This window comes from Ostrea edulis, chromosome 3 (genome assembly GCF_947568905.1).
Source record: "Ostrea edulis chromosome 3, xbOstEdul1.1, whole genome shotgun sequence".
NCBI classification, from domain to species: Eukaryota; Metazoa; Mollusca; class Bivalvia; order Ostreida; family Ostreidae; genus Ostrea; species Ostrea edulis.
This window is the reverse complement of record NC_079166.1, coordinates 15,062,677-15,206,855: the sequence shown is the minus strand read 5'-3', so window position 1 is coordinate 15,206,855 and position 144,179 is coordinate 15,062,677. Positions and strand designations below refer to the sequence as shown.

The 144,179-nt window shown below is 34.8% G+C and overlaps 3 long non-coding RNA genes, 1 other non-coding gene and 2 pseudogenes across 5 annotated transcripts in view; 2 read left to right on the top strand and 4 right to left on the bottom strand.

The window, feature by feature from the left end:
- Positions 1 to 12,042: 12,042 nt before the first annotated feature.
- Trnas-aga (transfer RNA serine (anticodon AGA)) lies at positions 12,043 to 12,115 on the bottom strand. Its single transcript has one exon. It is a non-coding gene; the product is annotated as a tRNA-Ser (tRNA).
- A 13,732-nt stretch (positions 12,116 to 25,847) lies between these two features.
- LOC130053277 (uncharacterized) lies at positions 25,848 to 26,417 on the top strand. The gene is made up of 2 exons (XR_008801802.1): positions 25,848 to 26,056; positions 26,349 to 26,417. It is a non-coding gene; the product is annotated as an uncharacterized LOC130053277 (long non-coding RNA).
- Positions 26,418 to 59,753: 33,336 nt separating this feature from the next.
- On the bottom strand, positions 59,754 to 66,180 carry LOC130053268 (uncharacterized). The gene is made up of 4 exons (XR_008801791.1): positions 65,328 to 66,180; positions 63,941 to 64,089; positions 60,998 to 61,097; positions 59,754 to 60,752 (listed from the first exon to the last, which is right to left on the bottom strand). It is a non-coding gene; the product is annotated as an uncharacterized LOC130053268 (long non-coding RNA).
- Positions 66,181 to 71,800: 5,620 nt separating this feature from the next.
- On the top strand, positions 71,801 to 85,172 carry LOC125675531 (uncharacterized; annotated as a pseudogene).
- Positions 85,173 to 103,762: 18,590 nt separating this feature from the next.
- On the bottom strand, positions 103,763 to 123,187 carry LOC125675522 (peroxidase-like protein; annotated as a pseudogene).
- A 6,327-nt stretch (positions 123,188 to 129,514) lies between these two features.
- The window catches only part of LOC130053265 (uncharacterized), a 15,791-nt gene continuing 1,126 nt past the window's right edge, over positions 129,515 to 144,179 (bottom strand). The window contains exons 1-4 of one of the 2 annotated variants that reach the window (XR_008801786.1): positions 143,132 to 143,347; positions 138,803 to 139,015; positions 133,246 to 133,316; positions 129,515 to 131,437 (exon numbers count right to left, since the gene is read on the bottom strand). This is a non-coding gene — a long non-coding RNA (uncharacterized LOC130053265). Of the gene's footprint in view, positions 131,438 to 133,245; positions 133,317 to 138,802; positions 139,016 to 143,131; positions 143,348 to 144,179 lie in introns of those variants that run through there. The other variant, XR_008801787.1, reaches the window with a different exon arrangement.

Sequence of the window (144,179 nt, the reverse complement as noted above, 5' to 3'; positions counted from 1 at the left end):
AATACGCTCACAATCGCTACAATAGGATCAGATCTACTTACGCAGAGTATACGGCGCGGATATAAGAAGTCTGATTTTAATTAGATTGCCGGTATACGATGTTTGAGTCCAACATTCATGTTTTAACGGCATCTCTCTCTCTTTCCCTCTCACTCTTTCTCTCTAGCAAATGGTGTACACGCAGTTGCTTACTTCAATGGGTGCTCGGGTATAGGCAGGCATACGCGCCAGTTGTTTAATGCGCATTGTGTCTATTATGATCAGTGATAGATAATACTAGTATTTACACTCTAAAAATGGTGTTTAGATCCTAAACACAAAGTTAAACACATTTCTTGTGTACAGTTTTGAACGCGTTCTAAATCTAAACATGTTTAACACTTTTTGTGTTTAGGTTTTAAACATGTTTAACACTTTTTACGTTTATGTTTTGAACATGTTCAACCCAATGTGTTTAGGTTTTGAACATGTTTAAATCTCTTTGTGTTTAGGTTTGGAACATGTCTAACTAATTGTGTTTAGGTTTTGAACATGTTTAATTCTTTTTATGTTTAGGTGTAGAACATGTTTAACCCTTATTATGTTTAGGTTTTGAACATGTTTACCCTTATTGTGTTTAGGTTTTGAACACGTTTACCTCTTTTGTGTTTAGGTTTTGAACATGTTTAGTTCTCCTTGTATTTAGGTCAATTACAAAATGATGTACTAACCTCATACATGCCAACTTTCCCGATTTAGGCGGGATCTTCCCGATTTTACCCTCCGGTCCCGCTTTCCCGATCGGGAAAGCAAAATTACCCTAAAATCCCGATTTGAAATTTTTTCCGACCAAAATTTCCGATTTCACGATTGAAAACGAGTTTGAAAGCGGGATAATCGTGAAATCTCGTGACCAGAATTGGAAATCCCGCGTCATTTCTGAACTGGCCAATCAGAAATCGGGACAATAGTCAGCCATTGCTGTTTACCTGTGTCGCATGGTGTCGGGTTGGTCTGCCTGTGTCGGGGTGTTTAAACCTTCTATTTAAAACTCAATCCACAGCATTAAAGAGTCTTAAATAGTAGCTTTCTCTTCTATTATAGGAGAATAACATTGCAAAATCTAACAAGAATATCCCTTGTATTACAAACTGTGTCTATGGGATCCATGATGTTTCAAATCGAACAATGCGGGTTTGCGCGGTTCTTCTCAAATTACATTGCAAGTCCGATAACTCTATTTCTATATTCTAATTGCCGAAACAACACGGTTGACAATTCCGCGATACATGTTAAAGACAAAACCATTAAAAATCACTTATGCACATATAAGAAGTAAACTATACATGGTTAAATATCATCCTGCAAGTACAATTTCAACAATTTTTTTGTCTTTGATATGCTAGTTTTCGCATAACAGGCACTGTCACATGTTGAATTAAAAAAAGGGGGGGGGGGGGGGCATCAATTGCAACTGATGTTCTCTTTCACAAGATTTAAATGAATTTTGTTCCAATGCAAAGTAAGAGTGATGCATTGGTTTAAATTAACACTAAAGGCACGTCTAATACCAGAGACAATGAATTACACTATTATGTATGTGTCCAGACCTGTTCAAGTTGAAATGGAATTCCAGATCAAAATTTTCTGGATACTCCTAAACTCTGCTCATTTCCAACAGGAAAGGGTTGAAGCCCATAGACGGCTCTTCTAATGGTTCCATCAATTTTGGATATCGACCTCGACAGTGTATACTTGCAACACGGCGTATGATGTACACTATGGTCACTATCGGGGCCTGGTACACTATAGCAGTTTGAAGTATGGCAATTCTGACATGCATGCAATTTTTTCTGCAATTCGAATTTCATTTACAGAAGACAGGAATATTCTACATGAAGACTGTAAAACTAATGTCAACAATGTTACTAAGCTTATCATGTTCAAAACCTAAACGCAGACGTTTAGGATTGTGTTTAGACGTTTAGGATTGTGTTTAGCCAGTGTTTAGCATGTTATTTTGTGTTTAGATACTGTATTTTTGCATAGCTAAACATGTTCTCAGTCTGAACATGTTTAGGGTAGAACATGTTTATTACACTTCGCGTTTAGGATATAAGCACAATCCTAAACACGTTTAGACCTAAACACGTTTAAAAAGTGTTCCAAACCTAAACATTGTTTTTAGAGTGTATATAAACAGTATCAGTTGAATATTTCCTGCAAGGCACTTTTTACTTTCTGTCCGGGGGAGGGGGTTTACACAAAGCGAATACACCACATATGGATATATACAAAATGCACAAATATAATATCGAAACTCGCAGTATTGAGCATTCCGTCAAAATTTTATTCTTCTCCATTCAAGATGAATAGGCCTATAGTATGTATGTATATTGATTAATTGAATATTGTTTAACGTCCCTCTCGATAATATTTCACTCATATGGAGACGTCACAACTGCCGGTGAAGGGCTGCAAAATTTAGGCATATGTTCGGCGCTTAGGGCATTTGAACAGGGAGGGATCTTTTTCGTGCCACACTTGCTGTGACACGGGACCTCGGTTTTGTGGTCTCATCCGAAGGATCGCCTCATTTATTGCCTCTTATGACAAGCAAGGAGTATATTAAGGACCTATTCTAACCCGGATCCCCAGGGGACACGATGTATTTATGTATATACTTGCAAAAGGAGAAAATGCATTTTATATTTGAATGGTTTTATTTTTTCATTAAGTTGGGGGGGGGGGGGGTGTCTTAAGTTTTCTTTCTCTTGTATAAACTATCGAATGATTTTTGTATTTTACAACAACTTTTAAGAGGGTTTCTTTGGGCAAAAGTGGATACAATGACACTGAATTGCCTTAACCAAGTGTTGAGGTGTACAAGCTTCGTATCGCTCAGTCGTACAGCCCCGAACACATTGACGGGATTTTTGTGTGTGGAGAAATCTGAGCCTGATAGTGGTGAGTGAGAGTGTGTGTGAATATGGGTACATAAGAGACGGTCTTTTTGAGGCATGACACACACACACACACACACACACACACACACACACACACACACACACACACACACACACATATATATATATAAGAGAGAGAGAGAGAGAGAGAGAGAGAGAGAGAGAGAGAGAGAGAGAGAGAGAGAGAGAGAAGTATTTTGACTTCAAAATGTTTTCATGTTTTGTTCGTTTATTTTACGTCCTTTCGAGAAACTTTTCACTCAAATTGAGAGGTCATCAGCTGTATGTGAAGTAACACATATAAAACCTATGCTTAGCACTCAAAGTTATATAGCATTGCATATAGCATTGCAACGTGCCAACGCCTGTTGTGACACAGGACCTCCCTTTTTAAGGTCATGAAAAACTGAAGATAACGAATAGTGATCGATCTGCATAATTCCTTTAAAGAATACAGAATAAAGAGTAGGGCAAACACGGACCCCTGGACACACTCGAGGTGGCATCACTTTTGTCGAGGAGCACATGTATGTCTACATCTCAGGTTCGACGTGGTCATGGCATGAGCGGGGTTCGAACTCGCTATACCCCCCGGTTACGAAGCAATTGCTCTACCACTGATCTCCGTAACCGTTTCATGATTATCTCCCCTTTGAAGTTGTGTTTCTAGTTTCTCAGATACACTGCGTTTTTTCCTGAGTATACCTATGAAATAACATTTTGCTCCAAATACCACGCATAGAACATTGAGAATATACATTTATGATGTTTTATCATCAAAGTTCATGGAATATTGCGTATATCAATTAAAAACAAATACCGATGAATTCCATTGTGTTCCGATTCGTGAAGAATTACATTGGTCCTCTTCTGAGGCACCTGATCCCACCTCTGGTGTGTCCAGGGGTCCGTGTTTGCCCAACTATCTATTTTGTATTGCTTGTAGGAGTTATGAGATTGATCACTGTTCGTTATCTTCACCTTGCATTGGTGATAACCCAAACCTCGCATAAAATTCAATGATTTGAATTTGAGCCACCTTTGATGTCGTCATATTTTTTTCCGAATGCACGCAAGACTCTAACAAATATAAACACATTTTTTCTTAAAATCCGCCACAATGAAGGAAGTTGGAGAGAGAGAGATAAGAAATCGCTGTTACCGGTATATAAATGTTTCTTTGACTTGATGTTCGGACCATTATTTCCGCACCAGAAAAGCTTTCCGCGAATACCTGCAGTTTTTGCCCCTACCCATGCATATCTGATGTGGTTTCAATTTCCATTTAATACCCATTCAAATCAGTACAAAACCCAATAATTTCGCATTTATTAAGAATTATTACTTCTCTGTGTGATACAATTTTTATTTTCCTACTCAAAACATCGCTTGGGGAGAACTCTCGTATATTACGTCAAAATTAACGTCAAAGTTGATGACGTCGACAGTTTAATATAGAGTTTTCCGTTGAATATATTACAGCTGCTATGGTAGATAAAGAATAAATGGCACATTCTCAAATACCAGATTTAGTATTTTGGTGAATTTTCTTGACAGGGCAGATTTTGGCTAAAACCGTACCTGCATGTCGGTTATTTCTTAAAGAAAAGGGTTGTAAAATATTTTGTTCTACGTAAGTGCATATAAGTCACTTTTTAAAGCTACATGTTTAAGTTTGTTCGCTGTTTTTTTTTTTACAGCTACGGCGAGGCACTCAACGTCAGATCGTACTTTCTGTATTAACCGTTCGGTTATTGCCATCCACTGGCGATTCTTAACATCATTCGTCAACGAGGGGGTAAATTTCCCTTCTTGACTCTTATGTTTTCCGCCACAGCTCCCACCAGGGCTTCAATATCTCAAACACTCCAATTCTGCTTTCGTTTGATCATGTTGTTGTTGACAAACGACATGCGAAACTATAAACTGCGCATGAGCAGTCAAAACGAAAGTACGTAGTCAAGGAAGCTTTTTCTTGTAAGTGAACTCGTGGACGGCAATCGCAAATTTTGTCGTGCGATTATTTTTGTAATTATCAGTGCGTTCGTGAAACTGAAATATATTCATCTTAAAAAAACTTATTAACCTAAAATCTTACGATACAACGTAAGATTTTTTGTGAAAAGTACTACTGATTGATGTCGTTCTAGTGATCAAAAGAAGTTAAATTGTGTACATATTGTAAGACCTTTTTCAGATTTCTTTTCTATTATACATTCAGTAGACTAGTTGTATATATATATAATTACATAGTTTTTTTTTTTTCAATTAACTTAATTTTATAAGATTTACTTGTTTTACTCGTAGATTTGTAGTAATGTTCAATATATCTATTTCTACATATTGTATCAGCTCAAAACAATTGATATTAAAAGCATGATTAATGGAATTATTGGAATAATAATTATGCAATTCAGTTCATCAATATTTACTGTTCTATTGCCTCTAAAATCTGATGAAAAATAGCTGGAGTTGATTTATATCTACCTGTCAAGAAAAGTGTCTAAGTAAAGGATACAGGGCCGTAACTGCCGATGAGGCAGACGAGGCAACTGCCTCGTCTGATTTTTTGGCAAAAAAGAAAATAAAATTATATAAATGTTATATTATAGGATATATGTTTAAAATGAAGACAAGCACCTTTGTCTTTGACACCATATTACGATTCTTTACATAGTACAAATGAAACACAAACATGATAAATTGGGATTTAAAAAGTGTCATTTTCAGTCGTAAAGTCAATCGGCGGCCCCCAATCCCCTGCCTCCCCTGATTTAGAACCCTACTTACGGCCCTGGGATATAAGCCAAAAACTGTCCATTCTGTGAGAGAAAGAACTGATCGAGGCCCGTAGGGCCGATATCAGTTCTTTCTCTCACAGAATGGACAGTTTGAGGCTTATATCCTACTTAAAACATTACATCTTTTGTTCTAAGAATGGACAGACTCAGGTAAACCCATTGACAATGATAATTATGAATAAAGCTATTTTGAATAGTCTGAAAATATAACCAGTCTTGCGTAGAATTCTGTTTCGTTTGTTCACTTATTGGACAGTGTCAGGTGAGTAGTCTTCTACTGCAGGTTTTTTCCCCACTATTTCTATAGTACTGAGCCATATCAACATGTCTTCCTCTGATGGGGAGAGCATTTTCATTGCACAATAAAATTTAAGGATTTTAGTGAAAGTACTGCAACTATGCGTTATATTCTGGATATGGAGGGTGTGAAAGTTATAGAGCCCAATTTTGATCTGAAAAGCATTGTGTTTTCGAATATTTGGATGAGGAAATAATTAACGCCAGCCAAAAGAACCCAATACGCCTATCTCGTGAAATGAAATTATTCATGAAAGCGAAAATAATAATTCAGAATTAGGATATGCTAATAAAAAAAACATAACAAAGCGTTGTGAAGAAGTTTCGGAATGTGTCTCTGAATCCAGCGAAATTGAAATACAGTATGGAAATATGTCTTTCAAATTTAAGGTTTGATGCGATATAGTAATGGCCAATGGAATTAAAAAATTGTGAATCTTACGAGTTGAAGCAGATAATTCTACTAAAAGGAAATATCGTTTTGAAGTGTTTCAGTGATTTTTCCGATATCTGTGTTGATTCTTACTTGTAGGGAATTTAAAATTAAATTTGTATCTCTTTGACAAATGTATTGTCTTTCTCTTATTTTCAGCCTACCTGTAGACGTCTAGTAAGTTATTGGGTTTACCTGTCACTGTCCAATAAGTTGACAATTACTGTCCTTTATTTTTTAGAACGGACAGTATATGTCCATTCTTAAAAATAATGGACAGTAATTGTCAACTTATTGGACACATACAGGTAACCTTTTCACTACAAGTGGACTTTGATTTAAACAGTATTCTATTATGAATAACATAATAAGGATTAGGCAGCAGGCAATGCCTATGTAAGCTTTCTCCTTTAAGGTACAAGGTAAAGTCCATATAATTATACACACAAGAAATTACAATATAGATATGAAGTAAAAGGATAATAAGTCATTACAAATATAATGATTATGTAAGTATTATGATTTCTTGATATGAATAATAGGCTAACAAAATAGAAATGTGGGGTGGTTAATGGGATCTAAATGACATACAAAAGAGAAAAAATGAAATCAAATAAAAATAGTGGAAGAAAAACGAATAAGTACAACAGGAGGAAAAAAAAGATTGAGAGTACCGACTCAACATGATAAAAATAGACATACATAACAAATACACATGTATTAAATGCATTTTTAAAATCGTTTGCTTTCTATAATATATTTCTGAACATATTCAAAAATCTTTATGTTATCTTTGAACCCAAGAGTCTCATCACCACTCAGCAATAACTTTAATGATATGGGAACTTATAGTTGCATTGCATTTATTGACTCTAAAAGACCAATTCTTTGTACTGAGTACTGAACATATTCAAAGAAAAAATGATAAGCATTTTCAGCACGGTGACCACACAAATCACAAGTAGCATCATCTCGTAGAAATTGACTATGTAAGTCAATATTTAGATTACTAGCATTATTTCTCAATTGGCAATGCCAGATGTTTGCATTGCGTTTACCCTGATTAAACAGTTTATTTGGTTTATTGTAGTACATATTTTTTATAGCAGTTTTAAATGATGTTAAAGTAGGAAGGTTTCTAATATGGGCGGGTAGGTCATTCCATAGTTTAATTGTTGAAGGTACAAAGCTATTCATATATGATGAGGTCCTAACTTGAGGAAGAATAAATTTAAGATTATCATAGTTTCTCAATTGATATAAATTTTGTGGAGGAATGAAAGGCATCAAAAGTTCTTGAAGATATTGAGGGGCAATTCCATATACTATTTTGTAAAATAAAATAAGTTTATGAACTTTTCTTCTGGTTGATAAGCTATCTCAGCCCAATTCATCATATAGTACTGACCTGGAAGAATTTACTCTCATTCCAGTGATTATTCTTGCTGCAGAAACCTGAACATTCTCTAGTAAATTAGATTCTCTTTCTGTACAATTATCCCAAACTAAATTACCATATTCAAAAACAGGGTGAATAAAAGAAAAATAATTTTTTATCAAAGATTGCCTAATTAAAGTATATTTCGGCATACGTAAGATGTTTAGTCTATTAGATGCCTTTTCATAAATATCTAATATGTGTGATCTCCAAGTGCCATCAGATTGAAATTTTAATCCTAAATGAGTATGATTTTCTGTGTTCATAACTTCCGGACCATTATAACCAAATTTTACTATAGGATGTGAGATATGTCTTCTTGTGATATCTAGATTGATTGTTTTTTGTGGATTAAAACCCACAGCCCATTTTATGGACCATTGCTTTATTTTCTCAAGATCATTTGTTAGTGAATTAGCTGTTGTTATTATGTCATCATCAACAATAACATACAAAGAAGTGTCATCCGCAAAAAGTCTTACACTATTTGACAGTTCATCAGATATGTCATTTATATATAACAAAAACAAAAATGGTCCTAAAACAGACCCTTGAGGAACTCCAGAATTTGTAGTTCTAGAAGAAGAAGTAAATCCATCTACGACAACTTTTTGAGATCTATTAGTTAGATAGTTATCAACCCATTTAATAATTTGTTCAGATATACAGTAGAGTTTTAACTTAAATAGAATACCTTTGTGCCAGAATCTATCGAAGGCTTTAGATATATCACAGAAAATAAACCTTGCATCTTTACCTTTGTCGAGACTTGAAATAATAGAGTTGTATATTTCAACACGTTGGTTTGTGGTTGAGTCCCCAGGTTGGAATCCAGACTGATATTTGTAGATAATGTTGTTGTCTAAGACGTTGTTGTAAAGATGCTTGGATATGATTTTTTCCAGTATTTTACAAAGAGCTGACGTGACTGATATTGGCCTATAGTTGTTTACATTTTGTGCACTACCTTTATTTTTGTACATTGGTGTAATTTGAGCTATCTTCTATAATCTTGGAAGTTTACTCAGGGATAATGATAGACTGAATAATTTTGTAAATTGATGAGGCTATATTTTTTTTAGGATTCTAGGTGGTAAACCATCAGGACCCGGAGGTTTGTTAATATTCAATACCAATAGTTGATCAAGTACTTGTTCAGATATACTGATATCATCAAGAGGATGATGCATAGGAGGTCCTGGACCATGTAGTAGTATATCAGGTTCTTGGTGCATGGTAGAGATATTGGCATAAAATGAATTAAGTGCATTGGCCAAGAAAGTATCTATTGGATGAAATAATGTTTTGCCTGATAATTTAATAGGTGGCATAGGCTTGTGGTTGTTATTAAGTTTTGATAGAAATTTAATTATTCTCCACCATTTGCCTGGTGGAATGTTTTTGTTAATTTGTTCTGTAAGCTTTTTATTATAGTTTTCTCTAGAACGTCTTATTTCATCAATTACTTTATTTCTTAAAAATCTATATTTACTCCAATGTGATGGGTTTTTAGTTCTGACTGCTTTATGATGAATCCTATTTCTTTTCCTCATCAGACATCTAATTGCATTGGTCATGAAAACTTTGTCCGTGGGTCGAATAGTGACAATTTTTTAGGTATGTGGAGGTTGATACTGTTACTTGTAATGCGTATAAAGTTTGAATATACACCATCTAAATCAGCATTATTGAAAACCTCCTCATCCCAATTGCAGTTGTGTAAAGTATTGTTTAGACCTGTATAATCTGCTAATTTGAAGTATCTCATCTCCCTTTTATATGCATATTGTTTGTAAATAGGAAATCTAACTTCTATACCTATTGGAGAATGTGTGCTACAAAAATGGGGGGGGGGGGGGTAAAAGTGTTTAAAATAAGATTTGTATTGTTACTGAGAATTAGATCAATGCAAGTTCCAACATTAGTTGTAAAATTAGTTGGATCATGAATTACATTATGAAGATTCAATCGCTGTAGCATTAACTTGAATTTATGACTCTGTTCTGAGAGAATGTTGACATTAAAATCTCCTAGTAAAAATATAGGTAAAGCACTTTGCATAGCTTTCTCAACATTCAGACAAAAGTGGTCCCAATATTGAACTAATACATTGGGAGGCCTGTAAACGATTCCAACAAGAAATTTTTTACCGTTTGTATGAGTTTCAGTCCATATAATTTCTAAATCAGGGGAAAACAACTCATCTCGTACAACATAAGCAATTTTGTTTGATATGTACAGCGCAACACCACCACCATGTCTATTTCTATCTTTACGTATAGGATTATGATAACCTGGGATTTCTATATCTTCATTGCTTATTGTATTATCTAAATGGGTTTCACTAATACCAATAATGTCATAGCCAGATAGTTCAGCAGCAATAATATCTGTTTTTGGATATAAACTACATACATTATTGTGTACTATACTTAAAGTCTTCATACATGAATTCGAGGCTTTCAATACCTGCACACAGTAGTAAGCAGTTAACAACTAGTATTCCATAATGGTTATTGTTTGTAATTTTAGGACTATGAATGCAAAAAATAGAATGAAAATTTGTGATAAGTGCATCAAAAAAATAACGTACCATGACATCCAATTAGAAGTAATTTTAATTTTAAGATTAATCGAAAGTATCATAAACTTTTCCAAACTCAATCACTTTGGATGTCATAGATGAAGAAAACATGCTAATCGGAATTCGATTAGAATGGTATAAAAAAAAAGGGCCGGTACTGTAATAAACCATATAGACGAAAAAACAAACTTTGAACTAAACATATTTACAAAACAGAGAAGTTAAATATACAAATAACAAAGAATGTAGAAAAAATAAAAACTAACGGGTGAAAATGCAGTAAGAAGAAAACGAACACCAAAAAATCTGATTGGGGTGCATAAGCGGCCTCCATGGAAAACCCCAGAATGATTATAAAAAAATGAGTATAAAAAGTATATTACCTTAACTTTCAAAAGTATCATAAGAAGACGGGGAAATAAGAGGCTAATTAAATAATTAAATAATGATATACATGCAATTATAAACTACACAGAATGAGCTGCTAACATACATGTTAAATAATTCTATTATTAGACATGGAAAACACCTAGGCAATATAGCGACATATGACTGACTGTGTATTTAATGATAATATATATCAATATACATTATTCTTCAATTTCACAGTTGTAACCTTGGTTACTTTAAACTCCTCAAGGTCGCATAAGGTGGAGATTGTGACTTTTCGTCCGGTAAGGGTTTTGACTATGATCCGACCATTGTAGGTCCATACGCTGTCAATAGCACGCCCTTTGACAAGTTTTCTGGCTTCATAGCATATACCTGATCTTCTCCTAGTAAGAGCTTCATTGACGAAGATTTTGTATTTGTTTTGTTCATTGCCATTAAAGGTTTTTAAGTTACTTTTCCTAGAAAAGACATTTGCCCTGTCCCTATACGAATTGAATTGGACAATAATGTCACGCGGACGCTGGGTACGATATGACGAGACAGCTAATATGCCAACTCTGTGGGTTCTCCCAATTCGATCCAAATTGACAGACAATCCGTCAGGGCCCAATATATATTTATTTACCACATTCATGATGATCTTGTCTGTGTTCTCATTTTTCTCCTCAGGAATACCAGAGAATTTTAGACATGTGCGTCTTGAATATTGTTCAATGTCATCCATTCGCATCTCCATATTTTGAACCTGTTTTTCTAGATTGGATATCTTACTTTGGAGAACATCGTAAATTACATTTTTGAAGCAATCATTTTTCAGAATCAACTCAAATGTTTTTTTGGTAATTTGCTCATTTTTTGAAATGTTTTCTAGTACATCTTCTAGTTTTTCTAGCTCACTGTTGCTATTACTCATATCGATTGTGCCATTTGACACAGAGTAGTCACTTGAATCAATTTCTGATCTTAATCTTTTGTTTCCAGCTCCTGAATTACACACCTTTTTATTCTTATTGTGTTTGCCCATTGCGAAACAATTGGAAATTTTCACAAAAGTTATTCATATACGAAACAGAATGCACAAAAAGCCAAGTACACGTACAAAGTGAACTGGACCAGTCATGGAGATGTAACAGGAAGGGAGAAAATGCAACGGACCAGACCGGGATTCGAACCCGGGCCCCCTGAATTTCTAGTCAGGTGCTCTACCAACTGAGCTATCTGGCCACCGGCGATCGAACCCGGCTGACCGCTACAGAGAAGACGGTGATTTCTACTCACTGGTCATTGGTCATATTTCAATGTAAATTTCTGCTTCCAATCCCACTGTAAAACTTGTTACTCACATAAGTTCATGAAGTATCCACATCCTTACACACAATATAAAACTACTGACCATCTCATTACTGCATAAAGAATGTTTTAGCCATTTTTCCTCGGAGCTAACACTTTGTGTGTATTACATGGTCCCTTGACCTCTTCCAAGTGTACTTTCTTCTATATAAAAGCCTAAAAAGACAAAGGATTGCGTAACAGAAATGATTTAAGTATGGATGATTGCAAGTAAGTGCAAATCTTTTCAATAATATAAATTGATAATAATGATTAAGCTCTATATATGGGAATATGAAAATTTGCCCCTTTTTGCTACTTGGAATTTAAATTATTTCTGATGTAGGCTTACTTGTGAAACAAAGAACCAGATACAGAGTGAAAATATGTGAGTATATATATGCATGCCATTTATTTAAACTTGATCTTTCAAGGACGGAAATGCTCTGCTCTGACATAACACCTAATACATAGTTTGCAGATAAGATAAAAAGATAACTTATTCTCCAAAGCATGATTTGCAATATAAAAATACTAAAGACTTTATGTTTAACATGGTAAAATGATTTTGTTAACAAAATTGATGAAATTAATATGCAGGGAAAAGAAGGACACAGAAAATGAGGAGGAGGTAGAATATATTCATGACACACTCTTCTGGTGAATAGTTCATATGTACTTTTAAAATTACTATGTTGAGACCAATACATTGTATGCGATTTTCTAAAAATAAATTGATAAAAAACTCTTTACTTTCAGTGATAGATACAGATTATATTAATAGTCATGTGAGTATAAGAAAGTTAAATACAGTTATTTATGTTTAATCATCATAATTAAATAGTTTCCTAAGATAAACATTATTCATATTCTTTTTGCAGATGAACAGTGTAATAGGTGCTTTGGCAAAAATAATGAACTGCAAAGTAAGTGAATGATAATTTGTTTTGGTGATGTTCCATATATGCAATATATTAATTTGATGACATTGTATACAGTTATATATTGCTAGAAGTATTTAGACAAAGTCTCAGGTACATACATGAAAGGTGAAGATAACGAACAGTGATCAATCTCATAACTCCAATAAGGAATACAAAATAGATAGTTGGGCAAACACGGACCCCTGGACACACCAGAGGAGGTGGGATCAGGTGCCTAGGAGGAGTAAGCATCCCCTGTCGACCGGTCACACCTGCCGTGAGCCCTATATCCTGATTAGGTGAACGGAATTATCCGTAGTGATTTAAGTTTTCTAGTGACGAAGCTGATCATGTCCGTCATCATATGGTTGTAAGAAACCCTACAGATATGAAGCAGTACTTCTTTAGAATATTTTTTTTAAGTGCAGTGGTAAGAAGTAGGAGACTTAGATCTGAATTAAGCTTAATACATTATCTATCCGCATTTTAAGAATGGTACAAAATGTTATCATATCCAACCTTAAAATGAATTAAATATTGAAGCTTTTTTTATTGGAGCTTAACATTTGTGCAGTTCAAAATATATTTAACTTTTAATGGGCAATATGATGACTTCTTTATAGGAGCTGAAACATCTACAAACTATTCTCCATAATGAAATTTTCTGCAGCAAACCTTTGCATGGGTATGGATTTACCGATATTTACCTGTTAATACGAGTACTACTTAGTTGGTAATCCTTGTAATGTAGTGGTCTTATTTTTTCTCCTTTTCAGTTGCATTTTTAAATAAAACTATAAATCTATTTTTGAATCCATTTACACTCGATACAGGACCTTTCAAAATCTTAATAATGAAGAACTGGAAATAGTTTTACGAAATAGTTCATGTATGTATGTTCAATATTAATATTAATATTTCTTGTTTTTTAAGCACATAGAATACTAGTTGTTTAATTTATGAATGTAATTTATTTACTGGCTGGAATAAATGTATGTTATTTTAAAGAGAGAAATGTCGGTTTCAGAATGGCAGTTCATTATTTTTCACTTATTTTACTAAAGAAGGCAATAGTAGTGCATCTTATTTGTAAAAACAAAACAGGATTGTCCTACGAAGACGCTGACGCAAGGTGTTCATCAACAGAGTGTAAAGAATTTCATCCATAAATGACTGAACAATATTCTAAACCAATGTTATATGTACACATTATCAAAATCAACTATGTTGTACAATTAATTACTGGTTAATGATGTATAACATTTGTACTCGATTATGTTGTACAGTGACCAGGTTGTTATAAACTGGTTGGATTATGTTGTACATTAACCAGGTTGTTATAAACTGGTTGGATTATGTTGTACAGTGACCAGGTTGTTATAAACTGGTTGGATTATGTTGTTCAGTGACCAGGTTGTTATAAACTGGTTGGATTATGTTGTACATTAACCAGGTTGTTATAAACTGGTTGGATTATGTTATACAGTGAAACATTATTGCTGTATGATGATTTTATTGTGTTTTAAGAGTATAGGTCACTATATAATAAGGCTGGTTTTGTTTCAAAGTGACAAGGTTTGCTTATACAATATCTGCAGCATGTTGATTAGATTATGTTTTACAGTGACTGGGTTATGTTGTGTAGTGTCTGGGTTATGTTGTGTAGTGACTGGGTTATGTTGTGTAATGACTAGGATATGTTGTGTAGTGACTCGGTTATGTTGTGTAGTGACTTGGTTATGTTGTGTAGTGAATGGGATATGTTGTGTAGTGACTGGGATATGTTGTGTAGTGACTTGGATATTTTGCGTAGTGACTGGGTTATGTTGTGTAGTGAGTGGGATATGTTGTGTAGTGATTGGGATATGTTGTGTAATGCCTGGGTTATCTTGTGTAGTGATTGGGTTATGCTGGGTAGTGACTTGGATATGTTATTTTGTGACTGGGTCATGTTGTGTAGCGACTGGGTTATGTTGTGTAGCGACTGGGTTATGTTGTGTAGTGACTGGGTCATATTGTGGAGTGACTGGGTTGTGTTGTGCAGTGACTGGGTTATGTTTTACACTGACTGGGATATGTTGTGTAGTTACTGGGATATGTTGTGTAGTGACTTGTATATGTTGTGTAGTGACTGGGTTATGTTTTACACTGACTGGGATATGTTGTGTAGGGACTGGGATATCTTCTGTAGTGACTGGGATATGTTGTGTAATGCCTAGGATATATTTTGTAGTGACTCGGATATGTTGTTTAGTGACTGGGATATGTTGTACTGTGACAGGGTTGTGTTGTGTAGTGACTGGGATATGTTGTGTAGTGACTGGGTTGTGTTGTGTAGTGACTGGGTTATGTTGTGTAGTGACTGGGTTATGTTGTATAGTGACTGGGTTATGTTGTGTAGTGACTGGGTTATGTTGTGTAGTGACTGGGATATGTTTTGTAGTTACTGGGATATGTTGTGTAGTGACTGAGATATGTTGTGTAGTGACTGGGTTATGTTGTGTAGTTACTGGGATATGTTGTGTAGTGACTGAGATATGTTGTGTAGTGACTGGGTTATGTTATGTAGTGACTGGGATATGTTGTGTAGTGACTGGGTTATGTTGTGTAGTGACTGGGTGATGTTGTGTAGGGACTGGGATATGTTTTGTAGTGACTGGGTTATGTTGTACAGTGACTGGGTTATGCTGGGTTGTGACTGAAATATGTTGTGTAGTGACAGGGTTATGTTGTAAAGTGACAGATATGTTGTACAGTGACTGGGTTTTGTTGTGTAGTGACCGGGTTATGCTGTGTAGTGACTGGGTTACGTTGTACAGTGACTGGGTGTTTATTTGTATTGACTGGGTCATGTTTTGTAGTGACTGGGATATGTTGTTTTGTGACAGGGATATGTTGTTTTGTGACTGGGATATGTTGTGTAGTGACAGGGTTATGTTGTGTAGTGACTGGGTTATGTTGTGTAGTGACTGGGTTATGTTGTGTAGTGACTGGGTTATGTTGTACAGTGACTGGGTTATGCTGGGTTGTGACTGAAATATGTTGTGTAGTGACAGGAATATGTTGTATAGTGACTGGGTTATGTTGTGTAGTGACTGGGTTATGTTGTGTAGTGACTGGGTTATGTTGTGTAGTGTCTGGGATATGTTGTGTAGTGACTGGGATATGTTGTGTAGTGACTGGGGCATGTTGTGTAGTGACTGGGATATGCTGTGGAGTGACGTGGATATGTTGTGTAGTGACTGGGCTATGTCGTGTATTGACTGTGTTATGTTGTACAGTGTCTGGGATATGTTGCGTAGTGACTGGGATATGTTGTTTAGTGACTGGGTTATGTTGTGTAGTGACTAGGATATGTTGTGTAGTGATTGGGTTATGTTGTGTAGTGACTGGGATATGTTGTGTAGTGACTGGGATATGTTGTATAGTGACTGGGGCATGTTGTGTAGTGACTGGGATATGCTGTGGAGTGACGTGGATATGTTGTGTAGTGACTGGGCTATGTCGTGTATTGACTGTGTTATGTTGTACAGTGTCTGGGATATGTTGCGTAGTGACTGGGATATGTTGTTTAGTGACTGGGTTATGTTGTGTAGTGACTAGGATATGTTGTGTAGTGACTGGGTTATGTTGTACAGTGACTGGGATATGTTGCGTAGTGACTGGGATATGTTGTATAATGAATGGAAAATTTTGTGTAGAGACTGGGATATGTTGCGTAGAGACTGGGATATGTTGTGTAATGAATTGGAAATTTTGTGTAGTGACTGGGATGTGTTGCGTAGTGACTGGGATATGTTGTGTAGTGACTGAGATATGTTGCGTAGTGACTGGGATATTTTGTGTAGTGACTGGGATATGTTGTGTAGTTACAGGGATATGTTGCGTAGTGACTGGGTCATGTTGTGTAGTGACAGCGATATGTTGTACAGTGACTGGGATATGCTGTGTAGTGACTGAGATATGTTGTGTAGTGACTGGTATATGTTGTGTAGTGACTGGGATATGTTGCGTAGTGACTGGGTCATGTTGTGCAGTGACAGCGATATGTTGTACCGTGACTGGGATATGCTGTGTAGTGACTGAGATATGTTGGGTAGTGACTGGGATATGTTTTGTAGTGACTGGGTTATGTTGTGTAGTGACTGTGATATGTTTCGTAGTGAGTGGGATATGTTGCGTAGTGACTGGGTTATGTTATGTAGTGACTGGGATATGTTGTGTAATGCCTTGGTTATGTTGTGTAGTGATTGGGTTATGCTGTGGAGTGACGTGGATATGTTGTGTAGTGACTGGGTTATGTTGTGTAGTGATTGGGATATGTTGCTAAGTGACTGAAATATGTTGTGTAGTGACTGGGCTATGTCGTGTATTGACTGTGTTATGTTGTACAGTGTCTGGGTTATATTGTATAATGAATGGGACATTTTGTGTAGCGACTGGGATGTGTTGCGTAGTGACTGGGATATGTTGTATAGTGACTGGGATATGTTGTGTAGTGACTGGGATATGTTGTGTAGTGACTGGGATATGTTGCGTAGTGACTGGGATATTTTGTGTAGTGACAGCGATATGTTGTGTAGTTACAGGGATATGTTGCGTAGTGACTGGGATATGTTGTGTAGTGAGTGGGATATGTTGCGTAGTGACTGGGTTATGTTGTGTAGTGACTGGGATATGTTGTGTAATGCCTGGGTTATGTTGTGTAGTGATTGGGTTATGCTGGGTAGTGACTGATATATGTTGTACAGGGATTAGGTATGTTGTGTAGTGACTGGGTTATGCTCAATAGTGAATGCGATATGTTGTGTAGTGACTGGGTTATGTTATGTAGTGACTGAGTCATGTTGTGTAGTGACTGGGTTATGTTGGGTGGTGACTGGGTCTTGTTGTGTAGTGACTGGGTTGTGTTCGTTTGTGACTGGGATATTTTAGGTAGTGTCACATTTTATGTCCAAACTACTTTCCCTCGATTTAACCTTGTACAGAATTAAATGTATATAATTTTATTCCTAACTTTCTTCCATACAGGTAAAGTTAATGATGTTCACCAGCTCTAAATTTAGATACCTGTGTATATATTCACTTGAAATACCAGTTGTCAACTTGTCAGTTATTTTTTGCGTAGCAGGCAAGGTGTGCACCGAGATATAGTTGGCACCCAGTGTTTTGTATATAGAAAACTGCACTTACTAATTTCTCATATAAACCAGATTGTCTTCACTTCACTTCTGAGGTAAGTTTATCATTATTAAATATATTTAGTAAATACCGTAATGCATTGCAAACAGCTTTGCCATTTTCTCTTATCCTACAACTTTATAGTAAAAGTAATCTCAAGTTTGCATATTGTACATGTAATATTGTTTCACACGTCATAATGTACTAGTAGTGAGTATATTATATCCAAGTAATGTGTAAATATGGGTAGAACTTTGATGCTCATAGAGTAGTAGTAAAGTTACATATGCGTAACGTTTTGTATGTGTAGTGCAGTGTACAGTGTATATACGTCGTATAGCAAAATGTGTGATGTATACAGAAGTAGTGGTGAAATATAATACCTTAGTATTAACGTTGCAGTGAATTTATCAATGTACAGTATGAAATTTACGTAAATAGTAAACTGGTGTGTAACGATACAGAATGTATTCTTGAAGTGACATTTATATTATAGGTCCAAGGTACAAGTAGACCAAAGTATAGGACACATTGTCATTCGTTTGTTACACCTCTGCCCGCCAAAGTTTGGGAACAAGAACTCCAATTTACGAGACTGGTTCACATGATGTGGAAGCAGAAACCCACTTTAATTTCACTAAGTTAAGGAACTGTAGTAAACAAGATGTAATATGTAAATATGTAAAAGTGAAGAAAAATATATACTGTAAAGTGTTGTGAAGTTTGTCATTTCTTTTATATTTATTTTGATAAGAACTCGGTCAATATGTGACATATTGGTGTCAGAAGTGGAATAATATCTGATTGAATATCCAGTCTACCCTGTTGGAAATTGCAAATTAATACTTGTACAATTATTTGTTTTTTAAAGAAATTATTTGTCATTTATTTGTATTTTTGTTTTCGTTTCTTCTCATCTTTGTACACCATTTTTGTAGATAGAGGAAACGGCTGCTGTATTTTGGATCTCAGAAGTGAATTGATCATCAAATCAAGTACCTCAGTGTGAAAGTTAGAGAGTCTGGTTTGTAGTCAAAGTGTCTGGTAGCCTAATTAGCTAGCGATAATAAGTCATATTTGTAAGTAACACTACAGTACTGTGTCGCCCATACTCAATTTCTTTCTGTCGATTTATCTATTACACCATGAAGAAATTTCACCAGTTTGTAGGAAAATCATTGCATCTTTTGTTAACGCTCTTTGTTGAGTACTTGTGAAAAATTCAATACTGCGAAAGTATTTGCTTTACGGAAAGGGGTTTGGCAAAAATGTCGACTGAAAGTTTAAGTGAGATCATAGCAGCGGGAAAACAGTTGGGGTATAAGGATGATTCATTCAGAGAATATGTGAAAGAACAGCAGGACAGATTGCGAGATGAAAGAATGACATCTACATCCAGTAAAGTTTTAATATGTTATACATGTATATGTAAAAGTTGAGTTGGTGTATGGAAGAACAGTAAGGGGACCGATGACAATCCCCAAGGAACTCTGGACAAAGGCGATCAAAGATCCTCAGGTAAAGTCAACTTATCAGTACATTCTGGACATTAGAGACCGTTTAGAATCTACCTTTGAGTTAGCTCATCACATGTTAGAGGAATCCTCGAGGAGACAGAAAAAATATTATGACAGGAAAGCCAGAGGTAGGTGATAAAGTTCTTATTTTGTTGCCTACTGATAACAATAAGATACTGATGCAGTGGAAATGGCATTTCACTATTAGAAAGAAACTAAATAAAGAGGATTATCAGATAGAAGTCAATGGAAAACTTAGACCTATCATACTAATTTGTTGACACAGTACCTCGATCGTCATGATCAGGTAAATGTGCTTCTTGGGGACAACATATTGTTGTCAGTAAATGCAGAAATCATCAGTGCTGATGAACAGGATGTAGAATGTCTTAGCAACCTGATGAAGAAACTTTTCACAGTGTTGACATCAACGGAGATTTACAGGAAAGTCAGAAGAAAAAGGTAACGTAAGTTCTGAGTAGGTTTTCAGATGTATACAGAAGTAGTGGTAAAATGTAAAACCACAGTATAGATGTTGTGTAGTGACTGGGTTATGTTGTACACTGACTGGGATATGTTGTAGGGACTGAGTTGTGTAGTGACTGGGATATGTTGGGTAGTGACTGGGATATGTTGGGTAGTGACTGGGATATGTTGGGTAGTGACTGGGTTATGTTGGGTAGTGACTGGGATATGTTGTGTAGTGACTGGGATATGTTGTGTAGTGACTGGGATATGTTGTGTAGTGACTGGGTTATGTTGTGTAGTTACTGGGATATGTTATGTAATGACTGGGTTATGTTGTGTAGTGACTGGGTTATGTTGTGTAGTGACTGGATTATGTTGTGTAGTGACTGGGTTATGTTGTGTAGTGACTGGGATATGTTGTGTAGTGAATAGGTTATGTTGTATAGTGACTGGGTTATGTTGTGTAGTGACTGGGTTTTGTTGTGTAGTGACTGGGTTATGTTGTGTAGTGACTGGGTTATGTTGTGTAGTGACTGAGTTATGTTGTGTAGTGACTGGGATATGTTATGTAATGACTGGGTTATGTTGTGTAGTGACTGGGTTATGTTGTGTAGTGACTGGGATATGTTGTGTAGTGACTGGGATATGTTGTGTAGTGACTGGGTTATGTTGTACACTGACTGGGATGTTGTGTAGTGACTGGGATATGTTGTGTAGTGACTGGGGTATGTTGTGTAGTGAGTGCGTTATGTTGTACACTGACTGGGATGTTGTGTAGTGACTGGGATATGTGGTGTAGTGACTGGGGTATGTTGTGTAGTGACTGGATTTTGTTGTACAGTGACTGGGATATGTTGTGTAGTGACTGGGTTATGTTGTACAGTGACTGGGATATGTTGTGCAGTGACTGAGATATGTTGTGTAGTGACTGGGATATGTTGTGTAGTGAGTGGGTTATGTTGTACACTGACTAGGATGTTGTGTAGTGACTGGGATATGTTGTGTAGTGACTGGGGTATGTTGTGTAGTGAGTGGGTTATGTTGTACAGTGACTGGGATGTTGTACAGTGACTGGGATATGTTGTGCAGTGACTGAGATATGTTGTGTAGTGACTGGGATATGTTGTGTAGTGAGTGGGTTATGTTGTACACTGACTGGGATGTTGTGTAGTGACTGGGATATGTTGTGTAGTGACTGGGGTATGTTGTCTAGTGACTGGGTTATGTTGCGTAGTGACTGGGATATGTTTTGTAGTGACTGGGGTAAATTGTGTAGTGACTGGGTTATGTTGTGTAGTGACTGGGATATGTTACGTAGTGACTGGGATATGTTGTGTAGTAACTGGGTCATGTTGTGTAGTGACTGGGATATGTTGTGTAGTGAGTGGGTTATGTTGTACACTGACTGGGATATGTGTGGAGTGACTGGGATATGTTGTGTAGTGACTGGGATATGTTGTGTAATGAGTGGGTTATGTTGTACACTGACTGGGATGTTGTGTAGTGACTGGGGTATGTTGTGTAGTGACTGGGTTTTGTTGTACAGTGACTGGGATATGTTGTGTAGTGACTGGGTTATGTTGTACAGTGACTGGGATATGTTGTGCAGTGACTGAGATATGTTGTGTAGTGACTGGGATATGTTGTGTAGTGACTGGGATATGTTATGTAGTGACTGGGATATGCTGTGTAGTGACTGGGTTATGTTGTGTAGTGAGTGGGATATGTTGTGTAGTGACTGAGATATGTTATGTAGTGACTGGGTTATGTTGTCTAGTGACTGGGTTATGTTGCGTAGTGACTGGGATATGTTTTGTAGTGACTGGGTTAAATTGTGTAGTGACTGGGTTATGTTGTGTAGTGACTGGGATATGTTACGTAGTGACTGGGATATGTTGTGTAGTAACTGGGTCATGTTGTGTAGTGACTGGGATATGTTGTGTAGTGAGTGGGTTATGTTGTACACTGACTGGGATATGTGTGGAGTGATTGGGATATGTTGTGTAGTGACTGGGATATGTTGTGTAGTGATTGGGTCATGTTGTGTAATGACTGGGATATGTTGTGTAGTGACTCAGATATGTTGTGTAGTTACTGGAATATGTTGCGTAGTGACTGGAATATGTTCTGTATTGACTGGGACATGCTGTATAGTGACAGGGATATGTTGTGTAGTAACTGGGGGTTGGGTTACGATGTGTAGTGAACGGGTTATGTTATGAAGTGATTGGTTGCATGATGTTATATAGTGACTGAGTTATGTTATGTAGTGACTGAGTTGTGTCTATACATGACTGGATATTTATGTACTGTGTTTTGAAGTACGGTGACTGAAGTATAGTTTATTTTGAATTTTTCCCATATCAATAATATAGTATATGAAATGATATACTTGTGTGTTTTGTTTATTGTGGAGGGAAAGTAATTACCCTATTGAGACGATCAGGCATTACTTTTGTGTTAATGATAAAATAATTGCCAAGATCAGTTCCGCAAGCCCTGATTGGTACAAAAGCAGTTTAATCATATAAATTATCATGAAATGGTTTAGCTTGCGTCAATTTCATCTACACACAGTAAAGTTTTAATATTTTATATATGTAAGAGTGATGAATTTATTAATTGATATCTAATAAATAAATATCGAAATGTTTTGTTTTCTATTTGTATACATTTTATTTCAGATTATTCAATAAGTTAGAATGTGATTTATTGGTTTGTCAGATTCTTTCCAAATGTTCTTGGTTGTTCTGATCACTCTTTGTCCAGATGTTTTGCAAAGTGGTCATTAATTTTATATCTAACATTTGACCAACTGACTGTGTGACAATTTCTTCATCTGTTATCATCTGGACTCTCAGCCATTCATGGTGTACATAATATGTAAATATGGTGCAGGAGAGCTTGCCTATTCCCTCAGATCGGACAATTATTATCTACATTATTCATGAACCCTAGCAAGAGCTTCTTATTCGTTACGATCACAGAAACAATTCTGTTCAAGAACATCGGAAGGTATTCAACATTGGGGAGGCGATCCAGTGTCATACCCAGAAATTATTGGGGTGAGACTGTGGTGAATCCCGTAAAACGAAAGGAGTGGGGTTTGGGTATATGTGTTCCCCCTTTTGTTGGATGGAGTGAGGCTACCCCACGATTAAAACAAAACTAGGCTAACGCTAGCAGCCACTAACCGGCAGCCAATAAGGTCATAGAAGCTCTGAAAAGTGGCCCCACCCTTGGGAGGCCCCAGGTGGTACCCTTACAGCCCCAATCTGAGGGTGGAAAATGATAGATTTATGGGCCCCCTTTCTTGCCTATATACTATGTTGGCGGACTCTTCAAAGATTAAGTTGTTATTAGCCTTCATTATGACCCTACATTATGAAAAAGTGGGAACTTTCAGGTGAGCTTAATTACCTTTAAAGGCCTCTTTGACCCCTTTTAAAGGTTCTATATGTTTAACTGCATTGTTCTATAGTCTTTTATCAGGGTTTTTTATTCCAACACCCTTTAGTCAATTATTAGAAAGGTCTGAAAAGTGGTCCCATCGTTTGGTGGCCCAGGTGGTACCCCTACAGCCCCAAACTGAGGGCGGAAAATGATAGTCCTAGGGGTCCACTTCCTTGCCTGCATACTTCTTTTGTGGACTCTTCAAAGATTAATTTGTTATTAACATTCATTATCTCCCTATGTGATGTAACGTCAGAAACTTTCAGGTTAGCTCAATTGGTTTCAAGTATGAAACTCGGTAATAAAAACATTATTGATTAATTGCTTGAAAAATCATCTATTTTGATTTATTATGTGTTACTTTTTAGTATTTGGTGTGAAAACTCGCAGTACTTTGATGAACTTTCTTATTGGTTGCTAGCTTCTATGGCCTTATTGGCTGTTGATTAGTAGCTGCTAGCTTCAGCCTAGTTAAAACAAATAATGGTATATATTTTCGACTTTTCTCTCTTTCGGTTTGCCTTGAGAGGGTTTGCACTGGGCACAGTAATGTGCTTTACGACAATAAGCAGCTCACACTTTTAATCAATTTTTAAGATAGAAGGACTTGCATATATCATACAAATATTAAAATCTAAAAGTATTCAAAAGCTATTTTCAAAGCGTAAAAATTACAATTTTATTAAAGCTATGTCAATGGAATTATTTGAAAGCTAAGACATAGTTGTCATGTAAATCGGGCATTTCAAAGTAAAATTTCCTTACGGTGTCCATGGATTTAAAGATAGGTGTAATCATCAAATCATTCGATTAATCAAATGCTGAAGAACACCATCGACTAATCTTAAATACCAATTAATTAGACAGAAGGTGGGGTAAAAACTATCGTAATTTCTGTCATCCAACATCGATTACACTTTAGTGGAAAAAAAGACGAGAGACAATTAACAACCACATACATGTACTAATATTACATTTTAATGAACGTTTAATAGTTTTAATGTACACGTTCATTTATGAGTAAACAATAGAAACGGTATACAGAGTGTTATTTATAACCGTATATTTTTACTTGTTAATCAATTACTTTCAACATTCATCATATTTAGTTTTAAAGGGGGACGGGGGGTCTTAGTGAAAACTATTTCAATTTAGCTTTTTTTCCCCAGGCATTGAACTTTTGGTCTCGCCTCTAATTAATACCAATTTAATTTTCAATTCACGCCAGGCACAAATATATGTACGTCTACCCCACTATGCGCTTGTGTAAACACCTCTTTCCACTGACCACAGAATGCCGTTATATTCGCCGCTCCAATGAACACACATCGTCATTACAAAGTTGGTACCTTTAATATAATAAATGTTGTCCGCTTTTATTTTATTTTCTAATTTCTCTATTTTTTGTTTTGCAAAATTATTAGGGCGGCGCCGTATTGAGTTAGTAAATCTGATTATGAATGCCACAGCTGGTGGTTGTAATTTAAAGCTGTTTTGAGCGAACATAATTGAATAGTACCTGTTCAAAGTACATGTATCTGATAGGAATCGAATCGCAACAACTAGTGATGGTGATACCGCGGCTGCATAAGATTTCCGCGTATTTGTATAAACATATAGCCAAATTTTATGTGCACATACCCCCAGCCTTTAATAACAAAATTAAAAGGGGAAAAAACCAAACATATATAATCTAAAGATATACGGCATACTAATAATCAGAATTTACAGTATTCACACATATTAAAATAATGAATGAATTTACTTTTGTCCATGTGTGCGAACTGGTTGTTATTTATATCGGGCTCATTATCAACCCACGTCGGAATTAAAATATCCGCATGCACTGACTCTACCAATTACGTCACCCTGAAGGCTATGGATATGAATATTCATATTTATGACGGGCTCAGCCAGACGCTTGCCTACTTATTGCACATGTCTGTACATAGCTGAAGCTCAGAAATTAACACTATTGCATGTTTGGATTTAAAAGCTTACCTGCCTGGATTTTTTAAAATCACAATTACCCCCCATATACCCTAGGCTATTTCTGTCGTAGTAGGTCTTCCATAAATGATTGGGTTTTAATAACAGAAGTCCAGTTTTAAACATGGATAGAATTAATCAGCGAGGAGTATTCGGAGTATTCCTAGCACTATTCATTGGAGTTGTGTATGTTTACGAGATGAGGTTGAATAAAGTTTATCAGGATGGAATCAAACGCGACAAAGAGTTGTCAGTCATCAAAATAAAACATGAGAATTTAGAAGCAAAAGTACAAATGCTGAAAGGTAAATATATAAACTTATCAGGGTCTATCCATTTTTTGACTAATAAAATAAAAATTTCATTGTATTTAATTCATTAGTATTGTGCAGTGCCAATCACATATGTACATTCCCTAGAGTATAAATTCAAAAGTGTATCTAACAAATAAAATTTTATTGGTATTTCGAAAACATTGAAATTTTCTAGCAATCGCGCGAACTATTTCCCAAATGTTAATCCTTTATATCTACAAATTTTTTTTTTTACATGCAGTGAATTTAAGCGTTATCCCAAGAAATTGTTTCGACATTTTAGATGAAGTTGACAGAGAAGGAATCATACTGTCACTCGTTAAAAGAAGAAATGAGGATTTAGAAGCAAAAATACACATGCTGGAAGGTAAATTACATTATAACGCTAAAACTTATCATGTTCTATCCAGTGTTTGAATAAAAATCGGTGTCATATTGTTTTCCTTCTGTCCATCTCTTGTCTGCAAATCTGTTACTATGTTTGTCCGAAACCTTGACCTCGCTCATAACTTTTGAAATGGTTTGTGATGGGGTTCTCATATATCAGATGTGTATTTCCTGTGATGAGACTTTCATTTACAACCAATGTTTCTTTTCTTGTGACCTAGACCTTTGAATTTGACCAATTCTGGAAAAAAAACCACAGGCACCTGAAGTATGGATATTACTACCCCTCCCCCCTTTTTTTCATAATTTTTTTTTTGGTGGCAATAACTTCTCTGAAATGTATGAATCCCCAGTCTATCTCATCCCTCTTTCGATTCATGTAATCGTTTCACGCTTTTTGTAAGCTTTAGAGATTGGCCTTCTACCGGTATACACATTTTATTATATGCTGTTACCGGTAGAAGGCCAATCTCTAAAGCTTACAAAAAGCGTGAAACGATTACATGAATCGAAAGAGGGATGAGATAGACTGGGAATTCATACATTTCAGAGAAATTATTGCCACCAAAAAAAAAAATTATGAAAAAAAGAGGGGGTGGTAGTAATATCCATACTTCAGGTGCCTGTGGAAAAAACTAGTTCATGGGTAATTTATAAGGAACTATTTGGTAATGATATATATACACAACGTGTTGTCATATTTCATCTAATTTTTTACCTATATATATATAATCCGAATCCATGCCAACATTGCCGACATTTTCTAAGTGTAGAAATACATCGCAATCAGTGAGATCTAAGTCTCAAATCTGGCTAGACTCTCATTTGAATCGCTGCCAAGTTTGTTTTTTGTTTTTTGCTTCACAATGCACTGTGCTTTCGACAATGGCATTTTCAGCTGCAAATTTATGCAATACCTGTATATTTCCATTATGAATAAAAGAGATATACATTACATTTCAGGCCTTTTTGTCAGTAATCTCCCACTTGAATGAATAATCTTGATTCCAGATCATAATTACTATGTACTGAATTTGTTCTCTAAAACTTCAAAGTTGAAAGATTATCAAACATCAAACTTCGTATCAAAGGTGGCTCATAACACGAAGAATTATACCTGTTATGGCTCTTTGTGACACAGTGTGTCACAAGATGGTGATTTAAATAACTGTTTTGTGAAATCATTCGTATCAATCGATGTGTTTGTCTGTCTAGCGGATAAAGTTTTGTGTTACTGATAAAGATCCTACGTTCAAGTACGACACTGCCTTTTGTTCATACTTTAATTAAAATACAAATAGATTTAAATCATATTTTTTCTCAATCCAAACTTGCAGATGTTCGCCATTTTGGCTATGTACACCTTACATGTCACATTATTCATAATTTTAAAACTAGTTCATGCTGATTTTAAAAAACAATCTCCACTTCTGATGTTCAAACTAATAACCTTAGGACCATGGAATGACAATTTCTGTAAGAGTCTCCATGCTTATAATCTCTATGCAACTGGTTTAAATGCTACTTGTTTGTTGATCATACATCCATCGTTTTGGGAGATACTTCTGTGTTCCTTATAATTATGCTTGTTCGGGGGCTAATGATGATTCTCAAACATTTCACACATTCGCAGTGGAGTGAAACACAGGCAACCGAGGTTTAAGATATCTATAATCTAAAATGTCTTCCTATAAACAAAATATTCACAAGGTATATTACGCCGCACTCTTTGTTTTCCCTTTTTACCAGCTTGCAATATTCGGCGAAAAGTTCGATATAATAGAGGGCGAAGCCCTCTCACGGCCCTAATGGGCGTAAGAGCGGAGCTCTCCCTATAGGTAACACGTATATACATGTTTAAAAGGAAAATATAGAAAACTAATGAAAAATTAAATGATACCTATGGAACTTGAAATTTTTTACATTTTGAATCTCGTGTACCCAAGTTCACGTCGTTCTGAGATGTTACATAACATCCGTAAAAGCATGTAAATCTTATGCCTCGTTCACACGAAGAATTTAATTCGCATTAAACGTAAGTTAATGCGAATTAAATTTGAACCGCGTTCATACGGAGATTTTAATGCGCATTAGTTTACTTCGAATTAAAATTGACGTCGCGATTTAAGGTATTGATTGCAAGGCATCACGTGGTTTATTCATGTAGTATCTAAAAAGAGATTATTTTCATTTCCAATTCCGGAATACGTCAAGTGCTAAACATCAGTAATAATGACAGACGATGGAAACAAAGACTTGTCAGATATAACCAGACACAGGATAAAGTGAAAATATGTTTAGAAATATACAAGTAAAATAAAATACATATGAAAACTCTCTTATGCTTTGAATAATAGTCATAGTTTACGTCCCCATGATTCCTATAACCCCACCCCCACCCCCGCTCCCCGGTTAATTTTCAGTCTTAGAAAACATAAATTTAATTCACAAACCACTAGGCCTATTAAAATTATAATATATAATGCTATGAATTTTTTTTTATTTGGGTGTTACAACATTTATTTCCATATGAACATATACACTATTATACATGTATGTGAATATATGATGACAAAACATAAGTATATATTATTGATGTCAAGCATACATATATGGTAAACATATCTAGATCTTTGATATCATAACTGATATCACAATATCACATAATCATCTTGGCCTATGTATATATTTTGTGTTGTTTTCAGAGATAGTGCCTCCCTAATGAACATCATTAGGGAGTCACTATTGTATATTGGCAAGGCATATTGCCTTTTAATTTGAATTATGTAGTTGTTTATCAATTCAAAGTATTCTGATTCTTTTAGGAGAGAGTTATTAAATTTCCAGAGTCCATTTCCATGTTCGAGCTCATTCAGTTTCAATGTTAAGAGAATTGGAGAATGGTCTGACCTATAACTTGTGTTACAGTTTAGCACATTTGGTAAGAGTGATTCAGAAGCAAGACAAAAATCTAAACGTGCCTGCTTTAGGGGGTTGGCTTTCCCCATGTATATCTAATATAATCTGGATGGAATTCTCAATATAGATCTATTAAATTAAAATAATTTATTTGTTCTAAAACCTTTTCTCTGGCTTTTGGGTTATTGATATGTAAATAGTTATAGTCATCTTTTTTTGTATCCAACACAAGATTAAAGTCACCAACTATGATAATTTCATCGTTATTAAATTTTACAATAGTATCCGACATATTTTGATAGAAAGAAGGAGAATCTCCGTTGGGGCCATATACGGTAATTAAGGTCATTTTTTTTAATTTCCAATTGTCACATCCAATGCCAGTAGATTACCAAAGCTATCAGCTATTTCCTCATGTATTTGAAAATCAAACTTGTCTTTGAATAAAATAGCTATTTCTCTCGAGTTTGATGCAAAAGATATATAACAAACTTCATAACCCCATTCATTTCTGATATTGTGTTCCATTTCTTTAGTAAAATGTGTATTAATTAAACATAAAATATTGTATTTCTGCTGTTTATAGTGTTTCAAAAACATCTTTACGTTTCCTAAAATCATTTAATCCTTGAAACTCTGTTGATATTATTTTAATTTCTGACATGTTTGAGAATGCGAATAATAATGAGTCTATTGACCACTATTGCCATCGGTGTTTCATTTTTATACCAACGCCGTGAGAATTGTCCTCGCTTGTGCAAAATTTAAGGAGTGAATAGATAGAAAGTGAAGAGAAAGGAGGTATTGGGTGTGGATAGGCATGCTAAATATAGATGCCATTTATCATTTTAGTCGAAAATGAACATGAAGATTAAATAATAACTTACAATATTCAGCATTTGCAAAACATTATTTTGGACCATGTGTTTATATATACCGGATGTGTAAAGTTAACATTAATCTTAAAATCGAAACACATAACAATTGTATATTCCGGAGAGTTTTTCACACTCTTTCAGAGAAAAATAATGATAAATAACTGCAATTAAAAAACAATAAACATAGAATAAACCACAAACGCAGAAAACAAACTACACACACACAAAGAAAAGAAGAAAAAAAACCCAAAACAAATAACACAATATTGATAATTTTAGTCATATCTTTCCTACGTACACTAAACATAGATTTGAAAAACTTTATTTTGCTATTCCCATCGTCGACTTTGAGATCGTCAGCTAAGAGGAAATCGAGGGAGTCTACTATGTAACATGGATGTTAAGAGAAATCAAGAAGAGTGAATTTTGAAAACAACACATGCTGTTAATATGTTTTTTCTCAATTAGTTAAGTTATTTCTTATCAATTCAAAAAAATAAAGAAAGTTTTGTTGTTTTTGATAATCGCTTGGTTTGAAGAGAGAGAGAGAGAGAGAGAGAGAGAGAGAGAGAGAGAGAGAGAGAGAGAGAGAGAGAGAGAGAGGAGAGAGAGAAAACCAAACAAACAAAACAAAAACAAAAACGTCGCGAGTAATAAAAACATCTCCAAAGCAACAGTGACATTCAATAGTAAACATCAAAACATATTCATGTAATACCCGTTTAATGATGATCACAGAAACGTATTGCTCTGACCCCAACAGTAAGACAGACAACATTACTTGTGTGAATTGTCATTTATTGTGATGACAATGTAAAAAGGGGAGATCACCCAGAATGATATACATTGGTACTACTTAAAATTGCGTAGTGATCTCCCCTGAATTATAGTTTTAACGTGAGTTAAAATAAATACATTTAAGATGCATATTAATCGTGTTATCACCTACGGCATTTATGTAAGGAGGGGGAGGGGGCTACTATAGTGCTCATAGCGCCATAGTAAACCTGGAAACCAATATTGATACTTTCAGGAAAACTTCCTATACTAACATATGTTAAAACATATGTAAAAATAAAAAGAATTCATCGGTCATTTATTTTTCAGGGGGTGAAAATATGTCCGTTTTGATGAATAATTGCCTTCTAGAATTGCACAATTACTCATAAGGAGCCGTGCTACTACTTCATATGAAAATAAATGGACATCTTAATAAATATTATATATTGATTAAGGCTTTAACTTGAATTTGGTATAAAATTTGTATCACTTACTCTTTTTGTATCATTTTTAAACACAGTCTGAAACACCTGTACCATTTATTACGAAAGTCGACAAGAGAGGTTACTATGACAACCGTAGCGTCATAATTTCCGTGAAAACCATACATGATACTTTCACAAGGAGTTGCAGAGATTGTCAACTACAAAATATGTAAAAAAAAAAAAAAAATCAAAAAAAATCACAGATTTATTAATTTTCAATTACCCATGCAATCACTACCTTAACGCAAATTAAATTTATTTCGCATTAGCTTCGTGTGAACGGAAGGCGAAGCTAATGCGCATTAAATGTAGACGCATGCGTAATGGCAAATTTGGGTTACATGCATCATACCCGTGGTCAGCTATACATTTGTATATGTTAATGCTAGTTTTGTGAGGAAAACTAATCAATATGATAATGATAACTTAAAAAAATGTACAAACAGTATGTCATTAAATGATGTCAGACGTAAATCTGTGCTTTTTTTTTATTAGCATTGTCCATTGTACAAATAGAAATTAAATGCATCATATTATATACTTTTATAGGTAAGATGTACAATGGATATATAATCACTCATACTAACCATTCATACTCCACTCATACATTTCAAAATTAACTGAAATTATACCCAAAAAAAAAATTATTGAGGTTGCTATAATAGTATCAAAAAAATTATAAATTTATACAAAACATGCAATAAAAAATATACTATTCAGTGGGTTTAAATATATTATTCCACAAATTCCATTGTTTTTCCAAAGATAATTGATTGGAATTGTAAATAGATATACACCTTTCAATACTGTATATTATTTTCAAATGGTTCAAAAGACCTAAAATTTTTAATATTTTACCTTGTAATGAGGTATTGAAAATATACTGTTTAGTATACAAAATCATAAAGTTAATTTTTATGTTGTCTTTAGTAAGTGGTAATTCTCCTAAAATTATATTTTTAAAATTAAAACCAATCCTTTTTGAAGTAGTCCTGTAAATATGCAAACTTAAAGCTCTCCAAAGATCCAATACCTCATTACAACTTACAAACATATGTTGAATAGTTTTTGTTTCTTTTTTACACAAGTTACCAACATCTGATGTTTTGATTTGAATTTTTATGAGATAGTAGCCGACAGGAAGAATTCTGTGAAGAAGTAAATACTGTAGCCACTGTACAGAGGAATTTGATGTAGTTTTGAAACAAACTTTGAAAACATCCTTTATGCATATATCATTGACACCATGGGGAGATAACTCTACATTCCACTTTGGTATTGAAGTAGGAGTTGCCTCATTTGTGTTTATACAATTATAAATAATATTTGTACATCTGACATTTGGCAGAATATTTTCAAAATAAAATGGTAAATAAGGAAGACAAATTTTTAACATACAGGTCCTCTCAATTTTCAAAATCTTGAAGCATTTTGAAAGAGCACAAATAACACTATTATATTACATCACATCTATATCAGGGATATGAAACTTCTGTTCAAACATAGATTTTGATAAGAAAGTATATTCATCAGACAAAAAATCTCCAACAATTTTAACACCTTGTTGGTACCAATTCTTTATAAAAATACATTTACCACCAATGCTTATGTTTGAATTATACCATACTGGAATAGTGAACGTTTTATTTTTCATATTCTTATCTTGATCTATTTTCTTCATAACATGCTGTCATGAGCTAAAAACATCATTCCAAAAAATATTATTTTTGTTCATTAGAATATTTGAAATATATGAATCTCCAAAATCCAAAAGGTTTTTCACAACAGCATATCCATTAATGGCAAAAATTATATCTAACCAAGGTTTATCATTAGTAGTTACCAGTCTTTTCATCCAAGAACATTTAAGTGATTTGATGAAGTTATCAATGTTCACCATCTTTAAACCCCCAGAGAGATGGTCCTGGGTAACTACAGATCTTTTTACCTTGTCACACTTTGATTTCCATATAAATTCAAAAATGTCTTTACACAACAAAGAAATTTTTTCTGTATTGGGAGTAGGAAGAGAAATGAATATATGGTTAAATTTAGGTAAAATAAGAGTTTTTACAACAGTGACTCGACCAATGGGGGTCAGAATTCTTCGTTTCCATTGTTGAATCATAGACTTGATTTTTGGTAGAACTATGCCATAATTTATTTCAGTGATATATTCTAAATCTACTGAGTATTGAATACCAAATAAAGAAAAACTTGTTGATCCCCAATCTAGCTTCCATCTTGGATGGTGAAAGACTTGGTTTGAATTTTTTTTTAGATTCAATCCAAATAATTTTTGTTTTAGAACTGTTTATATTCAACCCAGATAATTTTGAAAAGAAATCTAAAGTATCTAGAGCTGCAAACAATGATGTTGGTGAACCGTCAAGGACAAGCGAAGTATCGTCGGCATATTGAGAAATTTTATGCTCTCTTTGAGAGATGGTGATACCTTATATGTCTTTATTTTGCTTCACAAGGATGGCAAGGATCTCAGCACAAAGAAGAAACAAGTACGGAGCAATGGGATCCCCCTGTCTACAACCTCTTTGAATATGAATTTGGTCAGATAAATGCCTATATTGTAGAACTGATGCTTTGAAGTTTGTGTTCAAAAATTTTATCCATTCAACAAATCTTTTCCCAAAACCAAAGTAATTCAATACTTTATACATAAAACACCATGATACTGAATCAAATGCTTTTTCAAAATCAACTAGCACTAGGAGACCTGGTATGTTGTTGGGTTCAGTATAAGATATTAAATCATAAATAAATCTTGTGTTTTCACCTATATATCTACCTTTCATAAAAACCAGACTGTGTATCTGAAATAATTACATCTAATGAAGATTTCATCCTGTTGCTTAAACATCCAGATATTAGTCGATATAAGACATTCAACAGAGTTATTGGACGCCAGTTTTTCAAATATTGTCTAGGTTTATCACCTTTGGGTATACATGTACATGTAATAATACCAAGTCTTTGCGAAATTGGCAGTTCTTTGTTTTTAAAAATACAATTGATTGCTCTTAAAATATAGCATTTTAAGTCTTTCCAAAAGAATTTAAAAACCTCAGCAGTGAAACCATCGCTACCTGGCGATTTATTATTTTTCATATTTTTAGGACATTGAAAACTTCACTCTCTACAATACCATTTTCAAGGGCGTTTATTGATTTTTCATCAAGTTTTTGAATTTCAGAATGATCAATGATATCATTAAGATCTAAGTCAATAAGTTCCGAATCTCTATTTGCATATAGATTTTTATAAAAGGTTTGAACTTTGTTTAAAATTTCAAACTGATCATAAACAGTATATTGTCCTTCAATATCTGCCCTTTTAATAACTTTATTAATATAGTTACGTGATTCTAAGTTACAAAAATATTTCGTTGGTTTTTCACCCTCTTCCACCCATCTAGCACGTGACCTTATTAAATGACCTTGCATTTTTTCTTTTCTCAATTTCTCAAGAGTTTTTTCTCTTCAAAAGTATCAGTATCACTCCTGTTTTCAGTAAATCTGTGCTTTGCATAGGCATACTGAGTAATGCATGTATATGAAAGAAATTGCTTATAAATACGACAAAAATGTTTTAAAATAGTGATAATACGATTTTCCTTTTTATATTTTTTAAAACAAATATGCCGCTCATTGTTAAACATTTTAATACCCTATGGCGTCATGGTAGACTTTTAATATGCATTAGTAATTAAGAATATTACGTCACAACAGTAGTCAGCGGAATGGTGAAAGAGATGTTCCAAGGTTTTTAAAACTGGGCTCATGAAGAGGCAATATATTGTCTAGAGTGAATGCTGGTCGTCAGATGAAATAACAAGTACTTTCTTGGGAACATATAAAAAGAAACACGATAAAACTCCTTGTATGTCGATCAGTTGCATGTACATTTAATTAATTATATAATTATACATAGTTTTTTTTGACAATGAATTCTGTATCTACATACTATTCACTAAAATATAAAATAATGTTCAATGATATAGTCTATTCAATCATTTATATAGCGCACCCTTTAATTTAGAGATGCATACGAGTTTAATGCGCATTGGTTTACTTCGCATTAAATATTATTGCCATGTGAACGCTACTTAATTCGAATTAATTCAATGCGCATTCGTGTGAACGAGGCATTATTTTCTTTGATTGAGCTCTGTCTTGAACACTAATATTTCGGGATAGTTTTTGCCGTGTTATGGATCTAGATACTAATGCCAATATTTTTTATTCGCCCTCAAACACGGTCACGCCGTAAGACATATTAGAGGGCGAAGCCCTCTCACGGCCCGTGAGAGCGGAGCTCCCCTATAGGTAACACATATATATATACATGTTTAAAAGGAAAATATAGAAAACTAATGAAAAAATAAACCATAACTGGGTTATTATCAAATTTCGCAGATTTTTCAGTCACTCCAAAAAATCTTGTTAATAAGCTATGTAAATGGGAAAAAAAATGAATATCCACGAATGAAGTATAAATAAGGTGTCATATTACAATGCATATTTTTTTTGGTCATACATTTAAAGAAGAAAATTGACCATAACCTACGGAAATGGGCGTTTTGGGGCTGTCAATAAATCCCGATCTTCTCTTTCAGGTACAATACCATAATTAATTTCATATTTCATTTTAAAAATAAACTTGCACCATGTAATAGTGTACTTTCTATTGAAATTTTTCATGAAATTATGATTCTGAACTTTTGACAAAATATCATGAGAAGGTTAAATATTCATGTACAAAATGTCTGATAAGTGGTGTAACAGATGTAAAATCTAAAAATACATTGGGAAATTGATATCAATTTGATGTGCGAATACCCCCTGTCATTAATGACATCACTTCCTGTCACCAAAAAACAATGCTTAAAACTGTGATTTGTGATCGTGAAATATTTTCAACTTAATATCATTATTGGTTATTTAGAATTTTACCATATAATACAAACATGTCAGTGGTGTTCCTCAGTTGTGTAACATTATTCTTTGTTTCACAACTGACAGTTACACCAATGATGCATTGAGGTTAAATATGTCGATGTAGCCTTAGGAGTTCATTAAATACAGATAGCAGCAAGCTACATCTAAATTAGATCTATAATAGGAACTATGGATGAACATCCCATGCTTCTATTTTGAAAATTATCTGTGAAATCAGTGTTACACCATTGACTTGTTTTAAACTGTACTCCTTAAACCAAACTTACCAAAATTGAAAATATTTCCCCAGGGACCATGAAATGTACAATTGTGGCAGAGGACTTCCTGCTCTTCATGAAATTTAGTTTTCCTTACAGATTTGCGGTTATAAAGAACATTTTTGAAACTGGGTCAATTTTTGTTCATCCCCTGAAGTCCTAGGGGTGCAGGTGTCCTGAAATTTACAATTTATTCCCCCTTGTCCCAAGGATGCATCAGAATTTGGAATGGTAGTTATCAAGAAGTTAAAATTGTTCAATTGTTAATGTACAACGCATGACAATAGACACAGACCAAAAGCAATAGGTCACCTGGTTAACTCAGGTGACCTAATAAAGATGTATATTTGAAATTTGTCTTTGGTGTAAGTATGTTGACACTTTTAGTGATTACCTTTGACATTATACAATTATTGCTGTTTTTGAGGTCAATTCGGGCTCGGTGAATATTGTACTCCCCAGGTGTCTAAATCATCGTATTGACCTCAAAAACAGCAATAATTGTTTTATTATATGATTAAATGATTAAAAAACCCTTCAAGATTGTTCTTTGCTTTAATTGTAAGTTTCAACGACCTATTTTTGGTCCTATGTGGGAAAAAAAATTCCTTATGTTCACCTGGAAGGTGTATTTGTGGTCCTATGTGGAAAAAATAATTCCTTATGTTCACCTGGAAGGTCTATTTTTGGTCATATGTGGATAAAATAATTCCTTATGTTCACCTGGAAGGTCATGTGCAGGTAAATATAACGTGGTATGATTTCTACATTGTTGGATCTTAGCCAATGAGAGAGCTAGGAATTATTCAATCATATAATAAAATTTATTATTGCATATGTAACTTACACAAACACAAATGATCAGTGGAGTATCGACAATATAAGTGGTGTAACACACACCTTCATCATTTGTACGTACAAGCAAAAATATTCTTGTCCGATTTCTTTTTCATTGAAAGGAAATGTATGAAATTATTCAAAGGAGTGGTATTGATTCATTTTTAGCTTTACTGTTAAAGTGTTTGGGTCCACTTCTGTTATTTTTATGTCAGTGGTGTAATTTGCTTGTCAGTGGTCAAACACATTTTGTCATTGGTGTTACATGAACAATTTTCTTGATCGCAGACAAAAATGGTCATATATCAGTATCAAGCTTTTCTTAAAATAAGATTTAAATGAATCTATTTAATCTGTAATAATATTTTTGTGTCATTTTGTAATAATGCAGGTATCATGTTAAAAAGAGAGGAAGGTTTTTAAAATAGTGTCTCAGATATACCACTTTGTGTCAGTTTAATTATAGAATTACTAAATTTTTTAAACATCAGATCAAAATATATCAATTTTAATGCTTTTTTGCAATTATTTATGTCATTTTCAAGTATATGACATTATTACTTATCCTTTTTTTCCCTTTATTATATATTTGTTACACCATTGACAAATTTGTTTTACCTATTCACCTTTGACCCCATTTTTTTGGCAATGGGGCACATTTCATGTTTGCAAAATTTAATATGTTTTATCGTAATGTTTGATAAACATGTTATGGTAAAAAAAATTGGAATTTAAAGCTATACATTTCTTGTCATTTCTAACTCTGAAAAATCTGCGAAATTTGATAATGACCCATCTATGGAACTTGAAAATTTTGGTCCAAATGACGTCGATTCGAATACGAGCACGTGGACATGTATTTCTCCATATTGAATCTCGTGTACCCAATTTCTCGTCGTTCTGAGATGTAACATAAAATCCATAAAATAATATAAATCTTATTTTCTTTAGCATGTCTAATCACTCCTCGATTAACGTGATTGTACCATGTCTCATATGTTCGTGTAATGACTCATTAGTTTTAATTTACCTTGTGTGTTTTCATTTTAGCCTATGGTAAAAAAAAAGTTACTTTCAACCACTGGTTGGTAGAGGAAAAACAGGAGTGTTTCTAAAATGGCCTACATTTTAATGTACAATATATTTACATAGTTTTCACACCCACCCACACACATACTGATAGTGATACTATTTATTCATTAGTCGACAGATTATTTATAGTCCAAAGCAAAATAATAATTAAAATAACGCATGATGAAATTAGCTTAAGTAATTAATACACATTTATGATTTATTTATATACATGTAAACTTACCTGCACCGTCACCCATACTGACCATGCCCAGTTAAGCATTTCTCCACAAGCATGTTGCTAATCCCGAATGTTAATGATGTGTGCCCATCTCCGGTTCCTATATCCAATACAACTGACCAAGTGATCTGGGAAAATACATGACTGTAGTATTCCTCGTCCACTCCAAAGAGCTCAGATGATATGAAGCAACCGACAAACTCCAATGTGTGATTGTGAAAATAAAAACAGGTCCTCCGTCATGGATTTCCCGCAATTTGATTTGTTTAAGGAGCATAAATGTCTAGCTACTGATTTCTTAGAATCGTTCACATAAACTGAATTTGAAACCTCTTCACATGGAGTATTTGTCTATAAAAAAATGCTACAAAACGGCATCATCTCTCTTCAAACCGCCAACTCGTATGACACGTTGCCATGTTTCCCCAAACAATCGTATCTTTAACACTAAAGAGTTAGCAAAGGGAGATAATAAAATCCTCAATCTGCTAGATCGTACTTAGATTTTAAAAATCTGTAACTAATTTGTAAACATGTTTCCAAATGATGTTTGTTATTTCTTTGACTGTCCATACTATTGATTTTATGTATCTATTAATCTTTAATGACAGTGCCCGATAATTAATTTTATGATCATTTTTATTAGTGCTCTTTATAAAGAAAACAACGGGAAGATATTTTTGAAACCGAATATCATTTCAGCCGATTAAAAATCTTAAGAAGCACCCAAGGTGAAATGTTTTTTTGGATCAAGTACAAAACATGATTTTCTTCAAAATTAGCCATTTTTCAAGAGATTATAAATTTATAGCTGTGCCACTTATTTTTCATTCTGCATAATTCTTACGTGTACTGCTACTTAATAGTACTATAATAAGTTGTATATCCATACAGCATCATTACAAGCCAAGCCTAGCGATTCTCAGTACTTACATTACTTTGATTTATTTTGTCATGACTGTGATGTAGACAGCACGTAATTTAATCCTGAGGAATAGCGCCGAAAGCGATACAGACTCGGAAATTTCGTTGTGTGATGGGTCAGACATTAGTGTATATGTCTACAATTATGAAGAATTTTCTCCTGATGTGGACAGAGAATCCGAATGTATAGAAACGCAGTCATCACTGTGTACATTGGACAGTCATTGAGTGACATTGCGGACGAGGATTTCTACTTCTAGTAGCGTAAATATTGTGGGTGTCCAAGAAGAGGATGGTCACTCTCATGAATTTGACTCCTTAGATCATGTTACTTTCTGCTGATGTTACCTCTCACCACATTTAGGGAAATAACAGAGGACACAAACAGATACATGTGGAACAGAAAACAGAGAGCACGGGACAGTCTGACTCCAACTGGACCCCCGACAAACGAAGCGTGTCTTTGATTGAATTAAATAATTAACATCCATATGTACAGAGATATATATAGAATTATTTCTCATCGGTAAATTTCGAGGAATATTTGGTGACAAAGGCAACTAATTTTAATTATACATGTATTTCCGTTATTAAAAAAAGTTTTATAAAGCTATATACATGTATATAAACACAGAAAATTGCATGTTTAAAAAAATCATATCAGAGAGAAAGTACGTTGATTGTGTGCGATGCTGATGGTGATTCTGATCTGGTACTAAATAAGGGCTGTAAGTCTCGTTTCTCGTCACTTCCGGTGAAGCATTTCCGGTGACAAACAAATCCGATTCAGTATTACGAGTACAGAATTGAGCCAACTACACGTCCGGAAAACCAACGCTTATGCGTAAATCAGATCTAACGCTGTGTACAAAAACCATTGTTATGTCCCTGTTTAACAAGTTGAAGTACATTGTCAATGCAGAGGTTCAAGTGTCGATGGAGAACAAGCTGTATAAAGTAACCAGGTAACTGCAAGTATACGTTCATCTTCAACTTCATGAATGATTATTCGATAATTACGCAACTCATTTATACTTTGAATTCAACTTACTTCTTCTCTTTTAATTCAGACAACTAGGCCTATTATTGTTAATAATTAGACAAACAAATGTACAATGTAACTCAAGAAGATAATTGTGTGATGTAGCTAAAATTGAGATGGGGGTGTGTTATGGATATATTATGGCCTATTACTTCATTTTCGTTGTTTGTTATTATTATCATTATTATTATTTAAGCAATTTGGAGAAATTGGTAATATTAAGATAACTTGATTATCTATGGTTTGATTAAGTTTGTATCTATTTAGCAAGAAATTACAGGGCGGGGGTTCTGGTCTAAAGATATCAGGAGGCAAACGCCGGAGAGAGTAATTTCAGTGGTTGCTCCTTCCAATAATGTGGTAGAGAATTTGTAGAATGTGTATCTTCTGTATAATTTTATTGTGGATTCTATCTTTATAGGCTTCACTGTACATTATATATAAACTTTTTGTTACATTTATAATACAGGAAGAGTATTTTCTCCCTCAAGTCCAGCCATCCTTACTATCACCTGATACAGGGCCAGCTTTTGTGCAATATGAATTATTGCGTTTCGATTGTTTAGACTACAGCCGACTGCATGCAAAATTATCCGGATCATCAAGGACTCTTAGTGGACAAAAACAAATTGCAAAGTGATAGAATTTTATTGCTGCAACTCGATTATTTGGACAATAGCTGACTGCAGAATTATCCGGGATCACAAAGGACTCTGAATAGACACATAACATTAGCAGAATTATACTTTCAATATTTTCATTTCTGAATTAATTCAAAATCAACGTGTATTGATAAAATGTATTTAGTAAAACAATAACAATCAGTAGTGCATTTTTTATTTATACAAACTATTTGACACACAAGTTTTATTTTATTCATAAAGGATTGACAAAAATAATAATAAATGAAGAAAATTATATTAAGATTGAAAAAAAACCCACGAGTGCTTAATTCCCGAAGATATGGACATGTAGAGCATTGTACTTAACAGTCACTCAAGAAAATGTTAAAAAATATTACGGTTGAACAAACAGCTATTAATATTTAATATACTGTTTAATGCATCACATGTACATATCTATCTTGGTTGATATTGATCCGTAGACTGCTGGTGTGCAGATTTTATCCTTTCTTTAGACCTCTCGACGTAAATACTCCCCTGGCTAGTACATAACACAGTTCAACCTTTTTATGAGCCAACTGTCGAGGTTTTCAACCGGTCGGTTTTCCTCAGGTAAGTTAAGTGCGGGCCGGAGCTAATTCAAGGCAGATGTGAAGCCCCGAGCCCGAGGGAACCCTGCTAGATTGTGTATACCGCCCAAAATACACTGGTTGTTATCTATGTTACCTGCATTACTTGTACGTTTTTCTAAGATTAAAAAATTCATGGCAGTCATTTTTCTTGTGCAGGTTAATCGAAACGTTGATAATTAAATCTAATGAATCAAACATGTAAAGATTAAAGCTTGATAAATTTATTTTATATAAATGCGAACTTTATCCATTCAAAACTTAGGCAGAATATTCTTTATTCTAAGTTTTCTTGTATCCATTTGACTGCCTTCGTTCGTCGGATACCCAGTATCCGACAATGTATGACTGCCAAACATAGTTTCCAATGGGAGTTCATGCGTACTGCGGTAGATTTTTTGGCTATGTATAGCTGATGTACCGATCATCGTCCCACGCCCCATGATGACTATATATTCCAAAACAGCTTAGAAAGTTTTATTCTGTTTAAATTAGCTTTTCTGGACCGCACACCACTGTCCGATGTCAATGCATCGTCGGGAACCCACGGTTGATTACGTTTCGTTCATCTCTCCATTAACCGTGGGTTTCCGACGATGATGTCAATAAAGCATGTTGAATTTTCATATGCAAAGTCAGTTTCCCCTTTTGTTGGTAGACTCTATCGCATCCTTTATATCACACCTGTGCTGATCGAGTTCTTTCCATCTGTAAAATACAAAATAATAGAATAAATATGATGTATTAGGATGGAAATGAAAACACTCAATGAATCTTTGCATAAGAACAGTGAAGTTAGCGGTAAAAAAAACCCCCACCAAACTTTAGTATAGTATTAGTACTTGTATTTTTTGCATATATTTTTTCTGCTAAGGTAGAAAATGGGTCTAAGAAGTAATTGACAAACCGTGCTCTCCGCACACAAAAAGTTTGCTTAATAAAAACAGGCGCAGTGTTACATAAAATACTACTTGGTTTTCAAATGTTTCCGTTACCGAGTAATATAAACTTAATCCTAGTCGCATGACGGTTGGTTTCTTGTGAAATCAGACCATTGTAAATAGCAAAAAAATCGACACTACACGTTGCTTCCCTTTTGTAATAACAAAAGATGCAGCGGGTGTGTATTAAACAACTTTTCCTCTAAATCATAACCAATTCATTAAATCATAACTCATCCCCTAAAGCATTACCTGAGCCGTTTGGATAGGAATTTTGGCAAAATACAAACACCAACATAAATCAAAGTACTGAAAGTACTGAAAAGCGCTAAGCTGACTTCATGAATTCTGTATGTAATGTTAATGAGCAGGAACAACAGTAAAAAAAAGTTCATGCATTATTCTTTATTTTCGCACAACTAAATAATACATTTTCTGTAAGGAAATAACAAATATGGATTGGAAACAATGTCCTGAAACTTTTCAACATGTTGAAATATATACTTTATATGATGTTGTTAAAAACAATGGTCACTGTGATAATTTTGGTCCCACCCGGAACTAAAACCCTGTCCTTGGATCATTAAATTGACAATTTTGGCAAAGGACACCTGCTCTTTTTAAATATCTATAATCAGAATTTAGTATCAATAGCATTACCACCGCTGCGGTGATCTAGAGGTAAAGTGTTCGCCCTGTATGCGGACGGTCGGGTTCGAATCCCGGCCGCGACAGACCTAGGTCGTTAACAGTGACAGTTCCATCGCCAAACTCTCTGCATCAGGTGTGAATGTCACCGGTCCTCGGAGATGGCCTTAAAAACGAATAGCCCGTGTCACAGTAGGTGTGGCACGCTGAAGAACCTTCACTGCTCAATGACCGTATGCTCCGAACAGAGGCCTAAATTTTGCAGCCCTTCACATGTCTTGGTGGCGTCTCCATATGAATTAAAAATTATCGAGAGGAACGTTAAACAATATACAATCAATCAATAGCATTAAAGGCTATGTTATTCAAATATTTTACACATAAACACTTTATACCCAGTTTGGCCCCCACCCATCTTCCCAAGTCAATTGTTTCTGCTCCGCTCCCCACCCTGGGTCATGAAATGCTCTACATGAATATGCAGTTTTTTTTCCATACAGATGTAATGTTGTAGAGAAGAATATTTTTGGAAATTTGTCAAGTTTTGGTAGAAAATGTGAAAACAGTTGTAATGGTAGTTTTCGGTAAAAAGTTCAATTGTTATTACGCAACTAACTTACTGTTGTGTTCCAGTTTAATAGTGTATGTAATATTTTTAGAATACAACTAAAATGAAACAAATCAATAGTTTGATAGGTACATGTATGTCAGATAATAATAGAAAGGAACAAACACACAACTGGACAAAAAGACACATACACTAACTAACAAGTACCACATATATTCATGTCAAAACACACCAATAATGCAGGTCTATGAAACACTTTACATCCATTTCATCACCTCATCAGAAATCCTTTAAATACATACATAAACATGCATCTGTATGACTTGTACTATAGAATCCAGTGCATAATTACATGTATATGGCAATCAAACCATGAAAGTGGAATTATTTTTTGTAATCAATAATTCAAAATCAGGTTGGAAAGAATATGAATCCAAATAAGTCATATAAATACATGTATAACTGAAAACAAAATTTAGGAAGTTATTTTAAAAAGATGTTCATCATACATGTGCAATATTAATAACTTTGAAACTGAATGCTGCGTTATCAACAAGAGTGGAAAGAGCTCATTTTTAACATGCAAGTTAGTGCAAGAGGATATACTAAATCGAATATGATAAATTAGACTAACATATATGCATGGATTTACATTTAGGCATTGTAGTGATTGTTTGTTATACGTAAATCTAAAAAAAAAATGTAACGTTTTCCGCCTTGGATAGTTACAAAAATATTTGTGGATCCTCTTATTTCTGAAATTTACCGAATAAAAACAAGCTATTGGATTTTCTATGAATTTATTAAGATTGGAATTCATTTACTAATTATTGTAAATGTATGAAATATATCAAAACATGAAATAGCATTCATATATTACATATAATGAATATTTTCTGTGGGTATGAAATTTACCCAATGACGTTGGGAATTTACCCAACGAAACTACATACCCAATGACGTTGGGAATTTACCCAACGTGTCTAAACTGAATGGAATACTGATTGGGGACCCAAATGTACTAGGTATGAAATGGCATCAGACTTACCCAACCTAAATACTCGGGTTATATCTATAAAATAATTACCATTCTTTTGGGCTCTGATGGCTCCATGATGGTACTACCCGATCTCCTCTCTGTCAGCGTTTTCAACGTTTATATACCTAACGTCTGGCAGGGCCGAACTTAACCACGCGCAAATCGTACGGTACCGAACGAATTGGCGCCATATTCGAAGGATCGAAGTACACAAAATGTTCATAATAGAAAAGGGGCTCTTATACAGCGATTATAAGGTGTTGTATTTCATGGATGGGTGAATAAAGTCCTAGAATGATGCCTTTATAGAAATGGGTAAGTTTGTGTTGGTATTCCATTCATTTGCAATATAGATGGGTGTAAATGGGTTCGTTTCGTAGAGGAAATTCGGAATCGTAATACATACATAAACAATTAGAAATATGGATATAATGGGGTATTCATCCAACATATCATGTATGCTATCTTCACAATCATGTGTGGATTTATGTATCATCAGATACTAGAGACGACGCATGCATGCATAAAGAAGCTGTGCAATATTCGTTACACAGCCCCCTTCTTCTGAACATTCGTCCCGCACAAAGTGATATTGACTTGTTTCTTTGGGATATTCACCAATAATAAAACACAGTCATTTGAGTTCATTATAACCTCTATGTACATTATATATATAAAAGGATGGACATGTGTCATTATGCAAACAACTTCATATTACAACATGTTGAATGCAAAATTAAACAATGAATATGGATAAGAAATTCAAAACAGATGTAGTAAACATATGTACAATATTTCAGCAACAAACAAGATTGCTGTGAATAACAAACATAACATGAAATAGTGAACTTAGGTAAATAATTTACAACCATGTCATTGTATTTTTTTTACTGAGAGATTTAGATCATCACTACTTTTACTAAAGTTAGTTAGATGAAAGGGCCTTCACAAGAGGTTCCAACCTTTTCTCTAGGCTGTCAATGCCGAAAAAACACACATTCCTGGTAAAGTTCGGTCAGAGCATGGCTGTCCGTCGGTAAACTGATTGTTGACAACTGGCATCCGTTACGTAGGTAATTCAAGATAGTTTGGAAGTGTTTTGGGTTACGATCAATGAAGAAAGGTTCGGCTGTAGTGATGCTAGTGGTTAGAATGGCTAAAACAGAGGACGGCTCTTCTCTAAGGGTTGGTTTGGATGTTGTAAAGGTTGTTCCTCCTACGTTTAAAGTGATAATTTCCTTTTGGTACGCGATGAGTTCTCTGGCTCTAATCTCCCTTTTGTTGGTTGGCTTATAAGATGGAATTGTTTGAGAGTCAGGAATTGTGTATTCTGTAGTGGGGTCGATTATGCCGTTAGTGATAATAGAAATTTGGTCATGCTTTTTGGAGATGATGGTTGTTTTATCGTACACCGAGTCCTGCTTTGGGTTGCTGTCTGAAGATGAAGATGATGATGAGTCAGATATCGATAAATCCTTCTGCAGATAGTGGGTGGTTTCATCCTGCTTGGACAGGTGTGTTGGGGGTACGTTGAATTCAGCGATAGGTGGTCTGGAGTCAGTGATGGGTGGTCTGAAGTCAGTGACTGGTGGTCTGGAGTCAGTGACTGGTGGTCTGGAGTCAGTGACTGGTGGTCTAGAGTCAGTGACTGGTGGTCTGAAATCATTGACGGGCCTAATGGCTGTGGTGGAGGATGCAGCTAATGGTACATATGAGAGGGTATTTGAGGTAATAACAGGAACAGGTTTTGGTGATGATGCATCCCTGGGGCTTGTATGAGTAATGGGTGCCATTGGGAGATCCATTAGGGAGGGAATCTCCCTCAGGGCCGCTCTTGGGTGTCGTCCATAATATCGCTTTTTCTGGGGAATAATTGGCTGTGTGAATTTTGTTTTCCGTTTGGATCCCGCCAGATTAGTATTGCCAAAATGAGTTTTTGAAGGACGTTGGACTGGTTGAATAAATTTAGAACGATTCATCTGAAAATTATGAAATTCAAGGGCTTCTTCCCCAGAGAAGGTTCCTGTTGCTCTCTTGACAATTTGTAGCGAATAACCCTTGCACCCATGCTTCTGGTCTGGTCTAGCCAACACCGTTCCACAGGAGGAGCACTTATGACCGAAGCCTGAGTGGGCGGAGGTGATGTGTCGCTCACAGTGGTTAGGCAAGGAGAACTCCCTGTCGCAGATGGTGCATCTATAACGTTGGATCTGAAAATTTGGGAAAAGGGACTTTACTAGAAGATCATGACCAAAAAAAAAAAAAATAAGGAAAGCAGAAAGAGAAAAAAAACCTATGGGAGGCAATCGTCACTTAGAGAATAGAAGGTTTGTTATCTCCCTTATATGGTTTTAATAAGTTATGGTGGGCAATTTTGGGCCTTTGCTTTGGAGTTTTTCCTGATCTTATAAACAACATCATTAACTCTCTTTTCAATAACATAAGGGCCAGTCCATGGTCTACATAACTTTTTGCCATGTTTTTCATATTTTGGGGAGTAAAACCAAACGGCATCACCTACTTTGTATAAGTTATGGTGTACCTTTTTACTATATTCTCTAATCATGTGTTTCGTTGATAGCTGGATTTTGCTACGGGCATAGTCATGAATGATCTCTAGTTTGTTCGCCAATTGAATTGCAAACTCAGATCCAAATTTCTGTTTGTGTGTTTCAGGGTCTGGGACACCAAGTACAAGATCAACAGGTAAGTGGATTGGTCTACCCAGAACCATTTCGTTAGGACTAACTCCAATGGATTCATGTATGGAGGACCTATATGCCATCATAGGAAGGGGTATATATTCATCCCAATCTTGTTGTTTGTCATTTACAAAGGCAGAGATCATATTTTCTATTGTGCGATTTGCACGCTCAATCATACCATCTGATTGGGGTCTGTATGGAGTAGTGTGGGTTTTTACTATACCCAGTATATTGCAAATTTCTTGGAATAATCCTGACTCAAAGGATCTACTTTGGTCGGAGTGGATTTCCATAGGGACTCCAAAATAGGAATAAACCTACCAATAAGTAATCTAGCTATAGTTTGGGCTTTCTGATTTTTTATGGGAAAAGCATCTATCCACTTAGTGAAATAATCACCTACTACAAGGAGATAAGAATTTCTTTTCTTGGTAAGGGGAAGTGGACCCATAATGTCTATAGCTAATCTTTCCATGGGGGCTCCCATTACATATTTTTGCAATGGTGCTCTAGGTAGCTTATTTGGGGTCTTTCTGGATTGACAAATGTCGCATTTTTGGCAAAAATCTTTAACGTCCTGAGACATGCGGTACCAGAAATTTTATCTCTGATTTTTGATAACGTCTTTCGAACGCCCAAATGTCCACCAGTGACACTGTTATGTAGCTGTTCTAAGACAAAATCTTTCAGGGATTGGGGTAGGACGGTTTGGAATTTTGCTTGGGTGTCTTCCCATTTATGAAAAAGGGTTCCATGTAGGACTTTGAGTGATTCAAATCTCACCCAGTAATATTTGTGGGCTTCAGTAAGGTGAGAAATTTCTTCCCATTTAGGCCTTATGTTAGTTGTCACCCATTCTATTACTGTCTTGAGAATGGGGTCTTGATTTTGAGCAATTTTAATATCTATAATTTTGGGGGATTGTGAATTGTTCTTAGAGTTGGGGTTTTTAGGGTTTTGTTGGGAGCGAGTAATGACTGACGAACAATGGAAGGGGTTCGTCTCAGAGTTATATTTCTCTTCGGCTCTATTACAGTGCTTGCAATGCTCAGGACAGGGTCTCCTGGAAAGAGCGTCTGCGTTGCCATGGGATTTACCGGCTCTATGTTCTATTTTGAATTCATATTGTGAGAGAAATTCAAACCATCTGGCAATTTGGCCTTCAGGGTTTTTGAAATTTAGAAGCCAGGTAAGGGAACCATGATCAGTCCTAGCTTTGAGGGGTCTACCATATAAGTAATGGTGGAAATGTTTAATGGATTTAACTATGGCTAAGAGTTCTCTGCGTGTTACACAATATCGTCTTTCAGCAGCACTGAACGTTTTACTGTAATAACAAATCACTCTTTCTACACCATTTTGTTCTTGGGAGAGTACTGCACCTAATCCATTATTGGAGGCATCAGTGTCTAGGATAAATGATCCTGTATCGTTAGGGTATGATAGTATTGGGGAGCTTGTTAAGGCTCTTTTGAGTTTGTCAAAAGCTTCCTGACAGTTGGTATCCCAGTGAAAATCCTGGTTTAGTTCAGTCAGCTTATGGAGAGGCCTAGCTATATCAGCGAATTTATAGACAACTTTTCTATAATAAGAGCATAACCCAAGAAAGCTTCTTATATCTTTGACTGATGTTGGGGTTGACCAGTTTTGAACAGATTCAATTTTAGATGGGTCTGTGGAAATTCCATTTTCATTTACCACATGTCCCAAGAATGAAACTTGTTTTTGTAGTAAACAACATTTTTTGGGGTTCATCTTATGGTTTGCTGACCTCAGTCTACTGAAAACTTGTTTCAAATTGAGAAGATGTTCATCGAATGTTTTAGATAGTATGATAATATCATCCAAATAAACCATACATATTTTCCAGGATAAGTTGGATAGGACTTTTTCCATGAGTCTCTCAAAGGTTGCGCCTGCATTACACAGACCAAAACGCATGTTTAAGAATTGCCAATGCCCCCCACCAGGTATGGAAAAGGCTGTCTTGGATTTATCTTCTTGGGACATTTTAACTTGCCAATAGCCACTCTTTAGGTCAATAGTAGAAAACCATTTAGATCCAGCTAAGGCATCTAGGGTGGTATCTATTCTAGGGATTGGGTAACTGTCTTTAATGGTAACGTCATTTAGTTTCCTGTAATCAATACAGAACCTAATAGACACGTCCTTTTTCTTGACAAGGACGATTGGGGAGCTCCATGGGCTATCAGAAGTCTCTATAACTCCTTTATCTAGCATATCTTTGATTTCTCTATCTACTTCATCCTGGTTTGCTAAGGGTATTCTTCTTGGGAGTTGTTTAATAGGAGGAGCATTCCCAGTATTGATGGTATGTTCCACAAGGTCAGTCAGACCTTTGTCTGTAGAAGAGATGGAAAACTATCTTGAAACTCAGTAATGAGTTCCTCTAGTTTTAACATTTGTTCTACAGTGACTTCTTGTGGTGCAAGGTATATTGTTCAAAATACATTGCAAGTGGTTGGGTAGTTGGGTTTTGAGCTCAGTATCGAGTGAATTCAAGGTATGGGATGTTTCAGATCTCCTGTATTGGTCAAGGACTTCTCCTATACAAGTTATTGTGGCTATTTGGGTATTTTTGTATAATTTGATGCTTTCACTCTTCAAATTCATGTAACGAACTGTGACTTCATCATCAACAGTAACTAAAGTTCTAGGAATCAACAATTCCTTTTTGTCTACTAGACTCGGGATAGGTTCTATTATTCCAACCTCATCCTTAAAGAAGGGGTTATCCACCCTTACAGGTGCTATGTATTCTCATAGGGGAGGGACGTCTATATCTTCAGCAAGAACAAGCTTGCAACTAGACGTAACTTCAATATTCTTCTTGTTAAAGCAGAGTACATTGTATATCTTTGCCCTGTATCTTTAACTTCATTTTCTTAACGAAAAGGTCACATGGATTTTGAGTCATAAAATCTAATCCCAATATACATGGGTTTGTAATATCTGCCACAAGTACTTCATGGGTAACATGGAAATTGTTAAGAGATATTTCTATGGGACATTTCCCTTTGATAGGAATATCATCACCACTTGCAGATGTAAGTTTGACAAAAACTGAAGTCAATTGGGGTTTCTCCTTAGCTTCTAAGTTTTCAAAGAATAGGGTGCTGACAATTGTCACATTAGCACCTGTGTCCACTAACATATTCGTTCGTTTATTTCCCTACTACATATATTCCGTCATTACCCCCCTTTTATATCTCCAACTAAAATTTCAGAAGGGGTAGTAATGTTGGATTTAGGAATTTCATCCCTAACGTTTTGGGTATTTTTAATTTGTCTTTCTAAATTGGATGTTGGTCTGACTGCTTGTGGGAGAGTTTGGTTTTCTTTTATTGGTGATTGTTGGGGCCTGTCCTGAAATTTTGTCGACTTCCGGCCCTTGAATTCGACATAGGGAAGTTTTCCTGTTTCTGAGGTCTAACTGACTTTGGGAATGGTTTAAAGCCGTTTGGGTAATGGTTTCTATTGTCAGTTTGGTTTCTGTTTGGGGATCTGTTTGGTTGGAATCTGGGGTCATTGTTTTGACCTTGGAAAGTAGGTTGTTGATTTTGGGAGTAATTGGGGGTGTATGGACCTCTGTTTTGACTATCTCGAACCAATCCTCATATCTCCTTAGTAAGGGATTTGAGGTCTTCCCATAGGTTCATGTTATCTTGTTTTAAGGAAGAGATGATGTCATTTTGGGAATGGGATTGGACAAAATTAATTTTTCTAATTCTTTGGGCATCCGTCAATCTGTAGGTCTCTAATCTAATATGGCTAAAGTCTCTGCTTCGTTTATATCATTGGGTTTTGCTTCTCTTAACCTTAATCTCATTTCTGGATCTGGTAGAGCATCAATAAACTGATCCAGGGCAGAATGCTTATGATAGTTGGGTCAGCAGTAGGGTATGCTTGGCGGGTTAGTTTCTTAATAGATTGGGCCAGCTCGGGTAGAGATTCATTTTCACCCTTGGTTTTGGTCTTTAGACGGGCACGGAACATTTCCGACCTTTTTACCATATCTCCGGTTAAGGATATTCACAAGAGAGCTGAAATCTCTTCTCTGACTTCCATTGAGCTCACTAAGAAGGGCGCGGGCATTACCCGTGAGACTTCCTGCAAGGTACAATGACTTAGTCTTATAGTCCCACCCATGAAGGTCAACTAAAATTTCAAATTGAGCAAGGTATTCACTGAAATCTTCAGACCCATCAAAAGTTTGTGGTTTGATGGCAACATGGGATCTGGTAATATGGGTATTAAGAATTCTATTTTCATTTATATCAATTTCTGGAAATGAATGTGGGCTAGGAGAGTGTTCTCTCTGCCTATATGCTAATAATCGGTCAGGTGGGTACTGGGGTGGGTACCTATAAAAAGGGCTAGTTGGATGATTGGGCTCAGACAAAGGCAATGGGTATTCGTGATGATTGTCTCCCCTATCTAACATTGGGTTTTCTATTTTCCTGTGTAAATTATTTACATGATCCCTTAATTCATGATACTCATGTCTCATACCCAACAATTGTTGGTTAACATTTTGCATGATAGACATTAAAGTATCTAATTGATTTTCGTTCATAGGTTGAGCAGTATCTGATGCCATTGTTGAGGATTCTGAATGATGATTGGAAACGGGTGTAACATCCCGATTGTTTTCCAAATCATGTGGTGAGGATGGGCGTGATTTGAAAGTGACTTCAAAACTTTCTTCAGTATCCATTGTAAAATGATTGGGTATAAATAAAATATCAATATAGTGATATTCAAAAAAATCAATATAAAAAAATGTGTTTTGTTTGAATTCTGATTGGGTAAACAGAGATAAGAAAAATGTAAATCCCACTTCTGACACCAGTTGTAACGTTTTCCGCCTTGGATAGTTACAAAATTATTTGTGGATCCTCTTATTTCTGAAATTTACCGAATAAAAACAAGCTATTGGATTTTCTATGAATTTATTAAGATTGGAATTCATTTACTAATTATTGTAAATGCATGAAATATATCAAAACATGAAATAGCATTCATATATTACATATAATGAATATTTTCTGTGGGTATGAAATTTACCCAATGACGTTGGGAATTTACCCAACGAAACTACATACCCAATGACGTTGGGAATTTACCCAACGTGTCTAAACTGAATGGAATACTGATTGGGGACCCAAATGTACTAGGTATGAAATGGCATCAGACTTACCCAACCTAAATACTCGGGTTATATCTATAAAATAATTACCATTCTTGTGGGCTCTGATGGCTCCATGATGGTACTACCCGATCTCCTCTCTGTCAGCGTTTTCAGCCGTTTATATACCTAACGTCTGGCAGGGCCGAACTTAACCACGCGCAAATCGTACGGTACCGAACGAATTGGCGCCATATTCGAAGGATCGAAGTACACAAAATGTTCATAATAGAAAAGGGGCTCTTATACAGCGATTATAAGGTGTTGTATTTCATGGATGGGTGAATAAAGTCCTAGAATGATGCCTTTATAGAAATGGGTAAGTTTGTGTTGGTATTCCATTCATTTGCAATATAGATGGGTGTAAATGGGTTCGTTTCGTAGAGGAAATTCGGAATCGTAATACATACATAAACAATTAGAAATATGGATATAATGGGGTATTCATCCAACATATCATGTATGCTATCTTCACAATCATGTGTGGATTTATGTATCATCAGATACTAGAGACGACGCATGCATGCATAAATAAGTTGTGCAATATTCGTTACAAAAACTCCAAGAGTTTGTACACAGGTAAATTAACCACTGTACTCATCAACATGTGTGTATTACACTCTTTGTGTAAAAGCTCATATTCATATTGCAAAGGAAACTCACCTGTTTGTCTGAATGAGACATAATACACATTGCTATTGTTTTAATTTTATAAAACAGTTGAAAATGTAAATAACCTTAGCAAAAAAGCATAAGATTCGCAGCTTGTGTGGGAGTTCTATGAAAAAAAAAACGTAACAAAAGTGACTCTCAATAAATATATAATATTTACAACATATAAATGTATAAGCTCAATGAGAATCCCAAGCTAGGCACTTAAAAGTTACAAAAGTAATTTTCAAACGGTAATGTTCAAACCGCTGTAGAAATAATCAAGAGGCATCTCGCCGAAAAACTAAATGCGTTTTTTATATGAAAAGATCGTTCAGCGAAAACAAAATGTGGGGACAGGGAACAACGACATTAAATCCATGCTCTCTTCCCCCCTTCATCCTTTTTACGTTCAGAAATACATGAAGCATATACCTGTCATTGTCAATTGTTTGAAGTACAAACAAATTGAAAACACGATTACTTTTCATTGTGTGTAGCGTGCTGTGGACCGCAAACCATTTTACATTCATGCTTGACACAATGGCAATGTTTATCTAACACTTGTTCTAACCATATGTATTTCAGTAAACAGCCCTCGTAAAATTCCAGGCGGTGTTTTGAAGACTTGAAACCGGGGCATTGTCTTCCGTAAACGCAGACCTATAATTTTGTACCTTTTATCTTTTCCATCCCCCAAGATCGTTATTTCCAGTCTCATTTTCGAAACTAAATATCGAAATCAAATTTGATTGGGTTGACGATGATTCTGAAGAATATCTTGGTCATTTAGAAATAGTAAGGTAAGCCTAAGTTGCACCGTTGCATCCTCTAAATTCCTGCATGACCTACTTACATATATGATCGGGGGAGGTGTAAGCAGTTACGCAATATCGTCCCTCTGAGACACCGATCTCTGTCCTTCGCTGTCAAAACATATTCGTGCGCAAGTTATTTCTCGTTCACGATCGACGAGGATCAGTTAATTTTTTTTTACTGTTTTGCACACATTTTTGCTGTGTTGGACAACATTTTTACTGAGTCGGAACAGCAGTCAAAACACAAGTGGAAAACCCTCATGACTCGTATAGAGCTTAATGACGTGGATTCTAATTATATATTGCACCATGCAGAAGTATTGATTTTCTTGACCTCTAAGCGCTATGCGAAGGTAACAATGCAAAGGCACCGTAGTAGCCAAAACGGTTTCATGTACAGATTCTTATTCATTTTTAGATTTTGAATTACTTAATAATCACTTTGATTATTACAGACGCAGATTCAAACGGGAATTTTAACTGAAGAATTACCTGCATGTGTGTCTCACTTTCCCCCAGAATGAGGACAAAAATGTCACCTTTTTATACATATTTTATCCACTGTTCAACGAACTGTATTTCCGGGAAAAAAATGCCCCATCGGATATAAATGTTATCCCCGCACTAGATCGGTTGCAAAAATACGACTACTTTAAACACGACTTATTTACTACAGCGATGCATAAATTTGCCTATAGGTGGCGATAAACCGGAAACGTGATGACGAAAGCAAAATCCAACTGGCGACAATAAAGCGCAGCTACGCTAAGCGCTTTAAAAAGTAGAATATTTTAATTTCAACATGCACAAATCGTCCCTAGAGTGGTCAACTTATTTCTACTGATTAGCTGATTGAGCCGATATTGACCCTGACAATCGAGAGTCGTGAGAAATATTCAAAATTCAACCTTCTTCTGGTCTCGAAAAATCAACTCGTGTCGTCTTGCCGCTTTAAATATGGGTAATTGTGGGTTTTTGTCGTGTGCTTTAATCATTTCTACAGCTGACTACATTTCCCGATTTTCGTTAACAATGGTTAAATTATTATAAATATGAAAAACGCAGATCTACCTACCTGTCGAAGCGGCGTGTTGTTCTCTTTTAACTCATAACCGGAAACATCCCAAACGAATTTTCTTGCATAACCGATACCTTATAATTTAGGACATGGGTACATGTAGCCGTGTATATACACGTATATAAGTTGAGATTTCTGAATTTAGTTATCTAGGTATATAACTGTATATTTCCATTGTTTATATTACAAGTATATGTAAAACGGAATGCATTAGTATGGTTTTATTTTCTTTATTAAAACTTTACCTATTACATGTAGATCTTTTGGTTCAATAGTCAACATGTAACATATAGTTAACCAAAGCCTAAAGACTTACGCGTATACTGTAAATGTGTTTTTACAGCACGTGTTTTTTAAATATAAAAAATGGATAATCAAGGTATTTTCATAAAAAAATAATTCGAGCCCAGACATTTATGATATTTTGCTTGAAGGCAAAATCGATAAAGAGCCCGCGAAAAGGAGAGGGAGTATCTTTATTCTTTGTGAGCACTTGTGACATATATGTAGTACATCTAGGGACGGGGTCAATTACATTGAAAATGTAATTACATACTTTCAATTACATTGGTGATTTTGTCAATTATTTGCAATTACAATTACATTAATTTTAACATAAGTAATTAATTACTCGTCATTACGTTGAATAATGTAATTAAATACATTTCAATTATTGAAGTTTATTTCAAAATGTCGTGGAAGATTTGGCAGCGAAGCCAGCTTTGATTCGTCTTTAAGCTTTTTGAGGAATTCTGCTTTGACATTTCCAGATGCATTTTCTGGGACATGAAATTCATCCAGTACATTTTAAGTCATGTTTAGTTCTGAATGTAAGATCTGAATTAAGTGAACTTTTCTGCCTGTGCCTTTGGTTTGAACGTATTTTATTGTAATATGATTACAAAGGGATCGGGCACAAGTTCTAAAAACTGAGACCGCCCTCTCCATATATACACGTACATGGTAATATTATGAATGCAAAGTCTCAAACATAATATGCATGATTATTAATTAAGAATATGTCAGTGCCTTTGTTCTTTGTGTATGAGAGGGGTTCACACCTTAACATAATTAGCCCTTCATCTATAGTCCTGGACACTGAGGTCATGCTGCATCAAGTATATAGACATAATGAGACATCTAATTATTGCATAAACACCAAAGAATGTAAATTCAGAAGTAACTGAAATGTAATTGAAAATACCTGACTTTTTTGGAATGTATTTAAATACATTTAATTGCTTGTACATGTAATTGAAAGCAAAGTCAATTACAAATACACCAAATTAATTTATAAAAATGTATTTAAATATAGCTAATTACAATTACATTTTTCAATTACTCGTACCCCATCCCAAAGTACATCACAATATAATATAGGATTGAACGAATCGTATTTTGACAGGTAACAGTTCTATATATAATTTCCATATTTAGTTAAAAATAACTATCTGAATAACAATAAGATTTGTACTGATTTCTAATTTCATTTTTTTTTCAGCGGCGGTATCTAAAAATATAAATATTTACCGAATGTGCTTTTCATAACGTGTTTAGGTACATGTATTAGCAGTATCATCACCTTTCATCACAACGAATAAATAAATGCATTAAAAGAAATATCGATCACATATGCAGCATATGATTATGTATTTAGTGAAAATCATGGATAGCTTCCATTTAATGAAAAAATATCAAGATTCTAATACAATTAAATAATATCACGTGATTTGTAAGCGGGAAAGCACGAGATATATTCATATTCCAAAAGTTAATGTTGTCCTTTGTGTTAAGACCCGCCCACTTTGTTTATCATTATTCATGAAACAAAAAAAAAAAAAAAAAAAAAAAAAGAAAAGAAGGTGGATGGCCCCATATGAAAGGTAGATTATTAAGAAGGGCAGACAAGGTTCTTGATTGTGCATAGTGTCTATATCTCCTCACTCGGTACTGTGATGGTGTGGGGGGGGGGGGGGGAGGGGGAGGTGCGGATTAGCCCAAAAGCGAGAAAGGGGTGTTACTAAACCGCAGAACGGAAAACGGAACGGAATTTAAGAATTGGAATGATTAATGTAGATAAGATAGCACCAAAAAAAAAAAAAAAAAAAAAAAAAAAAAATCAGGGAAAATGATTCATTTTGATTAAAATCAACATTTTGGGAATTGTTTACATGTGTTAAAACAATTTTATCTTAGAATTTTGCAAGTGAATTAAGTTAAATGTTTGTATAAGAATTTACAAAGCCTTTTACAAGAATTTTGAAATTTCGGCATTGACAGAGGTGTTAGCGAGTAACGACACCTATGGGTAGAGAATGAAAAGAACACTAAAGCACATGTACATGTATTTACACATAATACCGTGCATGTGTGTACTTAAAGCAGAGAGTATGGTATGTATATAAAACAACAATAATTCATAATTTTATTAAGTCAACAAGTTAAACATCTTTTGTTTGATTTATGATTTTTTAACTAACAGAGACTTAGTGACCGCAGCACTCTAATCCTAAATAGGGAAAACTTCTGGCAGTTCATTTCTAAACTAAATACTTGTATCTTAACATTTAAATTAATAATGAGATGACTTTTAATTCCATTCAAGCATAAATTCTCTGTTAACCTTTGCACTATTTTATATATTATGAAATATGTTAATTCTCTTACTATGGGTCGTAAACTTCATCTTGGTTTTCATTGGTTCTGTTTCAATCTCGCTGTATCTCTTCGGGTTCAAAACTAATCTGCAGGATATCGGTAACTGTACGAACTTTCACACGAATTCATCCCAAATGAGGCAAACCTTTTTTACACACCGGACTCGTTCGCTTTAGTATGTGATGTAATACATGAATGTATAATGTATCAGGTGTAGAACTATACAGTCAATTTCAAATATCTTAAACACATCTAGTTCGATTAAAAGCTCGTTCCGTTTAAAAAGGCTATGTTTGGGGAAAATTATTTTTTTTAAAATTATTTTATCTGTTATAATGTTGTTTTGGGGGTGTTTCATTTATTCATTGGATAGGCTCATGAAATGTTTTCGGAAGGTAGCAGCAAGAATATAGTAATTGAATTTGAAAGGGATTAAATTATAATTCAAGTCTTTTCAGTATGTTATTTTATTTGTGTATTTGTGAAACAACATACTGTCACAATCGGGGGGGGGGGGGGGGGGGGGGGGGGGGGAGAGGGGGGGGGGGGAGAAAATGACAAAGCCGGGGAAAAGGATATTACACACAGGCGCTTGCTTAACATTTTTATTAAAACTTACCATGCAAAATATTAAGCAAGCGCCTGTTGGTACATTCATCCACAAAATCCACCGTTTTAAAATACATATGCATTTAATATAGTACGTAAGAATCATGCAGAAGGTGGCATACTGATAATCTTGGATTTTCATGAAACTTTCCATAACTCTTCATAATAATGATATATGAAGACATGCAGAGTAAAAACATTGTGCATCAATGGTTACTATGGAAATTAAAGCATTTGTGTTTCCATAGCAACCACTGTATTGGGTTTTGTAAAGTGCAGAAATACATACTTCTTAAAATTTGTATAAAAATGAAAATAATAATTTTTCAAACATAATGATAATTTATTTAGGCGAGGTAACGGTTACTTCAATATAAAAATGTACAATACTAATGAAATACTATTATATGGTATATGTAGAGGACTTTGGAATATGCATTGTTTTAATATTTATCAATTTTCTGTAAATTCGACAATTTTAAGGTATTTTAAATACATATTACTTTAGTTATCCGAAAAGTGCCAAATTTTGATACATATTTTCTAAACAAGCAATACTAAGTGTACTCAAAATAAAAATCAAAAGAGTCGGAAATGTACATAGTAACGGTTGCTAGGCAACTCTTTCAGGCCCATTTCCAACACAATAAAACAAGAATATCTGCAATATATGCATTAAAATTATTCTATTAACTGAAAATAAATACAAATCATATGGGTTCACTTTAGTTTATTGACATTTCAGACCAATTGGAGAAATCAGACTTAAACCATATCACCATAGCAACTGATTTTCCTTAGCAACGCACATAAAATTTAAAGTTGTAAGATTAATTTGCACTGGAATGAGAACCTAATGCAAATATACCAATATAAGATTTTCTACTGATATGTTGAATCCAATGAAGACATCAGGTTTAACTATATCACCATAGCAACCAATTTTCCCTAGCAACAAGCAAGCATTTCAAACTGTACAATTCCAATTGCCTTCAAAGGAGAATATAATACAAATATATCAACATGTAATTATTTACTGACATGTCAGACCCATGGAAGACAATATGTTTACACATATCACCATAGCAACCACTTTCCCTAGTAACACTTAAAATATTTATTTGTACAATGCCATTGCACTGAAACGAGTATATAATTGAAAAATATCACCATATGAATCATGATTCTCTACTGACATGCCATACCCATTGAAGACAATGAGTTTAATTATATCACCATACAATTCTCTCTCTCTCTCTCTCTCTCTCTCTCTCTCTCTCTCTCTCTCTCTCTATATATATATATATATATATTCTGCATCTTTATAATTATTCTACATTCATGCTTGAGTGAGTCTCTCTTTATGTACAATTTTGCTGCAAGTAAATTTTCCTGGTACTCCTCGAACTATGAAATCTTGTCATTATCTGGTTTATAGGCCTCCATGCTTCTCAGAATTCCTATGAGGATTTCAAACCATGCAGTTCATTCTGCAGCCAGATTGTGAAGTCTTTTTAAGCTTGTGATGCAGGACAAGTAGTTAAAATCCTAAATAACATGGCCCTTGAAAGAGGATGAAATAAGTTTCTTCACAACAGGACTGGTAAATTCATATATGTACAATGGTTGAATGGCAGGCAGTCCCAATTTCTTGTCGAAAGGTTATAAGTTGTCTACTGTGAAGGTGCATTTCTTTTGTACTCAATGATGTTACCTGAAAATAATTTGTTGGATCAGATACATTGTTTTTTAAAAAAAAATTGCACAATGTCAAAAATGCCTATTCATTAAAACAGATATTTTCCATAAATGTATGTCAGTTGCTATTAAAAATTTATTTTACATTGGGTAATCATGGGATGTATTTTTTAAGAGTGCAGTGTGAGTTATTTCAATGAATGTTAATCATATTCAGTGGATGAAGACATAATTTGGCATTGTTGATAATTTATTGTGTACCTGATAAAAAAGCAGGATTTAAAGAAGTCTAGTGCATGCTCCAATATTTCTTTATCCATCTTCCAACAAATATGCTTCCCCTTTTCCTGAAGTACAACACCTATTTTGAAGAAGAAGAAAATATATAACATATTTCGAAATTAATTACAACTCATCATTTGTTGTCAAATAAAGGGGTCTAAAGACATTGAACAATATTTCTAATATCATGATCGATTCGACCTTTGATTTTGTGGCCTCAAATACCATCAAAAGGCTCATGGGTTGCATTGCTCACCCAAGTCATCTTGACCCTGCTGTAGTGATTTTTGAAAGATTTGTTTCCAATCTTTATTCCCACGAACATTTTTAACCCTATATTGCGACCCAAATCTAGGCCAAAAAGTTGCCATGTAGCCTACTTGAATTAACATATGGGCAGGGCTTGAAGCTAACTTTTTATGTCACCAGTCCAGCCGGACTGATAGGGTATAATTTCAACCAGTCCGCAGAAACATTTACCAGTCCAACAGAGTTTTCCAGAAATAATTAAACATATTTCGTTAATGTTATTAAAATGAAATTTAGCTCGATATGCCTCGGACAATATTTCAATGTTCAATTAAATGTGGGATTTATATATTACGTCTTCATATATCTACAGATCGAAGCATGCCAAATGTGTAAATAAAATTTCATAAACTTTATATTTTTCCAAAATGATGCTTTAGAAAATTAACCAGTCCCATCGGACTGACTAAAACAAATGTCAGTCAGTCCGCCAGACTTTTAACAAGTCACAGACTGACGGGCATATGTTAATTTCGAGCCCTGATGGGGATGCCTCAAAACCAATATGACTAACATGATCTTGCTGTTATTGAGAAAACATCTTTTTTAAAGATCTTCTTTCAAGCATATATGTCCTATAACTGTAAATTATGATTCATTGAGTAACCATAAACCAAGGGTTCATTTTACTGAAGGGAAAAACGTCAAATGAACTTAGGAATGTTGGTATTAGGATATGATTTAGTGTGGCTCTATGACACTTACTCTGTCTTAAACATTTGTTTCAATCAATTTTCTGAATAGTCGAATATAAATCTCAAATTGTGTTTCACCCCTACCCCTAGGGCCCAGAATTGAACATACAGAAATTTGAAAACCTGTTCATGCATGCATATTGATATGACTAGCCTAATCATGGTCATCTGTTATTGAGATGAATATTTTTAAAGATGTTCCATACATATACCCAAATAAAACTTAGATCAATTATTGTGCCATACCCTATGTTCTAGAACCACAATTTGAACAAACTTAAATTGTGCAATATCTATGAGTTTAACCCGACTACTAGTAGTACCTATCTTTTATGAAGATTTATTAAAAAAAAATCCAGTATACTTTGATCTCCTATGGTGATAATGATTGAATCTACACTATGTTAAGGAAGCTTACATGTAAATTTTAACTTTTCTGGCCCAGTGTTATTGAGAAGATTAAAAAAAAAACAACGAACCTCTCACCAGACCTGGGGTAATGGTAATGTGTAATGCGTTGTCATCATTACATTTTTAAAGAAATGGGGTGTAATGTGTAATGCACCCATTTTTGAATTACAAGTAATTGTAATGTAATTGCATTACTTTCATAAAAATGCCAGTAATGACCATTACTTTTCAATTACATTTGAATTACATATCATTTCTTATTTCATGAAATAATCTAAGTTTTTCTTTTCAATGAAAGTGATTAATAATTTTTAAAACATGATACATTAAAAATACATTCTTTAAAATAAAGACATATTTCTTTTTTTAATGTGTTCATTCAATGGTCATTTATGAATAATTCAATTGATTTTTTTAATGGAAATTTTTAATAAAAAGTTATGAAATCCATTGCAGGACTTTAGGTAAATATTTTAAATTCCATCTATGTGATATGAAATAAGATATGAAATCAGAGACATAAATAACATGTTACTTAGTCATGTAAATACAAGTATTGCAGGCAAAGTTTTCAGACCAGAACGTTGCTCTCTGAATGACAATACTTTTGAAAAAATGCAACTATAATGTGTAAAATAACAAATATACTTATTCACAATCTGATGTAAAAGTTAACTTCAAATAAATTGTGTTCATAAATTTTCTTTGTATTTTTTTTTTTGGTAATGTAATTCGTTACTTTAGCAAAGTAATTGTAATTTAATTAATTACTTATATGAATGAAAGTAATGGTAATTATAATTGTGAAAATTCCAATGTAATTGTAATTTAATGTATTACATTTTAAAGTAATTGACCCCAGGTCTACCTCCCACTATCTATGCCTTTTGTTGATTACTGTGGACATTAGCTTTCATGGGGATTCAATTTATACAAATTGTGGGGTACCTTTATCCCTCAACTTTCAAATCACAATGAAATACACAATTTATAAAATGATTCAATCTACAGAAACCATATTCATGATATTAGATCCCAACTAAAAATCTAGATAATCCACAAATTGGAATGATTCCATATTTCTTGATTATCTCCCCTTTGAAGGGAGCATGACCCTTCATTTAATTTGAACAAGCTTGAATCCCCTTTTTTCAAGGATGATTTTTGCTAGATTGCCTGACAATGGCTCAGTGGTTGTAGAAAGATTAAATTTTGAAAAGTCTACAAACAGATGGACAAACAGACAAAAGCTCACTAAAATGTTCAACTCAGGTGAGGTAAATAGGATAATCTGCTCTGTTGTTTATCAGTATGCCAAGTTTGTTGTCAACCAAAAAATTGGTGTGACTGATGGGTGCAAACTTAATTAATATTCCAACTCACATATACAGGACAATATAACAATCTGAACAATACATATATTACATGTAAATATATGCATATGTATATTTACAATGACAACGGTTTTTCATTTTCATACATGCAAAGCAGATATTATGATGTATACCTTTAATATTGTTACATGGTTTTGCATGTATCCAAGTCTGACCCATTCACGTTCTAATTCTAGGAATCATGTCCATAATCTGTTGTTTGTTGTATGGCAAGCAAGTCATGGAATCTTCTTGGAATTTCAGTGAATAGATTCCTTGTATACTGAAATTTAAGTAAATTTATTTCATTCAATGAAGCTGAACTACCAACTATCAATTTGTGGTGATCGCAATGATCTCGATACCTGCAGAGGTGTCAATAATTCAATTTTCAATCAAGTTCACAAGTTACCAAATTATGTAGACAACAAGTATAACAGACATTATGATTACAGAAAAATGATGATCAGGTAAGCTATACAGACTTTTGGTTAAAAGACCCGTGCTAAATCATTACATCCGATACATTTTTGCTGATAAGAAATATTCATTTGATTAAAAATTATGTTTGAAATTATTCATCTTATGCAAAATTAACTAAAATAGATCCTTGAGGTCTTCATATTTGATGTGAAAAAAAAAGCTAATGAAGAGCACTTTTAATATGTATTTTCAAGTATGTGGGTTGTGATTGAATTTTAAAAAATGCATCTATACTGGTAATATAAGAAAATTAAAAGAATTTTGATATGGAATCAGGTGTCACAAATAGTGTTTCCTATTTTAATTATTATTCCATGGCTAAGAAAATCAAAAATCATTAATTTTGAATTCCCACTGTGATGACATCATGATTAACAACTATGTGGAATCAACATTTGTACTTTTCTCAAAAATCAGATACAAAAAGGACTCATGAAAATTCATGGGACTTGTGAATTTTCATGGGATTGAAGCTGCTCATAAACCATGAGTCTGGGGCTTATCTTTAAAAAGCCCTAGTAACAACCCTGATGTGTTATGAAATTTGAACCTGCGGTACATGTGTTAGATTAGAGTTGTGAGGATCAAGATACTCCAACATATCTCCATATGGCATATGTCATTGACTTGTCTAAACAATGTGTAACTGTTGACCCACCAGGTTCAGTAATCATGGGATGGGGTTGATGAATAATTCATTGAAATAACATGAAAAAAGAGCAATGATCCATTTAATAGTTTCATTTTAGCTGATGTGTTTTGATTTTAGCCTATGAAATAAAAAGTTACTTTCAACCACTGGTTGGTAGAGGGAAAGCAGAAGTGTTTCTAAAATGGCCTCCATTTTAAAGTATAATATTTTTACATATAGTTTTGAACTTTTCACCCCCCCCCCCCCCCCCCCACACACACTGATACTATTTATTCACTAGTCGACAGATTATTTATGGTCCAAAGCAAAATAATGATTGAAATAAAGTATGGTGAAATTAGCTTAAGTAACCAATACACATTTATGATTTATTCATATAAACTTACCTGCACCGCCACCCATACTGGCCACAGCATTTTTCCACAAGCATGTTGCTCATCCCGAATGTTATGATATGTGCCCATATCCGGTTCGTATATCCAATACAACTGACCGAGTGATCTGGGAATCACATGTAGTATTCCACATCCACTCCAAAGAACCCTGATGATATGAAACAACCCCGAAAAATTCCAACGTGTGATTGTGAAAATAGACATAGGCGCAGGCGGGCCTTGCGTCATGGATTTCCCGCAATGTGATTTGTATAAGGAGCATAAATATCTAGCTACCGATTTCTTATAGTCACTCACATAAACTGTCTTTGAAACCTCTTCACATGGAGTATTTTTCCATAAAGAAATGTTACAAACGGCATCGTCTGTCTTCAAACCGCCAACTCGTATGACATGTTGTCATGTTTCCCCAAACAATCGTATCTTTAACACTAAAGAGTTAGCAAAGGGAGATATTAAAATCGTCAATCTGTTAGATCGTACGTAGTTTTTAAAAATATGTAACTAATTTGTAAACATGTTTCCAAATTATGTTTGTTATTTCTTTTACTGTCCATATTATTGACTTTATGTATATATTAATCTTTAATGACAGAGTGTCCGATAATTAATTTGTATGACCATTTTCATTAGTGCTCTTTATAAAGAAAACAACGGGAAAATATTTTTGAAACCGAATATCCTTTCAGCCGATTAAAAATCTTAAGAAGGATTCAAGGTGAAATTTTTTATTGGATCACGTTCAAAACATGATTTTCTTCAAAATTAGCCATTTTTCAAGAGATTTTAAATTTATAGCTGTGCCACTTTTTTTTCATTCTGCATGATTCTTACGTGGACTGCTACTTAATATGAAATGGTGGATTCCGAGGATGACTTCCTGTTCTAGCTGTAATGTCTGCTTCCCTTGCTCATAATAAGCCTTTTGACTTTACAAAATGCTGATCTCTTCATATCATTATTGCATAAATTATTTTCCGTCTTCCGTTCCGTTTTCCGTACACAGATTATTCACTTTAGTACAATACATAGGTAAAGTCACGGGGAGGGGGGGGGGGGGGTAAATTGTACATCTCTTTCACATTCTCGTCGGTACCACGCCTCCCCCTTTTTACCGAGTGTACGGCGTCGTCTGACTTCAAAATATAGCTTGTTCAACTACGAATAGTGTCCCATTAGGTGTAAAGTTTCTACTGCGCTTCGTAAACTTACATTTGCAGCAATCATTATTGTATACATGCTGAGGCAAATTGATACTAACCACTGGTTGAATGTACTTAACCATAGTTTGTAAACCCTAGGGCTAAATTTACTTTGAGCAACAAAAATTTAACCAGTGGTTAGTTACCCAGTGAATAATAAATCAAACCATTTGTCAGCTTAACCACTCATAACGCAGTCCAAACCAAGTTACGTTAGAGTTTGGTGAAATCCCAAATATTCCTCATTAATTTGGATTTGATTAAGACGGGTGGTGGATCAAAGGGAGTGTGGGTCCCAATGTCACGTGTCTGTTATCTTACACGGCTCAGAAGTCATTGACTAGGACGTCATATATTTTTGTTTATAATTTACATTACAAGATCAAGTAAATTGATTTGTAAACCTTATTGGGGGATTTTAAAAAAAAATTGAAACGTATAGCATAAGCTAATTGTGTGTTTCACATATAAAAAAATAAAAAACTTGTCTGTATTCCTACATGATCCTTGGTATGTATATATTGAACATATATTATGATATATACAGATTGTTTACAAAAATTAAAAAAAAAAAAATTGTTTATGCTTTTTCCTGGCTATATTGGTAAGTTTTTGCATTCAAATAATTTCTCAAAAAAATCCAAATTTTTGTGATATATTGTCAATAAAATGTTTACATTTTAAAATATAGATAGGAAAAGTATAACTCGGAAACAAAATGTTCTGTCTAGTACCTCGGGGGAACCTATCCTAAACTAGTCCTAATGCAGGATGCTATTAGTTATGCAGTGGCTCTTATATAGTAATTTCTTATAAAATCTGTTGGAATCAATTTATTTTACGAGTGGTTGGATTTCATCATACAAAAAAAAAAAAACTAGCTCAGAGTAACAAACGCATTTATTCAATTCTATGTGATTCTTAGGAAATACTGGATATACCAAGTCTTTACAAGCACCGCCTGATAACGAGCATAACCACTGTAATGGAGATAACGGACCTAATGTCTTACACGAAGTCTGCAAAAATGCGAAGTTAGAAACCTCTGAACATCTTATTCAAACTCGTACTGACCTTCTACACAGTGTAGATAATGATGGATGGAATGCTGCTCTACACGCCGCTAGAGGAGGAAACGTTAAAATGCTACAATTACTGGCAGATGATGAAGTAGACGTCAAACATAAAAACAATGACGGCTGGAACATTCTTCACGTGGCATGTGTCGAGGCTAACTTAGAAAAGAGTCGTTATATCATCAAAACATACCCTGATCTTCTACACAGTGTAGATAATAATGGATGGAATGCTGCTCTACACGCCGCTAGAGGAGGAAACGTTAAAATTCTACAACTACTGGTAGATAATGAAGTAGACATCAGACATAAAAGCAATATCGGCTGCAACATTCTTCACGTGGCATGTATCTATTCTAACTTAGAAATGAATCGTTATATCATCCAAACATGCCCGGAACTTCTACACACTGTAGATGGTGATGGATGGAATGCTGCTCTACACGCCGCTAGAGGAGGAAACGTTAAAATCCTACAACTACTGGCAGATAATGAAGTAAACGTCAAACATAAAAACAATATCGGCTGGAACATTCTTCACGTGGCATGTATCTATTCTAACTTAGAAATGAGTCGTTATGTCACCCAAACATACCCTGACCTTCTACACAGTGTAGATAATGATGGACAGAATGCTGCTCTACACGCCGCTAGAGGAGGGAACGTTAAGATTCTACAACTACTGGCAGATAATGAAGTATACGTCAAAGGTAAAAACAATATCGGCTGGAACATTCTTCACACGGCATGTATATACGCTAACTTAGAAATGAGTCGTTATATCATCGAAACATACCCTGACCTTCTACACAGTGTAGATAATGATGGATGGAATGCTGCTCTACACGCTGCTAGAGGAGGAAACGTTAAAATTCTAAAAGTACTGGCAGATGATGAAGTAGACGTCAAACATAAAGACAATTACGGCTGGAACATTCTTCACGTGGCATGTATCTATTCGAACTTAGAAATGAGTCGTTATATCATCCAAACATACCCTGACCATCTACACAGTGTAGATAATGATGGACGGAATGCTGCTCTACACGCCGCTAGAGGAGGGAACGTTAGGATTCTACAACTACTGGCAGATAATGAAGTATACGTCAAAGGTAAAAACAATATCGGCTGGAACATTCTTCACACGGCATGTAGATACGCTAACTTAGAAATGAGTCGTTATATCATCGAAACATACCCTGACCTTCTACACAGTGTAGATAATGATGGATGGAATGCTGCTCTACACGCTGCTAGAGGAGGAAACGTTAAAATTCTAAAAGTACTGGCAGATGATGAAGTAGACGTCAAACATAAAGACAATTACGGCTGGAACATTCTTCACGTGGCATGTATCTATTCGAACTTAGAAATGAGTCGTAATATCATCCAAACATACCCTGACCATCTACATAGTGTAGATAATGATGGATGGAATGCTGCTCTACACGCCGCTAGAGGAGGAAACGTTAAAATCCTACAACTACTGGCAGATGATGAAGTAGACGTCAAACATAAAAACAATATCGGCTGGAACATTCTTCACGTGGCATGTATCTATTCTAACTTAGAATTGAATCGTTATATCATCCAAACATACCCTGACCTTCTACACAGTGTAGATAATAATGGATGGAATGCTGCTCTACACGCTGCTAGAGGAGGAAACGTTAAAATTCTAAAAGTACTGGCAGATGATGAAGTAGACGTCAAACATAAAGACAATTACGGCTGGAACATTCTTCACGTGGCATGTATCTATTCGAACTTAGAAATGAGTCGTAATATCATCCAAACATACCCTGACCATCTACATAGTGTAGATAATGATGGATGGAATGCTGCTCTACACGCCGCTAGAGGAGGAAACGTTAAAATCCTACAACTACTGGCAGATGATGAAGTAGACGTCAAACATAAAAACAATATCGGCTGGAACATTCTTCACGTGGCATGTATCTATTCTAACTTAGAATTGAATCGTTATATCATCCAAACATACCCTGACCTTCTACACAGTGTAGATGATAATGGATGGAATGCTGCTCTACACGCCACTAGAGGAGGAAACGTTAAGATTCTACAACTACTGGCAAATGATGAAGTAGACGTCAAACATAAAAGCAATTTCGGCTGGAACATTCTTCACGTGGCATGTATCTATTCGAACTTAGAAATGAGTCGTTATATCATCCAAACATACCCTGACCTTCTACACAGTGTAGATAATGATGGACGGAATGCTGCTCTACACGCCGCTAGAGGAGGAAACGTTAAGATTCTACAACTACTGGCAAATGATGAAGTAGACGTCAAACATAAAAGCAATATCGGCTGGACCATTCTTCACGTGGCATGTATCTATTCTAACTTAGAATTGAGTCGTTATGTCATCCAAACATACCCTGCCCTTCTACACAGTGTAGATAATGATGAATGGAATGCAGTTCTACACGCCGCTAGAGGAGGAAACGTTAAGATTTTACAACTACTCGCAGATAATGAAGTAGACGTCAGACATAAAGATAATATTGGCTGGAACATTCTTCACGTTGCATGTATCTATTCGAACTTAGAAATGAGTCGTAATATCATCCAAACATACCCTGACCTTCTACACAGTGTAAATAATGATGGATGGAATGCTGCTCTAGACGCCGCTAGAGGAGGAAACGTTAAAATCCTACAACTACTGGCAGATAATGAAGTAGACGTCAAACATAAAAACAATATCGGCTGGAACATTCTTCACGTGGCATGTATCTATTCTAACTTAGAATTGAATCGTTATATCATCCAAACATACCGTGACCTTCTACACAGTGTAGATAATAATGGACGGAATGCTGCTTTACATGCCGCTAGTGGAGGAAACGTTACAATTCTACAACAACTTGCAGATAATGAAGTAGACGTCAAACATAAAGACAATAAAGGCTGGAACATTCTTCACATGGCATGTGTCTATTCTAAGATAGAAATGAGTCTTTATATCATCCAAACATACCCTGACCTTCTACACAGTGTAGATAATGATGGATGGAATGCTGCACTACACGCCGCTAGAGGAGGAAACGTTAAGATTCTACAACTACTGGCGGATAATGAAGTAGACGTCAAACATAAAAGCAATATCGGCTGGAACATTCTTCACGTGGCATGTGTCAAGTCTAACTTAGAAATGAGTCGGTATATCATCCAAACACACCCCAAACTTCTACACAGTGTAGATAATGATGGATGGAATGCTGCTCTACACGCCGCTAGAGGAGGAAACGTTAAAATGCTACAATTACTGGCACATGATGAAGTAGACGTCAAACATAAAAACAATAACGGCTGGAACATTCTTCACGTGGCATGTATCTATTCTAACTTAGAAAAGAGTCGTTATATCATCCAAACATACCCTGACCTTCTACACACTGTAGATGATGATGGATGGAATGCTGCTCTACACGCCGCTAGAGGAGGAAACGTTAAGATTCTACAACTACTGGCAGATAATGAAGTAGACGTCAAACATAGAAACAATTATGGCTGGAATATTCTTCACGTGGCATGTATCTATTCTAACTTAGAAATGAGTCGTAATATCATCCAAACATACCCTGACCTTCTACACAGTATAGCTAATGATGGACGGAATGCTGCTCTACACGCCGCTAGAGGAGGGAACGTTAATATTCTACAACTACTGACAGATAATGAAGTAGACGTCAGACATAAAGATAATAACGGCCGGAACATTCTTCACGTGGCATGTATCTATTCTAACTTAGAATTGAATCGTTATATCATCCAAACATTCCCTGACCTTCTACACAGTGTAGATAATGATGGAGGGAATGCTGCTCTACACGCCGCTAGAGGAGGGAACGTTAAGATTCTACAACTACTGGCAGATAATGAAGTATACGTCAAAGGTAAAAACAATATCGGCTGGAACATTCTTCACACGGCATGTATATACGCTAACTTAGAAATGAGTCGTTATATCATCGAAACATACCCTGACCTTCTACACACTGTAGATGATGATGGATGGAATGCTGCTCTACACGCCGCTAGAGGAGGAAACGTTAAGATTCTACAACTACTGGCAGATAATGAAGTAGACGTCAAACATAGAAACAATGACGGCTGGAATATTCTTCACGTGGCATGTATCTATTCTAACTTAGAAATGAGTCGTAATATCATCCAAACATACCCTGACCTTCTACACAGTATAGCTAATGATGGACGGAATGCTGCTCTACACGCCGCTAGAGGAGGGAACGTTAATATTCTACAACTACTGGCAGATAATGAAGTAGACGTCAAACATAAAGACAATTACGGCTGGAACATTCTTCACACGGCATGTATATACGCTAACTTAGAAATGAGTCGTTATATCATCGAAACATACCCTGACCTTCTACACAGTGTAGATAATGATGGATGGAATGCTGCTTTACACGCCGCTAGAGGAGGAAACGTTAAAATTCTAAAAGTACTGGCAGATGATGAAGTAGACGTCAAACATAAAAACAATAACGGCTGGAACATTCTTCACGTGGCATGTATCGAGGCTAACTTAGAAAAGAGTCGTTATATCATCCAAACATACCCTGACCTTCTACACACTGTAGATGATGATGGATGGAATGCTGCTCTACACGCCGCTAGAGGAGGAACCGTTAAGATTCTACAACTATTGGCAGATAATGAAGTAGACGTCAAACATAGAAACAATTATGGCTGGAATATTCTTCACGTGGCATGTATCTATTCTAACTTAGAAATGAGTCGTAATATCATCCAAACATACTCTGACCTTCTACACAGTATAGCTAATGATGGACGGAATGCTGCTCTACACGCCGCTAGAGGAGGGAACGTTAATATTCTACAACTACTGGCAGATAATGAAGTAGACGTCAGACATAAAGATAATAACGGCCGGAACATTCTTCACGTGGCATGTATCTATTCTAACTTAGAATTGAATCGTTATATCATCCAAACATTCCCTGACCTTCTACACAGTGTAGATAATGATGGAGGGAATGCTGCTCTACACGCCGCTAGAGGAGGGAACGTTAAGATTCTACAACTACTGGCAGATAATGAAGTATACGTCAAAGGTAAAAACAATATCGGCTGGAACATTCTTCACACGGCATGTATATACGCTAACTTAGAAATGAGTCGTTATATCATCGAAACATACCCTGACCTTCTACACAGTGTAGATAATGATGGATGGAATGCTGCTCTACACGCTGCTAGAGGAGGAAACGTTAAAATTCTAAAAGTACTGGCAGATGATGAAGTAGACGTCAAACATAAAGACAATTACGGCTGGAACATTCTTCACGTGGCATGTATCGAGGCTAACTTAGAAATGAGTCGTAATATCATCCAAACATACCCTGACCTTCTACACAGTGTAGATAATGATGGATGGAATGCTGCTCTAGACGCCGCTAGAGGAGGAAACGTTAAAATCCTACAACTACTGGCAGATGATGAAGTAGACGTCAAACATAAAGACAATTACGGCTGGAACATTCTTCACACGGCATGTAGATACGCTAACTTAGAAATGAGTCGTTATATCATCGAAACATACCCTGACCTTCTACACAGTGTAGATAATGATGGATGGAATGCTGCTCTACACGCTGCTAGAGGAGGAAACGTTAAAATTCTAAAAGTACTGGCAGATGATGAAGTAGACGTCAAACATAAAGACAATTACGGCTGGAACATTCTTCACGTGGCATGTATCTATTCGAACTTACAAATGAGTCGTAATATCATCCAAACATACCCTGACCTTCTACACAGTGTAGATAATGATGGATGGAATGCTGCTCTACACGCTGCTAGAGGAGGAAACGTTAAAATTCTAAAAGTACTGGCAGATGATGAAGTAGACGTCAAACATAAAGACAATTACGGCTGGAACATTCTTCACGTGGCATGTATCTATTCGAACTTAGAAATGAGTCGTAATATCATCCAAACATACCCTGACCTTCTACACAGTGTAGATAATAATGGATGGAATGCTGCTCTAGACGCCGCTAGAGGAGGAAACGTTAAAATCCTACAACTACTGGCAGATGATGAAGTAGACGTCAAACATAAAAACAATATCGGCTGGAACATTCTTCACACGGCATGTAGATACGCTATCTTAGAAATGAGTCGTTATATCATCGAAACATACCCTGACCTTCTACACAGTGTAGATAATGATGGATGGAATGCTGCTCTACACGCTGCTAGAGGAGGGAACGTTAAAATTCTAAAAGTACTGGCAGATGATGAAGTAGACGTCAAACATAAAGACAATTACGGCTGGAACATTCTTCACGTGGCATGTATCTATTCTAACTTAGAAAAGAGTCGTTATATCATCCAAACATACCCTGACCTTCTACACACTGTAGATGATGATGGATGGAATGCTGCTCTACACGCCGCTAGAGGAGGAAACGTTAAGATTCTACAACTACTGGCAGATAAAGGAGTAGACGTCAAGCATAAAAACAATTATGGCTGGAATATTCTTCACACGGTATGTTTGCACTCTAACTTAGAAATGAGTCGTTATATCATCCAAACATACCCGAAACTTCTACACAGTGTAGATAATGATGGATGGAATGCTGCTCTACACGCCGCTAGAGGAGGAAACGTTAAGATTCTACAACTACTGGCAGATAAAGGAGTAGACGTCAAGCATAAAAGCAATTTCGGCCGGAACATTCTTCACGTGGCATGTTTAAAATCTAACTTAGAAATGAGTCGTTACATCATCCAAACGTACCCGGACCTACTACACAGTGTAGACTATAATGGACGGAATGCTGTATTCTTCGCCGTTCAAGGAAGAAATGTTAAGATTCTACAACTGCTGGTCGACCATGGAGTGAAACAATAAACAGAAAACTAGTACATGTATAAGTTGTTTTTTATTTGGATTGTGACAAGAGATTAGTCTGCATATGGTCAGTTTGTAAATTGAGGCAAGCTACTGACAAAGACGTTGTTGGTACAGGGGTTTCAACAGTCTCGATTAAAGTCAGTAATTTCGCTAATTATATTATCGTTACGACAACCTATCATTGGGTCAAATGGTGTCTGACGTGTTTCATACCGATTGTTAGATCGTTCGTGGCACACTGATTTTGACTTCGGATAACTCCGTTTACCTGATCAGAATGTTGGACTCACGGGTGGTGTGACCGGTTGACAGGGGATGCTTATTCCTCTTAGGCACTTGATCCCATCTCAGGTATATCCAGGGGTCTGTGTTTGCCCAACTCTCTATTTTGTATTACTTATAGGAGTTATGATATTGATCACTGTTCGTTATCTTCACCTTCCATGTCTGTAGAAAAGTAATAACTATTTGACGATGAACGTAAAATTCTGCTCAGATGGAATGAAGTCCTCTGTGAGTACACGTACTATAACGTTATACATCAAATTAACTCTAACCTACATCATGTGACGTTGCACATCGCTCCGTTTGGGGTGAATTAACAGTTGGGTCCAATTCTTTCGTTCGATTTTTAGACGGTGGCTATTTATAGGCACTGTCTTATGTTATCGCCATAGCCACTGTCTTATGCCATCGCCACTGTATTTACACGGTGACCCTAGCGGCAGAATTATACAGGCTAAAAAATCAAGAAAATGGAGTTGTTTTTATTATCAAAATTATATGTTTATGATTGTAAACAGTTTTTGAAAAGTTTTTTGAATAAGATTTTGTGTTATGTGCGTGAAGATTATCCCCAAATACCGATATATTATATGACTTGATACATAACTATGCATAAGATAACGGAGTTGTAATCAGTAGTCGGCGCCTTTGAAGTTGCGATTGAATCCGCTAGCCCTCCATGTAAGACGACGCGTCCACTGAATGTCCCGGTTTGTTTTCACGGCATCACACAGAATATAAAAAAATATCTTATGAATATGATACATAATACATTTGTCTTGCAAACTAGTATTAAGATATTGATTATTTCAAGTATAAAGATGGGTAATCATAAATTGTTTGAATGAGGTGATTTCTTGTTTCAATTTTATTTTTTAAGGTAATTCCACCCCTCTAGAATTATAGGGTCAATCTTATATTTGATTGTTTATTCTTAATAACAAATAAAAATTATAAAATAAGTATGTTGCGGTATTAATAAAAAATATTAAATATCACAAATATACCTCTATCAACGTCAGAAAATTGCAAATATCCTTAAACAGCATTATCAAAATTTCACAAGTACTGGTTAAAACGATATAATAGTATTCAAAACAATTTCATGAGACTGTTTCTTTAAGAAATATACAAAATGTTTGTTAAAAATAAAGGAAATTTATTAATTTTTATAATTCTGTAATATTAATACAAGTAACATATGCATCAATCTTTAATTTACAGAAAAGGTCATATGAGAGAGAGAGAGAGAGAGAGAGAGAGAGAGAGAGAGAGAGAATAAATAGATCGAAAGGCTGTTTCGATTGAATAAAAGGTTCCATCCATTCCAAGTTGTGTCAAATTTTGTTTTTTCACCATTTTTATAGAAGGTGTATATATATGAAGGTCTCATAGTTCTTTTTCAAATGAGATATCGCTACTACTATAATAGCGGAAAAAAGAAACTGCATTATTTAATATTTGAAAAAAAATAATAAAAAATAACAACGGACAAATTTTAGTTTTTGTAATACTGTTAACAAATGTATTCCTTACAACATTTTATAATCCATTAATGTTAACGTCGAATAACGTCAATTTCAGCACACTCGAAAGACACTGGTATTCGAACTTGAATTAACAAAGTTAATAACGCGTGTGACCACCATTTGCATTCACGCATGCTTGACAACGGCGCCTCATTGATGCCACTAACATGTTCAGAAATGTTTGAGTGATGTTGTTCCAGATGTTGGTTAAAGCCTGGCCTAACTATCACTGGTTGATTTGGTAAACGGCGTAGACGTTGTTCCATTTCATTCCCGACACGATCGATCGGCGATAAATCGGGGGGGGGGGGGGGGGGGGGGGAGGACTGGCCAAGGCAAGACATCGACACTCTGTTGAACAAAAAAGTCCCTGAGATTTCCATTGACAATTTGTAGAGGGGTCCTTCAACGTGCTGTTATTCCACCCCACACCATAACACTACCTCCACCGAATTATCGACGTTGCACAACACAAGCGTCCTAGTACCGCTCCCCCAACGCGACGATACACTCTACAACGGCCGTCACTGCTATCCAAATGAAATCTGGTTTCATCAGTGAACAGAATATTGGCCGCGTCCTGTATTCTGAATCGCAGATGTTGTCTCTATAAGCTCAAGAGTAAAACAGTGCATGGATATGAGTTTCATGTTCCTCTCCAACCCACGCCACCGTCTTTCAGTACTATCAGTACTTTGATTAATTATATGAACAGGGGATGCTTACTCCTCCTAGGCACCTGATCCCACCTCTGGTGTGTCCAGGGGTCCGTGTTTGCCCAACTATCTATTTTGTATTGCTTGTAGGAGTTATGAGATTATCACTGTTCGTTATCTTCACCTTGCATGAAGTTGTTTATATTTGAATAAACATATCACAATGCTTCAACGTTGACCGTTGTTGCGAAAGTGGTGATTTGTTTTTCAAAATCATGATTAATGATGTGGAAATGAGAGAGAGAGAGAGAGAGAGAGAGAGAGAGAGAGAGAGAGAGAGAGAGCTAATAATCCAGGTTTGATCAAGCCTTGTTTGTTGCTTATCTAAATGTGATGATCAGAGAAAATTCGGATTAATATGTTAGAACTCTTTTATGAATTGAAAATCAAGAAAGGTTCTCAACCAATGAAAATCAGTCTAGGTAGTATATAAAGAGCACAGTCACTGCAGCTCCTCACTTCATTGGTAGAAGACAAGCTGAAAACACCATAATAAAAGATACATCCTTAGTTAAGTGAGCCAGCATCTGAATCAATACGGTTTTTTAGAGGTTTTTTTATTAGCTAAGAATCATTGCTTCGTCTCAAAGTTGTAATTGATTGTTTTATTATTTTTATCTCTTTAACGGTTTTCAGAAGTTATCTGGGCTTATCCCACAAATGAGAACAAATCATTTTGTGAGCAGTTAGCTCAGTTTAAATTGTGGAAAATAGTTTTACTTTAGTGTATTATTATCTATTGTATTTGAATAATTTTGGTAAATCCGCTCGGTTACAGGTCACACTAAACATATTTAAATGTCTAAAACTGGAATTAGAAAGGAAATCAACCAATACACATGTTCATGTTTTAGCAAACTGGACAAAATATATCGCATGTGCCATTTGATGAAAAATTTACCTCTCGAAATGCATGTTGCATACTGTTAATACATATATTTCGCATACGGCACGCACTGTTTATCTAGCCAATGGAGTGGACAAATCACGTGATTCTATTAAATCAAAGGATGCCTCATACTCTGAATATTATTGTGAAACATTAAGGTAGTATTCTTTCATTCCTTTCTAGTATTTGGTCATGTATCCGGAATTCTCTTGTGTGAGATAATGATGTGACTTTAGAATCAAATATCCTTTTTTAAAATTCTTAAATCGACGAAACAATTTGTGACTTTGAAAGTAAACATTTTTTCTCCTTCTGAAGTTGATGAAAATCCATGCACATCAAATTGAAACTTTTTGGACAATGTACATTTTCCGCAAAGTGACCACCCGAAACTTATATAGCAGAAAGGAATAATAGTGGAGATGTAAGAATGAAAAGTTTGAAATAATGAATTGAACCCATGTAGTGAACAGGACCAACCCCTCCCCAATAAAACTGTTAAACATTATTGAAATCCATGCACATGTATATATCAAAAATCACTTCGTGATTTGTGGGTCTGCCCATTGGAGGAAAAGGAGGTGTCCATAATGACTAACAAGGCGAAACTTGCAGCGTACGTACGTTTGTAGATTTAGTATTAGGGTTTGCACACATTTAGCTTATGTATATCCTGACGATTGGACGATTTATCCAAAACATTTGACAGGCAAGTAGTATAATAAAACTATCGCAAAGCCGATCGAGTATACTCGACTAATTTCGTAATACGCGTTGGTCATTAGTTTGGTGAGGCATGGGGATCGGAATTTTTCATCGTGTTTACCCCCCCCCCCCCCCCCCCCCCAAAATACAAAATTTGGTATAGTGTGAATTTTCGGTTTACACACGACTTCTGTTAAACACAACACCGAGTCATGAGATGAGGTAGTTACATGTACACACTTTGCTTCCTTTATATATTCGCGCATGCGCAAAATCAACTCCCTAAGGACAATTTAAAGAGAAGTGAAAATGTAAATGTAATGTTTTTAGTTTATTTTAGTGAATGAAAGGTGAAGACAACGAACAGTGATCAATGTCTTAACTCCTATAAGGAATACAAAATAAAGAGTTGGGCACGCAAGGACCGTTGGGCATACCAGAGGTGGATCAGGTGCCTAAGAGAACTAAGCATTCCCTGTCGACCGGTGACAACCACCGTGAGCCCTATGTCTTGATCAAGTAAACGGAGTAAACCCGGAATATAAATAATTGATTGATGACTTAAAGTTGATATTGTTGATCCTGTTTTATTTTAATTAAATACGTAAAGTCTGCTGTATCGTTAATCTTCAGTAAATGATGAGGGAAAGTAAGTTAACCTTTGACATGGTTTAAATACATATGTAGTTATATAGTTTTCATTTTCTGAATGTTTTATAATATCATGCTTATCTTCAGCATTTTGGTTTATCATTGATTTGACAAAAATGTTTTGCAAATGCAGAGTCATGGAATAGTTAGAATTTCCTCTTCAATACGATATCGGTGTACATATTGTTTTAGACATAAGAACATGGTTAAAAACAATTATCTAAATATTAAGGTGTCGTAGGGATCCGGGTTAGAATAGATCCTCAGTATCTCCTGCTTGTCATAAGAGGCTAAGGAACAGGGCGGTCCTTTCGATGAGACCGCAAAAACCGTGTCCCCATGTCACAGCAGTTGTGCCACGATAAAGATCTCTCCCTGAATTTTGCAGCCCTTCTCCAGCAAAGGTGTCTTCTCCATATTAGTAAAGAATTCTCTAGAGGGACATTAAGCAATTAAAAAAATAAATCAATTAATCATATAAATATTAAGTAAAATCTACATGATTAAGTTTTTATGTTCATTGAAATTATATTAAGTGTTTATTTTCACTTCCATAGTATTTTTGGCCATTTCCGCCTCCTATAGACTCCCTAAGCTTTTTTTCCGATTTAAGCTGAAATTGTTCACAACTGCACTAAAATGAATTTGCTATAGATAACACGACAATTATTGTAGAGCGTCTACATGCTGATGAAAACTAGTCATAAATCATTTAACTTTCTATCAATATGAATAAATCTTTGAGAATGTATGTACATGTATCTAAATTTGAATACAAATGTTTTCGTAGACGGAAAGGTAAAGGCGGTAGCCTTGTGTTGTTATACATAAGAATACTAGGTATATATATTTATTACATTTTTAACAGTGAAATACAAGTACTATAATTTATTACAACACGTATTGGTAGTCTTTGTCATGGCTTTATTTAATAACAACATATTTCCAATTCAACGACAATGTTCATATCAATACAAAACATCAGTATGTATATCACATACACTCTGTAATGAAATGCATGATCTACAACGACTTTTAGATAGTTATGTTGTAGCATCAATAGTCCATGCATGTTTCAGTCAATCAATCAATAATTCACTCAATATTTTTAATCAATCAATCAATATTTCAATCCACCATTGTGTCTATCAATCAATATATCAATCAATAATTCACTCAATATTTTCAATCAATCATATTTCAATCCACCAATGTGTCAATCAATCAATATATTGATTAATCATTTCAATATGTCAACATCAATCAAACATTCAATGTCAATAAGCCCAATTATTGGCCACGGACCTGGAATGAAACAAAATATGTGGCAGGCTTAGCAAAATTCGGCGATTGTCTATTATTGACCACTGACACCTCGTAAATTCGTAGAGCCATGACGCTTCGTGAAGGCGGAGAGTCAAGTCACGTTGACGTGAACAAAATGGATCTGAAAAAACACAAAAAGAGAGACAGCAAAAACGCAACAAGGATGGTATGCACGTATGCTTAGAAAAAAGGGTGAGGGGAGGGAGGGTTTGGATTTTCGTTGACATGCAACTCAAAAAGGACTAGCAATTGGCGCTTGCGCACTATTATATCTATCTATCTATCTATCTATCTATCTATCTATCTATCTATCTATCTATCTATATATATATATATATATATATATATATACTCAGGGATTAGAAAGAGGGAAAGTTTCAAAATAGGTATTTGGGGGGATAGTGTCAAAACCGTGCAATTCAATTGATTGCAAAAGTTATGTTTCTTTGCCTGAACAACAAATACTTGTTATGTTCATTTCAATAACAGGACTTAACTCATAGCGAGTTAAGTAGGAGTATTTTTTTTTCAATAGGCCCTACCCAAAATAACTTAATTTTCACTTGGGGATTGTTTGATCCGCCTATCAAAGCATAAAATGTGTCATGGCCTGCAAAATGTACCAGATTACGTCACGTCATATCAATTGACATAGATCTGTGAATTGCATACATTTAATTGTATTGGACTTCAATGGCGACAATGTTGCATGATATGGTAAGTTAAAAAAAGTGTAAAACTTTTTAAAATGCAAGAACTGCAAATTATATAGCTTTTTCTGGTACATGACGTATTCTATTTGATGTCAGGCGTAGACTTAAACATACCAGTACTTTCTGTCAGAGCGACTAAAAATTCGATCTTAAGGAAAGGCCATGCTTTTACCTATCCGGTTTTAAATTTTAAATTCCGGTTATAACTTCGACTTTCGAAACATTCTCCAAACTTATCTTATAGTTATAATTATTAACAATACAAGAATGCCTCGTTCAAAAAAATGCACCTTTGTGAAAGAGTCGACCCTCCGCAGACTCGAGGGACTAGAGAAAGCACAGAAAGCCAGAGATTCGAAAAGTAAACACGGTAAGCGTAATTTCATGTCATGAAAAATAAAACAATTATTGTGCGAGGTTCCTGCGCTGTGTTGGCGTATGTAACAAAAGAATCAATCATGTAATATGTAAATTTTAGATGTTGAAAATGAAGATCCATCTCAGGAGAACGATTTTACCCCCGTCATACGTACTCCTGTGTCAGAAAGTGCAGAAAGTTCGTGGCGTGTTGGGAGACGTATCGTAGAACTTGGTACACTAGTAGATAATTTGAAAAGAGGCTGCACCATGTGTGGCAACATACTTCATCTTGTCAACACTAATGGGGAAAGGAAATTTGGACTAGGACAGGTATTTGTCTTTTTTTAATTTTGTAAATCAATGCATATGTGATTGTGATTCAAAGATCTGGTTTATTAAAAAAAGTATGGTATACCCTTTCTGATAACATTTGATCAATCACAGGTTCTCCAGGTACAATACACACAGCCTACTTGATCCTTTGTTAATGACACATCCACTGGCAGTAAGCATAAAGTGAAAGCAGACAAGAAACAATATGCTTGGGATGTCAACACAAAACTTGTTGCAGGTTTAATTTATATCTTGTAAATGAGCAGATATAAATAAATCAATTACATTTAATGCATTGTATTAAGCATGTACAAAATTTGGCGGAAATGGATATTTGAACAAGTTAGTGTAGATTTGATTTAGTGCATTTCTTAATGTTTTTATTTATGCATATATGTGCAAGATATTTAGTGTGTACTTGATTTAGCGGAAGTTGCTTTCCGCTAAAGGCACTAAAATGAATATACAGCCAAATGTAATACCTTATCAGTATTTTGAAGAATGTTCAAGGCTACATCTGAATGAATTATTTTGTATGTTTTCATTGTATTTCTTTAAATTCTTAGGTATGGTAAATGGTGGTTATGTAACAACTCATGTGAATGCATTACTGGCTGCTCTAAACATCCCAGGGATCACAGATAAGAGTCTAAAAAGAGAGAAAGAGAGGTGGGGGAACATCTTCAGGAAATGGTAGGGCAGAGCTGTAATGAAGTTCTTCAAGAAGAAATGAAACTGTAATTTTATTTACCAAAATTGATATTTAATTTTTGACTTGTATTTACCCCGGTAATGTGTATCTTTGTGCTATTCATTCAATATTTACATTGTAGGACTGATGGAGACATCACTGTGTCTTTTGATGGTGCCTGGCAGAAGAGAGGTACTGGCAAATGATACAATAGTTTGACTGGTATGTCCTCTTGATAATGTTATGTTTTGATTTTCCATCTAGAAACTAGTTTGTGATTTCTTATAAATGCAGTACATGTACCTATTGGTAGCATATTCTAAGACGTGTACATGTCAGTGTAACTGTATGATATCAATATTTATCTTGTTACAGGCCATGCATCTCTATTTGGAGAAAAAAATAAAAAGGTTGTAAGTTTCTCTTCTAAGAGTAAGAAATGTAGAATATGTTTAGCTGCAACAGCCAAAGGAGTTCCACCCAGAAAACACAACTGTCGAAGAAATTGGCATGGATCAGCAAAGGCGATGGAGCCAGCCATGGACTGTGAAATGCCGACTGCAATACAAGATGAGGGATGCAAGGTATATTTTTACTGAATGCTTGATTACATATGGATCTTAAGAATACTTTGGAATGGATGGATAAAAACAAACTTACAATCAATCTCAAAAATACGCAGTGCATGATAATTGGAACAGAAAAAAGATTAAGAAATTGTAGAAAACTTTCAATAAAAGGGGACAATATCGCCATCGAAAATGTATCATGTGCAAAACTACTTGGTGTTTATATTGACAGATGTCTCACGTGGTCTGAACATGTTGAAATTTTAACCAAAAAACTTGCAAGCAAAATAGGTGTGTTATCTAGATAACGTTCATTCTTGTCAACTGAATTATTACTGAAAATTTTTAATACAATTGTTTTTCCTCATTTTAACTACTGTTGTACTGTTTGGGGTAATATGAAAAACAAGGACGGTCTTTACAAATTATGCAAACTTCAAAAGCGAGCTGCTAGAGTGATTTTAAATAGAAATTTTTATACACCTACAACAAAAATGATACAGCAACTTAGATGGATGCCTCTGTCAGACTGTTTTGTATATAGAACTATCATTCTTGTCTTCAAAGTTTTACATAGTCTAACCCCCGACTATTTAGATGTTTTTTCAGTATGTTCATGAAATTAGCAGTAGATCTACCAGATTAAGTCAAAGTAATTCATTATATATCCAGAGAGTAAAAACACACTATTTTAGAAGATCTTTTACAATTTACGGTTCACAGTTATGGAATAATATGCCAGAATTTTTAAAATATTACCCAACATTGGAAACTTTTAAATCCGCTTATCTTAGAAATGTTTTTCATTCGGGAAATTAAAACCATATAGATTTGTTTTTGATTATTTTCAGTTTTATTTTTATTTGTTTATTTATTTATTTTGTTTTATTTTCAGTTTTAAATATGTAAATAGCATACATGTATGTATACAACATACCTTCATATACTATTTTATACTGTATCTATATAATACTGCTGTCTGTATATATGTTTTCAGGACCACAATGTAAACTAGTTTTAAACTAATTGTGCTATCCTGTTTAAATAAAGGACATTATTATTATTATTATTATTCTAATTAGCAATGTCAAATATATGGTTTTACACTTTTACTACATTATTACTTATTACTTGTAAATAATTCCACTATATTTTACGGGTTGGAACTTTAGTCATGGACAATGACTCGACAACCATTGCCCGTGTAAAAGCAAATGTGGACCCACATATCACAAAAATAGCTGACAGAAATCACACGAAAAAGGTTTCACAGGAGCTGGCTAACACCCATAAATTTTTGAAAAATCAAAATGTTAGAGGTCACATAGAAAGGTTTGTATTTCTGAAGTGTAATATTTCAGTAAAATATACTTTGAACAACTGTGGTCTAAAAAACCCTCATTAATTGTAAGTGTGATAGGTAATAGGTACATGTATCTCTTCCTTCTTTGTTTTAGATGTTTTACCTATTGTGTATAGCAAAACAAGGGCAAGGGTAAACAACTTGAAACTGAACTTGGCAAAATTGTTCCGCATTTGTATGGCAAGAATATCCATGAATAGGACATTACAAAATTAGGAATGAAAAAAGTGAAAATATTTTAACTACTTGTTTTTTTAGGTGAACATGAATATTGTGGAACTTGGTGCCGGAGTGAAAACACCAATTACAAACCAAGGAATTTGCCGCATGGAAAGCCCCTCTCCTGCACTTTACTTCGGGAAGCATTAGAAGGTCTACTCAAAAAATATTCCAGTAAGGCAGATGAGCTGGCCATGATGGGTTCCACCCAAGTAAATGAGAATTTCAACGATATGGTCTCTGCTGAAGCCCCAAAGAGATTGTAAGTACTTTGGATAATTTCTCTTTATTTAGAGAAAAAATATTTTTTCTGGATATGATCAGATAACTTGCAATTGAATCTGAAATATGGGGTTCAAAAATGCAAATAATGTGTTCTTGGGTTTTATGGAGGTTCAGAAAGTCTGTATCCTAGACTTTAAGCTACTCTATGTCAATAGAATATGGGATATGGTTACATATCAGAGGTAGAAAAATGTGATGAAAGTTACAAGTTAATGATCTTGAAATTTGTTTTTCTTTGCATTTTATTGTTATGTGTTCTGTTTCCTTTTCTTTCTTATTTTTACTAACAGCAAACCTAAGTTTGTTCATCTGAATAAACATGCACATGTGTACATAGAGATATATACTGACAATTATTTTCATTCAAAACTAATTCCTATTATCAAGATTTAATGTAAGTTTCCTGCTTTTAAATATACTACAACATCAATTATTTTATGCAGCTGAACAAGAAAATGGTTTTGTCACCAGGCAGTTTTACAATGAAACATACCATAAGACTTGCCAACAAGCTGACACGGAAGCGTCTGACACAGAGTGTAATCCCCACCAAGAGACGTCGGCTAGAACTAAAAGCTTCTAGGTTGTCTAAAGAAGCAGCAAGGAATGTACTGGAAGGTAAAGCTTCAGTTAAAGCAGATACAAAAATAATCTTTTACTTTATCTTAATTTATTGTGTTTTGTTTACTCCTTGTATTAGAGTTGTATAATTGGAAATGCATTGTTATTTACTTGAATTTTATTTACAACAGGTCAATCATACAAGTCAGAAATTGGTCTTGAGGAAGACATTGATCTTGATGGCATTGATCCAGTGCCTCTTATGATTTCTCCAGAGAGTAGCTGCTTGCTGTATTTTGATTTAGAAACTACTGGACATTGATTTGTTTTCTCCAGTTTACCTTTTCCCTGTTCAAAGATATAAATATTCTTACAAATATTCATTTATTTTCATTGGCCTAAAATATAATTCTTAATTTTGCTTTCAGGAGAACATCTGACATCATACAGATTGCTGCAGTTTGTGAAACTAGGACCATCAATATTTATCTCAACCCAAGTATATCAGTCTGTAAAGAAGCATCAACTGCAACAGGTCTCAGATATGACATGGGACAATTCACTCTTCATGGAGAACCTGTCTCTTTAACAGATCAAGTCAATGGTTTGACCCAGTTTGTAGGGTTTATAACAGACTGTCCTTCAAAACCTGTTATTGTGGGCCACAATATTCAGAACTTTGATCTGCCAATTCTTCAATATCATTTGCAGAGACTTGGTCTTCTTAAAAGATTTGGAGAAAATGTTTTAGGTTTCTTAGATACATATAAACTTGCACAAAAAGTGTTTGACAAGAAAACAATGGGAAATTTCAAACAAGAAAACTTGGTCAGATTATGTCTTGGGAAAAGTTATGATGCAAACAATGCTTTGTCTGATGTTTGTAGTTTACGAGAACTGTACAAGTCAAATTTAGCGTTCAATTGTAAATCTTCAGATATATTTACCATGAATTATTATAGTGTCAGGTCCTCACTAGCTCCAATGGTACAAGGCAATGTAATATCTATACTGAACTCTAAAAGGCTCATAGCTTGCAATCTAAGCCTGAACAAGTTAAAAATCATACATAGGCGTGACCCCCACAGTGGAATTCAGACTATTTTAATGAGTTTCTGTATGGTTCAAAGAAACCTAGAATTACAAAGTCTAAGAAAGTCATCAGCAAAGTTGTTGAATATTTGAACTCCTGTTAAGTTCTTCATAAGTACTTTCGAGTACATTTGTACATGAGCTGTAGTTGCTAGAATCTACATGTATGTTACACTACATTTATTTTTTTATAAGTATGAGATAGCATGCATGTATTTTTATGTATGATATGATTGATAGCAACAACAAAAGAGAATAACCAACAACAAAAATTGTGAGAAAAAGGAAGGGGTGGGGGTGCGCACCCGCACTCCTTGTGGTCTAATTGTCTGGTAGGACAAACTTTTCAGTATGTTTTGTATAGATATATATTGCCATATTCTGTTTAATCTTGATTTTAAGACTGTATTAGCTGTTACATTTTACTATTTTTAAAGTGTGCAAAGAAGAATTGTAAAACTTGAAATTACCAAAATGGGGGGTTTACGTAATTAAGAGACCATTTTACAAAATATCTCTGGTCAACTGTGGTAAAATAGGTTTATTTGTTAACCTTGAATATAATTCTAAATATTTAAAAAGAAAAACTGGCATGTAAACAATTCAGATTTTGAGAATTATTCAAAAATTGCGATATTTTGTGATTTTTTTTCTGAAGGATGTGAGCAGACTAAACAACAATTGTGTATGTTTTCAATTGAATATCTATAAAAATTCTCTCAGCAAATGAATATATATTGGTTTATATAAAGTATAGCATAATATGATGTGCTTTGGTGCATAAATTAATAAAACATGAGATCATGCATCTTTGTGCTAAATTTTGGTTTTTTCATTTGGGGGTATATGTGCTCTGTAGCACATAATATAAAAATAAACCTACAAAGGTATGTCTAATATGGGCTTTTAAAATTAGTTTATGAGTAGTTATTTAGATGAAAAAAATTTGATTGACAGAAATGTCTAATAGTATTGTGCTGTGAAGTAAACATTAGGCCTACATATGCATATTCAGCCCCATATGCATATGTAGCCTACACATATTTTCTGTTAACAAGATTCGATTGAAAACTCCACCAATAAATTACGTAAGAACCAAGATGGCGATTTTATACAGGGACAGCTAAAAGTGCTGGAGGAGAAACCGAAGAAAATGTAATCAACAGAAAATTCAATGTCTTTGTTGTTGGATATAGAATTTACTTCACTCGTGAGACAGGATTTTTTATTTTATATATAAGCACTAAAATCCAACAACACTCAACATTCAAAGTGTCGGATCTAATAGTAGATATGAGGTCAAATAAAAAAAGGATATAAAAAGCACTAAAATTGACCAACGACACGAACAACAGTGAATTGTCAAATGTTCATGACGACCTGTCCCTTCCTCAGGACGATAGAATATTTACATAGAAAAAAAAACTAAATAGAAAAGGAAACTAACACTACAACTAAACTACAAAAGCTGATAACAAACAAAACGTCTACATATTAAAATTATCGAGTGTAATATGTGGTAATAGAAAAGTTTATTTTAATCGAGCGTCAAGACTGACTTGAAATAAAGTTGAAAACAAAGAACGAGTTAACTATAATCAGTATACTTAAGCGGTAATATAACTCTTGACGAATGTAGCTATTTAAATTTCGGGCTCTGGAGGCCGCATTTTATTGGGTCCAATTCGTACACTAGAGCCAATCAAAATGCGGTTCTCATTCCAAACACATGGTAGACGTAAACAATGATGGCTGCAAACTAAAGGTAGCAAGTTCTTCAATTATTTCAACTTCTTGTCGTACATGCAATGATATCAACTTAAACAAATACCACTGTGTTCTCTCTCTAGACAATGCAGATCAGTCATCTTTGTGGTCAGTCCGAAATTCGTTTGGAAAAGATTACGATTTTGGTTGAAGTATTTTAACAACGTCGCTACACAGCAGGGTTAAGGTATCCCGGGTAAAGTTAAAACAAACATCATAAAATGTACCTCGGGGCACTTCACACTATATGACGTCACAATATAAAAGTACGTCACGACGTACAGGTCTATAGTTGTATCGCAGGGAAAATGTCATAATATTTTCTCGCCTTTTATTGCCGTCATCTTGTGTTCAAGCTGTACATGTATGTGTTTAAATCTGTTTGTCAGATGATTTTTTTTTCTTCAGTTTTCTTTGATAATATATAAGTCTCATATTTTTATATATAGTATGTGCACGAAAGACTGTAAAGTAGTCTTTATATTACTTTGTGACCTTGAAATCGCCCCGATGTGTATAATCATTTGGAATAAAGAAAACCAACGCATATACATATCGACTCGGCACAGGTGAAAGATGACGATATTTTATTTCGATCAAGGCATATTCTTAAAGGTAACTAGTTGCAGATTTAGGATTTTGATACGGTAGGATATTTTTGCCTCGTTTAGATAGGATTTGGATGTGAATGTGTAAAATGCTCAACATTTGAGTTGAGATTATGGGAATTGCTATATTTTGAGAGGATATTGTACCGATCCGTATCACTCTTTAAATTTACCATATCAATGTCGACATATCAAGCCCAAACTGCAAATGATTAGAGGATAAAAATAGCTCTACGTCACTTGTATGACGACGTAATGGTTAAGCGAAGGATTTCTCCACGTGATACGATGTTTGTTTATATATTGACAAACGATTTTTACTAAAAATATGCGACGCTTGAAAGAATTTTACTTTTATATGAATATGCAGTTATTACTTGTTATTTTACTCGAGACACCTTAACCCCGCTGTGTAAGTTTAACGTCTGTGAGTTTAACGAATGGTCAGATCAGGCACCAGTAGAGTTCACTTTGAACATTAACTCTTATAATAATGATGATGCAAGTGTAGTCTAAATACGACACAAAAGTACAGGTTGTGTGAAGAGCACGTGGAACAAATGAAACGTGAACTTAATCACACAGTCAGTGACCTATTTATTACACTCGACTCAATACAATCGTCTACTTTAACACTGGGTCACAGCATTGATCAGTATAATTCTATATGAAAGGCGAAGAAAACGAACAGCGAGCAATCCCACAACTCCTATAAGATATAAAATGATGCCTCTCAATCTTGTTCTAGAACCGTCAAATGTTTTAACAAAAAAAATTCTGAAGGAAAAGTCCTGCTGGTAAGGATAAACTTTTGCTTGACGAAAAATGTAAACGCCTTCAAAACGCTTATCGTCATTTCATATCTATTTTCAACTCTGAGCATAGTCCGGAAAACAGTTATAATCTTGTTGATTGATTGAATATTGTTTAACGCCCCTCTCGAGAATATTTCACTCTTATGGAGACGTCACCATTGCCGGTGAAGGGCTGCAAAATTTAGGCCTATGCTCGGCGCTTACGGTCTTTGAACAGGGAGGGATCTTTATCGTGCCACACCTGTGACACTGGACCTCAGTTTTTGCGGTCCCATCCGAAGGACCGTCCCATTTAGTCGCCTCTTACGACAAGCAAGGGGTACTGAGGACCTTTTCTAACCCGGATCCTCGTGAGGTCAGACCTAAATACCTAAGTTCAGAGAGAATATGTTACGTAAGAGCAATCCGAGACAATTTTACAAAACCTTTAAGAAGAATTTTCGAGCGCTGTCTACACATTATCTTTCAATGATTTCTTTAAACATTTAAAGGGAAAAGCACCCCTACTCACATTTTTGCTTTTATGAATAAAGTATTACTTACTGATATCGTAAATGACAGTCTTTAACAACGAAAATTCTTGTTTAACAATTAAATCAATATTAATCCATCATGTATTTAAAATTACCCACCGCTAAGAGAGCATTCATTGAAGTTTAATTGATGACGTCACATCGTCGATTCCGGTTTATTTCATCAGCAGCACTGTAAACATGACAAGTCACGAACAGTTTAGTTTGGAGCCGTATAGATTTGAGCCCGTTCTTTCGCAAGAAGAAATTAAGAAAAGTCGAGTCGCAGACCAGGCAGACGGTACACTTTTCTTCATACAAATGTCGATCTTCAACGTGTCATTACGCAAATGATGGATCCACGGTTTACATAGTATTTTCTTTTCAGATGACTTAGTTGGATCAGAAATTTCGAGGAAAAAAACAAAGCTTTTTCACATCTCCACTTCGCATTAGTGTAATTACCTGCATGACAGGAAGGCATCAACCGATTTACAATATGTTCGTAAATTCTACCACATGCACATCTTTGATGATCTTAAAATCTCATCAAAACCGGAACAGACGGTGTGACGTCAAAATTATTGATTTTTGTGTTCTTGAATAAAAAAGAGTTCCACATCATGGTAGCCTTTATGGATAGCGGGAATTTTAATTTTTAACGTTTCCAAATTAGAACTGAAGCTTATCTAGGCCGTATATCAACATAATAGTATGCCAAATCTTTCTCACATAATTAATCCTATCATTTATCATGTAAAAATGTTTGGAGTTGCCTTTTCCTTTAAAGTTTGTCTGTAATATTACTGATATAGACCGAGCTCAAAATTACATTTACGAGGAGCGAAAGTTGGTGAATCGTCAGGTGTTGACAACTTTTTAAATACAGATGTAAAGTTCGTGATATTTCTACTCCATTATTGTCACTTCTATTCAATATTATCTTTGATCAAGGTACATCTCTAACATGTAGGTCTTAGAGAATTATTTCCCAATCATTTCAGAAAGAAAATGCTAACGACACTAATAACTCTGGAGAGTTGCTTGTCAAAAATATTTACCTCTTTTAGATAATAGATTGGTGATGAAGTGGTCTGACGAGAATATTGTGTCAGATACTCATTTTGGTTTCAAACCAGGTTTTGGCACCACAGATGCTTTATCTGCGTTAGAGAGTGTCTTCATTATCACGTAAGATAAGTTATTTTGCTAGATTCTTTTGACTATCAAAAGGCTTTCGATAATGATAATCGAAACAAACTATTTCTAAACTATTTCGCTGTGATATCACTTGTAAACTACTTACAATTATCAAATTGAGATGTGCAAAATTTCAATCCGAATTATCGAACTTCTTCTCATGTACAATTGGATTAATGCAAGGAGAGGGACGAACTCCCTTTTTGTTCTCCTATGTTAATGATTTTGAGAATGCATTTATCAATACCTTATGTGATGAAATTGATAAAAAAAGATATAGCATTGTTTTGCTAATGTACGCTAATGATACTGTTCTCTTTTCTGAATCAGTTATAGATTTACAAAAATGTTAAGTAAATCAGTGTATTGTAACGAATGGGACCTAAAGCTTAACATTAAAAACACAAAAGTTCCTGTGTTCCGTAAAGGATTGAAAATGAACTCCACCAGCAAAAGTTTACAATGGTAGCGAACTATATGTTGTTGACATTTTTTGAAATTACCTTGGTCTTACTTTGATTATAGTAAAATCACAAAATCTGGTGTATAATCCAGAACAAGATAGAAAATGTATGTACCATATCATTCTAATTGTAATGAAGTTACCGAACAGTGATCAATCTCATAATTCCTTTAAGAAATATAAAATAAATAATAGGATAAACATGGACCTCTGGACATACCAAACGTGGGGTAAGGTGCATAGGAGGAGGATGCATCCCCTGTTGACCGGTCACATCTGCCTTGAGCCCTATATCAGGTAAACGGAGTAATCCGTACTTAAATTGATTGTACCAAGAACGGTCTAACAATCGGTATGTATAAAACACGACAGACAGCATTTGGCATCGTAATAGGTTGTACTGGCAAACTAGATCGTTAGAACGACCACAAAATTTGCGAAATGCTGACTTTAAACGAGACTGTTGAAACCCCTGTAACATCAACTTGTTTGTCAGTAGCTTGTCTCAATGTAAAAACTGATCATACGCAGAACAAACTCTTGTGTATCGAATTATTTGAGATATAAACACGATATGCATGTGATAATGGAGTATTGCTACATAGATATAGATAGTTGAAGATGGAGAAGCTGAAATCATCATGTCATGAAGTTGAGTTGTTAGTTGGCCATTAATAATGACTTTCAATATCGAAGTAGGACGTGGAGGTTTGTGGGGTCTTTTATTAAAAGTTTACAGGGATATATCGAATCGACATATGTGTGTGACCGGTCTACAGGGGATGCATTGTCCTACTATGCAACTAATCCCATGCACCTCTAGTATATCCAGGGGTCTGTGTTTGCCCAACTATATATTTTGCACTGCTTATAGGAGTTATGTGATTGATCACTGTTCGTTATATTCACCTTTCGTATTGAATAAAAGGCAACAAGACTTAAAATTGTATTTTTCTATCCATACATAATGACATGCTATTTTTGCAATAATAAGACCTGCTATTTGCGGTGTTAGGTTAAGCATTTATTATTGTCGAAAGGATTTGGGGATGTATAGTTTAAGAAAATTTTATTTTCAGAATGTCTTAAACAGCGTTTAACTGACAACTTCATGCAGTCACGTGATGCATTTTTTGACAGTTCATCTAAAGGTATTCTGTATAAACACCTTATCAATAACGTTACCATTCAGTTTTACTTAACAAAATCTATTCCAGAAAATTAGATCAGTCTTTTAACAATACTTAGATTATCTGTTCACCAGCTTAGAATAGAACAAGGTAGATATAAAGGCACAGCAAGACATGATCAATTGTGCAAATTTTGTAATTTGAAAGAAATTGAGGACGAATATCATTTTATTCTAATATGTCCTTTGTACAAAAACATCAGATCTACATATATAAAAGGTCTTATTGGTCCCTTGCTTCTATGTTTAAATTTGTATGTCAATTCCAAATAGAAAATAACTCTGTAATCTGGGTAATTTTTCCTGCAATCCAGTCGAAATATCATCTGATATATATGTCATATAGGTGATGCAACTCTTTTCGTGTATGTCCATCTTCTTAATATTCACTTCACTTTTCATATTGTATATACCTTTTTGTTTATATTTTGTATTATATAATGCATTATGCTGATGAGCCGTAAGGCTTAAAGCCAATGAACAATACAAAACAATAATTACGATCTAACACCTTGTAAATGTTTTTTTAATTATACATTGTTTTTTTCGGAAATGGGGGGGGGGGTCTTTTCGGTAATTACTATGTGTTTTCGGTGTTTCCGCTAGTGAGGAGGGCGTGGTCAACTGGCTAAAGAAATTCGTTGGAAAATATTCTTACAATTTCTCTAAATTGTTTAGGATTTCATTTTACCCCAATATCGATCAGTTGCACAAAAGCTTTTGGGTGAATTTATTTAACCATCGAGTTTGTATCTCTCCTGGTGGACAGTCTGTCCCCGAGGATACTTGTCGCTCGATATATGTTCCTTCATGAATATAGCTTGTTCTGCGTATAGTCAGTTTTTAAATCGAGGTAAGCTACTGACAAACAACTTTGATGGTACAGGGGTTTCAACAGTCTCGATTGAAGTCAGCATTTCGCAAATTCTATGGTCGTTATAACGATCTAGTTCGTCAATACAAACTCGCATTGGGTCAAATGCCGTCTGGCGTGTTTCATACCGATTGTTAAGCCGTTCTTGGCACACTGATTTTGACTGCGGATAACTCCGTTTACCTGATCAGGATATAGGGCTCACGACGGGTGTGACCAGTCAACAGGGGATACTTACTCCTAGGCACGTGATCCCACCTCTGGTGTGTCCAGGGGTCCGTGTTTGCCCAACTATCTATTTTGTATTGCTTATAGGAGTTATGAGATTGATCACTGTTCGTTATCTTCACCTTGCATTTGACGGTTGACTTTACGTCATGGTTATACTGGTATTAACAAATTAGATTTAATTCATAGACGTCGAAAGTAATTTCCAAGAAAGGTTAGGGAAGTTGAAGTCGAACGTGGCATGGGGATACAAGTATGTGTCTCTTTACCAATTTAAATAGAATAAAAAATAATGAAGTTCCGCGACAATGAAGCCTCGCTCCTTCTCTCCAACCCCATCCCAATTCCTCAAATAGCAATAAAAAAAACTTTGTACATGGAGCTAGATCCAGTGTTTTTTTTATACCAGACCTATGTCATCATATCAAATTATCAATGTTTGTCCAGTTAAGCAGATATTAATTTTAAATACTTAGAAACTCCGACTTAGTTCACCGAAATTATGAAAGTGTGAAGCAACCATTACCAAATTCCTCTATTCTATTTTGTATGGACATGAAAGCACTTTATCCCAGTATACCTAGGAAAGAAGCTCGCGATATTATTAAAATAGCATTACAAGAGCGTTATAAAAAAGAAGCAACCATTACCAGTAGACACGGTAAGTATATAAAAAATGTTGGATGCTGTTCTTGACAATAATAATTTTAGTTTCAATAACAAACACAACATGCAGACTGAAGGGACCGCGATTGGATCAAAACTTGGGCGAAACTACGCTTGTGTTTACATGTGGGGATGGGAACAGATTCTTCCCGAAAAATCAAAACAACTACCATTATTTTATGTACGTTATATTGAAGATATTTTTGACGGGTACAGAAGAAGAACTTAAACAATTACATAAAACACGCGAATGAAATACATCCAAACATTTAGCTTGACTTACGTCTATCAAACACCAAAATCGATTTCCTTGATGTAACAATCTCAATAACAGACGGAATCCTTTGTACTGACTTATACTGCAAACCCACCGATAAACATATGTACCTTGATAAAACCTCTAGCCACCCCGAATCTACAAAAAATTTATTCCTTTTGGACTTGGGCTCCGTGTGCGTAGAATTTGTTCCACAAAAGAAAAATATAAAATTCAACGAAAGGAAATAACATACTGGTACACAAAAAACACAATAATTTATTTTTTCAGAAAAGAAAATTCATTCGAGCCGTGTGGTGCTAAAACGTGTACTTTATGTCAATATGTCATTAAAACTACTCAATTTGAGGACTACAACGGTAAAAAATATCATATCAGAAATTATATATCAATTGTAAATCCAGCAATGCAGTTTATGGAGTGTTTTGCAAAAAAAATGCAACTAAATTGTATATGTGGCAGAAACTGGGGTAACTTTATACCAAAGGCATGTATTGAATTTGTCACTTATTAGAGAAACTGATTACCCTGTTGCTATTCATTTCTATACATATCCTCATAGTATTGACGATTATTCCATAATAGGAACTGGAAAACGTTACGAAGATGACATTTATCGTCGCTTTAGAGAAAATTTATGGAAGACAAAAATGAATACTTATGTACCATACGGAATAAAGAAAATGGAACATTTTTGTCTTTAATGGTTAATCTCTTGTATGCAAAGAACGTGTTATAACTGATTTTAACAATATTGATGTATTTACGATTAACTACTTACTGTAATATTTCTTGCTTGTTCACTTAGGCCAGAATTTAACTGCTTTTTGAACACACATTTCTAAAATTTTGCTACATTATTTACCAAATATTTAATTGTACGCATAGTCATATTTTAGGATGTGTCCACGAGGTTGGGTGAGTATTGTTCATTTTATTATTATACTCTTACCTTTTTTCAAATGTTTTTCGCCCAATATCAACTTTGACGTTACTTTTCAATTTGTATAGTACTTACTGTGACGTCAAAGAACTTTCGTGTATGTAGTCTTGCGTTACGTTGCTATGACAGACTAAGGTAAGGGGCGCGTTTTACAAAAGAACTTCAGACTTACGACCAACTTTACATACTGGAATTTTCCAGTTTATTGTTAGATTATTCACTCCAAATGCAAAATATTTTTTTTTTAAAGTGTTGAAAATTAAACCTTAGGTTTTACTTCATTCATTTAAAGTAATAACTGTGTAATAGAATTGAAGACTTGCGATTTTGTCGTACGTTGTTTTGTAAAACTGGCCCCCGGTTTGCAACAACAGGGAGATAACTCTTAATATACCTCAATGCACTTCGCGCTTTATGACGTCATAATGACAAAATGCGTCACGTCATAGTTGAATCGAGGGAAAATGTCATAATATTTACTTGTTATCTACTACCGCTGTCAGGTGTCAAGCGGCGTATGTGTAACCCTCTATGACAAAATAATAATATTGTTTCTCAAATGATTATTTATAAATTATTTTCTTTGATATTATAAAAGTCTACAATTTTTATATATACATATGTAGTATGCGCTACGGTTAATTTCCATTAAAATTATGTTGTGACCATGTAATCTCTGCGAATCTTGCTAGGAAAAGTAGGATTTATTTTGATGTTGTTATAATCGATCATTGTTTGTGAATAGTATCCTCAAAGACAAGGTTCGACATTAACGAACTAGGACTTTAGAAATCTGACAATGCTCTCTAATTACATGCACTTCATATTTTAATGCTATAACATCTACTTGCGTTGATAGAGCGATTTATCGCATGAACTTTGAAATGTAGAAAACGCGACTGATATGACCATTTAAGAATAAAAATGGGGTCTTCTCTAGTACATCTTAAAATAGTCTTAATTTTGTGTGAGGAACATTTGCATAACGTCGACATAAAACAGATTTATTTGTGTCATTTTTACTAACTTTACATTACCCCCCTCCCCCCCCCTCCCCTGACCGGGCTTTATATTGTCACGAAGGTTACAGTTGTATGTTCAACTATGTAAACAAACATCAAGCAATGGAACAAGAAGAGGGAAATTATTTCAAAGATGTAGTATATAAGACAGGTTCGGGCTAATGTAACACGGAATTTATGACGAAGCTGGACCGTGGAAAACCCGTCAGGATATTGAAAATATTGTATTGTATTGAATTTCGAAAAAAAAATTAACATCTTAATTTCTAATAAATGTGATACTACAATACTTGACAAATAAATAAAAATATCATTTTGGGGCTGGAATTGTATCTTATTCATGAAAATGCTCAATGCACTCTTCAAACGTTGTACAATTATAAAACAAAGTGACAAATCGCATAAATGAAATAATTCTTTTTAATCTGTTACCATGGAAACAAAGCCCGGTGGGTAGTAATTCTATATGTTTTCTTAAATATTTATGGTCCAAATATTATGTTTAAAGTAAAATTTCTCTGACGTAGACCTTGTAAAGCTGCTCAATATACATTTTTTGTTGCCATGGCAACCAATTAAAATTTTATTTAAGATATAAAAAGTGCTATTTTTTGTGTTTTAAAACAACATTTTTTCTACCAATTAGTATAATCTTATAGATAATACTCTTTTTAAAAATTTCACCAGCTTTTTACCCCATAAATTTGCTACGTGTAGTTCTTATACCACTAGTACTCCCTTTTGTACAAAGATCCCAAAAATGTAAAACATCACAAAAATAAGACCATCTGGTAAAAAAAAAAACGACACGGGCGATTTGTTTTAAAAAGTCACATATAGAATTACTACCCACCGGACTTTGTTTCCATGGTAACAGATTTAAAAGATAAATTCCTACTGAACATATTGATATGCAACATGACTTTGTTCGCTACATGTCAAAATGTCACAAACCTTACCTAAAAAGTGTTTAGAGTTTATATAAAGAATTATATATATATATATATATAAAAAACTCTAAGCACTTTGTTGAAATATTTCGACCGTGTTACCGGTCTTCTTTAGTCGTGTTTATCTCTCATAGCAACGTAACACACGACAAACTTTAATCAATGCATATATGAAAAATTCTGATTGTTAAACCTCTTAATTCATCAACTTTTATCATGTAAATGTTCATGCTTATTTTGTCCAAGTCACCTTTCCCGAACTTTTGTATTATGACGTCATGTATCTATTCCCTCCTCGCAAAGACTATCATGGCGTCATGACGTCACAATATACGTCTCTAAGATAAACAACTTTGTATTCATTATTTGTATTCACCTGATCATGGTTGTTAAAATCCAGAAAGCGCTAGTGATTTAAATATATTTTGGAACTGTATATTTTCCTGCTTTTTTATTGAATTATATATATATATATATATATATATATATATATATATATATATATATGAGCTGCTGTAGGGCTGGGCTTCTAAAGTCCGGCGGTATGTAACAGACGTCAGCTCAAGGTGAAGTAAAGACAGCAACTGATTTGTGTTTACAACTGAAGGGTTAAAAGTTACTGAAGTCCAAACCCAAAATAGTACTGATTTTCAATACACCCCTCTCCATTTTATTTAAAATTATTACAGTACTAAAACTTGTTGAAATGTTTTGTGTTTTTGAAAACCATAGATAAATGTGAATAATGACATGCATCAATCAAAATTGCTGCAAACAATCAGACAAGAAAAAGAAGAATGTGATACATTGTCAGAATGGAATAAAAGTATAAGAGGAATAATTAAAACCCCGCATTAGACATATTAAAACAAAAGTACGCACCATCTACCCTTCTGTGTTTAGTAAACCAGAAGTGATAAAAGAATTAGATAGGTTACATGTGGAATATGTTTTGGTTCCAGCTGACAAAGCTTGTAACAACATTGTCTTTGTAAAGCTCATTATTACAACTGTATTTTAAACGAACTTGGCATTATTTCCACTTTTGGAAATCGTACTTATACGCCAACTGCCCATTCAAAGGACGAAATTCTTCAAAAACATGCTTCAGTTTTAGACATATTTAATATCCCAGTCAATGGTTCGGATGGATATGAGTTACCGTACCTTTACTGGTTTCCTAAATTTGCATTAACTCTTAAAAACAAAGATACATTGCTGGATCCATTAAATGTTCTACGAAGCCTATATCTTTGTTCATCACTAAAATATTAACAGCCGTGAAGGAGAAACTTCAAACGTACTGTGCTTACTACATATGCCAGATGTGGTGTAAATCAAATGTTGATTCTAAAAAATTCTAAAGAACTTTTAGTGAACTTAAAATCGTAAACGTATGATTTTTTAATACTTTACACGACCATTCCTCACGATAGATTAAAGACTAAACCCTTTGACATCATAGAAATTGCTTCTTCAGCAAAAATGGAAAACGCAAATATTACTATTTAGTGATCAGTAATCCAAATAATTACTTTATTAAACGCTACTCTGATTCCATGCACGAGTACATATGTACTCTGAAGTTGAAATAAAAAATATGCTGGAGTTCCTCATTGACAATATTTTCGTGGTCTTTGCTGAGCAAGTCTTCAAACAGTATGTCGTAATCCCAAAAGGCACGAATTGTGCTCCTTCGTTAGCTGATCTGTTTTCATATTCCCAAGAAGTAGAATGTATTCAAAAACTTCTACGTGGAAAGAAAAAATCTCTTGCTGTGGCCTTCAATTCAACATTTAGATATATCGACGACGTATTATCTATTAACAATAATAATTTTCATTCATATGTCGATTCGAAATATCCCAATGAACTCAAAATAAAAGACACCACAGAGTCGTCCACTTCTGCTTCGTACTTAAATATTTTATTGAAAGTAGATATTAACGGCAAACTAACAACTCAACTTTATGACAAATGGGTTTATTTCAGCTTCTCCATGGTTAACGCCCCATATTTATGTAACAATATTCCATTATCACCTGTATATGGTGTTTATATCTCTCAACTGATTTGACACGCTAGAGTTTGCACTGTGTATGGTCAGTTTTTAAAACAAGTTGATGGTACAGGAGTTCCAACAGTCTCGTTTAAAGTCAACATTTCGCAAAGTCTATGGTCGTCATAACGATCTAGTTTGCCAATACAACCTATCATTGGGTCAAATTCTGTCTGACGTGTTTCATACCGATTCTTGGTCGTTCTTGGCACACTGATTTTGACTGCGGATACCTCCGTTTACTTCATCAAGATATAGAGTTCACGGCGGGTGTTACCGGTCGAAAGGGGATGCTTACTCTTCCTTGGCACATTATCCCACCTCTGGTGTATCCAGGGATCCGTGTTTGCCCATTTTCATATTTTGTATTGCATATAAGAGTTATGAGATTAATCACTGTTCGTTATCTTCACCTTTCACAATCCGACTGCGTACAACACCTTACAGATGAGGGACTAGTAAGTTGTTAGAACTTGTTCCCAATCCTTTTGATTCCATCAATAAAATAAGTTCAAAACAAAACTGCATACACAATATATTAACACTTCTACGGTTGTGGATTAGAAGTTTGGTTTTATATACATGTGCATGGCACAGATATTCAAAAAGTTATGCTTAAAGACGCATCTATAAGTTAACGCCCCCAAATTGTTAGTCGTCTGTCAATCAAACATTTAACATATTTAGATCTCAAGTGGAGTGACATCTGCAGAAACTGTGGTCTAGAGCTACCCCAGAGAGGTGTTTTGATAACAATAACAGCCAGTACCTACAGACATTCTTTAGATCTTGAGGAAGCCCTGTATTCTAGAGTTTTGATAGCATTGACCTGTCCACAACTGCTATTTTCTCGTAATTCAATTGTTTTTAAAAAGACCACTGAGCAACGCAATTTTAATATAATTGTAATTTCCCCCTCTATACACAATCAGAAATCAAACAATAATTTGCCCATTAATTTTTAAAACCTGTAACTTATTAGAATAATGTACATGTATATTATCAATTTATGATAGTTCTATATTTATAAAAGAAATTATTCATTGAGCCAATTACTGAGAGTAAAAGAGAGAAAAAGGGGGTGGTGTAGGCTGTGTGTCATCTAGCCATTGGGATACAATCATCATACAAACACTATTACCACAGAATTACTGCAGACGGCCCTGAGACCCTTCCTGTGTGCATCAAAAGTATACACAGCACCCTGATCTCTTGGACAGGTAAATTCCAGGTAAATACAGTCCCTGAAACGTTCTACTTTACCATTTTTCCGTTCGCTCACCGTTCGTTCACCGTTCGTTCAGCGTGCGTTAACCGTTCGTTCACCGTGCGTTCACCGTGCGCTCTCCGTTCACAGTTTTGCGTTCAGCGTGCCTCACCGTTCGTTCATCGTTCAGTCTTTTCATTGTCATTCGGAACACCAAAGTGAAAGGACCAATCTTAATAGCAAGGCGAAAATGAAAATTGAACGTGTGCGTAAGAGTGGAAGGATACTTTCTTACTATATCAGAAATTTAATTTTGAAGTACGAAATGTCAGGATTATCCACTGTGAATGCCGAAAGGTTCATTTGAGCTTTTGTTAAAAACAATTCTAAATGAGAGACGAATATAAGAGCTTGTCGTTATGAATTTAACCCAAGTACAAAAAATAAGGCAGTTTCAAGTAATGAAAACCTCTTCCCCTGTGTTCACGATTTAGCATTTACAACTTCGAGCACAAATTATTATAATTATTTTTGCATTGCTTGACAATGGTTTTAAACAGGTCACCCACCCCCCTACTTTGAAAAATAAAAACAAACAAACAACGCTACATAATGTACATTGTACCGTATGTACGTGTCAGAATGTCAAACTGATATGGCTATGTTACGCCTATATTTATGAAAGACATTGTCAATAAACTGATATTTACTACTCTTGCCAAATTTGAAACTTTTCTAACATTTGTCCTTAATGCAAAGATGTAATTGTTTATCTGGTATTAGCCTTTAAACATTCTACGGGTAGTTCAGTATAATAAACAGTTTTATCTACATCAAATATATACAAATATTGCACGATCTAACTGCAATCTATGGTCACATCAATAAGAAAAATAGAAAGTTTTGTACTGATTATTTCCTCGGGTCGATGTAGCTGCGAAAAATGAATGACACAAAATGTAAGTAGGACTATTTAATACTGTTAGGAATGTTGAGGTGTTGACACAGGGTATACCGTCCGTATTGTTTTTTTACTGTATCTATATTGACTCCTTTCGGGGGTGTTTGTTAATTACAGGTATCCCAAACGATCGAGCTCGTAAAGTTTGAAGCCATACATGAACACCTGTTAATTCTGGATGTCACTACACATGCAGACTATAGTGTTTTCCTTTCCACATACATTGTTTATATATTAAACCCATGCATTAAATTTATCTGTACATGTAATGGTATACACAATGTACATAAGAAATTTGCTCTTGTTTGTGTATGACTGTTGCGTGTATTAATGTACAATTTGCGATAATTTCATGAAATGTATACATGTATACTCGGTACTTGTACAAAAATATATTACATTGAATATATCCAGAACTGTAAAATATGCTGTATCACGATTCCGGTTTATTTAATTTTTTATCAATTGATGAAATATACATGTACATGTATTTTATTACTTGATTATGAAATAAGTAAAATAACAGGGAAAAATCCGAAACATTCCGAGTAAATATATCATTTTGCGTTCAGTGTGCGCTCAGCGTTCGTTCACCGTTCACTTTGCGCTCTGCGTTCGCTCATCGTTCACCAAATTGCGTTCACCGTTCACTCTGCGTTCGTTCACCGTTCGCTCTGCGTTCGTTCACCGTTCGCTCACCGTGCGTTCACCGTTCGCTCACCGTTCAAGTGGGAAAGAAGAACGTTTCAGGGACTGTAACAATGACCATAGATGAGCTCCGCCCACATCCAGTGATCCGTGAAGAAACCGTACGGTATTTTATTTGGGTCTTTAAGGTATCCGATATATAATTAGTCTTTACATGTTTAAATCAGTTGTTAAGTAAAATATGATATTTTGTATTTTTAACTCTTTTTAAAAGTATAACTAGCATTTTATTCAATAGACTCTCTCTCTCTCTCTCTCTCTCTCTCTCTCTCTCTCTCTGACATTTGTATTAAGTTAAATTGATTATATGAAATATTGGTAAAACATGCATAGTTATTTTACAGTTAATTTATCAATATAATATTCATCTCTTTTTTTATATCGGATATCTCAAGGAAATTTTAAGTAAGTGTGCTAGTATTATACAAACATATAAATATCAGTAGCTAATTTTTTTTAATGATATTTGTTAATATATTAATCTTGCGTTAGATTTATTGACAGGGAACTTTTGCGATTCACTTGATACATCCTCGTCTGACAATGAACCTTTAAAATGTAGAATTCCTCTCATCCCTGGGTTTAATGGACTAGGATAGTTAGGAAACCGTGGCATTGGTTGTCGGCGTCCACAAAACTGTAAAAGGGACTGTGAAAATGGTGTAATACCCAGCTTGCCTGGATTTAATGGCATGGGATGATTAATCAACCATGGAAATAACGGTCGAGATCGGCGTCCCTCTAATCCTATCACTTTTGCGAATGGAGTAATGTCAAATCCGAGTGGATTTCCTTGCAGTAGCAAATTGCATGATACTGGCGAATTCCTGTAAAAATGGTTTTAAAGTCATTGCTATGAATGTTTAGGTTTCCAACACTGCTAATGGAATTACTACAATGACACTGGCATTAAACTGATGATAGAAACGATCGTTACTATCATCCCAAGATGGCGGAAGGAAATTCCGGAAAGACCACGTTTACTTATTATATCTATTTGTATTGTTTATTTGCGACTGATATGTAGGCAAGAAATATCATACACTAGCAACAATTACGATCAGGTGTTATTTTATCTTTTATACGGCTCATATGAACAGAAAATTCGTCGTTGAAAAAACAGCGAGGATGATAGTAACGAAAGTTTTACGTTACTATCATCATTCATTTCCGTTACTATCATCCTCGCTGTTTTTTCAACGACGAATTTTCTGTTCATATGAGCCGTATAAAAGATAAAATAATACCTGATCGTAATTGTTGCTAGTGTATGATATTTCCTGCCTACATATCATTCGCAAATAAACAATACAAATAGATATAATAAGTAAACGTGGTATTTCCGGAATTTCCTTCCGCCATCTTGGGATGATAGTAACGATCGTTACTATCATCAGTTTAATACCAGTGAATGAGTTGAATATCACTATGGTATAGAATCATTACTGAATCTGCTTAAAAACAATAAATTAAACTGCTTTCTAAAATTATGACATATGACAGAGAGAGTTTTACCCTGGGATATTTGGTCTTAGCATCAAACTAGGTTGGAAAGAGTGGGTAATTCCAGGGCCAATATCCTTCACGACAGAACACAGAATCTTTGAGTATGTGATTTGCTTGATTTGGGCAAGCTGGGCTACAAGAGCAAATGAAAACAAAATAGGAGCAAAATTTCCTTAGATAATTTTAAACGCCTACTTTACGTAATGTCATTTCATCCTTTTTATCATCATAACACATATTTCAAGACTTACCTGGGGTGAATGCCGCCACTTGATTTTCTGGGAAGGTTCGTTCGTACCAGAAACGGTCGCCCTGTTTATAGAGACTGAACTGGTGAGCGATGATACACTGGAAGGTTGGTCCTAGAATGCCCCCCGGAAGTGGAGTCTCAGACATACCACCAGCAAAGAGATCAATATCGTCTGGGTGTCTGAAGAAAAGAATGTCGGCATGATTCCCACTCATTGCCAATATGAGTTGTAATCACAATTATTCAATAACAGCCTTTAAAGCATTTGCAACCAATTTCTTGTTACATAAATGAATCGTAAATACAAACATTCTTATCCCGTGGGGATCCGTGTTAGAGTAGACCCTCAGTGTCTCTTGCTTAAAAAACCAAAGCCCCGTGTCACGATAAAGATCCCTCCCTGCTCAAAGACCGTAAGCGCCGAGTATAGGCCTAAATTTACGACCCTTCACCGGCACTATAGAAAATATTTCAACAAAATTAACATTAGAAAGTTTTATCTATCAATTTCATTTACCATATTGCAAAACTTTTGATATTTCTATTCTGTGGTAAGTAATTAATAGTGATTGTATTCGTATTGTTGCTTTGATGAGAAAGAATATTTCTTATATCTAATACACTTTATAACTCAGATCCTTGATTTACGATAGTAAAACTTTTTATTCTTCTATTCACAATAATAAATTGTTTAATCCTTGGTTTACAGTAGCAAACATTTGGTTCTATCAGTATCTGTTGATTGACAGTGGTGGCGTGCTCCTGTAATCTAGCTACTTGGAGGTCAGTGTTGGTGGAAATAGTAATTTTGTTCGTATAGTTGTTTTGATGAACACTGATGAAATAGAATATTTCCTATATCTCATAACAATTGCTCATCATACAGACATTTGTGTATGATGTAAAGGGTAGGGCGGTATGGGAGATACAGTCCGCCCGGGAAAGCAGCAAAGAAATATGCTCTTCGCATTCCACACAATTCTCTGTAAGCATTGTAGGAGGGGATACCGTGGTCTCGGCCTCTCTGAATGTTCATTGCTCCTAAGTCGAAAGAAAATGGTTCCGATGAGTGCATTCCTGGTACTGGCGGGGATTCAAACAGTCTATTCCTGAGTCCATCTACTAAGAATCTGTCTGATTTAGATTTGGGATCTCTCGGCATCCACTGAGCCATGAATTCATATCCGCCATCATACATCAGATCTGGACGCTCAAAGTGTTCACTGACAGGGAATGTTTGGACAAATCCGAATCCTCTATCGCGCCCTACAGAGTTTCGAACCAAGCTATGACCCATACGATATGATGCCACGCCAAACGCATTGATTGTCCTCGGGTCAAGGTATTGGTTGTAAACTTCAACATTCCCTACCGGATTCGATCTTAGATTGAAAACGTTCATATGAAAACTGTCAAGAACAGCGGGCAAAAATTCGTTGTACGTAACATGTTGAAGCTCTGCGATCAATATTTTCTTGGCGTTTTGGAAAAGAATATCATCATTTGTGATGCCTGTATGGAGCCTTAGTGCGTCAGCAATCCGATTATGACGTCGTAACCACGTGGTGTGTAGAACTGTTAATGTTGGAGTTTCGCTAGGTCTATGATCTCCTATAAAACAAGAAGAGATTTTCAAAATTTAATATCGATCCCAAGTTGTAAATTCCAAAACAGATGTTTAGTCTAATGAATACCTGCAACGAAGCACTTGCGCACTGTTGTGACTTCTGCTGGACATCCGTGAGGGTGTAATGGCAAGAGATTTTCGCTCGAGGTCTCAGCGAGTCGTCCCCACACTAGAACCCAGGGTAGTCAAATGATAATAGAAATAAAAGTGTTAATCTATACCAAGATTGCGATTTACGTGATATATATATATATATATATATATATATATATATATATATATATAACTATGTAATAAAATCTGAATGGCATCTGATATCAAGGTTCCAAGTTTATGGAGATTTACAATTATCATTCCAAAAAGGTACAATAGAAATCAATTAAATAACTAACCCAAAGCTATAAGCTGAATATACGGAATATTTTCACACTTAATATGCAGACATATCTTGAAAATAATTCTACAGTTTGTTAGTTTTTATCCAAACTGTTTTAGAGGCTGTCTATGGAACATCAGACCAGGAGTAGCATATTGCATTTTTGGGCTCAATCTTTTTTAAAATTTAGAATGATATGCTCATGTACAATGCTGAAAGCGATCTTGATATGCAATTTCAAATAATGTATTGACTATATCATGAAAATGAAATAATGAAATATTAAACCATTATAGAGCGCGTATGGATATGGCATGTAAAACGTTGCTATATTCGATAATCTTATGATGTATGTTCAATATCTTGTGGTGTATGTTCAATATCTTGTGATGTATATTCTGTATCGTGTGATGTATGTTCTATATCTTGTGATGTATCTTCGATAATTTTGTGATGTATGTTCAATATCTTGTGATATACATAATCGAATACAGCATCGTTTTACACGTCGTATATGGACGGATTTGTGTCAATTGTTGAAATACACGGTGCTAAAAAAATCTCTAAAATCAAGATAATAATAGCGGCGATAATGATGATAAAATTGGTAAGCGTCGACATGTCACGTGCCACCTTTATATAGCAGTCATACTCCAAGATAATCCTATCAATGGAATGGCGTCCGTTAATGCAAAAAGACATTTGCCTACACCTACAGTTATCTAGTTCATGAATCACCACACAGTTAGTATTCATGTAAAATATGTTTTCATGTTACACAATCTCTCTTTCTCAACCAAGTTGGTATCAAACTCTACAAACGTAGTGTACAGTATTCATGACACAATTACAATTATTTCCATTTCTAATGATTGATTTTTTGGGGAATGGGAGTGCTGAAATATGATACAAAATGCCACATTTGAATAACCAAATCGTCGTGAATGGTTAATGTTGATTCAATATATTTTACGTGTACTTCAATTCTTTTCCGGAATGGCTGTGGTTAAAATATATCCAAGAATTGTAAGATTTAAAATATTAAACTAACCATCCATTAGAATTATAAAGAAAACAATCATTACGTCCAACCAAATTACGCACCGTCTTATATTAGCAGAGTTTTTTTTTTTTTTTTTTTTTTATCAAATATACATTTAGCCAAGTATGTACATGTACATTACAACATTTATACAATATATGTACATGGAGTTTACAAAGATTTCAGACTTTATTAGGTCACCTGAGTAAACTCAGGTGACCTATTGTAATTGGTTTTCGTCCGTCGTCGTCCGTTAACCATTGAATATTTTTAACTTCTTCTTGATAACAGCTATTCCAATTCTTTTCAAATTTGATATGAAACATTCTTGGGACAAGGGGGGTGGGCATAAATTGTAAATTTCATGACTCCTGTACCCCTGGGGTCCTAGGGGCGGGATAAAAACTGTCCCAAAGTGACCAATTTCAAGAATTTTCTTCCTTAGAACCGCACATGGGTAAGAAAAACTAAATGCATAGTGATGTAGAGCAGGAAAGCTTCTACCAAAATTGTAAATTTCATGATCCCCGGGGTAGGGGTTTTGACGCCAGGGATGGGTCAATCTTAGTATACAGTGTTTATGTGTAAAAGACTTAAATAACATCTTCTTTAATGCTATTTATGATAAATTGAAACTAAGTGAATATTTAGAAAGAGCAGACAGTCCTTTACCAAAATTGTAAATTTGATGATCACAGGGGTCGGGGGTTTAGGTATTAGGGTGGGGCCAAAATTGTCAGTTATTAAATGTATGAACAATAGAAAATTTTAACTTCTTCTTGATAACTACCATCCCAATTCGTTTCAAATTTGGTATGAACCATCTTTGGAACAAGGGGGCATAAATAGTAAATTTCAGGATTTCTACACCCCTGGTGCCTTAGGGGTGAGGCAAAAAATATCTAAAATTGATAACTTTTCAAAAATCGTCTTCTCTAGAACCGCACATGTTTAAGAAAATCTAAATGTACAGTAATGTAGAGCAGGAAGGTCTCTATCAAAATTATAAATTTCATGATCCCCGGGGTAGAGGTTTTGACACCAGGGCGGGGGCAATATAAGTATATAGTGTTAAACATTTAATTAACATCTTCTTTAATGCTATTGATACTAAATTGAAACTAAATGGATTTTTAGGAGTAGGTAATCCTTTACCAATTTTTAATTGCATGATCCTATGGGTAAGGGTTTGGTTTCAGAGTGGTGTCAAAATTATAATTTATTGATTTGAAGGACTTATTTAAGTTTGCTGACACTGTTAAAATCTAAATGCATACTTAGGAGTAGCAGAAAAGGATGTGCAAAACTGGTGAATTTCATAACCCAGGGTTTTGACTCTAGAATGGGTCTAGATTAGTTATTTAATGTTAGTTCACATATATTACGTAAAGCTTTTCATCAGTATTACACTTTTGAGGGCACTGAAGTTTTAAGAACGCATCTTGCTTTATGCAGTTGCTGAACATCAGAATTTAGCTGAGATATTCAGAACCGGAATTTTATTTTCTAGATTTCATAGCCCTTGGGAGTAGTGATACTTTTCACTAGTACTCAGGTGACCGATAATGCCTGTTGACCTCTTGTTAAATCAAGCTAAAGGTAATGCAGGTTTTCCAAATATTTCCCTTTGAAACAAACATACCTGATATGATGGTGTGTATATTAGCAATTTTCTGCTCTCAGAAAGAGTAATATTGCGTCTATACAAATATTCGGCCCAAGTACTCCACATGCAGGGAATATTGGAATACGATGATCACCGATGTATCTAATACTTACAGAACAATGTTAATGCTTTCGCATGGTCCTCACACTTTCACATGATTCTAATGCTTGGAGATGACCTTAATGCATACAGAGGATTGTCATTCTTTTCGACGACTTTACTCTTTACATATGATTCCCATGCTTGTTGGTGATGACTTCATGCTTGCAGATAATGATCATGCTTACATATTATTCTAATGCTTACAGTCGGTTACCATGCTAATATATGATTTTATTTCAGACAGGCGGCTATCATGCTTTCAAGTAATTTTAATATTTAGAGGCGGTCATTTTACTGTCAGATTATTTCAATTACACGTCTACCATTACGCGTGGGGGAAAATATACGGTAATTGAACATAAAATATATCATGCTGTACAGCGGGTTTTTTTTTTCGGGGGGTTATAAATTTGGCTTATTTAAGCGGTTAGATAGCTTTCCACCCAAATTTCACTCCCCAACTATACAACCAATTGCAACTTAAGTATTTGTAAGAGACACAACTCTTCCCTGTCCACCAAAATTGATTCCGCTAAAATTATTAGCATACCTTTCGGTCAGCAAATCGCGAAATTTTAGACCCGCGCAATAAACCCGCTATAGGGTATCAAATATTTATAACTATATGCATGGCGGAAATTTACGTGCTTACATGTATTACGTGACCGTGTAACTAGTGTAAATTTCTCCCTCGCGTATATAACCACTTTTACCGTATACAGACAGGCGTAATACTTACATCCTGATCTCAGTGCAATTTCTCGGGTAACATCAGAACCATAAATCATGGAGCCGTCTACAAAAGATGTCCTCTCGTTGATCTGCTGATGAACGCCAACAAAAACTCACCATATTAAATTTAGTAATTTACAAATAGACAAATTCTTAACTATTGATTTTTAAAAACATCATTGTTGAGATATTAGAAAACAAGATTAAGATATGAATATCCAATGCTATGAAATCTTATATTCTCATGACGAAGTTATCAATGCAATTACCGTATAGAATATCAATATCAATATCAATATTTTTTCGTTTGAAAAATAAATTATTTTTATCGAATAAGAAGAGATGTGAAAAGGAGTCATTTGCAACAGCTATCAATAACAACCAAGAAAGTATGTGCAATGTGTTATTGTAAAGAGCATTTACACAGGTTTCCATGTATAATCAAACCTGTATACGATATTGCTTGAATCATTACAATAAAATCAAAACTATATATAGGATTACAACCAATACAATAAAATCAAATTCATGGGATTACAACCAATACAATACAATCAAACATATAGGATTACAGCCAATACAATAACATCAAACCTATAGGAATTACAACCAATACAACAACATCAAACCTTTAGGATTACAGCCAATACAATAACATGAAACCTATAGAATTAAAATCAATACAATATCATCAAACATATAGGATTACAATCAATACAATAACATCAAACCTATAGGATTACAACCAATACAAAACAACCAAACCTATAGGATTACAACCAATACAATAACATCAAACCTTTAGGATTACTGCCAATACAATAACATCAAACCTATAGGATTACAACCAATACAATAACATCAAACCTATAGAATTACAACCACTGCAATGACATCAAACCTATAGGATTACAACCAATACAACAACATCACACTCGTGGGATTACAACCAATACAATAACATCAAACCTTTAGGATTACAGCCAATACAATAACATCAAACCTATAGGATTACTGCCAATACAATAACATCAAACCTATAGAATTACAACCAATACAATAACATCAAACCTATAGAATTACAATCAATACAATACAATCAAACCTATAGGATTACAACCAATACAATAACATTAAACCTATAGGATTACAACCAATACAATACAATCAAACTTATAGGATTACAACCAATACAATAACATCAAACCTATATGATTACAACCAATACAATAACATTCAACCTATAGGATAAGAACCAATACAATAACATCAAACCCAGAGAAATACAAGCGATACAATACAACCAAACCTATAGAATTACAGCCAATACAACAACATCAAACCTTTAGGATTACTGCCAATACAATAACATCAAACCTATAGGATTACAACCAATACAATAACATCAAACCTATAGAATTACAACCACTGCAATGACATCAAACCTATAGGATTACAACCAATACAACAACATCACACTCGTGGGATTACAACCAATACAATAACATCAAACCTTTAGGATTACAGCCAATACAATAACATCAAACCTATAGGATTACTGCCAATACAATAACATCAAACCTATAGGATTACAGCCAATACAATGACATCAAACCTATAGGATTACAACCAATACAATAACATCAAACCCAGAGAATTACAACTCATACAATAACATCAAACCTATAGAATTACAACCAATACAATAACATCAAACCTATAGAATTACAATCAATACAATACAATCAAACCTATAGAATTACAATCAATACAATACAACCAAACCTATAGAATTACAACCAATACAATACAATCAAACCTATAGGATTACAACCAATACAATAACATCAAACCTATAGGATTACTGCCAATACAATAACATCAAACCTATAGGATAACAACCAATACAATAACAACAAACCTATAGGATAACAACCATTGCAATAACATCAAACCTATAGGATTACAACCAATTTAATAACATCAAACCTATAGGATTACAACCAATACAATAACATCAAACCTATAGAATTACAACCAATACAATAATACCAAACCTATAGGATTACAACCAATACAATAACATTAAACCTATAGGATTACAACCAATACAATACAATCAAACTTATAGGATTACAACCAATACAATAACATCAAACCTATAGGATTACAACCAATACAATAACATTCAACCTATAGGATAAGAACCAATACAATAACATCAAACCCAGAGAAATACAAGCGATACAATACAACCAAACCTATAGAATTACAGCCAATACAACAACATCAAACCTTTAGGATTACTGCCAATACAATAACATCAAACCTATAGGATTACAACCAATACAATAACATCAAACCTATAGAATTACAATCAATACAATACAATCACGCCTATAGGATTACAACCAATACAATACAATCAAACATATAGGATTACAACCAATACAATGACATCAAACCTATAGCATTACAATCAATACAATACAATCAAACCTATAGGATTACAATCAATACAATACAATCAAACCTATAGGATTACAACCAATACAATACAATCAAACATATAGGATTACAACCGATACAATACAATCAAACCTATAGGATTACAACCAATACAATACAATCAAACCTATAGGATTACAACCAATACAATACAATCAAACCTATAGGATTACAACCAATACAATAACATCAAACCTATAGGATTACAACCAATACAATAACATCAATCCTATAGGATTACAACCAATACAATAACATCAAACCTATAGGATAACAACCAATACAATAACAACAAACCTATAGGATAACAACCAATACAATAACATCAAACCTATAGGATTACAACCAATACAACAGCATCAATCCTATAGGATTACAACCAATACAATAACATCAAACCTATAGAATTACAACCAATACAATAATACCAAACCTATAGGATTACAACCAATACAATAACATTAAACCTATAGGATTACAACCAATACAATACAATCAAACTTATAGGATTACAACCAATACAATAACATCAAACCTATAGGATTACAACCAATACAATAACATTAAACCTATAGGATTACAACCAATACAACAACATCAAACTCATGGGATTACAACCAATACAATAGCATCAAACCTATAGGATAAGAACCAATACAATAACATCAAACCCAGAGAATTACAACCAATACAATACAATCAAACCTATAGGATAAAAACCAATACAATAACATCAAACCTATAGGATTACAACCAATACAATACAATCAAACCTATAGGATTACAACCAATAAAATAACATTAAAACCTATAGGATTACAACCAATACAATAACATCAAACCTATAGGATTACAACCAATCCAATACAACCAAACCTATAGGATTACAACCAATACAATAACATCAAACCTATAGGATAAGAACCAATACAATAACATCAAACCTATAGGATTACAACCAATACAATACAATCAAACCTATAGGATTACAACCAATAAAATAACATCAAACCTATAGGATTACAACCAATACAATAACATCAAACCTATAGGATTACAACCAATACAATAACATCAAACTTATAGGCTTACAACCAATACAATAACATCAAACCTATAGGATTACAACCCATACAATACAATCAAGCCTATAGGATTACAACCGATACAATACAATCAAACCTATAGGATTACAACCAATACAATAACATTAAAACCTATAGGATTACAACCAATACAATAACATCAAACCTATAGGATAAGAACCAATACAATAATATCAAACCCAGAGAATTACAACCCTTACAATACAAACAAACCTATAGGATTACAACCAATACAATAACATCAAACCTATAGGATAAGAACCAATACAATGACATCAAACCTATAGGATTACAACCAATACAATACAATCAAACCTATAGGATTACAACCAATACAATACAATCAAACCTATAGGATTACAACCAATCCAATACAACCAAACCTATAGGATAACAACCAATACAATAACATCAAACCTATAGGATTACAACCAATACAATAACATCAAATCTATAGGCTTACAACCAATACAATAACATCAAACCTATAGGATAGCAACCAATACAATAACATCAAACCTATAGGATTACAACCAATACAATAACATCAAACCTATAGGATTACAACCAATACAATACAATCAAACCTATAGGATTACAACCAATACAATAACATCAAACCTATAGGATTACAACCAATACAATACAACCAAACCTATAGGATAACAACCAATACAATAACATCAAAGCTATAGGATTACAACCAATACAATACAACCAAACCTATAGGATAACAACCAATACAATAACATCAAACCTATAGGATTACAACCGATACAATAACATCAAACCTATAGGATTACAACCAATACAATAACATCAAACATATAGGCTTTCAACCAATACAATAACATCAAACCTATAGGATTACAACCAATACAATACAATCAAACCTATATGATTACAACCAATACAATAACATAAAATCTATAGAATAACAACCACTACAATAACATCAAACCTATAAGATTACAACCAATACAGTAACCTCAAACCTTTAGGATTACTGCCAATACAAGAACATCAAACCTGTAGGATTACAACCAATACAATAACATCAAACCTATAGGATTACAACCAATACAATACAACCAAACCTATAGGATAACAACCAATACAATAACATCAAACCTATAGGATTACAACCGATACAATAACATCAAACCTATAGGATTACAACCAATACAATAACATCAAACATATAGGCTTTCAACCAATACAATAACATCAAACCTATAGGATTACAACCAATACAATACAATCAAACCTATATGATTACAACCAATACAATAACCTCAAACCTTTAGGATTACAACCAATACAATCAAACATATTAGTTTACAACCAATACAATAACATCAAACTCATGGGATTACAACCAATACAATAACATCAAACCTATAGGATTACAACCAAGACAATAACATCAAACTCATGGGATTACAATACTTACAATAAAATGAAACCCATAGGGATTACAATTACAATTCTGTATATTAGAATCGGACATGTTTGTGTGTGGTTTTTTCTCTATATTGTATTGTATAAGGTGAAGATAACGAACAGTGGATCATCTCATAAATTTTATGGAATACAAAATAGAGTTGAGCAAAAACGGACCACTGATTATATCAGAGATCAGATCAGGTAGCTAGGAGCAGTAAGCATCCCCTGCCTACCGGTCCCAACCGCCGTGAGCCCGATCAGGTTAGCAGATTAATCCACAGTCAAAATCAGTGTGCCAAGAACGGCTTAACAATTGGTATGATACACGTCAGACAATATATGACTCAATGTATATCTAAGTCATTTAACGTGAATAAAGTTGATGTATAGTAAATGAAGGCTTGAATTTACACATTATCAACAAAAATGCTAACTGACCGTTCTGACATCCCAAGGGTGGTGCACCAGTATGTCGGACAAAGTTCATACACGTTTGATCTGGCGGGAAGTGTGGGTCTGGTTATGGTACGTTAATGTTAAAACAAGCTTCCGGTTTCACCTGATTCCTACCAAGAGATCAATTTGTATTTGGTTATAATCTAATGTAATATTGAAGCATCATGGATTCATTAACAATATTTATGATCAATTGACTTTATGAGAATAAAAGCATTTGTTATGGTTATAAGAAAGGTGAAGATAACGAACAGTGATCAATCTCATAACTCCCATAAGAATGCTAAAATAAATAGTTGGGCAAACATGGACCCATAGATATACCAGAGGTGTGATCAGGTGTCTAGGAGAGGTAAACATCCCTTATCAACCTGCCGAGAGCCTTATGTCTCTATTAGGCAAATGGAGTAATCAGTAGTCAAAATCAATGTGCCAAGAACGGCCTAACAATAGGTATGAAACATGTCAGACATTATTTGACCCAATGATAGGTTGTATTGGCAAACTATATCATTATAACGACCATAGAATTTGCAAAATGCTGACTTTAAAGGAAACTGTAAATAGATTATCACATGTACATGTATAAAGTTTAAAACCGATCAATAAGTCGTGGAATTTTTTTTAAATCCCAAAGAAATGAAACGATTCAACATTGATATTAATTTCAAACAGCCGTGGTGGCCTAGAGGTTAGAGCGTTCGCAATGCAAAAAACCGTCACAAGGAAATCAAAACTTACTTGCTTTTAATCCATTTTCAATATGCCCCTGTCCCGGGTTCAAATCACAACTTTGATTACGTCAGCCTGCTTTTCTCTTAACTGGTCCCCTATTGTGACAGCTCCCAAGACCAGTTAACGTAAACCCGGGACAGGGGATACGTTGAAAATGGATTAAAAGCAAGTAAGTGTTGATTTCCTTGTAACAGTTGTGTGCATTACTGCTAAATGTTTGAAAACAACTTGTCTATTGCATAAATCCAGGCACATCTGAGTCGAAACGTCGGTCGAAGCATAAACCGTCATCGACTCCGGCATTTACACGTTTTCCAGAATCAAAATATGAATGCTTGCGAAGAGAAGTCGATGAAGGCTATGCCTCTCGACTTCTCTAAAGAGAATAAGGCCTAAATTTGAAACCCTTCACCGGCCTTCCATATCAGTGAAAAATTCTTGAGGGAGACGTTAAGCAAGATACAATCAATCAATAAATCAATCACATTATTTCACATGGCGAAGAAGGTTATTAGTGCTATAGTCTTGCATGCATCTCTTACACACTAAAATGTTTGTCTAATTTTACGTACTCAATAGTCCTGCATGCATCCCTTACACGCTAAAATGCTTGTCTGATTTTACGTACCCAACTGGGAAACAGCAATCTCCAATTCCCTCATTATTCGGACCGACTGATACAGAAATAAAATGATTAAATACTATATATATATATATATATATATATATATATATATATATATAAGCACTAAAGTTCCAACAACACCCGATACCTCAAAGTGTCGGATCCACAACATGGATACAAGGTCAAATACAAAAAATGACACAAAGCACTAAAATGACCAACTACACGAACAACCAGATTGTCAAATTTTCGGGACGACCCGTCCCTTCTTCAGGACAAACGAAAAGAATTACATAATGTGGCCAATATCAACAGAGCATAATAACAAAAACTACATTTAAATACATCTAGCACTACAACTACACTAATCTACAAACGTATTTACAACGCAGACTACATGTTTTTTGGTCTTTAGGCTTGCCAATCAATGTTAAAAGTGAAGCGAATTAGGACATGCCTTATTCGTCCAAAGAGCTGATCCAAAATGTCCGAAATGAAAAACAATAAACTTAATTAATCTCAAGTGGAACGAGTTAACCTAATTACGTTGACAAATAGTAAAGCTAACTCGTACCCAGAGAGATTCTATTTTAACCATGCATTAAGAATAAATAATTTATAAAAGATAATAATAAGTAACAAATACAAAAAATAAATAAATAAATTAATTAATTAATGAAAATAAGCTATGTAAACGAAGTAAGAAATAAACAAAATTTGAGAGAAAGATAATGTAAACAACAAGTTTGAATAAGTTAACAAAATGGACCAACTCCAAACCCGAGAAACCAGAGAATAGGCAGCCCAGGAAATTGAATCAACATCAGACATTCCCGTACTGATCATGTCTAGGGAAGACGTGCAAAAAACATAGAATCACGGAAACTGATGAATGGGTTTTACATGTAAGCAATCGGTTATGAAGTTCAAAGTAATTAAAAGGAGTGGGCTGATTGTAAACAGAATTGAAAAGAAGAAAAAAAATGTGTTCAAAAATGGTCATAGTACCACTGTTAGGGACATGATCAGACGAGTAGGTCTAGATGAAGCTTAAAATCTAGTAAGGGTTTAGGCCGTATTCATCCTGGTGAAGTCAGTAGGTTTGTTGATACCATGCGGTTCAAATGACTTCAACCTGTGCATCCAGAATTTTTCCTTCTGCTTTCTTTCGGTATCTGACCAACTAGGGTCATGATCAATAACCACTACTGTCATGTCCTCCCATCGGTGGTTATTGCCATTGAAATGTGTTGCTACTGGCAAATCTTTTTTGGATCTGATGGAGGACCGGTGGTTATTGACCCGTCTGAGAAGGTCTGTTGTTTCTCCTATGTACTGCTTCTGGCAGACATCGCAACTGATGAGATAGATGCAGTTATTGGTTTTGCAGGAAAAGTTTCCCAATATTTTATAACTGCGACCCGTGACAGGACTGCTAAAACCCTCAGTGTCTGACCTATATTTGCATAATTGACATCTGAGGTCTGAGCATGTTTTGAAACCTCCATTGGGTAAAGGGTTATCCAGTTTGGTCCTTACTATCATGTCCTTCAGGTTTCTGGGACGTCTGAAGGATGCCATCGGTGGTTCCTTAAAAACACCAGCCATTCGTGTGTTGGCGTGCAGAATGGACAGGTGTTTCTTCAGATTACCGTTGATGTTCTTGAGGGCGGGATGATATGTAGTGACCAATGGAACCCTGTCATTCTGAGGTTTTTCTTTACACATTTAGAAACGGGGAAATTGAGTTTAATCTCCACACCAAACCCACTGACTCTCATTTATACCTTATGCCATCTAGTTGTCATCCACCCCACACTTTCAAAGGTGTACCTAAGGGTTTGCCAGAAGCAGTACATAGGAGAAACAACAGACCTTCGCAGACGGGTCAACAACCACCGGTCCTCCATCAGATCCAAAAAAGATTTGCCAGTAGCAACACATTTCAATGGCAATAACCACCGATGGGAGGACATGACAGTAGTGGTTATTGATCATGACCCTAGTTGGTCAGATACCGAAAGAAAGCAGAAGGAAAAATTCTGGATGCACAGGTTGAAGTCATTTGAACCGCATGGTATCAACAAACCTACTGACTTCACCAGGATGAATACGGCCTAAACCCTTACTAGATTTTAAGCTTCATCTAGACCTACTCGTCTGATCATGTCCCTAACAGTGGTACTATGACCATTTTTGAACACATTTGTTTTCTTCTTTTCAATTCTGTTTACAATCAGCCCACTCCTTTTAATTACTTTGAACTTCATAACCGATTGCTTACATGTAAAACCCATTCATCAGTTTCCGTGATTCTATGTTTTTTGCACGTCTACCCTAGACATGATCAGTACGGGAATGTCTGATGTTGATTCAATTTCCTGGGCTGCCTATTCTCTGGTTTCTCGGGTTTGGAGTTGGTCCATTTTGTTAACTTATTCAAACTTGTTGTTTACATTATCTTTCTCTCAAATTTTGTTTATTTCTTACTTCGTTTACATAGCTTATTTTCATTAATTAATTAATTTATTTATTTATTTTTTGTATTTGTTACTTATTATTATCTTTTATAAATTATTTATTCTTAATGCATGGTTAAAATAGAATCTCTCTGGGTACGAGTTAGCTTTACTATTTGTCAACGTAATTGGGTTAACTCGTTCCACTTGAGATTAATTAAGTTTATTGTTTTTCATTTCGGACATTTTGGATCAGCTCTTTGGACGAATAAGGCATGTCCTAATTCCCTCCACTTTTAACATTGATTGGCAAGCCTAAAGACCAAAAAACATGTAGTCTGCGTTGTAAATACGTTTGTAGATTAGTGTAGTTGTAGTGCTAGATGTATTTAAATGTAGTTTTTGTTATTATGCTCTGTTGATATTGGCCACATTATGTAATTCTTTTCGTTTGTCCTGAAGAAGGGACGGGTCGTCCCGAAAATTTGACAATCTGGTTGTTCGTGTAGTTGGTCATTTTAGTGCTTTGTATATATATATATATATATATATATATATATATATATAAGAAACTAGTCGTCGAGTATACTTAAACGGCTTTGTGATATTTTTGTGATGTATGTAGATGTGCCTAGATACCGTTACGTTAAATGAGAGGTAAGCGATAAAATAAAACAGATTCGCTCTGTCTTAAATTCAAATACTGATAACACGGGCGAACGGGGTTCAAATAAAACAGAGGCGAATGTCCCCTTTTATGCAGTTTATTTGATGTAAATTTACGCCAAAGACAATGAACTCTTGTACTGGACAAGTCTGTACTCACAAGTTTCAGAGGGAGTAGCAATCAAATCGTGGTCTAAGAACTGCCCATGATGCGTGAGATAGGTAGAATATAGAGCACTGACTGGGGTCATACCACCGGACGTGTACTGGAAAATGTTGTTGTTGACCGTTCGAGCAGATGGCAGTATGTCGCCCGTCACAGAACGGATACGTGGGCTGTCAATCACTGTGTAAATACATACAAATCAACAGTATCTAGATACAAGACCAACCGAAGAAATATCAGAAGCATATGAGATTTGTTTAAAGCAGCTCCACACGTCATATGACAAAACAATTAATCTCTAAAATAGGACTGCCTGACTTCGGAATTCATTGTTCATGATTTTTGCTTCATAATTTGTTAATATGGATTGCAACTATTGATCTTCTATGTAAACTATGTAGATTTCGTATTTGTTTTGTATGACTATTTTTCGTAAAAACTTTATTTTGAAAATAACAATTGGAATACAACTTTTTATAAACTATTGTAAATATGAAACGATTGACATTAAGATGTTATGCGTAAAACTGAAAAATCGCTCAGTTACATGCGTACGTGTCTATGTATTTTAACTCTCACGGTTATCATATGCAGCAGGCAGAACCCGTCGTTGTGGAGTGAAAGACGACCCCAGGAGAGGATTTAACAAATTGTTGCATTGTTCGTCTGTTCTCCGGAAAGGATCAGCAACATCACATACGGGGATCTCGTAACAATATGGAGCAAATTCTCTCTCGAAGCTTGCTGCAATTTCGGGATCTGCGACTGCGCGTTGAAAACCGGCGCCGGTGGCTCCACCTATTTCCGGGCTGAATATTAAAACGAAATCCAGAATTTAATGCAAACGTTATTAAACCACACACAGGAAATACTATGTTCATCTACAACCTTCTAATGAACTTTGGCACCAAAACACCACACCACCAATATCAAAACTAACATCCCCATGACAAACAAAAACCAAATTCTCCATGATTAATATGTAATTTTAAAGCCAATTTCAAGCTAATAAAATGTATGATTTTTGTGCATTTACCCCCAAAAATTCATACAAACTTTTCTGCGATCATTCTTGATGCAAGAGAAGCTCTTCTAGATCGATCACCGAGAAGCGCATTGGTAGCCGGGGCGTTACTTTGAGAGAACCGGTATAGTGCTCGGGATGCATCAGACCCTGTCCCGGAAGTTGACCTGGGAGCTATACCCCCACCAGACGTCCGACCTAAAATCCAAGAGGTAAAAGAATGATATTTCTACTGTGTGTTTTAATTTCACCACCTTAGATCAATGAAAATAACTAAATACTAAGAAAAAGAATTCATTTCGGATGGATTTTCATACCAATGATCTTACAGAACTTTTAATCTTAAAGTTTTTTTTATTGTTAACGTTTTTTGCAACGCTGCAAACAGAAAGCGATTCTGGATCGATGATGGAACGGGGAACGATTCTTGAACACATCATAATGGTAAAATCAAATTAGGTCAGCGACATTGAGAGACAACTAAGGTGCTTGTTAACACTTTCGTCTTCTTATGAGACAGAATATATTCAAAAGCTTCCTCGGGAGAAAAATATCTTGTGGAGGGCTTCAATATGACATTTATATATATATATATATATATATATATATATATATATATATATATATTGTCGTGAAACTCGGACAGTTTAGTAATCCTTATTTGTGATCATAGAAATCTTTTGACACTTATATTATGTATTATATACCGTACTATGACGTCATAATAGTATGACGTCATAAACGTTACCACGACGTCATGTGAATAGCATCTACTACAGTTTTACTTCAGAGTTCAAATAAACACTGTAGAGAACAGAAGTGTTTTCATATCTTCCGGTTACATAACCCCAACATTCTAGACATTGGTGCCGTGACCATTGGTATAGCATAACCAGAATAGAAATGGTTATTACAAAATTGAAGGCAATACGTTCAGGTCAGTGTGGTGCAATTACAAGGATTTTTAAGAGAATTCCAGAAACAGAGGATGATAATTCAAAAGCTGAAATGGTGAAACTATTTCAAGAGAAACAAAATCTATTGGGGAAGATCAACGCAGATATTCTGGAGGGATTAGGAAATGAAGAAGAGATACAAACTGAAATTGAGGAATCAGATGAGTTATGTTAGATTTAAGACTCAAGTTACAAGAATTGAAAAAGGATACATTGCCAAACAAAACTCAGTCTGTTTCTGCTAGGACTTATGAAAACGTTCATACTTCTTCACCTTTGAATTGGAATGTTAATGCGCCACAGTTTATTCCTTGCAATGACTCTTCCCAGAAAAGTTTAGGAAACAGTAAGATTCAAAATCATAAACTGCCAAAACTGAACTTGCCTGTATTCTCTGGCAATTTGCTTGAATGGCAAACCTTCTGGGACTGTTTTGAAACTAGCATCCATAGCAACAACAGCCTGTCTGATGTTGAGAAATTCAGCTACCTTAGATCATTACTTTGTGGGGAGGCACTACAAATTGTTTCTGGATTTACCTTGACGAATACAAATTATAGACAAGCCTTAGATGTTTTATCAGAGAGATATGGACAAACCCACAAAATAACAAATGCATACATGCAAAAGCTGATGGATCTTCCAGCTCCAAATAATATTCCAAACATAAGAATTTACATCAACAAAATTGAGACATATATGCGCAGTCTAGAGTCACTTGGTACATACCCTGACACTTATTCAGCACTATTAGTACCGGCAATCATGAAAAAAATCCCACACGAATTCCTCAGAAAAATAACTCGTCAGAATGGAGATGACAACTGGGATATACATACAATCTGTACAGCAATAAAAAAGGAACTCGCTGTGCATGAGATGACCGACTTCAACAATATTGGTTACGGTGAACAAAACATAACTTCCAGCTTTATGATCAGAGCTAACACAAGGAGGAAGCCAGGAAACTTTGCACAGAGAAAAGGAGCCCAAAAACTATGCATTTTCTGCAATGAAAACCACAGCCCAGTAAATTGTAGCCTGGACCACAACAGGAAACTGGAGAAAATCAAAATGGACAAGTTGTGTTTCAATTGTCTTGGCAGACACAAAGTGGCAGATTGCAAATCCAACAAAACATGCAAACGGTGTAATCGGCGTCACCATACTAGTATATGCACACGACAGCAGAATGCAGTGGAAGTACCTGTGCAACAACAAAGGGCCAAAGTATCAATACCCTCATCTAGCATTGTAAGTCTGCATTCTAACTCATCCAGATCTTCTCAAGTTCTACTAAAGACAGCAGTGACAGAGGTACAGTCCAGGAATGGAACAGAATGTCAAGCAAACATCATGTTTGATGAGGGATCACAACGATCCTTTATCAACCAAAAATTAGCATCTGAACTCCAGCTTGAGATAATTGGAAAAGAAGTACTCAATGTTTCAAGATTTGGATCGAAGAAAACCGAAGTACATCACCTTGACAGAGTACAACTGACTATCATTGGTGAAGGAAACCAGTACATGCCGATAGATGTACTTGTCGTTCCACAAATTGGTGTTCCGATTCAAACCCACTTAGCAGAGATAAACCAACTACCACATCTACGTCATTTGAAGCTAGCACATGCCAATCCAAGTGATCAACCATTTGAAATAGAAATACTTATTGGAGCAGATTACTTCTGGGACTTCATCATGAACCATGTAGTACGTGGCAATGGACCAACTGCTGCCAAATCCAAACTAGGATACCTGCTATCTGGACCAGCAAAAAATACTAGAGCAAATCCAACAGGTGACACAGTGTGTGCTGCAATGGTGGACAGAAATCCAAACTATCCCTCTGCTGCTTACGAGCGTTCCATGTACGACTCCTGTCCACAGAATGACTATGGTCGCCCATCATATGATTACAATCAACCCTCCTACCGTCCTCAACAGGGCCAGGGCTATGGCCAAGAGAGATATGACCCACCCTCACAGTATCAAAGAGCTCCATACCCTCCCGTGAAAGAGGAACAAGCCAACAGACGGCAGGATGAAGTGTATCGCCAAGAGGCCTCACCTTCCCAACAACTCAATCATACAGAAACTTACGACCACAGCCAGGTGTCTCATCAACTCCGTGAAGAGCGATGGAAAGAATACAATTATTTGAAAGAGGCAAATGGTACCCATCATGGCCCGCCCATCCTACCCGTGGGCCTCAATACACCCATCGAGGCTGAGAGACACAAAATTGCAGAGCTCGAAAAGAAGCCGTATCGAGAGGAGTTACCAAGGCAACAAAAGGAACAAATTCTGAGCCGAGCCCAGAACCAACTAGAGATTCCAGGAATTGACCATTGCCAGCCATATTCTGACCCCCTTCCTCAAAACACCCCTCCCCAGGACCGCCCTCCCTCGGGGAGATGGAACCCCAAGTCTTACATGCAAATTGCTTTTGTTCCAGAGAAGAGAGTTATGTCCCCTCCACACCAGACCAATATTGGCCACGACGATTACGGACAATACTACAGGCAAAATGAACATGAAGTTCGAATTAAGAACAAAATGTGGAATAACAACAAGACCAATTGTGAGACTTTTTCCACTTGAAATTAATGAAAAGGACAACAGTGCAAGTGATTAGAATCTGTGACTAAACATCCATCTAAAAATTCACAACGCGAATGAACCTCATAATTCTTGTATATATTTTTTGTACATTTTGGCGTCCCCAGGATGTCGTGAAACTCGGACAGTTCAGTAATCCTTATTTGTGATCATAGAAATCTATTGACACTTATATTATGTATTATATGCCGTACTATGACGTCATAATAGTATGACGTCATAAACGTTACCACGACGTCATGTGAATAGCATCTACTACAGTTTTACTTCAGAGTTCAAATAAACATTGTAGAGAACAGAAGTGTTTTCATATCTTCCGGTTGCATAACCCCAACATTCTAGACACACACACACACACACACACACACACTCACACACACACACACACACACATACGTGCATAATGCCGAAACTCACTACACAAGACTTTACACCTGAAACTCACTACACTATGTTCTAGTTATGCTAACCAGAATATAAATTCATTTTTACGTAATGTGGGACATCTGTATATTGTTCTGATACTTGAAATATAGAAAAGCCGTCTCTAAAAATATTGAATTTACACCGGATACCTACGACACGGTGTCACATGACTCATGTGAACACACACGGGAAACTCACTACAGAGTGTTTAAACGTGATATATTACCCGAAAGTCACTACATTTAGTCTGGCGATTGATTGAGAGCACAGGAAACTCAAGCATTTCAACCATTTTCAAAAAAACAAAACAAAACCCAACAATTTTTATTTTACAGTATCCCCCTTTACAGCAAACAGGACTATTCCGGATACTAAAGTAAAGGGGGGGGGGGGTCTTTACTTTGGTATACGGAATAGTCCTGTTCGCTATAATTTACATGTGTTTATTGAAATAAAATCCCAGTCTTTTATGCATTGTTTTACTTCAGTTTATCACAAAATATTATCCGGAAAGTTGGTACCTTTAAAAGAACTATTTTTTTTTTTTATATATCAGACGATATGGCTTCTCGGCCAGTGCACGAGGTTGTGTTTAGCAATGAATATTTTCATATTTCAATGACCTTCATATCCGAAGAAGAGCCTCGGTTTGAAGTGTCACATTGTAACCTATATATTTGATCATAAGTTATATTAATTAAAGGTATTTGATGTTCTACCAAGGAGTGGATGCAAGGGTTGGAGGACGTGTACCAATCCTCAGAGGCAATGGGTCTAAATAGTCCGGCGTTATGCCTTCAGTGCGTCCATGGTTAAGCCCTGGTGGGGCATGGGATGAGACACCTGGTGTTGTAGCGTATACCCCCTTCAGTAGGTTCATCCTCCGGAAAATCTGCTTTATGCCTAGCCATTTAGTAATTACTTTCAGAGAATTTAGGATAATGGAGGATCCAGATGGATATTTACGTCCTAGGTTGAAAATTTAAAACGTTTCTATTTACCATTTTATTAATCGTCTATCATTGTATGAAAGTCCTTTTAAATTGAGATTAAACTATTTTTTTTTATGTGTTTGGTATAAAAGTAAGGAAAAACTCCTATTTTTTCCCCCGACATAAATTGTGAAAAAGGTTCATTTATCATTCGACAATATAGAGTCTTTCATCGAATCACGAATACTGGTTCAATATCCGTTTTTAACATTTTCTATGTCACAGTATAAGTTGGATTTTATAATATGTCCTGTGTTACACAATAATATCAAATAAAAATAAGGTCTGATGAAAAGACGAAGAGTGGATATTGAAAATGTACATATACAGTAAATGTATTCGTCTGCTCATGCATTGTGTCCTTGTACAGAGTACAAGAATAGCTTTTCCCCCAAGCTATTCCCCCCCCCCCCCCCGAAATTCTGGCTATAAAGCAACCCTACCACATCCACCGGAAACCTGGCTAACTATCAGTATTACCCCTAAATAAATTTGGCTATATAGCAAAATGCATCTTATTAAAAAATGATCCTTCATAAGCGCAATGAGCATTCAATTCAGTAGTTGAACGACTGCCAAAAGAATTTACCCCTTTAATCAATATATCAAAGATATTAATGAAATTGCAACCAACCACGTATGTGTATTGTAGGGAAGTTTCACTACTAGGGCTAGGGGATATAGCCACCCCTTAAAGGGGGTGACTCACTAAATACCATAGCCAGTCTTCCGATGGAAATCCAGACCAATCACGAAGGAGGGAGGCTCACTATTGATAAGTGTGGGGTGGGTGTGGGTGTGGGGGGTCTAACTATATTGCCAGACTCCTCCGGGGGAGGGGGGCTTACTATATATAGCCAATTTTCCGGGGGGAGTCTCATTATATAATACCGGTAATTAATATTAAGCAGATCTAAACAAGGAGTTCAGTCTATGAATCACCAAATCAACGTAAACTCAAATAATTCAAGACATCTTTAAGCATTTGAAAATATCAATTCATTTGATGCGCGCAACAATTCAATTGAAGATCTCTTCAAATAATTAATAATATCTACTATTCTAATTTCTAGCGCGCATTGATTAAATTGTTTATATTGCTCTGATACTTAAAATATAGAAAATCCGTCTTTAACAAAATTGAATTTTCACCTGATACCTACGACACCATGTCACATGTGAACACACACCGGAAACTCACTACAGAGTGTATAAACTTGATATATTACATGAAAGTCACTACATTTAGTCTGGCGGTTGATTGAAGGAATTAAAAGGGAACTCAAGTGTTTCAACCACTTCTCAAAAAACAACTTTTTGGGGAATTTATATAAATATCAGAGAGAGAGAGAGAGAGAGAGAGAGAGGCTGTCTAGTGTTTTGTCAGTTGAACTAAAATATACTCTTCTGTAACAGAAATTAATGTTAAAAAGATTTGAAAAAGGTTTTCAGTCTAAGAAGCTAAATTCAAGATAAGTTTAATTATTTGAAGATATCATCAATTCATTTGATGCTTGCAACAATTCAATGAAACATGTTCAGATAATTACTAAAATCTACAATTCTGAATTATTGCGCGCATTGATTGAATTCTTTATAGCATTGAATACTTTGATGAGTTGATTAGGCTATAGTTGAATTGTTGTTCTCTTCAAATGAATTACTGATATCAACAATTGAATTGATGCCCTCCACAATTTAATTAAAAAAAGCTTTAATTCAATTACTGGCGCTTCAATTCAATTACTGTGTGTAATAATTTAATTATTGCTCTCTTCAATTGAATTGATATTTATTCAATTGATGCATGCAATACTTCTTCTAGATACAACAACTATCTAATTAGATCTGTCTTGAATTCATTATATTAATTGAAGTGTTTCTCTCTATATAAGAGTTGATGTGCTCATTAATTTCTTGTACAAAAATCGTTGTAAATAATTAAGATATTTTCAATTGAATTAAAGAGATTATTAAATCAATTATACGGAGCTCAAAATCACATGCCGCGCTGAAGTATTGCAGTCATCAGTTAAATAAATGCGCGCAGCAAACCCATTATTGCTCTCATACATTGAATTGATGGGCAGCGCGCATTATTTAATATATGGGCGCAATAATTGATGTGAACACCTAATCAATTGATGAGAACAATGATTGATTTGATGCGCACGTCAATTGATTATTACGGGTAATAATTGAACTGATCTTTTTATCTGAGTTTTTGTTAATTTGGCGCTCCTTATCAGTCACACTTGTAATATAACCAATGTTGCATTCAAAGGCGTCTGTATCCTGGATGTCCTTTATGTCGAAATACGACCCCAAAGGCCATTTAAAGGTGACCATACAGGAAATATTCCTGGTTATATGACAGTGTACTACAGTGCTTTAAAGATCTTTTTTTTTAAATATCTGAATACAGACACTGCTCAAGTCACAGGAAGAACTTGTACCAAGGACTTTTAAAAATACTGTGTGTCCCTGCATCCATCATGAATCTGATCGTTCAGAGTTCAGGATTTTTCTTTCGTACTACTCTTTCAGCAATCTATCAAGAGATACTGAATTTATAAGACTCTATTAAATTGTCTTGATTTTTCATTAGTATTTGAGAAGACACTGAGTAAAAATACTCCTAATCCAATTTGTCACTTGCGAAGTCCAAACCTAATGAAAACTACACCAATTTTAAGACTTCTTTAAAGCAAAGTACAATCAACTGCAAAATATAGGTGTACATATTTATTTCATAAGCATACAAAGCTGATCAATTTAGCTCAAAAAACCTCATATGATGTAAATAAAGCTACTCTTTAGTCTTAAAACAGCAGACACTTAATGTTCATTCATATTTGAAATTTGAGTTAGCTATCAAACTTGAAATATCTATTGAATATAAATGAAAACAAGTTACAAGTAAGAGCATGGTACTATCAATTACATTATAAGTACATTAGTGTTAAACTGCAATTAGTTTTAGTTAAATACTGTTATATTATCTTAGTATATTCATTCAGTCTTTCAATCGCACATGAATATAAGGCCTTGGAATACCATTAAACTTTTTGTTCAATTCAAGATATAGATGGAGAATTATTTCATGTGTACTGCTGTTGATTATATATTTATCAATTTTGAATGAACCAATGTATGGTGTACAATGAATGACAAATGCTGATAATACATCTTGTATATAAAACTAGTATCAAAACCATATACAAGAAAGATTTAAGAAACATATGCCCTCCATATTACAATATTGAAAATGATCATTTAGAATGTTTGTAGCAAAAGTTACAATGTATCTATTAGTCAGAGGCAACCATTATATGTGATCTCTAAAGGTACTGAGCAGATATTTTCAAATAACCAGTTATTTGAGTCCTGACCTTTGACCTTGAGAGTTTAAAACCAATGGGAGCCATCTATTCTTTAGGCGGCACCAGACTACCAAGTTTGATGTTTGTCAAACAAGGGTTCTCAAGATACTGAATGGACAAAATCTGATGTCCAGAGTAGTTTGACCATTGACCTTAAAATGAATACTAGATATCTACACTTATGATGTGTCAGTGTACCAAGTTTGATGTCTGTCAAGAAACGCAAACTCAAGATATTGTGTAGACAATACCTATGTCCGTAGCATTTTGACCATTGACCTTGTGACTTCAAAATCAAATGGAGTCATCTACTCCTTAGGTAGAACAAGTGTACCTGATTTGATATCTGTCAAGCAAAGAGTCCTCAATATATTGAGCAGACAATATCTTGTCATGTCCAGTTTGACCCTTGACCTTGTGACCTCAAAATCCATGGGGTATCTAATTCTTAAGGAAAATTAGTGAACCAAGTTTGATGTCTGTCAAGCGAATGGTTCTCAAATATTGAACAGACGGTATCTTACTATGTCCAATTTTACCTTCAACCTTGGGATCTGGAAATCAGTAGGGGTCATCTACTCTCTAGGGGCAACCGCTGTACCAAGTTTAGTAACTGTCAGGTAAAGGGTTGGTTCTTTAAATATTCAGTGGACAATATTTTATTATGTACAGTTTGACCTTTGTCCTTGTGACTTCAAAATGAATATGGGACATTATGGGACATATACTTCTTAAAGGAAACCATCTACTTCTTAAAAGAAACCACCTACTTCTTAAAAGAAACCAGTATACCGAGTTTGATGTCTGTCAGGAAAGCGTTCTCAAGATATTGAACAGACAATATCTTACTGTGTCCAGTTTGACCCTTGACCCTGTGACCTGTAAATTAATATGGTTCATTCACTATCTAGGGGCAATCATTGTACCAAGTTTGGAAACAGTCAAGCAAAAGAATTCATTAGATATTGAGCAGACAAGATTTGCTCTACAGACCGAATTAGTCATGTAAAACAATATATACGTCCCCTCTCGTTCAAATGGAGGGGGCATAAAAATTGGATTAACTCTTTGTAACACCTCTGCTAGGAAGTAATTTTTTTAACAGCAAACTTTCCACGACACCATGTTAAACTGGACAGCGATTTCTCCTTCCAAATGGATTTTAGACAGTCAACCTGAGCCAGAGTTTTTCCTAGTTTGATGAAAGTCTCAAATTGTCTTTACAAAGCTGCCTTTTCTGCAGTGGTCCAAGTGTGGCACTGAACATTGGCTGTAATAAAGAATGGACAGTACATATCACTTGAAACAGTTGTACAACAGTTTCTTGAAAGATTGTCCAACTCATTTTCTCTATCATTTACCATAACTTAAAGTAAATGATTTCAAATCAATAATATATTTTTTAAATGTTCTATCCTAAACCTTTATTAAACTACCAATAGATATTTAATATAAAATAAGAATATTGATAAAACTGATGTATGCTCCCCAAAATACATCTCACCTGAATGAACTATTTCAAATAACAAATGATTCACACAATGCTCAATAAATGTTGATATATTGTTGGAATGAAGGTTTCTTTATCATATATAAGGTATATGTTGAGTGATGTTGACCTTTACAAAATGACCTTGAGTGACCTTTGTCTGAAAGCCATTTGCATATTACCTATCTGCACGATTTATGATCCATACTTGTTTAAAAACTAATGAAATAAGGCACTTTTCCTTATATATAAGGTGTATATTCTGAGTGAGCCTGACCTTCCCAAAATGACATTGGTCCAAAAGTCTGGTCATGAGTAAACTTTGAGTAGAGTAACAGAAAAATATGACTGTCCAAAATCCCAGCATTAAATTGGTGCAGCCTAAAGAACATTTGACTTTTGAGTCATGTGATCATGACCCTCTACAAATAACCTGGGCATAAGGTTTATGACATACTTCTTGGCTATAAGCAGCCTCTGTGTCAAGTATGACTTCTCCATGCACCTCTAACTTAGAATATTAACATTCCTAAGACTTCATAATCTGAAACTCCTAAACTGTGCCCCTAAACTTGTCTGAATGACTTGTGTTCAGGGTCATGACATTTCTTTGATCATATTTTAATTAATCTTGTATAATTTTCTGAAGTTATTTCATAATAAAATTACATTATAGAGAAGAATTTTGCATTGCACACCCAGAAACCTTGACCTAGCTTGTCAAAATGATTATCATCTGATGCTGGTTGTTGCACATTCTTTGAACACAAGCAACCTCTGCACCTAGTATATTATTCTCCTGTTTATCTCATCTTGCAATTTATGGCAAGGACAAACAAGATGTGTTTGTGAAACACAAATGCACCCGATAATGGCCAATTCTGAAGATGGCCAAGGTCAAAAGGACAAATATCTTGGTACCAGTAGAAAGATCTTGTCACAAGAAATGTTCATGTACAATATGAAAGCTCTAATATTTACCATTTAGAAGTTATGACCAATGTCAATTTTTTCTCAAAAAGTAGGTCAAATGTCAAGGTCAAAAGGTTTAGTACCCACGGAAAGGTCTTGTCATAAGGAATACTCATGTGAAATATCAAAGCTCTAGCTCTTACTGTTCAAAGGTTATTAGCAAGGTTAAAGTTTCAGACAGAATGACAGACAGGACAAAAACAATATCCCCCCCCCCCCCCCGATCTTTGATCTAGGGGGCATAAAAATATCTGTAATCTTGTCCAAATGACCCTCTGCTAAGGTCAGGACATACCCTTAAGTTAAAGCAAACAAGGCTCAAAATTTTTCTAATTTCAAAAAAACAACAAAATGATCTAAATTAAGTAAACTTTGTCCAATCATTATGAAAACCCTAGGTGCAGATTTTTATATGTCTTTATGATTTGAGAGAGTGTACACATTTTAAGAAAATTCCATTAGCTAGTCTCCTAAAATGAGTACAGCCAAAATTATGCCTACAGACAAATCGACAGACAGACAGACCAACAGACAGACATGGCGATTCTAATATACCCTCCTAAACTTCATTTGCTTGGGAATAACAAAATATAATACAAATTATGACATACAAATACCTCGCTTTTTTCTTCCCGACTTCCTAGATGAGCTAGGGTGCCTCAGTATCTGCATTCCCTCTGAATATAGTCTACAACATTGAAGAGATAAAGCTTTAAAATGTTTGTACTGCTGTAAGTTACTATTAACAAAATGTAAATGAACTTTAAATATGTAATATACATATCGCGTTTTCCAAACACATAAACAAGTTACTTCCACCCTGTGTATGTGGGGACTCGGGCAAGTGTTGATGTCTCTATTTGAGTGAAATCCAATAACAAGAATATTAGTAATTGCTTCCCCAAACTGCATCTAACCAATGAAGTTGAACTACTTCATGTAACAAATGACTTGCACAATGATATATAACTTTTGAAATAAAGGTTCTTTTCTATATAAGGTACATGTTGAGTGACCTTGATCTTTCCAAAATGATCTTTAGTGACCTAATCATTTGAAATTTATTAAGTTGCCTATTTAACTTATCTGTGTAATATATGGTCAATACCTATTCAAAAACTTTTTCCTTGTTAAATATAACCTTATTTTATTACCAAACATTTTGTCTTCACGCCGCACAACACAGTACACGTTAACATTATTTCACATTAGGAAATACTGGTCCAATCATTTTAAATATTGAATGTTTTTAAATCTTCTTTTTTTTTAAATGCATTCATTATTTCTAAGTTACATTTTAATTTCTGAGGTGCAGGGTGGTGAGTAGGAATGTTATTTTTGAAATCATCACAATTAAATCATATCAAGATTGTGAAACTAAATTCAACATGCTTTAAACCAAATTTCAATGTGTTGATTGAGAGACAAAAGATTTTTGAAATCCAAATATAAACTTTGAATATTTTAGAAAGAGATAACAATGTTAAAAAGTTCTTGGATATCAACATGGTTGGTTACTACAGGCTTCTCAAAAGAATTGATCACTTTGTATTGACATTGAAACTCACTTAACAGTTTAAGTGTGTGAAAAATCTGTATTGACAATGAAACTCACTACATGTGTGTGATTAATAGAATCCTTCATTAGTACGAGTGTGGGATAGGGAAATTCCACCGAGGGGACAAGATTCGCAGTCTAGGACGAGGCTTTGCCGAGTCCTAGACAGCGAATCTTGTTCCAGAGGTGGAATTTCCCTATCCCACATGAGTAAATGATGAAGGATTATTTTTCTCACATTTTACCTACAGTTTAGTGTATAAATTTAGGAGCTTTGAGAAAATTCTAAATTATCAAAATCTTCATTTGAACTTCGATGCAAAAACTAATTAGATAGGCAGAAAGAGCATACCCGAAAATGGTTTACACTGTAAGTGTAAACTAAAAAACCCAAGATTGTCCGCCAGAAAGCTATATAAATTAAAATTCAAAGATAACAATGCAAAATATTTTTACTTCACTGTGTAACGTAAATCTTCACCATGTAACGTAAATCATAGAAAATATATGACGTCACAATCAAATGACGCCGCAGCAGTGTGAGACAGAAAAATCTCACATGGCTGTCTCACATGGGTAAAGTCAATCTCACACTGGTGATAATGTGAGAAAAATCTGTATTGACATTGAAACTCACTACATGTGTGTGATAAATCTGTATTAACATTGAAACTCAATATATGTGTGTGATAAATCTGTATTGACATTGAAACTCAATATATGTGTGTGATAAATATGTATTGACATTGAAACTCACATGTGTGTGATAAATCTGTATTGACATTGAAACTCACTACATGTGTGTGATAAATCTGTATTGACAATGAAACTCACTACATGTGTGTGATAAATCTGTATTGACATTGAAACTCACTACATGTGTGTGATAAATCTGTATGATAAATCTGTATTAACATTGAAACTCAATATATGTGTGTGATAAATCTGTATTGACATTGAAACTCAATATATGTGTGTGATAAATATGTATTGACATTGAAACTCACATGTGTGTGATAAATCTGTATTGACATTGAAACTCACTACATGTGTGTGGTAAATCTGTACTGGCATTGAAACTCACTACATGTGTATTGATCTGTACTGACATTGAAACTCACTACATGTGTGTGATGTGTACTGGCATTTAAACTCACTACACGCATGTGATAAATGCGTACTGGCACTGAAACTCATTACATGTGTGCAAATGTGTACTGGCACTGAAACTCACTGCATGTGTGTGATAAATATATATTGACATAAAACTCACTGCATATATCAGATGTGTTCTAACATTGAAACTTGCTACATGTGTGATAAATGCATATGTATATTGGCATGATATCACGTGTGCATTGCATGTGTGTGATAAATGGAATCCTTCATTCGTATGAATGGGAGATAGGGAAATTCCACCAAGGGGACAAGATTTGCAGTCTAGGACGAGACTTTGCTGAGTCTTAAGCAGTGAATTTTGTTCCAGAGGTGGAATTTCCCTATCCCACATGAGCAAATAATAAAGTGTTATTTTTCTCACATTTTATCAGTTCAGTATTTTAATTCAAGAGCTTTGAGAAAATTCAAAATTATTGAAATCCTTCTTTGAATATATGCAAAAATTAATTACACAGTATGAAGATCTCAGCATACCTGAAAATGGTTTACAATATAAGTGTAAAGTACAAAACCCAAGGTTGTCCATAAAAAAGCTATACATAATATATATCAAATTGAAATTTGAAGAAAACAATACAAACTATTTTTCTTTATCGTGTAATGTAAATCAGAAAATATACGACATACATATGTACATCACAAGCAAAGATATGTCTTAGCAGTGTAAGGCAGAAAAATCTTGTATGGCTGTCTCACATGGGTTGAGTTGGTCTCACACTAGTGATTATGTGAGAAAGATGTATATTGCCTTATACTGGCATGAGACTCACTATTAATATATAATCAATTGAAATAGAGTCTGTATATTGATGAAGCAAACTAAAGACCAATTTCATTTGTCCAAAACTGGTGTACACTGCATTGCATACGTTATAAAACTGGTGTAAAACAACGCATTGAAAAATAAAATAAACTGTCGAAAACAAAAATATGGCAGAACATGTTATTTTCATTCTTGCCACTTTTATAATATATTCAAATCATCCAAATCCTTGACATAATTCACAAAGATCCCATAAAAGTATGAACATGATACATGCATGCAAACTATATAAACGGTGAAGCTGTTATGCATGAATTCTCATATTTTCAGTTGATGTTAATTTGTTAATCACCTCATATACCCTGACAAACTAGACAGTGATTCCTTATATTTATGTTCCCAGAACTTAGGGTATACTCTGTTCTCAATAACTATACAAGAGATCCTTTATATGCAATCTTTTTAAGATGATTGTACGTACATGTATATCATTTGGATGTGCAGAAAGATAGTATTTTAGTCTGAATGTGCATGCATTGGATTTTGGTACACTAACTTGGGAATCAGTCTAATTTTTTTTTTGTTCTTTGAGATTGTTTAATATTCATATTGTAGGCATTTATTAATTAAGACTTGTAATTTTTAAGATTTTTATTTTTAAGATATTTTTAAGATATTTATTAACTGATCTGCATGTTCAAAATGACCAATCTGCACATGCATGCAAAATTTCATTTTGATTGGATTTAATACTAAAATGTCTGTAACTTTCTTATGAATAAAGTGAATGAGTTGATATCACAGCATAGTAGATAGTATGTGTATCTATATAGATTGGTGTAATACAAAAATGCCAACACTCAGTATATGCATATCCTGTCTTTTGAAGATTCTATATTTTTTCTATATTTCAAGGACCATAATGTTTATGTTTTTCATTAAATTCTTCTGAAGTTGAGGATTTTAGTATGTCTTGGCACTTACAGATTGGTATGGTTAAAATTACTAGCCAGCATGTGCATGCACAATTGTGCTAAATTTTGATTAGACAATTTCAAAATCTCCACAGCTTTCTTATATATGATGCAAACATGAAATTCAAACTAATTATGCTAATCATATGTACATGATACAAATACCTGTTGGATGACATCAACAGAATTACAGATTGACATATGCACATAACGTGCATTGCTTTCTTTCATTTTTTGGTACTGAAATGACCACAACTTTCTTATTAAAGGGTAATTAAATTAAAATGATTTTTTGCTGTTGATTTACAATATGAATACCTACACATGCACACGTCAAGCATTTCATTCTGATTAGTTGCATACGTAATATTTAGATAACTGGTAAATCTCTTATGAATGAGAAAAATGGAATTATATTGACATATTCCAGGTACATACTATAAAAACTTAGAACGTAAGATTATGATTAGTTGTGCAGAAGCACAATGACATAATTTCTTAAATGGGGGGATGTTTGCTTAAACTACTCTCACACATCCTAACTGAAGAGCAACTTGAACTGACCAATGCAAGTCTGTCTTCCATTCTGAGTGATTGATGAAAAGTTCCTGTGGTTTTAAAAACGATAGAAAATGCATTGTTCCTTCAAATATATTGTTGGTGCGAACAGATATTCTAAGTATTTTTACAAACTATGGTCTTTCTCTGATCGATTGAGAGGGGTCGTAAAATCTTATGTCAGTAAAATAAAGGAGACATAATAGAAATTTGAAGGAGTGATTATTGGGATACCAGATCCCCCCCCCCCCCCCCCCCCCCATGTAAATATAGAAGAGAGAGGGTTAATTTGTGATGAGCCACTGTGATGAAATCTCCAAATGTTTTAGATATACATATACAACAATATAAGATAAACAACTTTGTATTCAATATTTGTATTCACCTGAGGATGGATGTTAAAATCCAGAAAGCACTAGCGATTTGAATATATTTTGGAACTGCATATTTTCCTGCTTTTTTATTTAATTATTTTGACTGTGTGATATCAACTCTTTCTATTTGGATTATATATATAAATTGATGATCAGATTGAGTTCAATCACATAACATTTATTTCTCTACAGGCTGTTTCGTAAGGGGATGGTTTCCCCTCACTCGTCGGGAAAAAAATGACATCTAACGAAAAACATCCGCATGGCTGAGAATATGTTACACAGAAACATACTGGATAGTTGCTAAGCATGATTACACACAGGATTGAGTAAATAGAAATATATATATATATAGATAGAGAGAGAGAGAGAGAGAGAGAGAGAGAATTAAATACACACTAAGTCTTAAGGTTCAAGCCACATAATGCTGTAAATTGTAGGTGGAGGACCTCTGGATAGTGAGTACATGCTGCATAGATGTTCCCTATGACCCCCACCAATGATACATTGCCTGATAATTCATTTAAAAATGTTAAAGGAAAGAAATTCCAATCTTGTTTTTGATATTGCACTTTCTTCTCATTTATTTTGATAAAAGGGGTGCTTAGTTTATTAAATTCCTGAAAAAAAGCAATCGATAGAAAAATGCTGGTTAAATTTCGAATTGGAGCCTAGTAGGAAAAGAATACAGTACCTAAAATTTCTTGTGGTTAAAAAGTTAATTTCGATCTCATGGATGATTATTTATATGAATAATTTGTCACATACTTGACTCCAAGGAGGTTAGGTTCTTCATAATGATATCCCAGCTAGTTCCTCTCTTCTTTCTATGTCTCTACTGGCATTTTGAGACACATAGTTTTTGGGTGGTTTTCCACTCCTATTACAAGCTTCCTTAAACAGCACCTGGGTAGCCACTTTCAGAATCATTTACATGGTTCCCTGCATGTTTCATCTGTATCTCATAATCTGTTGCGTCAACTATGAAAAAGAAACTTGACATTAAAATCAAATGCAAAGAATCTAATGAAACATTAGCTTGCATATACACATGTATTTATATTATTTTTCAATCTAACATTGCATGGTGACACATATGATTAACAAATATAACATGGAAATATTTCCTAAACATGGATTATTAAAGTACAAATACATGTATGCATATTTAAGAAATAAGTTTAATTTTTTAAAGTATTTAAGGGCATGAACTGCTGGGTACCTGTAAAGTGCGAAACAAAACGAAATCCGCCGAAACGAAACGAAATCTACCGAAACGAAACAGATTGTATAACCGATCTCTTTTAATTATATCAGTTAAGCCGAAGGCCTACATCAAAGGGGAGGCAAATTTTATTGATATGTGGTAACTTTCACAGGGGCCTAAGATGCCATTTTTAATTATTATAATTAAAAGAGTTTGGTTATACAATTTGTTTCATTTCGCTTAGGTAGGTTTCGTTTCGTTTCGGTGGGTTTCGTTTCCTTTCGACATATTTCGTTTCGTTTCGGTGGATTTCGTTTCGTTTCGGTATATTTCGTTTCGTTTCGCACTTTACAGGTACCCTGAACTGCTGCGCTTTACGCCAGCATACTTCATGAAGAGTGTTGGTGCTTCATGAAAAGTATGGTGCATGTTTATGCCCTCTGACATGTAAATAAACATCATGATCTGAATTTTTAACATATTATGAACACTCAACTTAATATATTCAGTGGTACCAGACTACTATACATAAATGTAAGCTTAAATATTCTTGTATGTGTTGCTCTATTTCTACTGAATAGAAGTAGAATAGTATTCTTACTAGGCCTACTATATAATTGATACCAATAGAATTCAAATGCTGGACAACTCGCCCCCAAGACAACTCGCCCCCTCTTAGGACAACTCGCCCTCTCTCAGGACAAGTCGCCCCCTTCTCTTGAGACACTCGCCCCCCAGGGTTTGACATTAACTTTTTGGGGCACTAGACCAATCGGGCTACTTAAAATGATTTTTGCTAGACCTGACCTTACATCCACTAGCCCTGACCAACGTTCCAGAATTTTTTTTTTATAAAATTCTCCATATCTAAATACATGTACTTAATTTAAATGAAAAACGTTAAGTTTGAACTAAAATGCATTTAATTGTCTCAAAAAAATCTTTAATCTCGTCATTCAATTTGATGCTTTTACTTTCAACCCTATTTTCAGTTTCATTAAATTTTTACCGGCACGGAAATTCTTTAATCCATTTAGAATAAATTGACCTCAATATTTTTTTTTAAATTTCTATTTCATAAGCCCTAGCTGCTTTGTTTCTTCCCAACGTTTTCCTTTTTTTTTCTTTCTTGAGACATCTTTTGCTTTCATTGAGGACGAGATTTCATATTTGATTATATAGACATTCCCGCACATATGTTTAATAAACACTTTCTTATATTCAATTCAAATGAACTGTTTTGGTGTTTTTTTCAATGAAAGTGAATTCAATAATTCTATTTAACCAAAACATAACTTTACACACATTAACAATGTGTAGATGTCGTAGAACATCACTTACGACCGCGACTTATTAGAACTAAAGATAGAGATTATGTCATCATGCGGTTCATTAAATTGCTCGCAAACTCTTTACAGTTATTTTTTTTATGAATAAAATATTTTATGATTTAAAGTAAAGTTTCTTAAATTTGTTCATATTTTTAACACGACCAGTCGGACTAGTAAATAAACATTTTACCCAACCAGACCTATCATTTAGTAGTCTCGGTCGGTCGGGCGTGCCTTAGTGTCAAACCCTGCCCCCAATATTATATATAAATATATTATCACATTTTATTTTTATTTTGTGTGTGTTATTTACACTTTTAACATTTATCAATGATGAAGCATGTAAAACTCTAGTAAACTCGCTAGTTACATCCAGATTAGATTACGGAAATGCATTGCTTTATGGTGTTCATTCTAAACACACCAGCAAACTTCAGAGGGCACAAAACACAGCTGCAAGATTAATAACATGCTAAAAAAAATCCGACCATATTACTCCTGTTCTAATAGATCTTCACTGGTTCCCAGTTGAGTACAGAATTCAATATAAGATACTTCCTTCATACTTTCAAATCTCCCAACAACCTATCTCCAGTTTACATAAAGGATATCCTTACAGTTTACAATCCCACACGATCACTAAGATCCGAATCTCTGCATCTTCTCCAGGTATCTCGGACACGTACGAAAACATATGGGGATCGACGTTTGGACAAAGCTGCATCGAGTCTCTGGAATTCTCTGCCTTTTAAACTCAGACAATGTACTTCATTGTCTAATTTTAAAGTGGACCTCAGAATGCATCTCTTTAAATTAGCTTTTAATTTGTGATTATTTTTATATACTTAGTGCTCTTACATACAGCTCTTACAGTGCTGTTAACAAAAAACAAACACCCCCCCCCCCCCAAAAAAAAACCCCTGCTGTTTGTTATTATGCCTATGTCCTTGTTATGTATTTAATTATTCTTAAGGGTTGTTTTAAATTGTTTCATATGTTATTATGGTAATCATATCATATCGCTATATATTAATAATAATATTTATGCATTTTAATTCTGACACTATGAATATTTTATTCACATGTATGTGCACATCGATTTTATATTATCTTTTCTTTCACATTTGTAAAGCGCTTTAGAGAAATAATGTTGATAGGGCGCTATATAAATCTTTTAATTACAATTACAATTATAAAGATACGTCTTTTTCTTTCATACTTTAACACGAATGGTAAATTCTAATAGAATTATACATATATTTAATTATTGCATTTCAGAAAAAGTTATATTTTTCATAAATCAATTGGCAAGGAAAATTATATTTACTGATCTTCAGGTAATTGATTAAATGTCTCTAATACTGAGAAAATTTTGAGGGTGTGGGTGTTTCTTTTATCGATATAGTATACATAAGTGTAAAGGTGAAGCATGAATATTCTGATACATGTAATTATCTTTTAATGCATTTCTCAACTAATACCCGTTGAAAAATAAAATTCCCATTTTAGAAATTTTATAACGGCTTTGCTTTACTGATTCTTTTTACGCAGTGTGATTCTTTTTACGCGGTGATTTCAAAGTGTAAAGAACTCTGATGATGAGTAACTCATAACGTTTGAAGTAAATTTATAACAGCTTGGGGGAAATGAAACAATTAGATTTAACAACAGACGCAGATTATTGATAATTATACTACGTCAGCTGTAGACCAAGCTAATACTCTCCCTATACCAAACGCTAACTTGTTTCCGCTGAAATTATATATTTTACATGTACATAAAAGTGATGATGAATTTACTGAACCCAAACACTGGATTTCCACTAAAATCGTTCGTCTTGCATAAAAAGACATGAAGTTCGGTGTTAATGTGAACACGTCTTATTGTCTGTGATGTATATACTATCTATAAGAAATTCATTAATTTTTGGTAATACACCTCTTGGATTTAGACCAAAAATAATAATTGTAAACATGTATGATATGTAGGAGCGAATTATCTCAAGAGAGGGGGCGAGTTGTCCCGAAGAGGGGGCGAGTTGTCTTGAGGGCGGGAGTTGTCTTGAGGGCGGGTTGTCTTAGGGGCGAGTTGTCCCGATGAGGGGGTGAGTTGTCTTGAGGGCGAGTTGTCTTGGGGGCGAGTTGTCCTGATACCTAGAATTCATATACACACTATGGCAAAAATATTACAATGTAGGTTCATTGTTAATATTATTAAAATATCATACATACATGTATATCATACTATTTTACCACTACCCCTACAACAGACATGGGCAATAATCATTATACTGCACAGGTATTTTAATCAATAAATATATATAAATAAATAAAAGGAAAAAACTCTATCTCTATAAATAGATGATAAATACACTATATATCTATCTATATGCATCCCCCCTCCCATTTTTCTATTTGTATCCATTTACAGATTAACAGCTGATTAAAAATTCAGATACCTGTAAATACTGGTAAACAGACAGACAGACAATGGTAATACATGTATATATGCAGCACTGACTGATGTCTATAAACAATGATATCCTCATTTTATACTTACTAATACATAACTTTAAACACAGCACTAAGAAAATAATCTGACCCCTTTTTTTTCTTCTTCAGTCGGTCTACGGCACGAGAAAAATAATCTCCAAGTGCTGACAAATTCAAAAACTTCTGAATTTTTAACAATACTATTTTACATTTGTAAATGGTGCAAAATACAGATAATATTTTGAAACATAGGCTACACAAAATTGATTTACATAACTTCATTTATTTGAGAGTGTGAAATAACAAGAGTGTGAAGATTAAAACACTGTTATGTAATCGTTAGAGATGTCTATGAAACTCACGATAACATGTACCCAGTTCGAATCTCGTAATGGATTTATTATTTTTTTTTCAATTTTATTTTTAGAAATACATATAAATAGTATCTGATTTCTTACAATTGAATAAGTAAAAAAATAAACAAAGATAAAAAATGTCATTTCTGCAACTTTATATGAAATTTACAAAAAGCCCTGGGGATCTTCCCCACTCGATTGAACAGTCTGTACATGTTCTGGTGCCGGTGTTGCGGTGATCGCTGTCGCTAGTGTTCAGGGTCGCTCTAAAAATAGCGGTAGCCCTTGACCGAAACCCCTTTATTTTTTTTAATGTAAGTTACACCGATTTGGCAACACTCTGAGAGAGAGAGAGAGAGAGAGAAATCCGGATCTGCTCTTGCCTTTTCATAAATTCAGTGAACTAGATTGGAGTTTCCGTTACTTAAAAAGTATATCTTCTTAACAGGACAAACACTGATAATTTAACATGAATTTGGTCTGGTATGAAAACACTGGATCTAGCTGCATGCACAAATGGGGATGGGGTTGGAGAGAAGAAAGGGGGGGGGGGACTTCATTTTGGGACAAATTACTTTATTTTTCATTCTATTCATATTGATGAGAGACACTTGAACCGCACATACTTTAAATGTCCTTGTCCCATTTGATTTCAACACCCTTTATTTGGAAATTTCTTTCAACGCCTATAAATCAACATATTATATAAAGTTGTTTATAGCCATGGCGTAAAGTCAACCATCAGATAAATTAACCCAA